The sequence below is a fragment of the Enhydra lutris genome, unplaced genomic scaffold, assembly GCF_002288905.1.
Source record: "Enhydra lutris kenyoni isolate GAN:26980312 unplaced genomic scaffold, ASM228890v2 scaffoldscaffold93, whole genome shotgun sequence".
NCBI lineage: Eukaryota > Metazoa > Chordata > Mammalia > Carnivora > Mustelidae > Enhydra > Enhydra lutris.
Window position 1 is genome coordinate 7,943,413 of NW_019154177.1, and position 144,179 is coordinate 8,087,591.

General features: G+C 44.3%; 1 protein-coding gene across 1 annotated transcript; it reads left to right on the forward strand.

Annotated features, from left to right (window-relative positions):
* Nucleotides 1-6,137: 6,137 nt before the first annotated feature.
* On the forward strand, nt 6,138-120,170 carry LOC111138635 (membrane bound O-acyltransferase domain containing 1). Its single transcript, XM_022490666.1, has 13 exons — nt 6,138-6,414; nt 64,859-65,004; nt 65,978-66,055; nt 69,599-69,694; nt 85,247-85,302; nt 87,335-87,389; nt 88,822-89,005; nt 91,514-91,706; nt 97,363-97,466; nt 99,982-100,046; nt 102,408-102,540; nt 104,789-104,940; nt 119,520-120,170. Exons 1-13 carry the CDS (start codon nt 6,319-6,321, stop codon nt 119,644-119,646), a joined length of 1,485 nt encoding a protein of 494 aa, XP_022346374.1. The 5' UTR covers nt 6,138-6,318; the 3' UTR covers nt 119,647-120,170.
* The last annotated feature ends 24,009 nt before the right edge of the window (nt 120,171-144,179 follow it).

The window sequence follows — 144,179 nt, forward strand, 5'->3', positions numbered from 1 at the left end:
AACAGCAGAAATTGTTATGATGGCCTCTAAGGTCCCCATAGCATGTCCCCCAATGCCTTTCTGGCCTACTTTCTTTCTACCCTCACTGTTACAGCCTTCCTGGCCAGACTGATGCTTCTCCAACCTGCCAGGTCTATTCCTGTCTAAGGGTCTTTGCTCTAGACTATTCCTCTTTCTGGATTGTTCTGTGCCCAGAAATCCTTGACTTCCTTCAAGTCTTTGTTCACATGTGACTTTCTCAATGCAGCCTACCCTGACCGCTCTATTGAGGACGGCAATGTTCGTACATTGTTTACCCTGCTGTACTTTTCTTTTATTCTATATACTCCCCATCTTCTGGCATACTAATATTATCCTTCTATATTGTTTATGTCTTCCCCTGCTAGCGAGTAAGCTCCACAGGGGGAGTGACTTTTGTCTGTTTGTGGCTGATGTGTATTCCAAGCACCTAGAATAGTTCTTTATAAATAAAGTCTCCTTAATAAATATTTGCTGAATGTTGAGTCAGTCTTCTCAAGTGAAAGTACTATTTCCCCAAATGAATCTGGGGAATGCTAATTCTGAAGGAGACATCATATACACAAAAAAACGTCTTGTGGTCAACTAAGCTTGATGTCCCTTTCTTGGAGACTGACAATGGATATAAGTAATATTTTTGTGAAAAACGTAAACTTGTTTTTACAGGATCCTCTGTGAGAATTGACCAATAATGATCAAAAAATGTTTAGAAGAAAATGAAAATTGCAGAAATGGCACATTAGGAATACAGGAAAAGATCCAAGGGAATGAATAGAGGCAAATACCTACTTTAGTTCTATAAATAACGGACTTCACCATCCACTCAGCATTTAGCGCTGGCTGGCCCGATGTGCTGACCAAAGGCTGCACAGGCTCGGAAAAATAAGCTGGGTCATGAGGACTTAAATCAGTGGAAAAGAGACAGTCACGAGTCCTGTTGGCTGCATGGATTGCTAGGGAATCATCTCTCCATTCAGTCCAAAATATGTTTGTGCAAAAATAAAAAAATTAAAAAAAATATGCGTGTGTTTGGCACTATCACTGGGTCAGGTGCAGAACAGGAAATGGAGAGGAAGGTGAAAAATATAAGAGCTCAGAGAGATCCCACGTGGTCTCCAAGATGAATGCGAGGGCTGGGCCAAAGGGTTCATGGTGAGGAGTTCTCCGAAGCCTGTGATGAAGGTGGCCTCGGCGGCCACACCCACAGTGAGGCTGGGGGAGGTGCCGGGAGAGTGGGAGCTGAGCCTGTCAGCACACTCAAAGGCTCCAGGGCCATCAACCTTGCTCTTTTTTTGGTTTTGTTTTTTTTTCACTGCAGCCAACCAGAGAATCCTGGCAGCATAAGCAGATAGGTTTCTGGCTATCTCTATATTCTCAAGTATTATCTTCAATCACACTTTATTATTCATAGAACACGTCTTTGGCTAGAGTAAGTATTTGGAGCACAGCCAAAGAAGCAGGAAATAAGGCGGGGGGGAGCCTCTGAGTATCCAAAATAGACAGTATGGAGTTTACTTGAGATTGAAATACTTCACTTCTTCAAGAACTCCTTAGGCACCAAGGCAAAGCCTAGTGAAGGGAATCTATGGGGTTGCCTAGATCCTGGGAGACCCAAAATGGCGGGCAAGGTGGCAGCGAATGAAACATGAGAGCAGAAGAAGAGACTGAGAAACTAGAAAGTAGACACATAAGTTGAGAAAGTTTACCTCTTTGGGCATAATTTTAGGGCAAGGACAAACTCTTGACGCAGAAGTGGACTCCAAGATATTGCTGTATTGCAGGATGGGTTCTTTACCACCGTAATGCCTGACTCACCGACAGAAATTCAGTCGTGATCACTAACTCCATTTGAATGTGGAGGGACACATTTTGGGAAGCTCTCATTCCCCAAAGACTAAAGTTGAGAATAAAATGTCAACTCGTAAAGGGGAAGCTTCAGCTAAGCAGAGTTAATTAAATTATTAAGTAATCTGTTCCTCTCCTGGTTTTAGGCTCCAGTCCTGACATTCAGAAGTTGTATAAAATCATAGTTATAAATATCGTTCTGAGTATTTTTAGCTAATGGAGTTTTGTTAGCAGGCTTTCTTTCTGCATTCCATTATCAGTGATTAATTTCTGCTTTGTATTTTGCATAACTGGTTTTTTTTTTGGAGGTTGGGATATTATTTTGGTTTCTTTTGTCTTTGGACATAAAAGTATTTCCTTGATGTATTCATAGGTTAGCATAATGAGGTGATGTGTGTTGATTTATCATGAATGACTAAATGATATAGTATCTTTAGGGAAAAATGCTAATACTTAACAGTAATAGCTAACTTTGGTAGGTGCTTATTTATATTAATCTCTTCATTTTCTGAACATGTACCCATATAAAAACAATGCTTACCTGTGATCTCAAGCTTGGAAAATATGTTAGGCAGGTAGGTGGCAAAATACCTTCTAAGCATGGACAGTTTGATTTAAAATGTGAAGAAAATGAAACATTGATGGCAAAATCAAAATTCCCTAAGGTTTTGTGGATCGTGCTTAAAGAATCTGGTCACAAAGCAAGAGTGATACCCATCGAGGGTCAGTGTAGACCATACTTTAGATTAGCTTTCCAGTGTTAAGCGTGGACTTTAATGTCCTATGCAGACAACAATTTCTGCTGTTTTCCTGAAGGTGGACTCCTTGTATAATAAAAAGATTCCTGTATAATAAAAACAACAATGGAATACCCAGGTCTGCATCCTCCTTTCGCTGTTCATTAGCTCTATAAGCTACCTCCAAATGACCAGAAATTAGTATTATGGATAAAAATGGAGAGGACGATGGTGACATAATAATAAAAACGATAATATTGCCTGCCCTTCCAACTTCACAAGCTTTTTGGGACGATCAGAAAGGATGATACAACTGAAAATGCTTTGTGAACATTATGTGGTGTTATTAAGATAACAATCTTATTTTTATATGGCTTAAATCACTGTAAATGGTGTTCACATGGTTTGGTCGGTGATTATCTTTGGTTGACTCTCTTCTGAATGGATTATTAGAATTTTATCTTCTCGAGGGGTTAGGTTATACCTTTGTAAACTTTGAGGACTGTTTTAATTCAGTTTTGTTGTTTGTCTATCTTTTGCTGGTTCTGGACCCGCATGTGACAGGTCTTGAATTTTTATCAGCCCATAGTATTATGCTAGAATTTTTTCCGAGTCTTTTTGTCTGGCCTTTAATTTTAAACTAGTCATAGGGATGAGCCCTGGATCTTCTTGGTGAGTTCACAGTCTGAGCACGGCCCTGTAAGGGAGATTAAATGACTGACTTTGATTTCAAGACTCGTTTTACTGCAGACAGAAAACAGGCAAGACAGGGGCGCCTGGGGGCCCAGTCGGTTAAGTGTCTGATTCTTGATCTCAGCTCAGGTTTTGATCTCAGGGTCATAAGTTCAAGTTCTGCACTGGGCTCCACGCTGGGTGTGGGGCTTACTTGAAAAAAAAAAAAAAACCAAAAAACAAAAAACAAAAGAAAAAAAAACAGGCAACACCCCTATCACCTCATTTTTGAAGAGTAAATGTAATTCCTGTCCACGGGGGGTGAGAAGCCCATGTCTCATGTGTGGGTGGGCCTCCTGATAGAGAAATGCTTGATTTTAAAGGACGGGAGGAGGCGTAAGGATGGAGCGCCGAGGCTCTGGGATCAGACGTAGTTTTGCTTAGTGTCCCTAAACCAACCATGATACTTCACTTTGTAAACTCCAGTTTTCTCATCTGTAAAATAGAGAGTATAGTAACATGGGCTATGGAAACAATTTTTTGTAAAGTTATAGCTAATATGTAATGATCACTATGATGAATCTACAGTTGACAAAGGACGTGAACACAGATAAACAGGAAGGAAAAGAGAGTGACGTATCCAGGCAGAGCTCTTCTACGTCTTAGAATCAGAGCCCATCCTGCAGAAGCCTGTTTAATTGCTCTACAGTAGAACTGTTCCATTCGCTTGATACTGTATCATCTGCTAGTTCTTTTAGCATTAATTGTACCACCATATCAATAGACCAGAACTGTTAAGATTTGAGTTCTGTGACGTTTTGTTCTCGAGATCTAAGTGTAGTTACCGCATTTCTAAGGGAATATTTTAAACTAGATTCGAGCTTGTTTTGTTGAGCAGAAGAACATCTCTAGAGGGCTACTCTTCTCTTTTCACATCTTGTCAATGTGAAGACCATTTTTGGGAGTCTGGAGGGCATAGATCTGTTTGTAGAAGATTACGAGGGATCTGAGGACTTTTGTCAGGAGTACTATCCAAACTGGCCTACTTTTCCTTTCTGGGAGTTCCACATCTAAGTGCTGATTTTTTAAAAAAAAATATTTATTTATTTATTTGAGAGAGAGAGAGAGCGCCTAAGTGTGGAGCGGAGGGGCAGAGGGAGAGGGAGAGAAAGTCCCAAGCGGACGCAGACTGAGTGTAGAGCTGGATGTAAGCCTCTATCTCACCACCTCGAGGTCATGACCTTGAGATCCAGACCTGAACCGAAACCAAGAGTACCATGCTTAACCAGCTGCACCACCCAGGAGACAGGATTTTTTTTTTTTTTTTTTAAACAGTGCTTTCAAGCCCCTTCTGTCTTCAGACACCTCACTTCAGCTGTCATCCTGCTCAGGGTAAGAGGAAGGGTGCTTCCGTTCTGGTCGGTTTCCAGAACTGTGTGTCATCTAATGAGCCTGTCTAGCCTCGTTGATTGGCAGTCATATGCCTGTGCGAGTGTGAATGTGGGTTTGGTGAGAGTAGAGCAGAGATTGTCATCTGCTGTTGGTGGCCTCCCCATCTCCATGGGGACAGGGAGTGGGGGTAGGAACGTATTTTTTTGGCCCCCAGGTGGGGGCACATAGGTTGAGAAACTCAGGCCTGGGAAGCTTGTTGGTGATGGACTCCTCAGGAAGGCAAGACTGGGGGTTGAGCTGTGGAGGGGAAGCTGTCACCAGTGTCTGGCAGGTCTGTAGGTGCATCTGAAGCTCGAGGCCACATGGATAGTAGAAGGTCTGCCTGAATGTCACGGCCCAACTGTTTGGATTCTCCTTGGCTCAGCAACAACTCCCACATAGACTGTTGATGCAAAAACTTCGGGCTTCATTTCCCCGTAAATCCTGGGGGTTCACATCAGCTCCCTTCCCTCTGGTTTTCTACCCATCAGCTCAGAGCCCTGCCTTCCTGAAAACTGTCTTCACCAGCTGGCTCACGGCAATTCCTGGGAAGAATCTTCAAGACTTTCATGACTCTCGAAACCCATTAATCAACCTAAACAGTTTTCCTAAGTGCCAGTGATACATTTGTCTCCGTCTGGGGACAGAGAGGAAGTGTCTCCCTTTTGAGAACCTGTGCACGAAATAATGTATCAGAATGCACATAATAGAAACACCGTTTCTTACAGAGGTCAAATAATTCTCATTCCAAAGGGACGGGAGGGAATGATCAGACGCGAGCAGTCCTCTGCATTTGCTGGTGGGACCCAGAGCAGGGTGCAGGCAACTCTGTCTTGTGCTGAGGAACGTGAAACGAGGGAGTCTGGGTGCCTGGGCGCTGGCTAGCAGCCCGGGGGGCTCCTTGGGCTTCCAGGGGCGGGCGGGTTAACCCTCTGCAGCAAGGACTGCAGGGGAGAAACCTCGAAAGGAAAGCGCAGGAAATGCTAGCGGGCGCGGGGACAGGGAAGGGGGGCTCCGAGACTGCAGCCAGACCAAAACAGGGTGGGGCCCCGGGGGGGGGGTCCCTGGGGAAAGGCGCCCGCCCGGGTGACCGGGTGGAGGTGGCCTCGCTGGGCGGGGAGGCAGGCCGGCGAGCTGGGGAGGAAGAAGGGGACCGGCGCCTCCCGCCCCCCGGGGCTGCCCGCCAGCAGCCGCAGGGCGAGGCCACTGCGCCCGCTGGCGTCGCTTTCGCTCTCCGGGTCGGCCGGGGTTCGGGCCGGGCTGGGCGGGCCCGGCGGCGCGCGGGGCAGGGCTCCGCTTCCCCACTTTTCCTCCCTCCCTCCCTCCTCCCGGGGCCGTCCTGGCGGCCGAGCCAATGAGCGGCGAGAGGAGGAGGGCAGCGGGAAGCGGAGCGCGCGGGGCCGCGGCCCTCCTACCGCGCCCGCGGCCGCCGCGCAGCGCCAAGTTTGCGCCCCGGGAGTTTGCGCGTGTCGCGGCCGCCGGCCTGGTCGCTCGGTCCCGGCGAGGGGGGCGGACGCGCGTGCCTGGGGCAGCCGCCCGCGAGCGCTCGGGCTGGAGGACGGCGAGCGGGGTGGCGCGGGCCTGGGCCGGGGCAGCCGCCTCCCGAAGATGCAGGATGGCAGCAGAGCCGCCGTCCAGCCTCTCCTACCGCACCACGGGCTCCACCTGCCTGCACCCGCTCAGCGAGCTCCTGGGCATCCCGCTGGACCAGGTAACGGCGTGCGGCCTGGCCGCGGCGGGGGCGCGGGCGGGGGCGCAGGGACCCTCCTCCCGAGCCACTGCGGGCGTGCGGGCTGGGGGGACATTTTAGCCCCAGCGCGCCCCTCACCCCAAGCAGACTTTATAGCTACACACACTCGACAGGTGGCCTTTTTTCTGACGTGATGTTTTTGTCTTGTAAACGAGAAAAAAAAATTAGTATACCTCGCAAGACAGGTTCAAATGAACTTTTTTTTTTTTTTCTCCTTTTGAGGTTTTGGGTTGGCTCGTTTCCTGTAACCAAGTTCTAAATGTGATAAATGAATCAAGTGTTTTTTTTTTCCATCAGTGTCGTGAAGTCCTTATTATTTTTAATTTAGATATCTCTCCTTAAAAGATAAGCTTGATTAGTCTGTAAGCTCTTGTTTGGCCTTTTGGAACAGAGATTTTAGACTTTGGCGGTGAAACTTTTCAGATCTGGGGGGTGACAGTTACGTTGTACCATGTGCGGTGTCCATCGGAAAGGGAAGAGTTGCGCAAGGACAGTGGTTTTCCGAGGGGCTTTCCTCGACTCATGGGGCTTATCCTTGAGGTCCCAGGCTCCTGAGTGAGTTCGGTTAGTGGGAGAAGAGAGGCACGTGGAAGTTGGTTGGACTGTCCAGGAATTGTCTGCTACTATTAGAATAGAAAACAGCAGTAATTCCTGGTAAGAAAGCTGCCTGAGGGTTGAGGCTGTCTTACTCATTTTCTTGTCTCTTTAGGTGCTGGAAGTATTTCATAATGAGTCAGTAAACACACGTTAATTTAAATGGAATGGGGGATGGGGTGGGCGGGCTGGACCACTGCCTTCTTACTCGGTTTCATACTGAGTTTTGCTTTGGGTTTCTCCCTTTGCTTTTTACTAGTGACTTTTTTTTTTTTCTTTCTTTTCCAAATGGGAGTATACCCTCCCGCTGCCCTCTCCACTCACCATTCCTTCTGCAAGGAGGAAGTGAGAGCTGGCTGTTTGCCTCAGTCAGATGCTGTTTACTGAGCCACTCTTCTACCTGGCTCACTCCAAGGATGCATGGGGAACTCCACCTCTCCCCAGCCGTTTGCCTGCCCCTCAGTTGCAAAATCCAGAAAGCTAACAAATTGGGAGAGGTATCAGATGCTAGCTGGTGCTTCTGTAAATTACTCTTCAATTTGTAGTGAGAAAGGGAGAGACCCAGGGACCTGGGGAAAAGCAGAGAGATACTAGCAAATTCTTTTTCTCTGAAACTACCCTAACTTCCAGCTGAATTCCCTTAAGGGGAGTGTGTTTTGTACTTAACCCCTCCAGCCCCATCCCCACCCCCCATCAGAATTTATTTTAATTGCATTTTCTGTTTTAAGCTGTTTGGCACTGCTAGAGAGAGGAATCTAGGGAGGCTTTTTGTCTGGAAAGGAGTAGTTGGGGGACCCCGACAAGCCTGGGAGGTGCCCTTAAGTGCTTTTAAACTGCATCTACCCCCTTCCCAGGTTCCTGGATTTCTGTCAAAGGAACCCTGTTTTTAATTTATAAGAAAAAGAATAAAAGAGCCTTAAGGATGTTCAAGGCTGGGAGAAAGGAATTTCTGGGAGAAACTGAAGGAGAAATGTGGGTGATCCGCAGGAAGGAGCCGGGCGATCTCTTTGATCTTCCCATGGCCCCAGCAGCCTCCAGCAGGCTCCGGTCCGAGTGACTCTTGGTGGAGAGAAGCACGTATAGGGCAATGCCCCACATCGCTCATTTAAGGCCTGGGGAAAAATCCCAAACCATAAATAATGTGGTTTGAGGCTAAATTGTGGCTTGGGAATTTGGAAGCTTGAAGTGTTTTTCTCCCTCACGCTTTCAAGGGCTTTTTAAGGTCTTCGATTTCTTAGACCTGCTCTGCCAGTAAACTTCTGTTGTGACTGCCTGCTGGTGTTGGACCTCTCGGAGCCCCACTGTCCTCAGGGCTAAAATCAGATCTACATATTGGAGGTGGGAAATTTTATGTAGATATAAAATACTCTACATTGAAAGGTCCTTCATTCAGACAGGGTCCCAGCGGGCAGCAGAATTTAACTCAACGGTTTGCAATGAAGAAACTTACCTGAGCTACTTAGAGGGACATGGGCAGCATTCAGGGGCGGTTCCAGTACCTAAACCTGGAGACAAAGGGGAAAGGGAGGGTATCCCGTGGCCATTGCCCTGTGAGAGCCGCGTCGAGCCCTTGCTGGGATGCCAGTGGGAAGCAGAGCGAAAACCACAGCCCTACTCTTTATCCCACTGCCCTTACGTTTCTTGCCTGTTACCCACAGTGGTCAGACTCAGCCCAGGGGTTGCTGGCCGGGGGTGCCTGGGTAATGCGGTCTACAGGCGCTCCACCTCTGGCCCAGAACTTGGAATAGAAAGGTAGAGCCAGATCTGGAGGACAGTCCAAGGACAATAGCACAGTCCTTAATAAATGTTTGCTTCTGTCCCATTGAAGAGTGACTTGTTATTGGCCAGCAATATGCTAAAAAGGATAAAACACGTACTTCTGGGTACTTAGTAGCTCTTCATATGTCACTGGAAGACACTGAATCTTGTCCCCCCATCTTAACATTTCATGCTCATACTCGTAATTTCTGAATTGAAGGCGCTATCGAGAATGTCTTTGGCTTCTGGGTGTCTCCAAGTGGGGTAGCTCATTATTTTAAATGTCTGCTGAGCCTTCCACATGACTGAAGAACTCTTTTCTTATTTTTCATTTGCTCCCTCCGTTTGTCTGTTCTGTGAGCTCCTGGGGAAAGCTTGTGTGGGATTGTGAGGAAGAGTCTATAGTTTTAGTTTCCACGGACTTCACTGGTCTGACATCCTCCTGAAGATGTTACATGTAAAGTCTCCTCTTTAATTAGAAACGAGTAGAACACAGAATCCAGATGCAGAGGGTAGGAAATGAATGATGGCATAGAAGCCCCCGCTGGTACTGCACAGATGAGTGTGTTGGAAGTTGCATTTCCAAAACCACCGGTCTCTGTCTCTCTAGCAAGTGTGGCACTCTGGTAACTGGTAGGAGTATTCAGAGAGAAAGCTTCACTTACCAGGATAAATTAGATAAGAACTTTTTCTTTCCCTTTTAGAATGACTTGGGGAGTAAAGGATAAGTGTTTTGCCTTATTTTTCAAGTCATCTGCTTGTGCCCTCTCGACTTGCTTGAGGAGCGTGTCATGATGTGCCTTTAACTAACCATAGCTTTCAAAATTTGCAAGACTGATTTAGCCACAGTGATGGATGGATGTTGTTGACCTTGTTAATTTGTGAGGTGTGTGGTCATATCCTAGGAGTTGTGAAAGCCGAGGAAGAAACCGTTTGCTGGCTTAAGGATTTTCCAGTTAAAATGGGAGGGGGGCGGGGAGCTCTGGATGTCAAGGCTATTTGGACGCACAGGTACCCCAGACTTTTGTGTTCTTGCATGAAGTGTCAAATTCAATTCATTGTTGAATTAGGATTCCTTAGGAAAAAATAGCCAGGACATAAGAACTCAGGAGATGATTCTGAGATTAAAGGAGCAAAAGTTTAGGGACACCTGGGTGGCTCAGTTGGTTAAGCGTCTGCCTTCAGCTCTGGTCGTGATCCCAGGGATCCTGGGATCGAGTCCTGCTTCAGGCTCCTTGCTCAACGGGAGCCTGCTTCTCCCTCTCCCTCTGCTGCTCCCCCTGCTCGTGCTCTCTCTCCTTCTCTCCCAAATAAATACATAAAATCTTTACCAACCAACCAACAAACAAAAAAAACCCAGCAAAGTTTTAGGACAATTAATGTAACTTGTGTTACACTTTAAAAGGCTCAATGAACGATGACCTGCTCTAAAGACCTGGCATTTCTTTACTAATGGTGAGACCAGTAGTGAGTTTTGATGATTCCACTGGGGCCTTTGACCACAAGGTTTCTTGCCTGGCCTGGAGCTTTTAGTCACCGGTTGGTTCCTTGTCCATTCTTGGAAAGCCCAAACATCATGTCTCTTCTCACCTAAATCTTGCCCTAGGTTCAAAGTTCAGCTCACATTCCACACTCATTATTCAGTCAATTAAATATTTATCAAATACTCTTAGTGCCAGGTCCCTGGCCAGGTGGTAGAAATATGAGGATGAAAAAATCCAGGTCCCCGTGCCGGAAAAGCTTCTCTACCAATAGAGGAGACAAAGGACCTGTGTAAGTCACAAGGGCTTCGTACTCAGGAGCTCCTGCCGGAGGTGACAGAGGTTGGTAGATGGTGCCTGGTGGAACCCAGAAGGGAAAGCCAGCTGCAGGACATGCCGGATTCCTGTCAAATTTACTCTTTACCTCTGACACACTCCACATTTGACCCTCAGTAAGCATTACCTTCTATTGTGACCCAGCGTGCTGTGTGTATATGCTGAATTTCCAACTCATTTAAAGACTCCTGGAGATAGAGATTTTATCCCTTCTTGTGTTCCAAGGAAGTAGTAGGTACTCAGTGAATATGTGCCATTGGTAACAGATGTGCCGGTGATAATGATTTGCCTTATCAAACTTCAGCACGTGGAAGCTTTTTTTTTTAATAGTTTTATTTTATTTTTTTTTAAAAGATTTTATTTATTTATTTGACAGACAGAGATCACAAGTAGGCAGAGAGGCAGGCAGAGAGAGAGAGGGGAGGAAGCAGGCTCCCCGCTAAGCAGAGAGCCCGATGTGTGGGGCTCGATCCCAGGACCCTGGGATCATGACTTGAGCCGAAGGCAGAGGCTTTAACCCACTGAGCCACCCAGGTGCCCCTGGAAGCTTGTTTTTAAAGCAGACAGCAGATTGGCCTTTGTAGGGGGAAGAGTCCTTTGCCTACCCCACTCCTCCGTGGACGCTGCCTCCAGGTTGTACCCTTGGGTTTCTGACTTGAGCAATCTTCTCCTCACCTTGGGGCTTTCCAGTCCATCCCAGCTCAGGATGGGTGTGGACATATGGCAGGCCATAGACCATCAGCCCTGCAGAAAGCTACTTCAGTTTTCTTTGGGCCTCAGTAGTTCCTGCAAAGTCAGGTTCACTCTCCTCTTAATCTCCCTGTCATTGTCTGATACTGAAAAGGATTGGCTAGCAGGAGAAAAATAATTTGGTGAGACTGCGAACACCTGCAGAGTTTCTGCTGTGTTCCCCAAGGATCACTTGGGGTGTGTTGGGTTGTGATGATTCAAACATGAATAAAATGGGGCCCATCCTCAAGAATCTTGTCGGGCGAGGCAGGGACAGATAGGTTACTCGCGTGCGGTCCCCAGACCAGCATCAGCCTGGACACTAGGTAGAAGAGAACATTCTCTGCCTAGTGCCTCCCACCTGTGGCTCTGAGGGCAGGCACAGCCCTGGGTGGTTTAATACCCCCCACGTCTGAGAACCATGGCTGCACACAGTTAACTGGGATACAAATTATTGGAGTACAGTGGAGGCAGAACGGAGGGAAAGATCTATTCTGGTTTGTTGTGGGGGGCGGGGTGAGGTGTGGTGTTCAGCCTCTCGAGGGTGAGGAAGGGCACACGTGGGTCTTGCAGGATGGAGAATTCGTCAGGCACAGTGGCCAGGAAGAATGGCCCATACAGAGGTGTGGACGAGTGAAACTGTGCTTTGTTCTAGAAACCGCCCACTGAAGCAGGTGGTGGGCTGCTGGGTGCGGACAGCGGGATCTGGGCTGGGGAAGCGAGCAGGAGTCACGTCATGAGGAAGCTGAAGGGCTCTGTGTGGTGTTTGCCTTTATCCTGCCGACCAGGTCTTCTGTAAAGGGCCAGAGGGTTAATATTTTTGGCTTCACAGGCCCTACAGCCTTTCTCGACCTCTCAACTCTGCTGTTGCACGAAAGCAGCCATAGGTAATAAGTGAGTATTGGCTGCACCTGTAGTCTCGTGAAACTTCATTAATGGACTCTTCTGAAATTTGAGTTTCCTATAATTTCTTTTTTTATGGCTCTAGAAAATTAATGTCCTCATTTTTTTTTTCTTTAAAGATTTTACCCATCCATTTGACAGTGAGAGAGCAGGAGAGATCCGAGCACAAGCAGGGGGAGCGGCAGGTAGAGAGAGAGGCAGACTCCCCACTGAGCAGGGAGCCTGACGTGGGGCTTGATCCCAGGACCCTGGGATCATGACCTGAGCTGAAGGCAGACGCTTAACTGACTGAGCCACCCAGGCACCCATTTATGTCTTTTAAAAAAATTTGTATTTAAATTCAAATGAGCTGACGTACATATTATTAGTTTCAGGAGTAGAATTTAGTGGTAAGTCAATTGCATATAATACTACGTGCTCATCACATCGGAGTTTCATATACTCTCTAATGTGTCTGAAAATTTTCTTCTTTTGATTGTTTTCAACCCTTAAAAAATAAATTTTTTTTTTTTTTTTTTTTTTTTTTTTTGAGCAGGCAGGCCACATAAAAACAGGCAGTGGCCTGGGTCTGGCCCGAGGACTGGATTTTGTAGAACCTTGTTAGAGACTCGTTGCCCTTAGAGTTTGGTGCAAGGACTATCATGAGAGTCTATGGTCTGGCCCAAGCTGGGGAATGCAAATGTCAGGATAGAGGGGTCCCCCGCCCCGTCCCCATCCCCATGATCCTCAGGCCAACGGAAATTTAGGGCCACTGCTATCATCAAAGAGAAGGCACTGAAGGACTTAAGTCGTGAAAGGATTTTCATCTTGTGACGTTTTGTGCAGTGGTGTGGGACTCGTGGCTGAAGCCTACAGGGACGGAGGAGCGGCGGGGGTCTGAGGCTGAGTGAGGGCGCAGGGAGTGGAGAAAGAGCCGCCCCAGGTCAGTTTCACGCATTGCTGAGTGTAACCAACCCCCTGAAAATCACACATGTTTAGGGGCACGAGTCTGTGCCAGTGTGTGATTTTTCTCTTTCAGCAGCTCCTTCTAGGAGCAAAAGTAAAACGGTTGGACGTTTGAGAGAAGGTTGCTGGAAAGTTAAGAAGGAAAGGTGTTGAAAGATGCTGACAAGCACTTGGAAGGGGCGGAAATGGGAAGGGAAACAGCCTGAGCTTGCAGGGACGCTGGGAGCAGGTGTAGAGGAAGGGAGGCAGCGGGGGCTGGTGGAGTGCAAGATGCCAAGGGAAGCTTTTCCGGGCAATGACGAAAGTCTGGGTGTGGACGTGGGAGGAGGGGTGACAGTGGGGACTGGGGGGGTTTGGCAGACTTCCTCCCAGAGCAGGTGAACCTGGGGATGGGAGCTGGAGGAAAAGGCTGTGTGGTAGCAAAGCTCTGTAGTTTAATAGACCCTGAGAGCATGAAGCCAGGCTGGAGAGGGCGGTGCCTGTTCCCGGGACAGCAAGCACCTGCTGGTCCCACACCTTCTCTCCGTCTGCGTGAGTCTGGGGGATCACAGGTTTTATTTAAGGGAGGTGGAAGGAGAAAAGTCCAAGGCAGCAAAGCAGAATTTGGAAAAGCGGTGACTTTCTTCTCTGTGCTCCTCTGGGGTAGGGGTCGAAACGGGCAGACACGTGCCTAGAGGCTAGGAGGGAAGGAAGAGAGGTGGGAGGGCACGGAGGGTTTTGGGGTAGAGCAGAGGAGGTCAGAGCAAGGGAGGGAGCGAGGTCGGCAGTGGGATGATGAGTCATGGAGGAGGAGGAAGTCGGAGCGGCAAGTGGGTGCGAGTTGACAAGGGGAGCCGGGGCTGGGCACGAGGGTGGGGATGACTGACAGGCTTCTGGGCAGGTAGGGGTGCCCCCCCGCCCCCCCGGGATGCCGGAGTCCTCAGAAGCCAGTGACCGACCCTGAACACTGCGGTCTTTCCTGGGGCTGCACACTAACGTGGTGGAAAGTTCCTGGGTGGTTCAGGTGGAGGCTGATCTTGGAGGGGGAGGGGAGCCTGCTGAGCCTGAGCTGGTCCGAGAAGGTCAAGCGGTCAGTGCGTGGAGGGCCGGGCTCTTGAGCAAACTCCGACTTCCACAGAATTGAGAGGACATGGCCGGTGGAGTTGGGGGCTGTCCTCAGTCCAGCCCTGAAGGAGAGCGAGCTGTCCATTCTAGGGGACTCAGGGGGAGTCCGGGAGTTGGGTGGCCCCACTGGAAAGTGCTGACCAGTGTCACAGTCTGGTGACTCAATTTGACAATAATTAAAGGGAGGACAGAGAGAGTGCAGACGTGACCATTACTTCCTGGCATTTTAAGCAGAGGCCTGATGGGTCCTGGAGCTTTAGCCTTTCCGCTGTGGAACAAGAGGTGGCTTGGCACAGCCTGGCCTCAGTTTACCTTTCTGGCTTAATGACACCAACAGCCTATAACTGGAATGCTTGTGCTGTCAGACATCCAGTCGGCTGCTCTGGGTCCATTATCTCATTTAACTGGTACGACCGCCCTGAAAGCTAGGCCAGATGTTTCCATTTAAGCAGTGGGCCTATGGCGCGTGAGTCACTGGCCCGCAGTCCTGAGGCTGGAAAGGGACCAAGGTGGGACTTGAACCCAGGACCGTCCGATGGCTGTGCTCCGAGGCACTGCGCTGCAGGCCACCCACCGCTTACTTCCCTGTGCTCGGTGCCGTCACCCCAGCGGACTGTTGATTTTGTGCACCTGCCGGCTTCCTGCCCACACCCTCCCTTCTCTGTGCGCCTAGTCCTTCCCTCTTCTCATGTCCTAGCTCACCTCCTGCTGCTGCCTTGTCTCTGCCTCTGCTTCAGGGCCGATGTGGAAAATTCTTTTTTTCTGTCTCTCCACAGCACTCTGCATACCACACAGTGGGTCTTACTTACTTCGATGTGTATCGGTCTTTCTGCCTGCCTGACTCTGGGAGGCTTCCTTCAGTAGCTGCTCATTAAACACCGTGTGCCAGTGCTGGGTTAGAATGGGGATGCTGAGATTAGTGAGGTCTGTGTCCCCGGCCCAGCCAGGCACGGGGTAGTGGGGGTTCCTGGGAGCTGCCGCTATAGGAGGACAAGGGGAAGGTGCTGGGCTGGGGCTGCGTGGGACGGGCAGAATATTCCAGGAAGAGGAAGCCGTTTCAGCAAAGGTACTGAGTGAGATTCGGCTGGAGAAAAGATGCACGTTCTTTGTGGACAGCGACTGAGGATGAACCTTCGTCGTCGTCTTGGTGTGCTTCGTACAGTGCAGGAATTTAATAAATGTTTGTTGAAGTGGAATTTTATTTACATTCTTGCATAGGAATGAAGGAGTAAATTAAGTTAGACTTGGGAGCTAATTCACCTTACCAACCGGTTAGGTCTGGTATCTCGTTATTTGGCACGTGCATTTCAGTTGATAGGCCTGATTTCTTTTTTCTTTTTCTTTTTTAAAGATTTTATTTATTTATTAGAGAGTGAGAGAGAGAGTGAGATCACGTGGAAGGGGGAGAAGGGGAGAGGGAGAGGCAGACTCCCTGCTGCGCAGGGACCCCAGTGTGGGACCCCATCCCCGGACCCTGGGATCACGACCTGAGCCAAAGGCAGACGCCTAACCGACTGAGCCACCCGGGCGCCCCAATAAGCCTAATTTCTGACACAAAAGTTAACAGAAGGCCCAGTTGCTGGTAGCTGAGGGTCAGGCTTGGCTTGTTTAAATATAAAATTCTCTGTTCCCATTTTCATCACCTGGGGTTGATGTATGCATCCCTTGGAGTTATAAAGGCAGATATTAAGGTCAGTTTGGGGCAGGCTTTCTCAGAATCGTGTGAACGACACGGGGACGTCTCCTTTAGCAGCCTGTGGTCAAGTCCCATGTGTGAAAGGTGCCCTGTACCCAAGAACATTGAAGAGTTTTGCAGCACGGCCTCCGAATTCCATTTATCAAGAAAGATTTCTGAAAAAGATTCTGTCCCAGGAGATACAATCTGGAAACATGTTTTGTAGCAGCGACTTGTAAAAGGAATTCACAATGTGTAATTTAATAACAGTACTTGGTGGTGTGCTTTCCAGAAGCTTTCTATTTTAAGTAAGTCCACCCTTTCAGTAAACAAGATAAAGGCGAAACTTGCTGCAGTCTTATAAATGGCGATTTCTAGCAGTTTCTCCAAGGATCGGTGTCATCCGTGGGAATAGTAACTTCATGTAGTTTATACTGGTTAAAAATGTGTTTTGCTGAAAGACCACCATCCCTTTGAGCTTATGAAACTTGACTACTTACCAACACGATGAACCCATTAAGCCGTTTGGAGGGTGTCTTTTAGTTATTCAGAAGATGTGCCCTTGGTGAATCAGGTACCAATCCCCTTATGACAGTGGGGTTCTGCCCAAACTTTTTTAAAAAATTTTTTTTTTCTCAAAGATTTTATTTATTTATTTGACAGATCACAAGTAGGCAGAGAGGCAGGCAGAGAGAGAGAGAGGAGGAAGCAGGCTCCCCACTGAGCAGAAAGCCCAATGCGGGGTTTGATCCCAGGACCCCGTGACCATGACCTGAGCCGAAGGCAGAGGCTTTAACCCACTGAGCCACCCAGGCGCCCCTCTCCTAAACTTTCTACAGTTGTGAGTGGTTAATCTTTTATGCGTTAGTAATATCGATCTGATTCAAAGGAGGGTTTGGAAAGCCCACGTCAGCATTAAAGCAATTTTAAGGGTTGAATTCAGATTTCTGTGCTGATAATGGTGGGGATTTCCCAGTCTTCTTATTACAAATATTCCATTCTCAGGTGTATTAACCAAACGACAGCTCTGAGCTGGGGTTCTAGTGCCATTTGCAAAAGAGCAGGTGGGGGTGGTTTGGGGGTACATTTGAACAGTTTTTGCTCAGGCGGTTCTGACTTCTTACTTCAAACAAGGAAGGAAAGTGAGAAAGACTGGGGCTTGTCTCCCCCCAGAGGCCCCCGGTGCCTCATTCATCATGTGAACCAGTCAGCAGGGGGATTCAGCAGAAGGTTGGTAAGGCCTAGAGGAAGTCGCTAAATTCAAAAGACATTTTGCGACATTCCATGAAGTGGTTTAACTGTGAATGCCACTTTATTTTTTTTCCCCTTGGCATTATATTTTACTCTTTGTTTTTATTTAATTTTATTTATTTATTTAAATCTTAAAAATCATTTTGAACTCATTCATATTGTGTTTTTTCTTTTATGTGAGTACGGTTAAAAAATTAGTTTTCTGAGGAGATAGCTTATATACTTAGCATCAAAATCACACAAAAGAGGATATAGTGAAGGGTGCCCCCCTCTCCTTTGCAGCTGCCTGGATCCCCTCCCTGCTGACCACCAGTGGCATCCTTTCAAGGCAGGCTCTGAGTCCATGTGTACAGGATTTTTTTTCTCTGTTTTTCTGATAGTGTACAGCTCCTTGCTTTTTTTTTTTTTTTTTTTTTAAAACTTAACAGTGGTCTCTTAGGGAGCGATTCGTATCTGTATATACAGAGCTTTTGTGACATTTGACTTCCTTTCTGCCTTTTACTGAGAGTTCTGTTTCTGTGTTTCCAGGAACAGCCTTATCCCTTAGCCAAGGCTGACAGTATTGGTGGTGGTGGGTGAGGAGGTTGGAGAGGGGTCTTTCCTCTGCTGGCACTGCCTCCTCTGTTTTCATTCCCAAGGACTGTGGTATTAAATAGAAAAATTCCACTGAGTGAATTTAAAGATCGAATTGGCGGTATTCAGCCTTTCATGAATTGGGCAGTATCTCATCTGCAACAGAAAGGACCCAACCTGTGCCGACCTATGGGGAAGGAAAGATTTCTCTCTTTTTTTTTTTTTTTTTAAAGATTTTATTTATTTATTTGACAGAGAGATCACAAGTAGGGAGAGAGGCAGGCAGAGAGAGAGGAGGAAGCAGGCTCCCTGCCGAGCAGAGAGCCCGATGCGGGGCTCGATCCCAGGACTCTGAGATCATGACCCGAGCCGAAGGCAGCGGCTTAACCCACTGAGCCACCCAGGCGCCCCGGAAGGAAAGATTTTTAAATGCAGAAAGGGAGGGGGGCAGAAAAAGGAAATTATTAGCAAAGAATGTGATGTTTCAGGTAAAGTCTTCTTCCTAAGAGGATCAGAAGGGTCTCTAGTGCTGACCAGGTAATGCCAAGTTGATTGGTTTAGGTTTGCATTTAGGTTTGCTTTCCTAGGGAGTTGAAACTGCGCTTAGGTTAGATGTTAAATCTTTGCTGATTGGGGCTTAGCACAGGTGACTCCAATTTGGGCCTGTTCTCTTCTTTATAACAATGGAGAGCACCTAGGGCCCCTTCCAGTGACTACATGTGGTGGGGAGAGAGATTGGGGTTTGTTTCCAGTTTCCCCTCAGATGGAGAGAAGAACGCTCTGGACTGAGGCATGAGACTGTGAAAGATTCCTGCGGTCCTTGAGTCCCAGGGATGGAAATGGCTCTGCCTCTAACCAGCCAGGCATCGGCTGCACTTCCCCAGACCTTTTGGTATGCCCAGCTGCTGGAAACCTATTTAGCTCCAAAGGTCTGTGATTGCAGAATCTTCAATAGTAGCAAGGAAGGCTTGGATTTACATCACAAAGAAATGCTTTTTGAGTGTAAACCCGGCAAACAGAGGCTCTTTACTTACCGCTTTTTAGTGGATGAATCTTAAAGGATTATACATACATATTTTACTTTATTTCTGCAAATGAATTGTGTGCATTTTGGTGCATGTTGGCTGAAGTGAGTTAACCTTTGGGGTTCTGGAATCATCTCTCTTCTCTCACCTCTGTTGGGGTGGAAGAAATTTTCTCTGCCCTTCACAGACCTTCTAGCTGGACTAAGAATCAAATTGACATGAGACAGATTAATAGGAGACAATCAAATTTAATAGCGTAAGTACAAGGAATCCACACAAATATGGAAATTCCAAAGACAGGCCACATGAAACCTATATGACTTGCTGAGCTAAGGAGAGGGGTAGGGTCTGGAGAGTAAAAGGGGAAGAAGACCATTAGCAGGAAGGTGAGGAGATGGTGGGAAACAGAATTTGCCCTGGAATGCAAATGAATTTCTTAGGTAAAGAGGAATCTCTGTTAATAGCTCTTTTCCTGGTACCAGCTGTCTTTTCCAATGTAAATTTAGGCAATAGAAGCGGAGGTAAGAGCTTTCCCTACACCTGCTGGGTTTTGATTGCTTTTAACTCGTAATAATTTTCATGCCAAAGTGCACATCTTGGGGCTGGCTGCTCTTGGCCACCACACCCCTTGTTAGAACAAGATCAGAATTTAGGAATGTGTGTGCTTTATTCTAGAAAAGTGATCGTGTAAAGGAGAGCTGCTATTTCTTGTCCACTGGAGCTGTTGAGCTGTATGTCTTCCCTTCTCTGTTCTTCTCCGAACAATACATGTTCTCTTGTCTGTAGACGCTTTAACAAAAGGGAAGCAAACAAACATTTATATGAAATTATATTCAGAGAGTCATCTTATGCAAATGTGGAGGAAAGGACAAAATGATTTTTAAATTTTTTTAAATGTAAAGTGCCTGTGATGTGGGAAACAAAGGCCAAAAAAAAAAAAAAAATTAAATTTCCTTACTGCATACAACCCATTGACAAGTCCTTGAAACAGAGTGACCTTCCTTTGGGAGCTCAGCTGCCTGATGTTGACACTTTGCTAAGGGCAAAAGGCAATCTTAGCCCACCCCCCCAGGATCCTGTAAGTCTACTTTAACATGTAAAAATTCCTTTGGAAACTTCCTTTATCCCTCTCCACTCCCTCTTCGCACCCCAAGATATCTGTTAGCAATCATCCTGCAAGCATATGGCCCACTGGTATACATCCGAAGGGTCTCATGACCAAGGTTTACTAGATGAAAATAAATGACCTTTTCCTAACAATAGCTAGCCCCCTCAAGGTCCTGGGAACCGTATTTCCAAAATACCTTAAAGGTTTGTGCTGTCCCTAACTCCCTCCCAACTTGAAAGTTATAATGAGTCACTTGTCACAACCCCAGTGCAGCTCATTCTGCCCACAGGTCCTGTCCTCGTGCTTTAATGAAGCCACCTAAAGATGTGTCAAGAGTTCTTTCTTGACCACTTGCTCTGGACATATCACCCGGAGGTGGAGTTTACAAAAGGATATGGTAGTAGACCATCCTACATTTATTTTCATAATCTCTGCCTCACTGAGTTAACACTTACCTCAGTTTTATCGTTAGCTTTACTAAGTTGCAAGACTTAAGTTGACTAATGTGGTTTTTATCTTTCTATTGAAGTAGTTGAGTGTCTTTAGACCTGCCTTTATCTGATTGCCAGTTCGGTTATCTTAATTTGAAAGAAGGGCAAAATGTGGTTGTAAACGAAAAAGAATCATTTCATCAAGATTTAGGGTAGAGCTCAATTTCTTCATACCAATGAATAATGAATTTTGAGTTTGCATCTTAGCTGGGTGGAATTGTAGGGAGAATTTGAAGACAGGTAATGAGCTATAAAACAATTTAGAAATTGAACACTTACAAGTTTTTTTTGTATTTTTTTTTTTTTTTAAGATTTTATTTATTTGTTTGTGGGAGAGAAAGAGCGAGCATGAGTTGGAGACAGGGAGAGGCAGAAGCAGGCTCTGCACTGAGCAGGGAACCCGATGTGGGGCTCGATCCCAGGACCCTGAGATCACGACCTGAGCTGAACAAAGGCAGACACCCAACCAACTGAGCCACCCAGATGCACCCTGACTTATGAGTTTTTATGAGAGCTGGAAAACCCTATCTTGTGTACTTGGCAAACTTCAAACATTTATTGGAGTAATGTGTGTCTAGCTGTGGTCCTCTGTTGCAAAGCTTCCAGAAGAATTGGAATGTTAGAGAAGAGTGATGAAAATGGTCATAAGAACAACTTCACTTCACAATTATGTGGACACTGCTGAACAAAAGGGAAAAAACCCCACAGAGTGTGGAGGGGCCCTCAGTAAAAACCTTAAAATGCTGGTTAGGTGACCGGAGGTGGGGTACACCCTAACGCAACTCATTTCCCCCAAGAAGGCCTTGAATGTGGTTGCCTCGGAGAGCTCCTTTGTTGTGTTATTTTGTAATTAGCCCTCATAAGCTCTAGTGGAAATAACAAGGGTGTCAGCAGTATTTTAGGAAATGACTTGCACATCTTTTAAAGACTGCCCTTTGCTTTGTTGTAGATGGAGCACGGTTTTTAACTTTTTGTTTTGGAGTAATTTTTGATTTACAGAAAAATTGTAATGATACCCCAGGGAGTTTTTATTTATGCCTCAGCCAGTTTTCCCCGGGGTCAGCATCTTACATTACCCTAGTACATCTGTCAAAACTAAAAAAACATGGGTATGTAACTATTCAATACATGGAATTTATTAAATTTTCGAATTTCACCAATTTTTCCACTAATGTGCTCTTTTTTATTCCAGGAACCGGTTGGTAACTTGCAGTTCACCCTGTTGAAGTGTACAGTTCAAAAAAAATTTTTTATACAGCCACAGACTTGTGTACCCATTGTCATGGCCTAATTTTGGAATACTTTTGTTCCTCCTGCCTCAAAGAAATCCCCATATCATTAGCAGTTCCCACTTCTTCCCAAATCCTACCTCTCCTTGTCTCTCTGCACAGTCCTTGGCAACCACAAGAATGTATTCTTTCTCTGTAAATTTACCTATCCTGGCTGTTTTCTATAAATGGAGTCATACAATATGTGCTTTTTTGTGACTGGTTTGTGTAATTTTCAAGGGTCTTTGGTGAGTTTGGATTGGGTGCAGGCTTTGTTGTATTTTAACTGTGGGGCTATTTTGAGACCCGGATTTAAAGTACAATCCTTTTAAGCAAATCTGGGTTTCCTTCTGCCAGGGCACCTGGGAGCACTCCCAATCCAGGCTTACTTAAATTGCTTTCCTGCTTTGGATTTTTTTTTTTTTTCCTGGCCATACAGGGCATGTAAATTTAGGCCTCCAAACTCTTTCTCAGGGGAGTCTTTGTACATTCTGTCTCTCCACCGAGAGTTGCAGCCCATATAAACACATCCCACTGTCTTGGCTGTGGGAAGAGCGCTTTTCCCTAGTGAGGGGTTGCCTTTCAGGAGTTTAAGAGCAGTCCTGGCTTCGAGACATGTCTTTGCATTATACAGTCTCCATTTCTTCCTCCCACCTCTCCTTTCTCAGCCTGCCTTGTCTCTGGTGCCTAAATTCTAGACTCTTGGGAGCACATGCCAGCGAAACGTCTGATTTCTGCTTTTTTGCATTTCTGCTTTCTTGCATTTCTGGCTTCTGAGGAATTTTCTGACTTTTCCACCAGTTCATCTGAGTGTGAAAATGATCAAGTACGTCAGCATGAGCTCACATTTAGCTTAATAAATACAGTTGGTTTGCATGTAGGAATATTTTCAGGTGTGTGTGTATTCAAGAGTTAGTGTATACACTTTTTCCTTTCACTGTTGGCTGAAAAGGTCTCCAGGGAGTGACAATCCATTAGCAGTGAGTACACTTGTATGCTGAGCTTGGTCTCTAATACCTTTTTCCAGAACAGAACAAAACAAAACAAAACCAAAAAGCTCCTAGTGATGAGAATATTTCAGATTGACATAAGAGGGGTCCCTGGGTGGCTCAGTCGTTAAGCATCTGTCTTCAGGTCATGATGCCAGAGTTTAGGCTCCAGAGACAAAGCAGGTTAAGCATCAGGCTCAGGTCATGATGCCAGGGTCCTTGGTTTGAGCCCCGGATTGGGCTTCCTGCTTGGCGGGAAGCCTGCTTCTCCCTCTCCCAGTCCTCCTGCTTGTGTTCCTGCTCTCACTATCTCTCTCTGTCAAATAAATAAATAAATAATTTAAAAAAATGGACATAGGAGCCCACTGAAAGAGCTTTGAACGACAAAGTAAAGAAGCCTTAGATTATGGAAGTATAAGTTATTGATCTATAATCTATAGATTATAAGCCCAAGTATAAAGCAAACATCAGTGAGTTCATGCTGATATAAATAATTGAATAAGTAAATAAATGGGGGAAAATAGACAAATCTTGCAGAAGAATTCCAAATAATCTTCTTCCCTCAAGGAGGGGATAGTATAACTTCCCACTCCCTGGGTGTGGGGCATGCATCGTGACTTCCTTCCGAAGAGGATGGTATGGAAAGGAAAGGCGGGAGAGAGTAGTTGGACATGCAGGAAGTTAATAAGCCTGACCTCAGCCAAGTGACAAAGGTCAGCATCAACAGTGGTAATTATATCTGTAGCGTGTTACCCCCTTAACATGGTATGGGGAAAGTGACACTTCCATCATCTTGCTTTCCAAAACCCATAACCCTTGTCTAATTATGTCTAATGACCCGAGGAGTACTCCTCAAACCATCAAGGTCATCAAACAAGGAAAGTCTGAGAAACTGTCATAACCAAGTGGAGCCTAAGGAGATAGGACAATAAGCCTAAGGAGATAGATGCAGTGTGGTTTCCTGCATGGGATTCTGGGACAGAGAAAGAGCATTACATAAAAATTAAAGAAATCTGAATAAAGTGTGTACTTTAGTTTACTAGTGTATTACCGTTGGTTCCTTAACTGTGACAAATGTGCCATAAGATGTAAGGTGCCAGTGACACGGGAAACTGTAGGTATATGGAGTCTGGACTGTCTTCACAATTTTTTTTGTAAACCTAAAACTTTTCTAGAAAATAATGTTTATTTAAAAACTGATGCTTTTTATTTTTATTTACTTACTTATTTTTAATTCCAGTGTAGTTAACCTACAGTGTTACCTTAGTTTCGGGTGTATAATATAGGGATTCAGTAATTCTATCACCATGTACTCATCACAAGGGCCCTCTTATTCCCCCCCTCACCTGTTTCACCCATCCCCCACCCTGATGCTTTTTGTACTTAAGCTAGAATTATCAGCTCTCCCGTAACTATAAACATGGAACTCCCCGTATTGTCAGAAACGGAAGTTGGGACCAGTATGGCTTTTAGAGAATTTCTTAGTCAGAAACATGGAAGGAAAACATGCTGTTACACTGGGATGTGTTCGTGCTTTAGAGTTACTTTTTGCTTTAAGGTTGGATTTTTGAAAATCTTTGCGTGCATCTAAGTCACTTCCAGTAAAGATGTGAAGGACTTTTGGTTCATCCTGAATCCTCAGGCTCCTCGTCAGGTAATTTTAATGAATGAATGGTTGTTTCCTAAGATAAATATTTCTCTTCCCATAACATCAGGCAACAGAAACCCCCCTCCCCCCGCCCTGAGCAAAGCTCTCCAGGAGATAGTTCCTCATTAAGTTTTGACCTTGGGGGGCGCCTGGGTGGCTCAGTGGGTTAAAGCTTCTGCCTTCAGCTCAGGTCATGATCCCAGAGTCCTGGGATCAAGCCCCGCATCAGGCTTTCTGCTCAGCAGGGAGCCTGCTTCCTCCTCTCTCTCTGCCTACCTCTCTGCCTACTTGTGATCTCTGTCAAAAAAAAAAAAAAAAAAAAAAGTCTTAAAAAAGTTTTGACCTTGGAAGTGCTATTCTGCTTCTCACTTCTCCATTCAGCAGTACAAGAATCTGTGAAAAATCTGCTTGTAAGGACTGACGGAATACTAGCTATATAAGTGTAGACTGAAGTTGAGACCTCGTTGTGCAGTTGACATTTGGGTTTCCTCTGAGATCTGTCCCGTGAACACACCTGGCTCTTCGGCAGCGGGAGATTGCTGGAATGGACTGTGGGCAGCTGCCTTCTGGGCTGAGAGCTCGTAGTCGTTAGACATGTACTGGGCAAGCCGTCGAGATGTTCTGAGCCTGAGTCCTGGTTCATAAAATAAAGCTAATAATGCCTACAGGAGGGGGTTGTTGTGAATATCAGATGAGGTAGGTGACCCCGGGGAAGGTGTTAGCTGACTGTTCGGGAAACACAGAAGTGTCCTTTGCTGTCATTTCCCCATCGCCAGCTCTGTCCCACTTTTGAATCTAATGGGGAAGAACGCTCGTGTCACAGGGCCGACCTTCAGGGAGGCGGGCGTGGGTGGTGTTCGGCTAATGTCTGATGCACAGGAAGAAAACACTTGACTTTGCAGATGCTAGGGGAGGAAGGAATCTGGATTCTTCAAGGCTGAAAAGATGGGACAGATGAAGTAAGTGAAGGTACAGGTGACAGGTGGCAGCAAAGCTTTTTTTTTGTGGGGGGGGGACCATTGTGAAATGGGAGGGTGGTGATCTAAGCTGGTATATGAATAGGTTTCATGTACCTAGGAAGTGGGAAAGAAACTTTTTATCAGGTAAACATTACTTTTCGACTGAAAGGCTGGGGTTGTTAGTTTGGGTGTGTTCGTAGCCCCCAGAATGGGTTTGCATGTGGGAATATTAGGAAAGTCACCTGTCTTCTAAAGCAGACACTGAGGCAGTATTTTATTTATCAGACAGGTGGGTATATAAAAGATACAATTTCTTTCTATCTCTTCTGATGAAAAGGAAAATACGGCCTAAGCCCCGAGGAGGTATATGGGTCATAGATACCCTGATTCTATCATCTGGCAATATTTCTACTTTCAGCTTCTGGACTTAGTGCTAATCTAGCTATAAATAGAACTTTTTACAATGAGTACTACCTATATACTGTGTTAAATAAACACTCTGCACGAATTCTCTCACGTAAGCCTCACAACACCTTTATGTGGCAAATCACAACCCCCCCCCCCCCAACCCCGTCCCCCATGGAAAACTGCGAAAACATATGTGACTTGTGTGAGATCCCATGGCTGGTCAGTGGCGCAGCCAGATTTCAAGCCAGGAATTTTGGGTTCCGGTGCCGGATCCTTATGCACTCTTGTATTTTTATGTCTAAGGGTGTGACATGTAGCCTCAAAACAGGAGTGGTTAGGAGAGTATTTGGGAAATCTGGGAATGAACTAGAACACAAAGTTTGGCAAGTGTCCCATTTGGCTTGTGCAAATGGTGCCATGATCCGGGGAATATGTTTTGCTCTCCGGTCCAAAACAGGAGATACTATGCGAGGACCGGTGATCCCCGTCTGCTCTGCGCTTGGGCAGGCACAGCCCCCACAACCCCGGGTGTTTAATGCTGGGTGTCAGCTTTTAAGAAGAACATTGGGAAACTGAGGTCTGGCTGACAGAAGGTGAACAGCCTTGTACCTAGTTCACATGGGGATCATTGAAGGAAGAAGGGGCATTTAACTTAAAGAAAAGGCTTACGTATGATATGATCGTGGTTTTCAGATATTTGAAGAATGTGATTATGCTGTGTCCTCAGCAGAATTAAACTCACAGGACAGAAACTTTAGGGAGGTGGGTTTCCATTCATCTTAAAGTTCACTATTACTGAGAGTTGTGTAGATAAAAGAATTGATGACCCTTGGAGCTCATGAGTCCCCCGTCTCTGGAAGTATTCAGGCAGAAGCTGTATGATGATTATTCCCATCATCAGGAGCTATGCCCTTCCTTCCTGTTGTCCCTACCTGCAGGCCCTGAGTCCTGTTTCTTACCCAGCTGCCACCCCACGTGATTCTCGTTTTTGTATTAATTGACAAAATAAGTCAGTGGTTTAAGGAGCAGCCTTTCTCGGTGGGCATTTAAAGATCACAAGATCCGTAAATGTTAACCAGCAGAATAGTTAGATCAAATCATGGTATTTTCAAGCTATGGAACCATAGACAACTATTAGAGAGAATGAAGGCGAATTTGAAAGATGTCCGACACATTGAATAAAAGGAAGTTGTTGAACAACATGTATATTATGATCTCATGTCTCATTTAAATTGAAAAAAAAAATCAAAATGCTCCTTTCTCTTTGTCTCTCTCTCCAATTGTGGAATGATAGTTACCAAAATGTAGCTAGTGGTCACAGTGACCTTGACCCTCCAACATTGGGAGGACCAAGGACACTTTAAAATTTTTATATCTCTATTTAAAAACAAAACAAAACAAAACATAGTATTTTGGCAGTTAAAAACCTTGAAAGGAAAGAGGAGTGACATAGTTTTGTGAAGTAATAGTGTGCCGTGGTGGTTGCTTTGGGGCTATCCCAGTCACGAAGCCCATAGACTTGTGGAGAAAGGTGTCGGGAGAGGAAGATGGAGTTGTCACACACTTGGGAGTCCCAGGGATCTTGGCAAATGGGACTGCATTGGACAGGAATGAGGAAACTGGACAGAGGTTGACTAACAAGGTGAAACAATGTCACTTTTGCTTGAGCCTTATTAAGATGAGGGCAGGATTTCAAAAATGAGATGTCCTGAAGGGAAAGTGAGCTGTGAGCGATCAGAGCCAAGAAGATGGAGGTTTGGACATCACCAGCAGCATCTGAGGGCAGATGAGGCCAGGAAAAGACGTAAACTTGGGGGGGGGGGGAGAGGGGAGCCGAGACCGCAGAGACTCGCCCTGGCTAGTGCTCCCACTGGGCATGCGTGGAGGAGCCAGGAGGGGCAGATTAGGAAAGGGAATTTAGACTAGTAGCTTGGAAATGGGTGAGGATGGAAGGGGTGTTGCAGGGCCCTCAGGTGGGAGGAAATGGACATATGTGTAGACCAGTCGTGAGAGCAATCTGGTGACTTTGGAAGAGACAAGAAATAATGGCAGGAACGATCAAGGGGAGTTTGCTCATTGTTTTTTTAAGAGGGGAGTTGTTCATGTTTGAAGACAGCAGTGAGGTTGCGACCTGGGGAGAAGAAGCTGATAGATGTGGGGGGCACCCAGTGGATTAAATGTGAGGCCGTCAGGTCAGCTGAGGACAATGACAGAAGTTCTCTTCTCTACCCAGGATGGGGATGGGGGTGGCTTGAGTTATTTCAAGGTGGAGACGGAAGAAGGTGGGGGGGCTCCTGCTGAATAACCTTGGATTTGGTTTTTGGGTGAAAATACGAAAACTAATTTACCAGGGGTGTCTGGGGGGGCTCAGTTAGTTATGCATCTGATTCTTGACTTTGGCTTGGGTCATGATCTCAGGGTCCTGGGGTTTAGCCCTACATCGGGCTCTGTGCTCAGCAAGGAGCCTGCTTGAGGCGTCTCTCTCTTCCTCTGCCCTTCATGTTCTCTTTCTTTCTCTCTAAAAGAAATACATCTGGAAAAAAAACACAACCCTAATTTATCAGTATTTATTGTTCAGAAAGAGTGAAGTGGACGGGAGCCATCAAAAGGGTGAAATGGGCTCCAAGTGTCCAAAAGACTTAGGGCATCCTAAGGGCCTAAGGTATTCTAAGGCAGTTCAAACTGTCTGTGTTTTATGGCACTTAATTCCCAAACAGTGGTCACTATCGGTATTACGTGTAAGTGGCTTTTTAAACACAGGGATGCCTGGGACCCACCCCGATCGTTAGGAGTCCCAATTTCCCAAGAAGTCCCAGTCTTAGCCTACCGTGTCTTGTTCCTCCATGACTCCAAGCCATCTGTGACTACCCCTCAGTCCCTTTCCTCTGGGTGCTGTTCCGGTTCACAGGGTTGCCTCTAACTCACGCTTCCTGTGGTGTTCCCATTTTATTTATTTATTTTTTATTTAATTATTATTTTTTTAAGATTTTATTTATTTATTTGACAGAGATTACAAGTAGGCAGAGAGGCAGGCAGAGAGAGAGGAGGAAGCAGGCTCCCTGCTGCCCATTTTACTTTTAAACATGGGGAGAAAGCCAGTGTTCTGTTAAACTTCTTCCCTTCTTGACCTGACCAATGGAAATGATTCTTATTCTACTTACTCATATTAATTCCTCCAGGAGCCTCACTCTTAGTGAAGTGACTCTTTCCTTTCTTCTTTTCTTTGTTGGAGACAGAGATTGCTGAATCTCTTCCAGTTTTGTAAATTATTTAAAAAAGATTTTTTTTAATGAGAATTTGGAACTATTTTCACAGGGGAAGTAGGAAGAAGAAAGGGTGCTCTGTGGGACCGCAGCAGAAACTTGCCCTGGAGAGCACTCGCCCGGAAATGTGTGTGGAAGAGCCATTTAGATACTTGTGCTATATATGTTCCATATATTTTGTTATGGAACTTTCCAGATGATCCTAACGATAATCTTATTTCCTTCCTCCTTTGACAGACAAGATCTAGGCTCACTGAGATTACATTACTTGCCCAAGGACACCCAGTGAGCTAGTAGTAGAAAAGATTGTCTCATACTGACGTCCCTGTGCTTTCCAGTATGGCATGCTTACCCCTTTGTTCATGTCTTCAGAATGAATAAGATGTGTCCTTGGTAAGAAGGCTAGACCTTTGAATGAAATGGTTCTTGCAAATGGAGTTGTGGGCTTTTAAACATTCCAAACAGCTTAGGAATCCTCTTACATCCTGGGGAAGACTTCATGTTAATATCTGAAATGAGCAAATTGTGATGGTCAGAGATGTTTCAGAGGAATAAACAGGTTATTTTTATCCCAAAGATGTTTAAATTTGAAGTAAATATTTCCAAACAACTTGGTACATAGTTTTATGACCCTGTTTACAGGCTGCAGGTTTTGCATAAAGCTCAATGGCTTCTCCTTAGCTTTCCACGTGTCAGAGTGTGGAACTTGTTCAGTTAACTGGAAATTAATCATTGGGAATAATTCAAGGCTCTGTGGTTTTTCTTCTGAATTTCTGGTTAGTTTATTTACTTTCAGAAGTAGATGGCTTTTTTCTCATGTGGTTTTCTGTTCTTAAGTCCCAGACCCAGTTAGAGTTTAAAACCCTTTATGTTGTCTGAGATGTATCTTTGATAGAATGTTCTTGTTTGTGCTACTTCTTCAAGGATGGTTATGCCCCAGGGCACTGCCTCAAAGCCATGGCAGTTCAGGCTGGTGTCTTCGACTCCAGATGCAGAGCAGGAGCCAGCCAGGAAAGAGTTTGTGCAGTAAACTTGTGTCAGACAGCCAAGTTCTTACCCATTTCCTTCCTTCCTTCCTTCTAGCCTCTCTTTCTGCTTCTCACTCCCTCACTGTGGGTTTTAGGAAGGGTGATGAAAATCAGGGCACATGGATTTTTAAGTGCTTAGGATTGGAGAGTGAGGACAGTGGGAACGGTATACCAGAAGCACCATTGGAGATGAACTACCTGCTGGTGCAGCCACTGTGGAGAACATCATGGAGGGTCCCCCCAAAACTAAAAATAGAACTACCCTGTGATCCAGCAATCCCTCTTCTGACTATATACATGGAGGAAATGAAGTCACTATCTTAAAGAGTTATATTCACGCCCCATATCCATTATTGCATTATTCATGATAGCCAAGATGTGAAAACAGCCTAGGTGTCCATTGACGGATGAATGGATATAGAAAATCTGAGATCTAGATAGATGGATACTAGATAGATAGATAGATAGATAGATAGATAGATGTTGGAATATTACTCAGCCAAAAAAGGGAAGGAAATCCTGCCATTTGTGACAACATGGATGAACCTTGAGGACACTGCCAGGTGAGATGAGTCAGACAGAGACAAATACTGTATAGTTTCACTTATGTGTAAATCTGGAAAATCTAGATGTCTGTAATCATGTTGAAAATCTATAGATTCTTGTTCTGGCAGCAGAGGGGGCTGGGGGGAAGAGGGAATCAATGAATGGTATCCCTGCAGATGCTGAAGCTTCCAGCAAATTCCAGCCCTCTTACCCCCATTTTCTTCCTCCTAATAATTTATTGATCTGAGGCAGCAGATAAAGGCAGGGAGTCAGACACATTAATTGCATGGGAGACCTTGGGCAAGTTACTAACCCTCATGTGTCGGGCACTGTCCTAGGTGCTAGGTTTACAAAGATCAGTAAAACTCATTCCTTGCTTATAGGGAACTCAGACTTAGTTGGAATATAGGCACACAAACAAATAATTGCAATTACATGTGGCAATTAAAATATTAGATACATACAGATAGTGCAGAGGTAGCATAGAGACAGATGCCTAGCCCATCCTGTGTGTCCAGGGGTGGGAGTAGGAGGGTGAGGTGAGGGGGGAAAGGGGTAGAGAGTTGGGGGTCAGGTGATGGTTGGGGTATGGGTGTACCTAAAGGGCTTGGGAGAGACATGGCTGGATTCTTCTAAGCAGTTCATTTAGTATAGGATGGTTTGAGTAGGTACAGGTATAGATGAATGGCTCATCACAAAATTTGGGGAATTTTTTTGTTTTTTTTTTGTTTTTGTTTCTCGGTAGAGGGGATTTAGCTCTGTGATGGGAAGTATCTTCCTGTTCATGCCCAAAGGGAAGTACTAGAGGAGAGTGTGTGTCGCCACTTGGCCACACGTCTATGTTTTTGCAAAGCACCTGCCCCTGGCTGGAGAGCCAGGTCTTCCCCACGTGCTTATGGTGGCGTGGTAAAGAGATATAGAGGTAGAGCCACTTTGAAGGACACCTTTCGGCACAATCCATGAACGCTGAAAAACGCACATGATTGACACAGCAAATTCATTTCTCAGTATCTGTTCCCAAACGTGCACAAGCAGGCACAGGAGGAGATGCTCACCAGAGCAAGCGATAATGAGAAACTGCGAGCACCCGCTACATGTCCATCAGGAGGGGAACTGCAAAATAAACCACGCTCATTCCATATCGTGAACTATTGTGCAGCAGGTTAAAAAAAATAAGGCAGTTGCTGCTTGTGGACTAATGGAGTTTTCCACGACATAGCTCTGAATGGAAAGAAAGCAGGTCATAGAACAATAACTACAAAGTGGTACCTACTTAGGAAAAGTAAACAGAAGCCTGTCCCTGTTTAATGTAAAGAAAAGGTCTGGGGAGACAACACTTCAAACTGATACCTCTGGTAGGATGGGAAAGACTGGGGTTGGGTGTTAGAGGAAATCAATGGGGACTTGTCCATGATGTTAACAAAAAGTTTTTTTTTAAAGATTTTTTATTTGTAAGAGAGAGAAAGAGAGAGCATGAGCAGGGGGAGATGGAGGGGCAGAGAGTGGGAGGGGCGGGCTGGGGAGGGACAAGCCGACTGTGCTGAGTGCTAAGCCAGACACGGGGCTTGACCTCATGACCCTGAGATCATGACCTGAGCTGAAACCAACAGTCAGCTGCTTAACCGACTGAGCCACCCAGGCGCCCCACGTTAACACATTTTAAACCAAGGAAAAATTACCAAAGTATTACACGCAAAAATAAACTTCAGGCTATTTTTGGTGCAGTAGATAAACTGTTTCCCAAACCTGCCTGAAGATGAGAATGGCCTGGAATGCTTGTCAGAAAACCCCCTGGATTCCCAGCCCTAAGAATCCGTATATTTCATAAGCAACCCGGGGGATCCTACCGGCAAAGTTGGGAAACTAGAGCCAGCCCTGGATATTACTCTGGAATTGCACTTTTCTGGGTGCTTCTCAGCCTTGTTCATTTAAATGAAGCAAGAGTCACTGCCCAGTACAGCCCCCGCTTGCTTTCTTCCCTGGGGGGTCAAGGGGAGTAAGAGAAGACCCAGCATGCTTCGGTCCATCTCCAGATCTAAAATGTAGAAGTAATGGCACCATCTGTGCAATGTGGAGGCCTGGCCCGAATGTGGGGAGTCTTGGAGACACGCAGGGGGGTAGTGATTCATTTAGGGATCGAGTTAGCCATCAGCCTGGGCTAAGTGACTTCGGGTCCTGCTTTCCAAGGGCAGTTCTCATTCCTTGTTTGCTTTCCTGCCTGAGCGGGTCTCCAGTCCTTGGTTGCCAACGGTCTTCTCTCTACCTCTTATGAATAGCGTCACTGTAAACAGTGTCCTACCCTCTCTGCCTGTGCCCACAACCCCCCCCCCCATCTGCAGGATGACCACGGATGCTTCTGGGGGGCACCTTGCCAGCAGCAGCTGTCACTCAGTGGAGACAGCTCTTCAGGGTCTTGTCCTGAGCTTTGCTGATTAGTCTAGAATCTTGATTGATGTTTGGGAACTTATACTTGGTGGGGCTCACGGATGGACACCGACCAAACCGAATGCCTTTTGATCCATTCCCCATGACTAATACAACTGGTTTGCAGGATAGAAATACTGATGTTGGGCAGTCATTCCATTTATATCTCCTACAGGATGCTTTCCCTGCAAATTCCCATAAGGAAAGGGAGTCAGCTGGGGGGGGCGTCATGGTCATGATGACGTGGACCCAGGTGCACCACATGACTGTCCCTGGGTCGGCTGATTGTGGTACCTTTTCACCCATAGAGTGGTCACGTACTCAACTTGTTTTTCTTTTTCTTTTGTTTTTTTTAATGGAATCCTTGCAGACCTCCCCTTTCTGTAAATACATTATCTTTTCCAGGTAGATCATAATACTGTGGAGCAGATTATGGTTTGCTTTAGTTACATTCCAGCCTCAAGGACAGGGCAGCCTGCCAGATACCTTGAGTGGGAGAGTGACAAAGGGGAACAGAGGACAGGGAGTTCTCTGTGGCTGTAGTCCTAGCCTCACCTCTCTGGACAGGAGCAAGCCCTAAGGCCAGGGGACTTTTAGTATCTGAAGGGCACTATATCCCAGCTTGTTTGGATAAATTTTTTTTTTTTAAGATTTTATTTATTTACTTGACAGAGAGATTATAAGTAGGCAGAGAGGCTGGCAGAGAGAGAGAGGAGGAAGCAGGCTTCCTGCTGAGCAGAGAGCCTGATGCAGGGCTCGATCCCAGGACCCTGGGATCATGACCTGAGCCAAAGGCAGAACGTTAACCCACTGAGCCACCCAGGCACCTCTTGTTTGGATAAATTTAATACCAGTCCTTTCCATCGTGTTTTCCAGATTTTCCTCTGTCAGTGATAACTTCTCCATTAAGTTCCAAGGTTATAATCACTGTTGGGGTGTGTGAGGGTTTCCATTTTCACCCCTACCTGGGTGAATGGAGTCAATTCAGAAATACCAGCAGGTCTCCGCTGGGATGCTGGGTATCAGCTTGGACACTGGGAAGGCTAACAAGGAGATGTCTGTGTGCCTCCGAGCCTAGGAGCACCTGCAAATCTGGATTGAACGGATTTATCCCAGTGGCGGGTGGAGCGGCTGTGTAGGGGGGCTTGCCCGATGGTGGGAAGAATTGTGGGGGAGACTGAGCAGTCTTTGGGGAGGCATCTCAGGAGAGAGTCTGGACTCTCAAGGTATGGCTCCCTCCCGTAGAGAAAGAAAGAGTCCCCTTATGTCAGCCATACCCTCCCTTGGGCAGACGGAGTGGGGGGAGGGAAAAAGGATAGGGTTTCAGCCCAGTGCTCTAGAAAGAAGTCTTTGATTATATGTGGGCCCAGGAGGAAGGTTTATCGGCTTGTAAAGGTTTGAATAACCTTTGGCTTGAGTAAATACTCAAATTCTCATAGCAGCTCTGGAAGGAGGCTGATAACTCCCATTTTATGACTGAGCAATTTGAGTCATTTGTTTACGGTCCCCCAGGTCTAAGTGGGAGAGCACGGACTTAAACCCAGATCCTGCCCCCACCCCTTCACCAAAGCCCAGGCTGTGCTGTCCAGCCACGTGGCCTATGAGAAGATACGTGTGCTGCTCTCTGTTCCTTAGATTCACTGTGGGTGAAAAACCACCTCTCCATAATCTGAGTCAGGGATGGGACATATGTGTGCTTTTGCCCAGTAATCGTGCTCTGTGCACAGTGTCCACTTAGCATGGGCCCTTGGTCACCATCTGGGTCCCGGGCAGAGGTGAGCTCCCTCGGATGCCCGCAGGGCTCGTGTCTCGTGTGTGCGGGAACCTTTGATGCCTTGTGCCCGAGTCGTCTGTGGTTCTTGGTTCACCCCTTTCTCTAGAAAGGGAACCAGAGCACCTGCTGCTTTGTGTGTCTAGTAACAGGGAGCACAGCCTGAGCCCGCCCAGGCTCTCTGGGGTGATTTATTTAATTGACTAAAGGTCTTCACCCACTTTCGCATCCGAGAGAGAAGAGGACGAGAGGGAGAGAGAAGGCTGGAGGGAGAAAACAGAATAAAGTGGGAGCAGGAGGAAGGGGGGAGACAGAAGGGGGATGACACTAAGGGAGTGAAAGAAATGGAATAAAGAGGGGAAGAGGACAGGAGAGGTCACACGGTCGGCATTTGACTTGGGTCAGGATGTTGTGATTCCTCCTCCCCCTGAGACAGTCTTGGCCCTTTTTGGGGGGCTCAGGCTGCCCTTGTCTCTGGCAGTCCTTGAAGAGGGCGCCACCACAGCAGGGACCAGAGTGGTCTCTTTGGTTGTGTTGCATTCCTAATTCATCAGTAGCAGCCACCAAGATGGGAAATGCCCTCAACAGGCAGGTGCTTTGGTGGCGGACAAGTAGGTCAGTCACCTGGTTTCTATTTTTTTTTTTTTTTTTTAAAGATTTTATTTATTTATTTGTCAGAGAGAGAGAGGGAGAGAGAGCAAGCACAGGCAGACAGAATGGCAGGCAGAGGCAGAGGGAGAAGCAGGCTCCCTGATGAGCAAGGAGCCCGATGTGGGACTCGATCCCAGGACGCTGGGATCATGACCTGAGCCGAAGGCAGCTGCTTAACCAACTGAGCCACCCAGGCGTCCCACCTGGTTTCTATTTTTAGCCTGCGGTTAGCACTGCCTAAAGCTGACTGATCCAAGGTAATCATTTGCTACTTTATTCTATTTTAATTATATGTCTCATGAAACCCAGTTTCTGCTACATCGTTTCTGGTCATTTCCCTTTAATTCTTAAATTTGAAGTTCTAGAGAATGTATTGTTTTTGGTGCACCCATAAGTGGGATTGTTTTCCTCATTTCACTTTCTGCTGCTTCATTATTAGTGTATAGGAATGCAGCAAATTTCCACACATTGATTTTGGATCCTGTGGTTTTACTGAATTCATCGATCAGTTCTAGTTGTTTTTTTTTAGTGGAGTCTTTAGGGTTTTCTGTCTAGTATCATGTCATCTGTAAAGAGTGACGTTTTACTTCTTCCTTTCCAATTTGGATGTGTTTATTTCTCTTCGTTGTCTGGGGTTGGAAGGACTTCCGGTACTGCGTTGAGTAAAAGAGTAGGGGCACTTGGTGGCCCGGTAGGTTGAGCGTCGTACTCTTGGTTTCTGCTCAGGTCATGATCTCCTGGTTGTGGGATCGAGCCCCACGTTAGGTTCCTCATTTGGTTCAGTTTGCTTCAATTCTTTCTCCTTCTTCTTCAGCCCCTCCCCATTCTTATGTGCTCTCCCTTTCTCTGTCTCTAAAATGAATAAATAAGATCTTAAAAAAAAAAAGGTGCCGAGAATGGACATCCTTGTCTTTCTTGCTCCTCACCTTAGGAGAAGGGGAAAAGCTGTCATTTTTTCCCCATTGAGGATGATGCTGGCTGTGGGTTTTTCATATAGGGCCTTTATTATGTTGAGGTATGTTCCCTCTAAACCTACTTTGTTGAGGGTTTTTGTCATGAATGGATGTTGTACATTGTCAAATGTTTCTGCCTCTGTTGAAATGAGCATATAGTTTTTATCCTTTCTCATTGATGTGACATATCATGTAGATTGTTTTGCAAATACTGAAGAACCCTCACATCCCAGGAATGAATCCCCCTTGATTCTGGTGAATGATTTTTTAATGTACTATCGGATTCTGTTTGCTAATATTTTGTTGAAGATTTTTGAATCTGTATTCATGAGAGAGATTGGCCTATAATTCTCTTTTTTGGCAGGGTCTTTATCTGGTTTTGGTATCAGGGTAATGCTGGCCTTGTAGAATGAATTTGGAAATTTTTCTTCCTCTTCTAGTTTTTGGAATAGTTTGAGAAGAATAGGTATTAACTCTTCTTTAATTTAAATCTTCTTTAATTGGTAGAATTTGCCTGTGAAGCCATCTGGTCCTGGACTTTAGTTTGCTGGGAGTTTTTTGATTACTGATTCAATTTTGTTGCTGGTGATTGGTCTGTTCTACTTTTCTTCCTGCTTTAGTAGGTTATAGGTTTCTAGGAATTTATCTGTTTCTTCTAAGTTGTCCAGTTTGTTGGCATATAGGTTTTCATAATATTCTGTTATAATTGTTTGTATTTCTGTGATGTTGACCGTTATTTCTTCTCTTTCATTAGTGATTTTATTTGTGCCCTCTCTCTCTCTCTCTCTCTCTCTCTCTTTTTTTAGTGAGTGTAGCTAGAGATTTATCAATTTTTTTTAAACATTTTATTTATTTATTTGACAGAGAGAGATCCCAAGTAGGCAGAGGGGCAGGCAGAGAGAGAGGAGGAAGCAGGCTCTCCACGGAGCAGAGAGCCCGATGCGGGGCTCGATCCCAGGACCCTGGGATCATGACCTGAGCTGAAGGCAGAGGCTTCAACCCACTGAACCACCCAGGTGCTTGAGATTTATCAATTTTTTAAAAAAGATTTTATTTATTTATTTGACAGATATCACAAGTAGGCAGAGAGGCAGGCAGAGAGGAAGAGAGGAGGAAGCAGGCTCTCCACGGAGCAGAAAGCCCAATGCGGGGCTCGATCCCAGGACCCTGAGATCATGACCTGAGCTGAAGGCAGAGGCTTAACCCACTGAGCCACGCAGGTGCCCGAGATTTATCAATTTTGTTGATCTATCCAGACAACCAGCTCCTAGTTTCATTGTGTGTGTGTGTGTGTGTGTGTGTGTGTGTGTGTGTGTGTGTTGTTTCTATATCATTTATTTCTGCTCTAATCTTTATTTTTTCCTTACTTTTGCTGAGTTTGGGTTTTGTTTGGTCTTCTTTTTCTAACCCCTTTAGATGTGAGGTTAGGTTGTTTCACTTTTTTCTTGCTTCTTCAGTTAGGTGCTATTGCTGTAAACTTCCCTCTTAGAATCGCTTTTGCTGCATCCCAAAGATTTCGGACCATTGTGGTTTTTTTGTTTTGTTTTATTTTTTAAAGACTTTATTTATTAGACAGAGAGAGAGAGAGAGACAGCACAAGCAGGAAGAGAGGTAGAGGGAGAGGGAGAAGCAGACTCCCTGCTGAGCAGGGAGCTAGATATTGGGATCTCTCCTACTATCCCAGGATCATGACTTGAGCCGAAAGCTGATGCTTAACCAACTGATCCATCCAGGCTCCCCTGGACCATTATGTTTTGATTTTTCCTTTGTATCCGTGTACTTTTTTATTTCTTCTTTGATCTCTTGGTTGGCCCATTCATTGTTTAGTAGCATGTTATTTAACCTCCGTGTACTTGTGGTCTTTCCAGATTTTTTCCTTATGGTTGATCTAGTTAAATAGCATTGTGGTCAGAAAAGATGTATAGGAATAAACCAAAGAGCTGAAAGACTTTTACTCTGAAAACTATAAAACACTAGTGAAAGAAATTTAAGACAGTGCAAAGAAATAGAAAGATATTCCATGCTCATGGGTTAGAAGAATAAATATTGTTAATATGTCTATGTCTACCCAAAGCAGTCTACACCTTTAATGCAATTCCTACGAAAATACCAACAGCTTTCCTCACAGAACTAGAACAAAGAATCCTAAAATTTGTGTGGAACCACCAAAGACCTTGAATAGCCATAGAAATCTTGAAAAAGAAAAACACAACTGGAAGTATCACAATTGCAGATTTCAAGTTCTATTACTAAGTGGCCGTAATTAAAACAGTATGTTACTGTCATAAAAATGGACACATAGGTTAATGGAATAGAAGAAGAAAACCCCACAAATTAACTGACAATTATATGGTCAGTTAATCTTTGACAAAGAAGGAATGAGTATTTAAGGGAAAAAGACAGTCTCTTCAACAAATGGTGTTGGGAAAATTGGACAGCAACATGCAAAAAGAGTGAACCTGGACCACTCTCTTACACCAGACACAAAAATGAACTCAAAATGGATTAAAGACCTGAATGTGAGACGTGAAACCATAAAAATCCTTGAGGGGAGCACAGGCAGTAAATTCTCTGACATGGGCTCTAGCAACATTTGTCTTAGATATGTCTCCTGAGGCAAGGGAAGTAACAGCAAAAATAAACTATTGGGACTACATCAAAATAAAAAGCTTCTGCCCAGGGAAGGAAAGAGTCAACAAAACTAAAAAGCAACCAATAGAATGGCAGAAGATATTTGCAAATGACGCATCTGATAAAGGGTTAGTATCCAAAATATATAAAGAACTGATACAACTCAACACCCAAAACCCAAATAAAAGCATTGAAAGATGGGTAAAAGACATGAACAGACTTTATCCAAAGAAAACATGCAGATAGCCCATAGACACAAGCAAAGATGCTGAACATCCCTGGTCATCAGGGAATGTAAATCAAAACTACAATGAGATCTCCCTTCACACCAGTCAGAAGGGCTAAAATAAAAAACACAAGAAACAGTAAGCATTGACGAGGATGTGGAGAAAAAGGAACCCTCACGCACTGTTGGTGGGAATGCAAATTGGTACAGCCATGGTGGAAAACAGTATTGGAGTTCTTCCAAAAGTTAAAAATAGAACTAGCCTGTGATCCAGTAACCATACTACTGGATATTTACCCCAAAATATAAAACATTAATTCAATGGGATATATTTATTACAGCATTATTTACAAAAGCAGCCCAAGTGTCCATCGACTGATGAATGGATAAATGTATGTGTATACACACATGCACACAGGCTACTAGTGGAGATGACTTATCCACAGTTACTTCAGGTCCAAGTCATGACCTGATGGCTGCAGTTGGCCCACATGAGCCAATTGCAATGGTTGCCAGAGGGAGGGCGGATTCAGTGTTTGCCTCTCCCCAGTTCTTTGAGGGAAATAATTATTTGCCTGTGTTTTAACAAAACATGGTAGGCGGGGCTTGAACTGAAGACCCTGAGATCAAGACCTGAGCTGAGATCAAGAGTCAGGTGCTTAACTGACTGAGCCACCTATGGTCCTGTTTTTGGTTTTTAATTTTTTTATTAGTCCAGCTCTTGGCAAGATCATGTTACAAACTGGACATCTAGTGTATGTTTGGTGGGCTGAACTTTGAGGAGGAATGGCTGGTGGGATAGCCTTGCCCCATGCATGATGTTGGTGGCAGTGCCATGTATTTATTTCCCGAGCTGTCTGTGTGGTTACCAGTAGCTATGTGAAGTGAATCATTTAATTATTGGTTGGCCTTAGGCTAGTAGTAGGTAGCCATAGCAAGCTCAGGAGAGAAATCATCTCATTTGGGGTGGCCTAGAAGTGTATTCATTGAATAAGCAAGTTATGACTGAGTGCACATTATGTACAAATTTTAGGAACTTTCCTGTTTCATTATGTGTGGGTACCCTTCAGCCTCCTCTTCCCCATAGAATTTATATCCCTGGGAACTAGTAGCAATAGGCAGTAACTTCTTCCTTATACAGTGGAATGGTCCAATTCACACGTAAAACAGAAACAGAAAACCACAATAGGAGAAAGGAAGTTGCATCTTGGCTTAGTAGGGTTACAAGGTGAGTATAGATATCTTTTTTAATGTTCATGACTTTGCCAGAGGTAAATTATATACTCTATAGGACTAAGAGGTTGCACATAAAACCCACAGGACATTTCCCTCCATATCGAGATAGAATATGTGTAATGCTCAACTGTGACACTTGGTGCCAGCTAATCTGCCCAGTTGTCGTTCCTTCTGCCATCGGGGACTTAGAGAATCTGTTGTCAGAGGAAAGGGACGGAGGCAATGAGGTGCTGGAGGTGGCAGCAGGCAGGCTAGCTGCGCTTTGGCGGGAACAAAACAAAAGTGAGAAAGTAAAGTTTTAGCGATAGCAAATATTTTAGGGTAATTAGAAACATTCGCCAGGTTTTGTAGAAAATCTTTGTGCTTCACTTTATTGTACATATATATCTGTATAGCTCGGTGGATTTTTTTAAATAGACATATTTGTTATTATAGCATCCCCAAGGCAGGTCTGAACCTTTCTGTTTGCTGCTTAAAATAATGAAGTGGGAGAAAATATTTAAGTTCCTGACGATCAAAGGCAAATGCGCTGGCAGAAGGTGACTTTAAATTGTTGAAACACTGACAGTTAGGGTCTTTATGAGTGTTTTCATCTGGATAGTGACTCTGGGCAGGCAATTCCTGATAGTAGTTTATTGATTGTTAAGAAAGTTTTAGTGTTGCTCATGCGTATAAAATAGTTTGGTAAACTGTCCAGTTCAATCCATCTTTAACATTAATACTTGTGGGGCCAGACCTCCTTACCATCTGGAGTAAAAACTGATAAAAAAATGCTCTCATCTCCTTTGGGTCTTATTTTCTGACTGTTTAAACCCTTAACCTTCACAAAAATGAGCTATTTCTGAACTAAAACTAATTCATAATAATGGGAATAATGAGTGATCGGATTTGCCAACACTATTCTAAATATTGATGTTTTACACATATTAATTCACTAGAACCTCACAACCATCCCCAAGTGGAAGGGCTTATGTCTCTGATGTAGACAAAGGCACTGATAAGTAGTAGGTGGATAGAAAATTTGGATCTGAACAGACCTGAGGCTGTGCTTCCAACTACAACTCTGACCATATTAATCCTAAAACAAACAAACAAACAAAAAAACAAAAACACATGCCCTCACAGTCAAGGTTGTTACCTCTTGCAACAACCCTTATGATATTTCCCTCCTCAATAAGTGTTGCAATTATATATACGTTTTCGATGGGTAATATTTTTTTCTTGAATTTCTCTTGAAGGGGAGCATTAAAATGTCACTTAAGAGCCAAAGCTTAAATTTCTCCACTTAAGAGGAAGCAGTGACTGTGGTGAACATAGTTTCTTGCCTTGGGCCTTTCTTGCTCTATTATTTTTATTAATTAAAGAAAAAATTGTTGTGGGCTCTTAAAGGAGACCAGCTGTTAGGGGGAGGGAATGGCGTTTCCATCCTTCTCTCTCTTTCCCCTACTTGCCTACAGAAGCCTTCATTTTGCATTTCAGAACTTCACAGACTATGGCTTTGCTGGAACTTTCTTTCGTGACAGTCTTAGTAAGATATCCAGTTTGAATTAATTTGCCTCTCACGGATGTCAGCGCCTCTGTTCTGCCATATGCCCATCGTGTCAGATGTGAAAATGGGAATTAAAGGCATTTTGAGGGGCGCCTGGGTGGCTCAGTGGGTTAAAGCCTCTGCCTTCGGCTCAGGTCATGATCCCAGGGTCCTGGGATCAAGCCCCGCATTGGGCTCCCTGCTCAGCAGGGAGCCTGCTTCCTCCTCTCTCTCTGCCTGCCTCTCTGCCTACTTGTGATCTCTGTCTGTCAAATAAATAAATAAAATATTTAAAAAAAAAAAGGCATTTTGAAAACTAACATTTTGCTTTGAAAATTCCTTTCTGTCATTGGTTACTTGATACTGTTTTTAGTCCGTGTGGGTCCTGTTGAGTGGAACTGTGTGCAGGTTCTCTTGATTTCCTCAAGCTACTCACAAGAAGCTGCTTCTTGCTTCTTGGACCCTGATGCCCCCCGCCAGCTTGTACACGGCAGTGCAATGGTGCTGTGTGTGACTCTGGCAAGGGCCACCTGGAGCTTCTGTAGGTTGGTGGCCTGGGTACCTGGGCGCCTGCTACTACTTCTTCCCCCACTTCTCCCTTGGATGTTGTAGTTTTTCTCCAACCACAGCCAACAGCTTTGCACTGTATCAGCAATGCAACCCCATCACCTACAAGAGGCGTTCCCCCAACGTCTGTGCACGTCACACCCCTACGCACATGCTCCTTGCATTGTGGTGGGTCTGGAGTGTGCCACAAGACTTGCAGTTAGCGATTGCATCACAGATTTGTTTAGTTGGCACGCTACTATTTTGTCAGCTTCCTTCAAACCCTGTCATTTATGTAAAATATACAAACCTTCGCAGAAGACCTGACAGTTATTATTAGTCCTGCTTTTCATTCGAGTTCCTAGAGGCTCCAGTATGTGATTGGCTGAAAATTACTGGGCCAGCCAGGCAGCCTCTGGAGCTTGGCCCATGGGATGAGGAAGGCAGCAGCTTCACCTTGGCTTGGTGCATCCACACTGTGTTTGCTCAGGACTGTCCCCTTGGGTGTTGAGAAGAAGTGGGTGGAATGGTGAGAGCGCCAGGTTAGAGCTGTCTTTGCTTTTCAGCTCTAGGGAAAAAGAGAAACCAAGCAGTCTTCCCATCATTAAAGTCTGAGTATAATTTTGCCTTTATCCAAACAGCGTGTGACCTACAGATGGGAGAGGAACTAGTTGGGGTCATTCTTTAGAGCGACCAGTTGTGGGAGCCGCTGAGCGAGGCCCCTTATAGCTATCTATCTGTGTACTCCTCCCATTTCTCCCCAGATGTGTCTCAGTGTTCTTCTTTATGTCTTCTGTGCTGCTTTACCATTAGATTGGGATTACATTAATTACATCTAAATAGTTGTACATTCATTCATTCCACAGAGATTAAATACTTACTATGTGCCAGGTACCGTACTAGATGCAGGGATCTAAAGAGAAACAAGCCAATAGGTTTCTTTCCATGAGACCCTCACATTCTGTTGGAAAAACAATTGGATTTTGTCAAGAATCATAATTGTTTGTACTGTCAGTTCTGATATCTGAGTTCTCTAGCAGTGTGGTAAGAAGTGACTGTTACCATATCCTTTTTTGTCTTTTCCCTTCTTATTTGCCCTTCCCCAATATTTTTGTCTTTATCATTTCTCTATATTTTAAACCCAAGATTCCTGAATATTTACCAGCACTGTCTAGCTCTGCATGTAGTACTCAGACTTAAACAGTTGTATGGTTTTTGGTCTGTCTCTTCCTAGGTCAAATGGAATTTTAAATCACCTTTGTGCCCTCCTGTTTGTGAACAGCAAAATGTATTTTGACTCTATTTCAGATATTTTCCAAAATTAGTCATTAATCATTTCTGATGACGTTTCCATTAAGTTGTGTTTTTTTTTTTTTTTTTGGTTTGGTTTGGTTTTTCTTAGAGTGAGAGAGAGAGAGTGCAGGAGAGCATGCTCCCCAGCGTGGGGTTGGGGATGGGGTGGGGGAGGGGCAGAAGGAGAAGGAGTTAGAATCTTAAGCAGACTCCATGCCCATCACAGGGCTCCATCTCACGACCCTGAAGTCATGGCCTGAGCTGAAATCAGAAGCTGGTCACGTAACTGAGCCACCCCAACGCCCCAAGTCATGGTGTCTTTTAAAAACCTGTTTCAACCTATGAGTATTTTTTTGGAATTTTAAGATTTAAATCTTAGATTAACTTTCCGAAGTATTTTTCTTCTGTGGGAGCGAAGGTCTAGAAAATACCAGTTTCTATGATTCAGAGACCGCAAAGTTCTAATTTTGTGCTACATGAGATAAGAACGGGCCTTCAGAGTCCCTCTGAGGAAGCTAAACCATGTTCATATATTTGTGACTGTTTTGCCTTTTTCCCTCTATGTTTTTATGTATCTTTTCATGTTGAAATGTTTATTTAATACACTACTGATTATATATATAATATAATGTAATTATATATAAATATAATTTATGTAAATATATAAAATATATATAAATAATATATAATATACAGATCTATCTATCTATATAGGTTATATATGCATATGCATATTTTACACTTAGGTGTTTACAGGACTTTCGTCGTTCTCCTTGGACTTTTCTTGGAACAGAAACTTGGGCACACAGGGCACTTGCTAACAAAGATTTGGAAAGGCAAAAAGGCTGACTTCACCTTCTGTTTTGTATTAACAGCAAAAGTTGAGAAAGCAAGGCGGTAGACCCTTTGATTTTTGTAGGTAGTGTAGCCATCGTTAGGAATCAGCTTTTCACAGCAGTTGATACCATAGCATATTCCCTTCTCTGTTGGTTTCCTTCTGCTAAAGAATGTAAAAGAGTTTCCTGCTATCAGTGAGGCTGCTGGGGTCAGATTAAGGGACTTAACTTGTTTCCCCATTGTAGTTGGGGGTGGAGATTAGATGGGAGAGACCATCAGGTTTGGATTGTATTAAATACGTCTAAATAGTTGTACATGAGATAATTTGATTGATTGATTATTTATTTACTTATTTATTTATAGAGTGTGCACACATGCTCTGGGCAGGGGGATAGAGAGAGTCTTAAGCTGGGGTACTCCACCCCCCAGGGCCGAGCCAGACGTGGTGTGAGAACTTACAACCCTGAGATCATGAGCCACCCAGGGGCCCCTGTTTGTTTGATAATTTAAAGAAGTGACACCAGAAGTCAAAAAACACTTATTGAAGTCATCCATGGCTCCAGAACAATCAGTTCTTGCATCTCAAAATGCTTCTACTCGGGGCACCTCGTGGCTCAGTGGGTTAAGCCTCTGCCTTCAGCTCAGGTCATGATCCCAGGGTCTTGGGATCGAGCCCGGCATTGGGCTCTCTGCTCAGCGGGGAGCCTGCTTCCCTTCCTCTCTCTCTGCCTGCCTCTCTGTCTACCTGTGATCTCTGTCTGTCAAATAAATAAATAAATAGATTAAAAAAAAATCTTAAAAAAAATGCTTCTAGTAAACATTTTCTGAATGTCTAGCAGGGGTCTGACACTGTGTTCCTTACAGAATAAAGGATAAGCATAGTCTTCAGAGCCTTCTTATGTCTTCTCTGCCCTGCCTTTCATTATCTACCTTTTCTTATCCTCCTAACATGCGACCACTCACCCCCTTGCTCTGGAGCCTACCATTCATTCATTCATTCTTTCCTTCATTCATTGCACTCTGGAGAACTTAATATATAGCAGGTACTGTGTATACATTGATCAAAAGGATAGATGTGGCCTCTGCTTTCTTGAAGCTGTTGGTCCAGGTAGTGAGATCATTAGAACAGAGCACAAGAAGTGATGTGATTGTGGAAGCTGAAGGTGTAGTGGGAGCACGAGGAGGGAAGGCTTCCTGGAGGAGGTGATCTCTAAGCTAAGATCAGAAGGACTGAGGAGAGGGGGAGGGAGAGTGGGGCAGAATCAGAGGCAGGGAGATTAGTAAATGGCTGTTGAACTTGTCCAGGTGAAATCAATGGTAGGTAGATGTGGAGAGGGGAGCAAACGGATTTAAGATCGATTTAGGAGGTGGAATTAATAGAGGCAGGGAAGACGGAAGTTCAGTTCTCTGGTTTCTGGCCTGAACAGTTGGGTGGTTGAAGGGTCCCACCCTTAGAGCAGAGACCTAGCAAGAGGAATCGATGGAGGGGAAAGACGGTGAGCTCTGTTAGGAACATACTGAAATTTAGGTATCTGTGGTTTATACAAGCAGGGATTCCGGAAGGCATGGGATATATGTATGGGAATTCGAGGGGGACATCTGGGCTGGAGAAAAAGATTTGGAAATCACCAGCTGGTATTTTAGGCACGATTGTAAGAGCGGTCCCTTGGGATATAATGGGGTATGAGAAGAGGAGTGGACTGGGATGGGCTCCAGAAGGGCACCGTTTCAGCAGGAATGGGTAACAGGGGAGCAGTTCTCAAAAGGAAAGAGGTAAGGAGTGATCAGAAAGGCAAAGACAGCCAAGAGAATGTGGTCTCAGGGAGTCAGGAAGAAAGAGCGTGGAGTAACGCAGTGTCAAATGTGTTCCTGGCTGGCAAAGCCTGGAGATGGTTCATTGGCTTTGCAAACCCGGACATGGTGGTGACCCGGCAGAGCCTTTGTGGAGTGTTAGGGATATGCCGTGGTTTATGGCATGAAGGGGAGCTTATGAAATGGAGTAGGATTTTAGGGATCCTTTGGAATTCAATTTTTAGAATAAAATCCCACTCCCCTCCCTTTTCTCCCATGACTGCGTAGATAGAAGCATTCATAGGCACGGAAGAAAAGCATGCTTACTGCTTGAAAAAAAAAATTAACCTTTAGTTGGCAATTTATTTCCTACCTTTGAAAACTGTATAGTTTGTTGTTGAGTAGGTTAAGGTGTTTTTGTCTTTTGTTTTTTTTAAAACAAGATGCAGTGTCTTTGACTCTTGGCCCACATCGCAGTTTGCCATTCGTTACAAACACATATTCTAGAGAAGGTGATTACATAATAGGAGCTGAAAATAACTTCATTCCTAGGGACCAGGCGAAATCACAGGAAATCACAGGACCAGGAAATCACAGATTTTCCTCTTATAATGGTCCCCCCATGATACAAGTCACCAGTGATATCTGTGATATCTGTGTTTTATCCCATCTGGCCCCACAAGGCCTCTGTTTTATAAAAGCTAAATAGCAATGTGTTTTATTTTCAGTATAAACTAAATTAAAATTAATTCTGCTGTGAGACTTTGGAGAATTTCGTAACATGCTCAGATAATTGGTCACACCCTAGGGAATTGCATAAGAAAATATAGTCCTTGTTCTGCATTTTCCGTTGTCCCCAACGATCTCACTCAGAATAGCGTCTTCAGTAGCAAGTAATGTTATGGGTGACAGGAAAGTGTATATTTCAATGGAGGGCATCTACTTCAGTAAAAAACTGAAGTTTTTACTTAAGTCCACCAGGAAAGAAGTTGTTCAAATCAAGATTTTTTTTCGTTTAGGAGGCAACATAGGTTGTTGAGAAGTGAGGCGAGTTGTGAGTCGCCTTCCTTCCCTCTCGTTAAATAACCTTATTTAACCTCTCCATGTTACCCACTGGGAAAACACTGAAGCTATTTGTACTCACTGCCTCCTTAGTGATGTGAAATAACCAAATGCAGTGTGTGTGTGTGTGTGTGTGTGTGTGTGTGTGTGTGTGTGTGTATGAGAACACGTGTGTATATATTACCTTTTTATAAGAAAGATGACACTGTGGTGTCATATAATTATTTCATGCTCCATGCTAGTTGGACTTTTGTTTCCTTTTCTTTCTTTTTTTTAAAGATTTCATTTATTCATTTGACAGAGAGATCACAGGTAGGCAGAGAGGCAGGCAGAGAGAGAGAGAGAGAGAGGAAGGGAAGCAGGCTCCCCGCTGAGCAGAGAGCCCGAAGTGGGGCTCCATCCCAGGACCCTGGGATCATGACTTGAGCCGAAGGCAAAGGCTTTAACCCCCTGAGCCACCCAGGTGCCCCTGGACTTTTGTTTCTTGATTAACTCTGTTTCTAATGTGTATACCTTAAAATGTTCAGATAAATAATGAGATTTGAAAAAAAAAAATGTTAGGAAAAAAAATGAATGTGGCCTTTTTAAGGCACGTTCACAAACTCACCTCTCATTTGGGAAAGAAGATGGATTAATTGTGTTTTTCATCTGGGACAGGTCTTTGACCATACAGGAGCACAGTAAGCATTTGGTGGGCCATCAGTGCTTTTTTGTGTGTGTGGGGGGGGTGTTTCATCATTTATATGCTTTCTGTTGAAGGATGTGTAGAGACATTGGTCAACTGTAATTAATACTTGAGCTTTTCTCCTTGCTACTGGGTTGGGAAAACAGCTTGATGGGGGGCGGGGGGAAGATAATATCCAGCATGCCCTGAGCAGGCAGTGTGCTAATCACATGACATGTATTAACTCATTTAATTCGATGAGGGTAGACATATTATCATGCCCACGTTATGGGAGAATTTGGGACACATGTTAAATAACTTGGCCAAGGTTGTCCAGCCAGAGGCTGAGTTCAGGTGGAATCTGCCTTCAGTAGGTTGGTTTCACAGACTGTGTTCTTCACTGTTTACTAGCTCTCATCACTATTGACTAAATCTCTGTGCTTATGTCATCTGCATAACTCTCTTGTTTTAGAGTAAATATGTAAAAATGTTAATGGAGTGGCCAATAGGGTCATTGGCCACAGGTCAACAATAAATGAAAAGGTGCTCAACTAGCAGTCAGGAAAATATCAGTTGAATTACTACAATACCAGTGTTTTACCATCTCACTGAAAAAATTAAACAGATTCACAGCATCCAGTCTGGCAAGGGTGAGGGATAAAGGAGACCTAGGCGTATATGATGGTGGGAGTAAAGCATTGCTTCAACTGTTAGAGAAAGTATCTGGTCATATTTATTCTAATTTTAAATAAATATACCATTCGACTAAACTCCTAGGACTTTATTTTACAGATGTAAGATCTCCGGTACATAAGGATATATGTGTATGAGGATTTTTTTTATGGCACTGTTTGTAATGGCCAAACCCCCCCTGGAAACCACTCAGGAGTTAGAAGTGGCTTGAGTAAATCATGTCACATACATAATATTGAAATTTTGGAAAGCTGGTAAGATCCTTTTCTACCCTCCTGGATGTGGACCAACTTGAAAATAAGACCCAAGAGACAGACAGGAAGATCAAAACATTGTCTTTATTAATGATAAACCTCATTGACCACACAGGTTGGTTCCTTATCTCTTTACCCCTGAATGAGACTGACATGCCCACCTGGCCACTGGTAGCTGGGGAACCACGCAAGACCCCCTGGGAAGGACAAAGCAGGGAGCATAGAACAGAGAAGCCCTGCCCCCAAGGAGAGAAGTCTCAGAAGGTCTGAACTAGGCACCCTCAGTGTCCCCTCTCAAATTCACCAGTTGGCTAAGTCATTCCTCTTTCCCAGGGGAGGAGGGACTGAGGGGGTCAGGATGGAGACCTGTCATATCTTTCCTTCCAGGGAATGGAGTGGAAATTACCTTATTTCTATGGAAATCATTCTATGAAAAATAGAAAACATTCCCCGCTCTAACACATATCATGGGATATCATGCAGTTTTAAAAAAGTGCTTATCATCTCAATGTGAATAGACGAGGAAAGATGTCTGATATTTTGTTAAGTGAACCATTGAACTACAGGGTAATTTTTTTTTTTTTACCCTGATTACATTAAAGGAGAAACCAATGTGTATGGGTATGCTTTTATAAACATAGGAAACAAGTATTAAAAAATTGACTGCAGTTTGCAAAGAAGTATGGTGGGTGCTGCATGTAGAAGGTTGGGGATCCTGGAACCATGAGCTTTCTTTACTGTATATCTCTCTCTTTCAGTTGTTAAAATGAATATTTATTCATTTTTTATAAGAACAGAAAATGAGGTAGAAAAGAACCACCATGGCATCTTCAGTGGACTCCGTTTATGTGTAGTTTTGCTGATGCCTGGAAGAAGGACCTGACGTTCCCTTACATACTTCATTTAGTCCTCACAATATAGGACAATAGTCTGATTAGTTTGGGTGGCTGTTGTCTGTTCTGTATGAATCAGCTGGTTTTCCTCTTTGTTTTGAAACCTTCTACGAAGAGTGAGGTGTACAGTGAGCTGGACCTTTTTAGTAGGTCTTCTGCCAGTCGAGAAAGCTCTTCTGTGATGGGGTGGGGAGTGTGGGAACCAAGATGTAGCCAGAGTTAGTCAGCCAGCAGGTAGGTCAACAGAGCATTAAAAAAGACGTCTTTGGTCCCATTGGACATGGAGTTCTGAATCCATTTATAAGGTGGAAGCAGATCCATCTGTAGAGTTAGGAACCTCCAGCCAGAGCTCCCCTAGGTCTGCTTCCTGTGGGTCACTTTCTTTACCTACAAAACGAGGGGCTTACACCAGATAATTGCTAGTAGTCCAAGATTCTCTTGTCTATTTTATGTCTGATTTAAGATCTTTAATTACTCTGAAATAGACTTATTAAACTGCTTGTTACCGCCCAGTGAGCGGAGGTAGAAGCTGAAGCTGTGGTTCTCAGCCTGGACCACACATTAGAATCAGCCGGGTACCTGGAAAAAAAAAAAAAGAGGACTGGCCTTCCCCCCAGACCCCGTCCGTCCAAATTCAGAGTGGGGCCCTGGATTCAGTCCTCTTTGTTTTTTGTTGTATAAATAGAATCTCTGGTTGATTCCATTGGTTGGTGTTGACAGTCGTTGCCTTAGGTCGTCTGCAGAAGTTGACTAGTGGGCGAAAGAGCATCAGGTAGTCTACGTAGCAGCTCAGTAGCTGACTTGACAGTTTGTAGCTAACCTAGTACACAAAGTACTTCCACCTCTTGTTTAGTGCCCATTACAGTCTTGGGAAGTGCGTGTTGTCATTATCCCATAGAACCTTGTAAGTGGTAAGAGACTCTTAGTGGAGGTTACTTTTCACTATGGAACCCAATTAACAGAAGGCAACTGCAGGCCCAGTGGGTGGATTTAAGTATTGTGAAAAATTATACACACACACACACACACACACACACACATCAACACCCCACCACACACCTGCTTCTGGTGGTGATCTATGTCTGTGTATAAAAGTCGACATACCCAGACCCCGATCAAGATTATAAAGCCATAATCAAATCAGTAATCAAAAACTTCCCCACAGGGGCGCCTGGGTGGCTCAGTCAGTTAAGCGTTCAACTGTTGGTCTCAGCTCAGGTCATAATCTCATGGGTGGTGAGATGGAGCCCTCCATACACAGCAGGGAGTCTGCTTGAAGATTCTCTCCCTCTGCCCCTCCTCTGTCTCTCCCTTTCAAATAAATCTCTCTCTCTCTCTCTTTTTTTTTTTTAGATTTTATTTATTTATTTGACAGGCAGAGATCACAAGTAGGCAGAGAGCCAGGCAGAGAGGGAGGGGGAAGCAGGCTCCCTGTTGAGTAGAGAGCCTGATGTGGGACTTGATCCCAGGATCCTGAGATCATGACCCGAGCTGAAAGCAGAGGCTTTAACCCACTGAGCCACCCAGGCTCCCCTCAAATAAATAAATCTTAAAAAAAAAAGCCAAACACCAAAACCTCCCCACAAACAAAAATCTTAGACCACATGGTTTCGCTGGTGAATTCTACTGAACATTAAAAAGGAGGATTAATGAAAATGCTTCTTATAAACTCTTTCAAAAAACAGGAGAGGAGAGAACATTTCCAAACACATGTTACGCGGCCAGCATTACCCTAAAATCAAAACCAGACAAGGACACAAGAAAAGAAAGTTATACGCCAATATCCCTGGTGAACAGAGATGCAAAAATCTTCAACAAATATTAACAAACCAAATTCAACAAAATGACAAAAGTCAAACGTCACAATCAAGTGGAATTCATCCCGGGGATGGAGGGACGGTTCAATATCTGCAAGCCAATCAACAGGATTCCTTAACAAAATGAAGGACAAAATTTATGATGAACATCCATTTGTGATAAAATTGACAAAGTGGGCATAGAGGGGACATTTCTCACAATAATAAAGGCCACATATAACAAAACCACAGCTAATATCATATTCAGTGGTTTCTTCTTAAATCCGGAATGAGGCAAGGGAGCTTGCTCTCGTTATTTTTACTCAACATAGTACTGGAAACCAGAACAATTAGACAAGAAAAAAAAATAATGGCATCAGAATTAGAAAGAAAGTAAACTGTCTCAATTGCAAATGACATGATGTTATATAGAAAATCCTACAGACCGCACCAAAAAACCGTTAGAACTGGTAAACGAATTCAGTAAGTTGCAAGATATGAAATCAATGTATAGAAATCTGTTCTATTACTATACGCTAATAATGACTATCAGAAAGGTAAAATAATTCACTTGCAATTACATAAAAAAGAATAAAATACTTCAGGATAAATTTAACCAAAAAAAGGTAAAAGACCTGTACATTAAAAACTGTAAGACACTGATGAAAAATTGAAGAGGACAGAAATAATTGGAAAGATATTCCATGCTCATGGATTAGAAGAATGAATATTGTTAAAATGTCCATACTACCCAAAGCAGACTACAGATTAATGCAATCCCTATTAAAAATCCAATGGCATTTTCCACAGCAAGGACAAACAATCTTAAAATTTGTATGGATCTTTTCTTATTAAGATATAATTGACATATAACATACTAGTTTCAGGTGTATTAGAAAAATTTGCTATCTGTATAAATATATATATTTTTCAAGTTTTCATTCATTTACTTAAATAATCTCTACATCCAACATGGGGCTTGAGCTGATACTAGTATGTTATATGTCAATTATGCCTTAATAAGAAAAGGTGATAAAGTTGCCCCAGACGTTGTGATTCCTAGGTGAGTGGTGCTTCCTTCTGCACTGTGTGTCCCTTCCTCCTGCTGGCGGAAGTCTAAGACTCCTCCTCATTCTGAGACAGTCCTCTCTGATCTCCTGCATCCCATCTTACTTCCACCCTGCGTCCAAGGCTGGTAAAGAATTGCAAGGAGGTGCACCAGACCGGAGTCAGGACACCTCAGTTCTCGTCCCAGCTCTGTCACTCGCTGGCTGTGTGACCAGGGCCAACTCAGTGACAACCTCTGGACTCTGTGTCCTTCACCTGGAAAATGAGATGTTGGAATTACAGGGGAAAGTTTAAATAAGCAAATTACCCAGTGGTGGCTAAGCAGAGGGACTCTGGAAACCAGATTCCCTGAATTTAAATTCTAGTGTTGTTACCTACTAGGTATATGATGTTTGGGAAAATGTCTTAACTTCTCTGTAACTTAAGATGAATGCCTCAGAGAGCCTCAAGGGGTAGTGAATGTTGAAGGAGTAGCACAGAAGGACTTAAAGCAGTGCCGGGGATCTAGTACACACCAGGCTGCTAGTTATCATGCCTGTGTTGCTGCTGCTGTCCCTTTTCACCGGCTGTCAGGGGAATTCATTCTACTGGGGAGGTCACCTCTCCAGACGGTATGGGTGGGTGTTCGTGGACAGGGTTTTCAAGACTCTTCAAATGGTCCCGAATCCTTTTCAGTCTTCCCTGCCTCCTTGACCCAGGATTAAAAGGATGATATGATTTATGGGGTGGGAGGCAATCTGGAGGTAGATCCTTAAAAACCACGTCACCCCCATATTTGAAGGTTTGACCCTGCTGTGGCTAAGCAGACAGCGGAAACATGTTTTGCCCTTGTATCCACCAGAGTTCATTTTTAAAGGGTTTTAATTCTAAATCATAACTAACACATGACATGATATTTTCAGAATAGGGTAAACCACAAGTCTTCCTGTGCAATCTAAATGAACCCAGTACACAGGATGATTTTTTTTTTTCCCTTCTGCGAATTAAGAGAGGGATTATCTCATTCCGGAGGGACTGGATGACGCACTCTGAGCTGGGGGAAGGAGGCTTCTGCTGTGAGTAGACAAACTCCGGGGAGAAAGTCTGTGTAAGCCTCAGAGAGCAGTTGTTGGAAAAGGCTCTGAGCCCCGCAGCCGGAATCAGGTCCCCGCTCCCCACCCTGCAAGGCTGAGATCTCGAGAGGCAATCACGGGCGATGGCTAAGTTTAAGTCCCGGGGCTGCTCCGGGCTTGAAGTGGTTTGGGGCCCTTCATTCTGTGTCTGAGATTCCTCAGTCGGACATGAAAGCTTGCGGAGAAGATTAACTGAGGTACTGGCTGTGAACCACGTAGAGTAACAGCCAGCAGTAGCTGAGCTCAGAAAACGTGCTCAGTGAATGCCTGCCTGCTATTACTTAAGACTTGGGTGTTTGAAACAAAGCCTAAGGGATGATGAACTTTCTCACCATGTGTAAACCCATGGTAGGCCGATGAGATTTTTCTCTCTTTCTTTTTTTTAAGATTTTATGTACTTACTTGAGAGAGAGCCAGAGTGCCTTGAGAGCATGAGCAGAGGGGGGAGAACGTAGGGGGGTGGTAGGAATGGGGTGTGGGGGGTTGGTACTCGACCTCAGGACCTTGGGATCATGACCTGAGCTGAAGGCAGACTCTTTTGGTTTTTTATTACATAATATTTTATCTTTTTTTTTTTTTTTTTTTACTTTTTATTTATTTAAATTAGCCAACATATGGTAGGGCATCATTAGTTTCTGACGTAGTGGTCCATGATTCGTCAGTTGTGTATAACACCCAGTGCTCATCACATCACGTGCCCTCCTTCATGCCCATCCCCCAGTTACCCCATCCCCCCACCCACTGCCCCTTCTGCAGCCCTCAGCTTGTTTCCCAGAGTCAAGAGTCTCTCATGGTTTATCTCCCTCTCTGATTTCTTCCCATCCAGATTCCCTCCTCTGAAGGGACCCCTTAACCGACTGAACCACGCAGGTGCCCCTGCCAGTGAGCTTTGGACACACAGCTGTGGGGGTGGTGGGGGGAGGCAGGACCAGCAGCTGGAAAGCCCCTCTCCTGTGTGCTGGTCTGAGAGACCCCCCACCAGGGTGTAGGAGGCTCCCACTCATGCTAAGCCTCACAGCTTCCTCACAGCCTTGCCTTTGGGGCTCGTGCATTTGCCACACATGGGAGCGAGGAAAATGAAGTCTGTTTCGTCCAGGTGTTTGAGTAGAGATTTTGAGTAGAGCGGTGTGATGGGTTGAGTTGGGGTCCCCCACCAAACCTGAATGTTGAAGTCCTAACACTAGTGCCTCAGAGTGGGCCTGTAATTGGAGGGAGGGGCTTTAAAGAGATAATTAAGTTATAGTGGGGTCGTTTGTTGGGCCCTAATCTAAGGACTAACAGCCTTATAAAAAAGAAGAAATTTGGACACAGACATGACCCAGAGGAGAGCCCAGGAAGACACAAGGAGGAGGTGGCCCAGGGAGAGAAGCCCCAGCAGAAATCAAGCCTGCTGACAACTTGAATTCAGCCCTGTAGCTTCCAGAACTGAGAGACAATAACTTTTATTTATTTATTTATTTAAAGATTTATTTATTTTAGAGAGAGAGAAAGAGCATGTGCGATGGGGGTTGAGGGGCAGAGGGAGAGAGAGAATCTCAAACAGATTCCACGCTGAGCTCAGAGCCCGATGCGAGGCTCGATCTTAAGACCCTGAGATCATGACCTGAGCCAAAACCACAAGTCGGTTGCTCAATCGACTGAGCCACGCACCCCCCCCCCAGTGCCCCAACAATAACGCTGTTTAGTTTAAGTCTTCTGGTTCGTGGTAGTTGGAGGTGAGGGGAAGAGGTAAGGGGTACTGAGTGAGAACTAAGGTCAGGTTTTCAGCCCCAGCGCTCTACTCGCGAGCTTTGTGAATTGGGCTGCTGGACATCACCGTGTTCGTGATCAATCTCCTTGTATATAAAGTGAGAGTAAGCTACTTCAGAAAGTTGTTACAAAGGTTCAGTTGAATTGTTTATAGAAGATTTAGCTTTGTGCCTGTGGTGAGCACTCAATGGCATTTATTGTTACGGTGGGATGAACTGTCCATTAGAGAAGCCTGTTTGGTTAGGGACGCCTGTGTGGCTCAGTTAAGCGCCTGCCTTCAGCTCAGTTCACGATGCCGGGGTCCTGGGATCGAGCCCCATGTGCCTGCTTCTCTCTCTCCTCCCTACTTAGGCTCTCTCACTATCTCTGTCACTATCTGTCTCTCTCTCAAATAAATAAAAAAAATCTTGAAAAAGAAAAAGAAAACCTATTTGGTTATAGATCACACACATTGATTATCAATTTTAAATAATATTTGCTGATCTACAAGCTTCGGAAAAAAAAAATCAGCTCATTACACATTTAAAAGCATTTCTTGCTCCTGTTCCAAACTGCTTGGAAATGAAAGCACAACAAGGATCTCTTTGAAAACGCAAAGTAGCTGAAGAGTATGGTACAAACACTTTTTGTTCGGAGGTACAGAGGGGAGTAGCATTTCGTGCAGTCTTCCCCAGCCACGCTGATTTGTAGGAGGCCACGCAAAAGAGTACTGTTTGTGGAGAAGGAATGGCTTGCCTTTAAATAAGGAATTGTTTAATTAGATCGGTTTTGTCTGGGAGCATATAAGGCAGTGTTGCTGAGAGAAACATTCCAGGCCTGGACGGTCGCCTGCGCCTCATTGGTGAGCCACGGTCATAGAGGAAATAATCTTGGACTGTTAATATTTGCTGTTTGTTAAAAATAGACGGCTCGCCTGTCTTCATTAGGACGAAGGCAACGTTTTTGGCTCTTGGCAAAGTTCGTTTCTTGGAAGACAAAAAGGCCACGGAACAGAAACCCACCCCCCAATAACGCCTTTCTCGCAGCACAGGACCCCAGAAAGATGTAAGATGTACCTTGGAAAATTGCAGCCGGGTTTGCTTGCACTTTGGGGAAATAGGGAGTCAAACCCTTGGGCGTGTGTTTGATTTTCTTGCAGTGACTTTGAAAGCTTGCAAGAGCCGTGGAGATAGAGCTTTTGTTGAACCCGAGGCTTGTCAGGCTCGCGTGCAGGGAGAGTCTGATCGAAACAGCTGTGCTCTACAGTTTCCTTATGCAGGAGGACCCACACAATGCTTTAATTGTGCCGAGCTTATTGTCGAATATCACAAATGAAAGTGCAGCTTTCTTTTCTGCTCCGGAGGGGGTGCGTCAGTGCAAAAGTAAAGACATCCCACATGTTCCTTTTAAATGTGAAGGGTTTATCCAAGAGCAGCGTGGTACATATTTTTCTTCCCTTGGGCCGTCCACACTGTTACCCTTGACATTATGCCGCCTCTAAAACGTGTTTTGTTTTTGTTTTTGTTTTTGTTTTTAAGAGGAAGCTTGTGACAGGTTTCTTTGTATTTACACCTAATTCCTCCCTACACGTCATTGCAGTAGGTGCCAATGAAAGTAAACTTGAAGCTGGAGTATGTAGGATTAAATGCAGATTTCTAAGAGTTTCTGAGATTGCCTTGATTTTGTGTGTGTGTGCGTGTGTGTGTGTGTGTGTGTGTGTGTGCGCGCGCATGAGAAATTCCACGCGGAGTTTACAACTCTACGTTGTGAAAAAGAAATCTTACAAAAAATTGGCTTGGATTCCTGTTACCCTGCAAGACAGCCGGGTTCCATTTTGTAGGTTACGTTTGCCTTTTTCCTAATGCCACTGTTGTTTTTTTTATTTTTTATTTTTTAAAGATTTTTATTTATTTATTTGACAGAGATCACAAGTAGGCAGAGAGGCAGGCAGAGAGAGAGAAAGAGAGAAGGAAGCAGGCTCCCTGCTGAGCAGAGAGCCCAACGCGGGTCTCCATCCCAGGACCCTGGGATCATGACCTGAGCCAAAGGCAGAGGCTTTAACCCACTGAGGCACCCAGGTGCCCCCACTATTGTTTCTTTAATCCAGTTGTAAGCATACACAAAATTTTAGAGTCTGTGTTTTTTAATTAGTTATAACAAGTGCTTTTCATTTTATGATAGGCGCTTCATAATGCCTATTATTAATACTGTTACACTGTACGGGTTTACCATTACTATCCTTCCCGTCCTGTGTTTGAAAGGTAGATCCTACTTCATTTTGTCTTATAAATGATGCCTTCACATCTTCTTAGCATTTCGCTTTTTGTCACCCAATGAGTGATTTGCAGGAACCGGTTGGAAGTATAGTATTAGAGCAAATACTACCACAGTACTTTCCAAAGGGATTATAATGCAAGGCTCATCCTTGAGTCGTTGCCTGTGTTAACCAACGTCTTTACTAATTGTTGAACTTTTAGGTCCCTTCTTCTCGCTACTAGAAATAATACCAGGGTAAATGTTTTTTGTGTAAAATTTTGTGTGCATTTCTAATTGGGAGGATGACAGTGGGTTGAAAATTTGCAACCATGGATTAGAGATTCAAAAAAGGATCGCTTTTGAACTCCTCCCTGCTAAACTTAATTTAGCTTTCAGTCTAAATTCCCTTTCAAGGCAGCTCCCTTCCTGTGAAAGGCTGGTTATGTCAAAGGTTTGTCCTCCTCTCCTGCTAGGAATAAGCTAAGCCCCGAGGGGTCTACAGACCTTTGTAGCCGTGGTGAGGGCCTCAGGTCCCTGTGCGATTGGCGCTTTGCTCAACTCTGCTGGAGTGGACTCTCTCCTTTTGGTTTTGGGTGTTGACCTCTGGGGGCTGCTTTGTCAGCTCTACTCTGCCTCATGCGGGCAGGTTCATAGTCATGTTCTCTTAGTGCACCTGCAAGGATTTCTCGGGCCTGCCTGTTCTCCACGGCCTCTTTGCTGTCCTCAGAGCCCAGGAGAGGGGCCGGAGTGACACCTGTGGTCCATGTCGTTCATCACCCTCTGCGCCTCCGGAAAGCCGCGCTGGCCATCCCCCAGGGCTGCATTCTGAGAAGCCCAGCAGCCGGTCTCCTACGGAGACACCCGCATCATTCCCCCAGCCTCCTTCCTACGTGTGTAGAGGCCGCTTTGACGTTCTCAGATTTATCTCTGCTGTAGGTTTATGAAACCCTACTCGGGAGCAGGAAAACCCAGACAGTGACTCGTTGTCATAAGCTTCATTGCCTCTCCCTGCGGAAGAAGGGACCCACGGAAGACGCTGGTGGCTGCCGGAACGCCGGGTGGGAAAGGGAATTGGTACAAGGGCAGCAGGGAGAACACTGAGGAATCCCGTCCGTAGTAGCTCAACAGAACTTACTGTGTATTGGGTTATTCGATGTGTAGTTTGTGTGTTAACGTAGTGGGTATACGATAGCATTAGTAGCAGGTGTCCTTGCCAAGCACTGTTTCAAGTGATCTCACATAATCGTCAGTTCCAACAGCCCTGTGAAGTGGTACCACCGTCGTCACCCCCGTCACCTGAACTAAGAGTCAAAATGCAGCAAGTTCCTGTAGCTCTTTCCCCAGTGGATGGTGGATCCTGGTCTTGTAGCCCAGTACTCGGCTCTCGGTCAACCCTTGAAACCACGGGGTCTGTTGCTGCTTGTGGGAGAGGCGGCCACATACTTCATGTGGTGATGATTTTTAATTTAAATCCAATTAGCCAACATGTAGTACATCATTAGTTTCCGACGCGGTGTTCAGTAATTCATCGGCGGCCTGTAACTGCCAGTGCTCATCTTCATGGGAGGATTATTGAAGGTAGAACTTTTTCTTTTGTAATTCTTGTAATTTGACACTCTTCTTACGGGACTTTGATCGTTTCCTAAAAGGTTTTTCTCATTTGTTTGTTTTTACTCTGCAGGAAGACGCAATCCCTTTATTGTTTTGGTTTATACAAACCAAAGATACGTTTATCTCACTAACTTAGGTGTTTCTCCAATTTGGATAAAGAGACCTTCCTAGTTTCAAGGGCTAGGAGTCACCAGAGTTTAATATCTGTGTCATCTCAAGTCAGTGATTTGGTTTCCAGAGTTGCGTCATTTTTAAAACCTGCTTATTCTGGAAAGGCTCAAACATACACAGAAGTGGAGAGGTGAGTAGGATGAACGTTCATGTGCTCAGCTCTCGGTTTACGGCTCGTTGCCAATCGTGTTTCTTCTGTACCAGGATCCGTGATTTGATAACTTGGGATCTCCCGACATGTTGGGCCAGAAAATTCTTTGTTGTGGAGGGCTGTCCTGTCCCTGTTAGGATGTTTAGCGGTATTCCTAGCTTCTAACCACTAGAGGCCAGGAGCTTTCCCCTGCTACTTCTTCTGGTCATGACAGCCAAAAATGTCACCTGGGGGCAAGGCATCCCTCCTTGAGAGCCACTGCTTTATGCTCTCTCCAGTCTCTCCATCCTTTCAAGATTATTTGGAAGCAGATCTTATGGATCAAATCAAATCCATTGTGACTTACCGCTCTGAAAAACAATGCCGCCCATTTTATGGGCCCTATCTAGAGGAAAGAAACAGATTTCATCCTGTTCCTCCGTGAATTATCATGGCAACCTGCCACTGTTGGCCGTAGAGATGGTCATGGTCATACCAGCTACTAGAGTTGATAGGAAGTTAGCAAATGCAAAGAAATTGGAGTCCTGCTTCAGCCTATACTTTTTTTCTCATTGTGGTAAAATAGACAAAATACAAAATATTCCATTTTCACCATTTTTAAGCACACAGTACCATTCCGTGGCAGTAAGGACATCCCCATTGTCAGGCAACCATCACCAACACCCACCAACACCAGAATTCTGTTAACCTTGCAAAACGGAAACTCTGTATCCATCAGATAATAACCCCATTCCCTCCACTGCTCAGTCTGTCTACCATGAATCACCGTGAATCACCGTTCTACTCTCAGTCTCTATGAATTTAACCACTGTATTCTAGGTACCTCGTTTAAGGGGAATCATACAATGTCTGTCCTTTTGTGACTGACTTATTCGCTTAGCATCAAGTCCTCAAAGTTCAACCGTGTCGTAGCCTATGTCAGAATTTCCCCTATTTTAAGGCGGGATAATACTCCCCCTGTGTCCACAGACCACATTTTGTTGATCTGTTCATCCACTGAGAGACACTTGGGTTGATGCCACCTTTTGGTTATTATGAACAGCGTTGCTGCAAACATGGATGAAGAAATATTCATTCAAGACCCAGTTTTCAGTTCTTTTGGGTAAATATCCAGAAGTGGGATTGCCGGGCCCTATGTCACTGTATTCTTCATTTTCTGAGGAACCGCCATATTGTTTTCCACAGGGGCTGCACCACCCTGCCCTCCTATCAGCAGCGCACAGGGCTCTAGTTTCTCCTCATCCTTGCCAACACTTACTATTTTGCTTTTTTAAATAAGAGCCATTCCCATGGGTGCGAAGCAGTATCTAACTGTGGCTCAGTGTGTGCCTTTTAAGATGTACATCTGGGGGGCACCTGGGTGGTTCAATCATTAAGTGTCTGCCTTCAGCTCAGGTCATGATCCCAGGGTCCTGGGATCAAGCCCCACATTGGGATCCCTGCTCCGTGGGAGGCCTGCTTCTCCCTCCCCCACTCCCCCTACTTGTGTTCCCTCTCTCACTGTCTCTCTCTCTCTGTCAAATAAATAAAATCTTTAAAAAAAAAAAAAAAGATGTATGTCTGGGAGTTGAAAAGCAATTCTGTTAGAAACCTCCTGTAGAACCAAATGGCTCTGCTGTGTTTCCACCTTTGCCTTGGAACTGTTTGCCGGGGAACATTCAGAAAGCCATCCGGGACTCGCTCCCGGGAAGAGGACGGGGGAGTGGATTGTGTTTGTGTGTAGCAGGAAGCTTCCAGTCCCTAACAAAGTCTGGCATTTAGGCATTAACTGCGAACAGTTAAGGGAAGGGATTCAGGTTAGGTTAGAATGAGAGTCTATTAGAGCCAAAAGAGACATTAGAGATCAGGTCTCCTAAATCACAGATTTCCTACTTACCGCCCCCCCCCCCCCAATTTTTTTGAAACCCAGAGCAGGTAAGTCTTCTTTTCTTGACTTGCTGGTAGTGACAATGTCTTGCCCACTGTCTCCTGTATCTGGCATATAGCATCAACCAGTAAATGTTTGCAGAATTAATGAATTACCTAATGTCGCCCAGCTGACACCTGGGAGTCAGAACCAGGGTGTTCAGAGTCTGGTGGCAAAAAGATGGCAGATTGCGACAGTGACCCCGTGAGCGTTTCTTCCTCTTTAGTGATCACTGGGGTGACAAGATCAGATGGCTGTTTGCACCGTGAGCCTTATTCTTCCTTGGGGTTTGCAAGGATCCACCTCTTTTAAGACAAGCCCAGCTGATGAGACTGGCAGGAGACAGAAATCTGGACCAGCTGAGGGACAGCCACCAAGCTTAAATCTGTTCCTTCTCACCTCTGCCCCACGCCTTCATGGTCCAACCTCCCCGTCCTTTATTCTTCTTTTTGGGAAAGCCTAGTTTCTCCTGGGAGCCTTTGGAGGCCTCTCTCTTTATTGTGCTAAAGCAGGTGTTCTCTGTCTTGCCTGCCTATGAGAACCACCTGATGCCTTGGAAATTCTGACGCCATGCCAGTTACGTCAGAAGGGTTGGGACCAATTTGTACCTATTTAAATAGTTTTTTTTCCTGATTGTCAGCCAGAGCCTCCTCCCTCCTTAATCATAAGACTTCTTGTTATTTACTTTGGATCTAAAGGGGGCAGAGTGTAAGAGAATAATAATAATGTAACAAGTTCACATCATGTTAATGTTACTTTACAGTGACTGGAGGTTATTGTGCTCCTTTCTCAGGGTATAAGCTCCTGGAGGCAGGAGCCGGGCCTCCTTTCTCCATGCCAGTGCTTCTCAAAGTGACTGTGCATCACCATCCCTTGGGGGACCATTAAAGCACACATTGCCGAACCCACCTTGGGAACACCTAATTTAGTAGGTCTCAGGTGGGGCATGAGAATTTGCATTTCTGATGGTTTTCCAGGTGATGCCTGTGCTGCTGGTCTGGAACTACACTTGAGAACCACTGCTCTGCCCTTTGAGTCATTCCTCACGCACAGGGGTGCTCAGTAATTACCGGCCAGCCCAGAGGAATGGAATGGATCTCCCCTTGGGTGCTGTCCTCAGTGACTGTGTTCTCTGTGGCTGAGAGAAGGAAAGAGTGTATGATTGGTCGCCTACAGATGATTGTAACTTTGACTTTCTACTTGCCAATTCCTTTACATTTTGAACCTTGCTAGATGCAAGGAAGGCATTTGGGAGAGAGAGGATTACAGTTCAATTTTTCAGAGCTCATCTGGACACAGAGTTGGGTGAAAATAAAATTTAGAATGGTGCAAAAATATTTTCCCTTGAAAACCAGACATTTGTTGCAAGTAATTTACAAGACTATCCATGAAAAAGTTAAATTTCAAGATTTTCAGAAGGAAAACTATTGTGCTGTCTTATTAATCAAAGACCCTACTGAAGTTCAAAGAAGGCATGGTTTTTTTCCTCTCCACTGTGTATGAGAGGGAGAGTTGGGATTTAGGCTACATAAGAAGGTATGACCTTGGGGGGGTAGGTTGGGGGATGGCGTAACTGGGTGATGGACATTAAAGAGGGTTCGTGATGTGATGAGCACTGGGTGTTATACGGAACTGATGAATTATGGGGCTCTACGTCTGAAACTAATGTACTATATGTTGGCTAACTGGATTTAGATTTTTAAAAAAAGGTATGATCACATCATGTAGGCTAGGTCACAGTTCACCTCCTCTCTGTCTTTCACGGTAGAAAGTGATGGCGGGCGGTAGCGGAATCAAGTTTTTGGAGAGACCAGTGAACACAAACGGTCTAACAGAGGGGGAAACTCAGCACAGTCAATTTAAAAAAATGAAACAAAAGGGGCACCTGAGCGACTCAGTCGATTAAGCAGCCAATTCTTGATTTTGGCTCAGGTCTTGAACTCAGGGTCGTGAGTTCGGGCCCCAAGTTCGGCTCCATGCTAGGCATGGAACCTACTCAATGATAATAATAATAATATAAATCAATAAAAAATGAAACAAAAAAATTCTCCAAAAGTATTTCTGTGAATCATCAGGGGTCCAAAGTAGTTTTGGTTTTTACTGGGAAAACAGAATAAGCTCAGGTCGAGTGGATGTCACTGCCTGTAGCCCTACCTCAGAGGCGACCCTAATGAATGTCACTAATAGCTACTATTTTCTGTCGTGTGAAAACCTGCTGAGGCTGAATTTGAGGCTCTATTCAGATATTTATATCCTCGAACCCCTTTCCATTAAGTGTCTTCTAAAAGCGAAGCTTTCACTCCGAATGCTCTGGGGGGTTAGAACCACTGTTCCCGGTGTCATTAATGATTCCATCACGTGGTCTGTTTTGGTTTTGGGTTAAATCAGCTGATCTTCCTGATGGGCATCAGGGAATGCTTTTATAGTTTCTTTCAGGTCCAGTGTTTTTGAGAGAGAGATCAATGAGATTTTTTCCCATAATTGGACAGGGTTGGCATTTGGAAGTTGAAGGCGGGGCTGTTCTGTGTGAATTTTTCATGCCATTTAGCTTGGGCAATGCTCTTGTTAATTTGGCGTTAATTAAAATGAGAAAAATTAGAGTCAAAACAGCTGACGATGACTTTGGAGAGAAGCATTTAGTTTCCTAGGTAGTCAGTGAAGGAAGCTTCATGGATTTGATTCATTTTTGATTCTCCCGGAACCGGTGCTTTATCTTAGGATAGCGCTGGGGGTGGGCAAGGGGTGGCGGGGAGAGAGACCCAGCAAGCTGACCCCACCGTCCCTGAGGCCGTTGTACATTAAAAAGCCCTCTGTGTGTGGGTGGACAAGCCACCTAGGCTAGCCTGAAAGGATTGGAGACAAAACTCAGGTTCCTCGCTTCTTCCGCCAGCGGAGGGCATGGGGAATTTTCAGTCTCCCCAACCGTTTCCAAACGAACACTCTGCCAGGACACAGTCCAAGTCCAAGTGCTCAGAGGCATCTTGGTGTGGAACTCTGGAAAGAGTCGAGAGGATTCCCACGCAGGTAAAAGCTAAAGGTCTGAGTCTCTCTCTCTTGACCCCCCCGTGCAGGTGAATTTCGTGGCGTGTCAGCTCTTTGCTCTCTTTGCTGCGTTCTGGTTCCGCGTCTACCTGAGTCCTGGTAAAACCAGTCCCGATGTCCGGCACGCGTTTGCCACCATGTTTGGCATCTACTTTGTCATCTTTTGTTTTGGTTGGTGAGTATGAGCCTCAGAAAGTCTAATTCTTATTATTTGGGTGTTTTGTGGCAATGTTCTTGGCATTTGCCAGGCACCGAGGAGAGAAGTATTTACTCCTATTGTAGGATAATGGGGATGTCCCAGGAATGCCCATGTTCTCTAAGAACCTAGAACCAATAAACTACCCATCAGAAGTCAGTTCTGTGAACTTTTCTACAAGTTATGCTTCGACTCACCTCCCCGTGGGTCATGTAAATAGAATGGGATAAGGTTTCATTTTTCAGCTGAGGAACCCTTCCTACCTGTTGTAGATATTGGTGTTTTTCTTGCATTACTGTTGGAGGTAATTGGTGTCAGTCCTGTGCTTGGAGTAGGACAATAGTTCCAGGGCTGGTTTGAGGAAACATGAGACATTCCTTAACAAAGAGAGCCTGTAGATGACACTCTACTAAGTAAGCCAGTCAGTGACCCTGGGAGTGGCTCTTCTCGGGGGGGTGGGTGGGGGAATGTTTTAGGAACCAACCTTTCTAGAAGTCCAACTTAAGGACATTTGTGAGTTTATTCAGGTTACAAGACTGCTGCTCTTCCTCCTCCAATAAAAATGTGAGAAAGGATGACGAGTATTTTGAAGCAGCAAACAGGTGAAAGTCTTGGTGTCTGGGAAAGGTCAGTTTGGGTCCTGATGCTTTAAAATAAAAAAAAAAATGTTCTAAAGAAAGAAAGAATACTTCTGGACTCCCGATTGTATGTGTGCAAAGGTATAAACATTCCATTTATGGATTGCTGACGTCACCAGCACCGCCACTTCCTCCTGCCATTTCACGATCTAGTACCTTAATTACACAGAGCAAAAATACTCAATTTATTTTCTCTTACGTAAATGCGAGTTAATGGCTCATGGGCTTTTTGGAGGGGTGGGTATGGGCGTCCAGGAGGTCTGTTAATTTGGAATATATTCAGTGCCCCTCCTCCTCTCTGTGATGTCTTATAGGTACTCCATACACCTTTTTGTGCTGGTGTTGATGTGCTACGGAATCATGGTCACCGCAAACGTATCCAGTATTCACAGGTAAGGTTCTGGGAGCGAACCAGACCATGTGAGGGTTTTTTGTGACCTCTGAAATGTGTTCCCAGCATAAAGGGGTACCTTCCCCGTTTTGCCCACCACAATTTGCATATCCTAAGTTCTCTGGGGTATCAGAAGGAGAGGTGGAGGGTCCCTAAATGCTGAGGACACTTTGCAAACATTTCAAAGTAGAAGCCGCTCTGTGGTAGCCTCCAGACTGGAAACAGTCCCAATGCTGCCCACAGTGGGGTAATACTCCACAGTCGAGAAGAGGGAATGATTGATGACAGTCACATGGAGTAAATATGGGGAATGAAGGATGCCACAGAAATCTGTTCTTGAAAATGCAAACTAATTTGTAGTGGCAGAGAGCGGATCGGAGGTTAGCTGGGCTGGTCCGCAGAGATGAGGAAGGATCCAATCAGAGAGGCAGGAAGAGTGTGTGTGGGAGCAACGCATATGTCTGTTGCCCGGAATGTGGCTGTGGTTTTCTAGGCATGTGCCTACGTTGAAACTTTGTGTACTTAAAATATGTACCATAAAATGTTAAAAGGGGAAGAAGTATTCGTACTATGATACTTTGATTTAAAAGCTACAGAGGTAACTTAATTCTGCCTTGAAGGCAACAATGTTTGGATCATTGATTCGGACACCTGTGTATCTGTTTAGCCTTGTCTGTGTTCCCCAGGGCCTGTGTGAAACTTCAGTATTAATTCTGCCTTCAGGGGTGCTGGATCGCAAGCTCTATGAAAACAGAGTTCGCTGTTGTGTCCTCAGAGTCTAGGACAATACTGGGCACAAGTAAGGGCTCAATAAATATTTATGGAAGGAGTGACCGAACACCTTTGGAGAGACATTTGCCCTGCTATGACTTCTTTCTTGATGGCGTTTCTGAAAAAGCAGATGCCTTCTTTGAACTTCAGTAGGGTCTTTGATTAATAAGACAGCACAATAATTTTCCTTCTGAAAATCATTGAAATTTAACTTTTTCATGGATAGTCTTGTAAATTACTTGCAACAAATGTCTGGTTTTCAAGGGAAAATATTTTTGCACCATTCTAAATTTTATTTTCACCCAACTCTGTGTCCAGATGAGCTCTGAAAAATTGAACTGTAATCCTCTCTCTCCCAAATGCCTTCCTTGAAAGGGATTGGGTCCCTCCTTCAGAAGGGAAATAGGAAATCCATATTTCCAAGAACCGGTATTGGGAATGCCTCATATTATAGCAAAATGCTGTTTTTAGTGTTGGGGGCGGCAGTGAAAATGTCTGGCTTTTCCCAAACCTGAGGTTTGATGCAGTGCAACAATTAATAAAAATGTTGTTACATCTCTATAGCACATTTTTAATGACCTTATAAATTGTGGCTTATCATCTCTCACCACACTTGTGTGATGCCGGTGGGTATGAACCATTTTTCAGAGGGTCAAGAAACCTCCACGCACACTCATTCCACGCCGGACCCAGTGTTCATCTCTGGCCAGGAATGGAACAGTCCAGCCTTGGCCAAGCTGAGTGGTTTCCAGACAGGCTATGACTGATGCCCCATCATAATATTGTGGTAGCAGAGGGCTGTGTCATAAGACCAGAAAGGACGCCAGAGCAAGTTCTTCCCCTCTTTCTTCGCTGGTGAGGTCGCCAAGATTGCAGACGTAGGGAGTGGCTCATAGTTCTGGATGAGGGAAGTGGCTTCCTACTGATGCAGAGAAAGAACATTAGACTGGAAATCTGGCACTTTCTAGCAGTGGGAGTTCAAATAGTTCACTCAGCTTCTTTGTACATCAGATTTCCCACCTCTTAAAAGTGGGGTTTAAGTTTCCTTTGGGATCAGGATTTCATGACTCTTTGTGAATTGCGTTCTTCCCCTGGCTGAACCGGTCACAAGAGTTCTGTCCTTTGGCTGGGAAACAGAGGGGAAGGTCAGTCTCTGCTGCCAAGGGGAGTTAACCCAGGTCTGGACACATGGTTGTCTTTGTCTAGAGAATTCTTGGCGCACCGGCTCTGTTTCCTTCCCAAGCCGCTATATTGGACAGAAATCACAGGTGTTCATTTATTCCATCTAAACCAACTGGAACAGAATATAGTTTGTATCTCCTCAGACGGACAGCCTCTTGTCAGAATGTGCGACACAGTGACCAGTTGTTGGGGGGGTACCTGCTCGGTGTCAAGTGCTAAGCCAAGCTCTTTTATTTGTATTTTTATTTTTATTTGGTAAAGATTTCATTTATTTATCTGACAGAGATCACAGGCAGGAGGGTAGGGGTCGGGGGGAAGCAGACTCCCTGCTGAGCAGAGAGCCCCATGCAAGGCTCGATCCCAGGACCCTGGGATCATGACCTGAGCCAAAGGCAGAGGTTTTAACGCACTGAGCCACCCAGGCGCCCCAGCCAAGCTCTTTTAAATAGTTTTCATTGTTTTTTTTTAATATATAAAGTCTTATTTAGTGTATCAGTATCATTATTGCAAAGACATTCTTTCTAGGACAATTCTATGGGATTCAGATCTTTTTCTCCCCAGCCAAGGGGAGGAAATTGAAAGCTCAGAGAAGTAGAGAGGCATACAGATCCATGAGTTTGTACCGACTAAATACATCATGTTTCCACAACCTGGGGCAGCAGGGGAATAGTATCCCCTCTGCCCTAGGCTCTGCCACAGCCCTCCTTCCTAAAAGAACTGCTCTCTGGACTTCTTGAATGAGTTTCGCCATTGCTGGGATTTGAAGTCATGTTGGTCTCTCTCCAGAATACATGCTCTCTCTACCACTCCTGGATTCCTTAGATTTTTTCAGAGCGTTCTTTGTCCTTTCACGTCACCTAGGTATAATGGCAAATTGATGAGTGTTCTGAATGGCATGTGTGTGCGTGTGCATGTGTATGGGTGTGCGTGCGTGTGTTTTGCCAGTTTATCCCATGTGGTCAGGGCCGGTGTCCGTAGGAAGCCATGGAATGATCCAGAGTATGTGGTCCCTGCAGCCTCAGGTGTGGGCCGGGAGCGTCTGGGAACGCTCTCACCCAAGGAGTAAGTACAGTAAGTTAAGCTGAGCAGGAGCCCTGGACGGATGGACCAGAGCAGTGGGCAGCAAACACGGAGACTGGAAGCCAGGAGAACAAAGCGTCTGAGGAAGGGACTGGTGGGCAGAGTCACGCTGGGCTGTATTTTGCAGAGATCCGGCGTGAGGACGGTGGTGTGTGGATTGGAGAATCTGAGCGCAGCCCTCACAGGGCCGTGGTTCCCAGCTCCGGCTGCCCAGTGCAGTCACACCTGCCAGGCGTCCCCGGTACCGGTTCAGCCCCCATGTTGGGAGGGTGCGGTCCAGGTGTCTGTGGTTGCAGAGCTCCCTGGGTGACTCCATCGTGCTGTCCCCATGACAAAAGATGAAGGGCTCCCGGCAGTGCGTGGGAAAGTGAGGGCAGTGCACGGACTGGGCCGCAGACCAAGCCGGGAGGACTTTGGGGTGGCTTGCGTGTGGGGAGTGAGGGGGAGGAAGAGGAGGAAATCGACAGTGCTACCGCGCTGCCTAATCATCAGACCCTCTTTCTGGTTTCAGATACTCCTTTTTCGTAGCCATGGCATACCTGACACTATGCCACGTCAGCCGCATCTATATCTTCCACTATGGAATCCTCACTACGGATTTCTCTGGGTGAGTATCTTCATCGGGGTGGGGTGGGGCGGGGGCGCCTGGACTTTGGCCTTCGACTCGGTCTCTTGGGGTCTGTGAGGCTCAAGCCGTTGGGTTGACCGGTCGGTTGGGAAGACCGCGCTCTGATGCGGTTGGGTTGGAAGGTCTGATGAGCTCTGCCGTGTTGTAAGGCGGGGGTGGCAAAGTGGGGCCTTGGGCTCTACCCGTCCTGCTGCCTGTTTTTGTAGCTACGTTGGAGCACAGCTGGGTATTGACCCACTTACGTGTCGTCTCAGGCTGCTCTTACACTACACTGGTGGTAGGGTTGTGTGGTTGTGACGCGTGACCCACACAGCCCAAAACCTTTACTATCTTGCTCTTTACAGATAGCTTCTCGGCCCCTAGTCTGAGGCTCTTAGCACAGGGTTGGTGTTTATCTCATGCTGATTTTTAATCATAGCGAGATTCTCCCATACGAGTTGAGAAGCAGACCCCCTTGGGCGGCCCCCGGCTGCCCTGGTCCCTCTCCCAGATTCCTCTGACTTCCAGCAACTAGAAGGTAATACCCAGCACAGCAAGGGTCTCCGTAAAAATTTGTCTGTCACCATGACCTTAACCTAGGGGGCCACCCCTCTCCTGATGGTCACCTGGTGAAGACCGTGGGCAGAGCAGTGAAAATTGTGTATGCTGTCGATGTTGGTTTGGGAAGAGCGTTTTATGAATCTTGAGGAATGGACTGTAAGGCAGAGTGAGTCGTCATAACTCGTTATAGTGGCCGTGTTACCTCCCTAGGAGCTCGGGTCTGTTTTCTGCAGGAGTCTGAGGTGAGGGGGAGAGCCCGCCTTCTCCCCTCAGGTTGACTTGCCCTTGAATCCGTGAGTTATTGGAGAACAGGTAATGAAATAAAGAGGTTGCAACTCGTGGCTCATTTCTGTGAATTTCGCCAGTTGTGTAACTCAAGGGTTCCACCAAGAAGAGGCTTTGGAAGGCAGAGGTGTTGCTTTGAGGCACAAGGACTTTCTTGTCCTCAAGTTTCTGTGTCTGTGGTTTGCCCCTTCATGCATTGGTTCTCCCTACCTCACTCAGGCTCTTGGATTTTATGTTTCTCTTTGACTTGTCTCCTTCCTACATGCCCCTCCCCGCAGGCTATACAGCACAGTTCAGTTTTCTGAAACAAATTCGCAAATGTCTTACTTTCTAATGAAGTGGGTGGGAAAATACGGGAGCAAAAATCATTTTTAAAATCATGTTAAAAATCATTTTTATTTATTTATTTATTTATTTTTAAGATTTTATTCATTTATTTGACAGAGAGAGATCACAAGTAGGCAGAGAGGCAGGCAGAGAGAGAGAGGAGGAAGCAGGCTCCCCGCCAAGCAGAGAGCCCGATGCGGGACTCGATCCCAGGACCCTGAGATCATGACCTGGGCTGAAGGCAGAGGCTCAACCCACTTAGCCATCCAGGCGCCCCTAAAAATCATTTTTAAACAGCGATCCTAACTCTCCCTGGTGTTTAATCAACAAACTTCATTTTTTGGTTTCACCCTCAAACTGTACTCCCCCCCACACACACTTAGAGGAGCTCCTGGCCCTAATTTTTATTTTATTTTTATCATTTTTTTATTAATATATATTATTTGCCCCAGGGATACAGGTCTGTGAATCACCAGGTTTACACACTTCACAGCACTCACCATAGCACATACCCTCCCCTATGTCCATGACCCAACCACCCTCTCCCTACCCCCCACCCCCCAGCAACCCTCAGTTTGTTTCGTGAGATTAAGAGCTTTTGAGTCCCCAATATGCTAGGCACAGTGCCAGGTGTGGGGTAGGAGGAAGGGTGTTTTAGGCAGAGGGAACAGCTTTACAAGAGCACTGAACTGTGACAGGGACCCGTGGTCGGCCCAGAAAGCTGCCTCCTTCTCCCTTCTTTGCAATGCAGGCCTCCTGACTTTCTTTTACCCTCTCGGTCCACGTTAGAGGAAAGGAGTCTGGAGGTAGCTTATGGAAGAGAGAGGCTGTCACTCAGCAGGTCCATGATCCAAGGAAAGGCTTTGGTGCCGAATCAAGAGGTTCATTCATGTATCACTCCGCAGCCGCTGACTGAGATCCCCGAACCCGCCAGGCCGGGTTCCAGGACGCAGGGACGAGCAAAGCCTGTGGAATGCGTGTAAAGTGACCTACTGCGAGTCGGTAGGGGATGTTCCCCTGTGCCCGCATCACTGTGTGCTGGGTTGATTCATGTCTTCCTGAACTCAACCTCAGAACCTGTTCTTCTTTGGACAGAGCATGTTTGTAGGTGTAGCTAGTTAAGATGAGGACGCACTAGATGAGGGTGGGCTCTCCCTTTATTATGGCGGGGGCATCCTCCTAAGGAGGCCCTGGGAGACACAGATGCTGGGGACCTATAAGAGGGAAGAAGGCCGTGTGAAGACGTAGGCACAGGGAAGGGTGATGTAGCCACAGGCCGGAGGACTCCAGGGATGGCCAGAAGCCCCCAGAAGCTAGAGGGAGAGCATGGAACAGGTTCTCCCGCAGCCTCCAGAAGGAGCCAGCTCTGCCAATGCCTTGCCTCCAGAAAAGAGTGAGATGATAATGGGACGCCTGGGTGGCTCAGTTGGTTAAGCGGCTGCCTTCAGCTCAGGTCATGATCCCAGAGTCCTGGGATCGAGTCCCACATCGGGATCCTTGCTCGGCAGGGAGCCTGCTTCTCCCTCTGCCTCTGCCTGCCACTCTATCTGCTTGTGCTCACTCTCGCTCTCTCTCTCTCTCTCTCTCTCTGACAAATAAATAAATAAAATCTTTAAAAAAAAAAAGAGTGAGATGATAAGTTTCTGGTTTTAAGCCACCTGATTTGTGGGAATCAGTTATGGCCACTGTAGGAGAGCAGTACAGTGTTTTATGAATGCATGCCTTTTGATGGGCTAACAGCTGTCCCCTGCTCTTGATCCTGCAGGGGGAACGCCTCCAGGGTCCCTAGTTCTCCCCCTTCTTCTCACACCTCCTCTTCCGTCGGTTCTGTCCGTAACACCATAAACTCTTGAATGATCATTAATTCATTTTTAGTATAGCCAGAACTGGCGGAATTCACCAGTAGGAAAAAATAAAGGGCATTCGTGGAAGACAGCAGTGTGCTTATGAAATGTGGTGGATCTGGGGACTTGGACGGCAGGGGACAGTGGAATCCGTCACTGTCAGCCTGACTCCAACAGCGGGGTGCAACACATTTCCTCAAGGGATGCCTGTGCTTGAGCATTTTTAAGATCTCCTTGTATTAAGAAGGTTCTAGCATTACACACAAAGCTATAGAATGCTTGGGGATGTCTGGGGGGTTCAGTCAGCTAAGCATTTAACTCCTGATCTTAGCTCAGGTCATGATTTCAGGGTCCTGAGATGGAACCCTACATTGGGCTCCTGCTCAGCTCATAGTCTGCTGGAGATTCTTTCTCCTTCTCACTCTGCCCTTCCCCCAGCCACATGCTTTCTCTCCCTAAATAAATACAATCTTAAAAAAATAAAAACCACATAGAATGTTTGAACTGGAAAAGACACTGGGAAAAGATACAAAGAAGCTGTGTCTATTACCTGTAGGTTTTAGTTCTTAGTGGCCCGGCTATTTGGTTCTTGGGTGTGTTTTCTTCTTCTTTTTTTTTTAAATTATAGAACATTTTTTTTTTTTTTTAAGATTTTATTTATTTATTTGACAGAGATCACAAGTAGGCAGAGAGGCAGGCAGAGAGAGGGGGGGAAGCAGGCTCCCTGCTAGGCAGAGAGCCTGACGCGGGGCTCCATCCCAGGCCTTGGGGTCATGACCTGAGTCGAAGGCAGAGGCTCTAACCCACTGAGCCACCCAGGCACTCCTATAGAACATTGTTAAGCAACATTATTTTTTCCCTCCCACCAAAAATGCACAAGTGTCTCATGTCATAAATCCACCTTCTTGGAGAGACAAACGGAGAGGTAAATACCAACCTGAAACTTACAAGATGTTTTCAATCTCCAGCGGTCAGTTAGAGGTTCCTGACAAATGTCTGTTTCAAGGATGAGCCTACAAACCACCAGCAGTTCCCCTTCAGAATGGAATTCGTATTCACACTGACATTTATTTCAGTTTAAAAGTCTTATCTTGGGGAGGAATAAAGTAGTGTTCTGCAGCCGAATTCTGGTGTCTTAGAGCAGCCTGACAAGAGAGCTGTTCTCTCTGGAGCACGCATCCAAGTCTCGGTGCTTTGCATCCTTTATCATGTCTTTAGAATAAGAGCCCAGACAGGAATTGAATGGGATGAGATGAGATCGGCGTTTGTGTCAAACAACATATATATGTCTTTAATTTGGGGGAACCCATAAACGGGTGCTTTAGATTATTCTGGGCCTTGAAATTTTATTTGTCATTGTGAAAGTAATCAAGTTTTCTTGGGCTGGACTGGCATTAATAGTGAGGATAGCACAGAAGATAGTTTTATTATTGCCGCTAATACAATTTCTATCAAGACATGCAGCGGGGGATTTCCTTTGTGGTTTCTCTGTGAGTGTGAGCTGTTAAAAATACCAGAACATTTACTGTTCTCCTGGGGCAAGCTCAACACTGGCTTGTAATAAAGCTGGTACTTGATTCCTTCTAAGTTTGTGATGATCGGGAACAAATTCTTCTTTTTTGCTCACAGAAAAGTACAAATTGAGTTTTCTGAGGAAGCAGCAAGAAGAACCTTTATTTCCTCGTTGCTGGGTGGGCCAGATTCAGGCAGATCATTGTTCTCCTATCATGTTGGCAATTGGGGTTGCCTGTGTGTTTTCAAAAACAGTCTGAAGGGGCGCCCGTGTGGCTCAGTGGGTTAAAGCCTCTGCCTTCGGCTCAGGTCATGATTCCAGGGTCCTGGGATCGAGCCCCACATCAGGCTCTCTGCTCAGCAGGGAGCCTGCTTCCTCCTCTCTCTCTGTCTGCTGCTCTGCCTACTTGTGATCTTTTGTCTGTCAAATAAATAAACAAATAAAATCTTTAAAAAAAAAAAAACAGTCTGAAATGAGTGCTGGTATAAATTGGTACAACCCTTCTGGAAGGCAACTTCGCCATAAAATTTCAAGCCAGAATTCTTTCTTTTAAAAAACCATATTCTAGGGACAGCTGGGTGGCTCAGTCCGTTAAGCACCTGACTCTTGATCTCAACTCAGATGGCGATCTCAGGGTCATGGGATCAATCCCTGCTTGGGGTTCTGTGCTCAGAGGGATTCTGCTTGAGATTCTTTCTGTCCCTCCCCCGACTGGTCCGTGTGCTTGCTCGCTCTCTCTCTCAAATAAATAAATAAAAATCTTTAAAAAGTCATATTGTATCCCTAGGAATTTTCCTAGGGATTGAATTACCTTAAGGAAATCAAATTTATTCATAAGTGTGTTCAGCTGTTGTCAATAGTAGTGAAAAACTGGGAGCATCCTAAATGGTCCAAAAGAGGTGAATGATCAAATGACGGTACGAATGTGTGTCTACTGAAAATGATGTCTTCAAAGAATGTTTAGTGACATTGAAAAATGCTTACAGTAAAATGGAAAATCAAAACTGCAGAGCTAATACATGACTTAAGACTCTCCCCCACCTTTTTTTTTTAATGAATGTGGACATGCGTAGGAGAGGCTGGAAAGGGCTATTCAAAATGCTAAGACAGTGTGGTTCTGTTGGGGGGTTTTATTGGTGATTTTAATAATTGCTTTTTTCATATGATTATAATAAGAAATCTTAAGTATTATCAAAATATATTTGCAAGCGTATTACCAGTGTGTATTACGGTGAACTATGGCCTCTAGGACTGGAACAATAGCTCTCTGTGTTCCCTGTTACCGTATTGGAGCATCATAGAAATATCTCTTGCCTGTACCCCTTGCTGGTGGGAGGTGATCATTTGCCTGTTTGTCCATGGAAATGTGTTTTCTTCTGTTGGTTTATGACATTTTGACCCTTCCCTCTGACCAACCCAGTAGGTGTGAATAATTGGGTTCTGTCATAGGGGCAGAGAAGTGATATTTTCAGGGACATTTCAGGATTTCCTTATTTCATGTTTCTTCTTCAGGCTTCCGCTGGCTTTTTGATAACTAGCACCATCACTGGGAATTTAACTCCAAGGACATGAGTTTGAGTTCTACCAAGTATATTTGATGGGTTGATTTTGTGATTTTGTTGTTATTCTTTGGCTCTTTGAAGTCTTTTGTGGTTATGCACAAATTATAGGATTATTTGTCCTAGTTTCGTGAAAACTGTTGGTATTTTGATGGGGAGTGCATTAGACCTGTACGTTACATTGGATAGTGTAGACATTTTAATAATATGCTTCCAATTCATGAGCATGGAATATTTTTCCATTTGTGTCATTTTCAATTTCTTTCATCAGTGATTTTTGGCTTACAGACTGCACCTCTTTTACCCTGTTGGTTAGGTTTCTTCCTAGGTATTTTATTCTTTTTGGTGCAGTTGCAAATGGGATTATTTTCTTAATTTCTCTTTTTGCTACTTCCTTACAAGTGTATAGAAATGCAATGGATTTCTGGGCATTGCTTTCGGATCCTGCGATCTTACTGAATCCCCTTATCAGATCGAGAGGTTTTCTATATATGGCATCATGTCATTTGCAAATGTGAAAGTTTTGCTTCTTCATTACCAATTTAAATGTCCTTTATTCCTTTTTCTTGTCTGATTTCTGTGGCTAGGACCTTTAGTAATATGTTGGATAAAAAGGAGAGTGTACATCTTTGTCTTGTTCCCGATCTTAGGAGGAGAGCTCTCAGTTTTCACCATGGAGTATGATATTTGCTGTGGGTTTTTTTTTTTAAATATACGGCCTTTATTATGTTAAGGTATATTCCCTCTTAGCCTACTTTGTTGAGAGTTTTTATCATGAATGGATACAATATCCATGTTTTTTCTGCATCTGGAAATGATCCATGGTTTTTATCCTTTCTCTTATTGATGTGAGGTATCACATCGATGGGTTTGTGAATATTCCAATAATCGCATTTGATTGTGTTGAATGATTTTTTTAAATGTATTGTTGGATTTGGTTTGCTAATATTTTGTTGAGGATTTGTGCATCTGTGTTCATCAGATATTGGCTGCAGTTCTCTTTTTTTTGTTGGTAGTTTCTTTTGTTCTGTTTTGTAATGGCTTTACCTGATTTTGCTATCAGGGTAATGCAGGTCTCATAGAATAAATTTGGAAGTTTTCCTTCCTCTTCTTTTTTTTTTTTTTTTTTTTTTTTTTGGTGGAGGTATTATTTAAGAAGACTAAGTATTGAGGCTTTTTTAAGTGTTTAGTAGAATTCACCTGTGAAGTTGTCTGATCCTGGACCCTAAATTCAATTTCATTACTGGTCATTGGTCTGTTCAAATTTTCTATTTCTTCCTGATTCACTTTTGGGAGGTTATATACTTTCAGGATTTTATCCATTTCTTCCAAGTTGTCCATTTTGTTGACATATAATTTTCCTAAAATTCTCTTATAGTCCTTTGTATTTCTGTGGTTTTTGTTTTTCTTTCTCCTCTTTCATTTCTGACTTTTGTTTATTTGAGTTCTCTCTCTTGCTTCCTTTTTTTTTTTTCTAAGGAGTCTGTCTAAAGGTTTGTCAATTGTGTCGATCTTATCTGGGAAATTCATCATCTCTCTTTCTATTCTAAATAATAGCCTTGCTGGACAGAGTATTTTTGGCTGCAGATTTTTTTCCTTTCAGCACTTGAAAATATCATACTTCTCCCATCCGGCCTCCAAAAATTCTGCTGAAATATCGGCTGAGAGCCTTATGAGTTTCCTTCATATGTAATCAATTTCTTTTTTCTTGCTGTTTAAAAATTTTTCTCTTTATCACTACATTTTGCCATTTTCACTTCTTGTGTCTTGGTGTAGACTTCCTTGGGTTGATTTTTTTGGGGGAGGGGATGCTCTCTGTGCCTCCTGCATTTGGATTTCTGTCTCCTTTCCTCGACTAGGGAAGTTTTCACCTATTATTTCTTGAAATAAATTTTGCCCCATTTGTCTTCCTTCTTCTGGGACCCAGTGTAAATGTTATTACATTTTATGGTGTCACTGAGTTCCCTTAATCTTCTCTAATTTTTTATTATTCTTTTTTCTTTCTTTGTTCAGCTTGACTGCTTTCCATTACCCTGTCCTACCAGTTGCTGATCTATTCTTCTGCTTTCTCTAGTCTACCATTTATTCCCTCCTGTATGTTTTTAATTTTAGTTATTGAGTTCTTTATCTCTGATTGGTTCATTCTAATGTTTTCTGTCTCTTTCTTGAACGTCTCACTGAGATACTCCAGTGAGTACATTTATGACCATTACTTTAAATGATCTTTCAGGCATATTACTTATCTCTCTATCATTTAGGTCTTTTCCTCTCTTTTTGTCTTGTTCTTTCATTTGGGACATAGTCTTTTGTCTCCTCATTTTGTCTAAATCTCTGTGTCTCTTTCTCTGTGTTAGGAAAGTCAGCTCTGTCTTCTATTCCTGACAGTAGTGGCCTTACGAAGAAGAGGTCCTGTGGTGCCCTGCAGAGCAGTGTCCCTTGTTCACCAGGACCTGGTGCTTCATGGTGGTTTCCTATGTGTGTTGAGTGTACCCTACCATTGTGGCTGAGCTGCATGTGCCTTCTGTTCAGTTGTCTGCAATGGCTCTCGATGCCTGTTGTGGGCAGGATTTGAGTCCTCTGCTGCTAGTGGGCCAGTTGGGCTGCCTTGGGCTTGAGTTGGCTCAGACTAGCTATTTTCCAGAGCTGTGGTCACATTGAACTGAAGGGTACGCTTCCTGTTTGTTTGACGGGCTCTAGTTGGTGGGTGGGGCCTTCAGTCAGATCAGATGCCTGCCCCAGTCCACTGGTGGGGTCACAGTCTAACTGCTGTGTGTGGTTATTGTTCCCTCTCCCCAAGGCAGGAGTCACTTGCAGTGGTGTTGGTCCCTGTTGCGGCTGCTCGCACAGTGCCAGCTTGTGGTGATTTCTGAATGGACTCCTGCCAAGGGCAGATCGGATGGGGCAGGAGAGTGGGTGTTGTGCGGTATTAGCAAGCTGGTTGGAGAGAGTTTGAGCTGGTTTCTGTGGGTGTCCTATTTAGGCATTGGTGTGGGGGAGAGAAGTGGCACTTTTTGTTTTTGGAGAAGATTCCTAAAGATTCCCTGGCCCTCAAGCACGCATTCTGAGATTTGCAAATAAATCTTCTGTATACTGCAGTATCTTTCAGGTATTTTTCAAACTGCTGCTTCTCTATCTCAGCAGGGCTGTTTGCTATGCTGTCTCTTTAGGGTTCAGGACTCCCTTCCCTATCACCCTCCAGCCATCTGAGAGCTGAGCCCGCTGATTTTCAAGGTTCTAGATGTTAAGCCCTGCTGGTTATAAGAACTGGCAAAGTTAAGCCTCTGTGGTTTTCAAAGCCAAATGGTGATGGGGGTTCATTTTCCCAGTGTGGGTCCCCAGTACGTGGGGTGCCTGGTATGGGGTCTGCTCCTGTCCATGCTTGCAGTGTCCCTCCCTCCTACAACCAGATTGGTTCCCAACCATGTCTCCACCTTTCCTACTCTTTTCCATGTGGCCTTTTCTCTGTGTTTAGTGGAAGAGTCCGTTCTGCCAGTTTTCAGGTCATTCTTTTGAGTCATTTACATGGATGTGGCTATTTTCTAGCTGTATCTATGGGACAAGGTGAGCTTAGGATCCTCCTACTATCCTATCTTCCTCAAAAGTTGATCTGATTATCTTTTTTTTTCCCCCCTTAACCATGGAGACATTTTGTAAGACAAGAGAAATGGCCCCACCTCAACCATGCTGGACTCAAACTTTGATGTCAGACTGATCAGATGGTTCCCATGGATTCAAGTGCAACGCCTACTACTAGTGAGTGTGTACAAATCCATGGACAAGGCATGCTTCCCAGAGGGTGCAAAATCTGAGTATTAAGGCCTCGTTTTTCGGAGGAAGTTCTTTGGCTACACCAAGGAGCCTTTTTGTGTCCCTCCTGTAGTGTGTGCTCGTGTGTGCTGGGTTTTACAGCTTTGCAAAAGTTAGCATGAATTCTAATCATAAACCGTCAAACACGTCTTGGATTATTTTAGGTTCTGACTGAAATACAACATGGATGGTATTTGAGTTCCATCTTTTAAGTCAGTAGCTTTTTGGATTTGACTCTCAAGTCTCATAACTTGGGCATTCTAAATTTGGCATCTGATCTACTCATAAGTGTAAGTAAATTGATCAATGAAAAATGTGGCAAGAGGAAGTCTTCTGAGCAGGAGCATATGGCACTCCTTACTCCCACAGAAAAGTGAGTAGGTAGGAGGATGCTAACTCCATCTCCTCTTGGTGAACAGATTCTAGTTCCAGTTTGCAGGTTTTAGATCTGCTTTTTCACTGGTTATTAGTGTGTTGTGTTTAATAAACCCATGATCACACGTGTGAGTTGTTTCTTAAGTTGCTTGAAACTGCTTGAGATGTTTGAAACAGAAGCAATATACTGTTGAAAGTAGTCTAGATGACCAGGAATTCTATTTGGTCCATAGCTTCTTTTTCTCTCCAGAAGAGACATTCCCCCCCCACCCCCAAAATAATGACAACAATACAAGATTTTACCTAGACCCAATAGTGCAGACTTCATATTGAATAATAATAATTATTTTTTAAGAGATCTTATTTATTTATTTGACAGACAGAGATCACAGGTAGGCAGAGAGAGGAGGAAGCAGGCTCCCTGCCGAGCAGAGAGCCCAATGTGGGGCTCGATCCCAGGACTCTGGGATCATGACCCGAGCCGAAGGCAGAGGCTTTAACCCACTGAACCACCCAGGCGCCCCATAAGTAATTATTTATTGACCATGATCTAGAAATTCCATATTATGTATTGTATTCGGCCAGGTTCTCTGAGGAGCAGATGCTAAGATGGGAACAGGAGTAAGAGATTTGTCATGTGAAATGCCTGTGAGGGGAGCTGGAGAGGCCGGAACAGCCCTCAGATTAAAATGCACATCTGACCCACGAGATGAGAGTGGGAGGGAAGGAAGGAAGGCGCTGCAGGTCTAGAACAATTTCAGCGAGTTCATTGACTGGCACGCTCTGCCATTGGTTGGCGCAGCTCGAGGGGGTGTGGCCCCAGCGTGAAGTTGGAGGTCGAATCGGCAGGAGCTAATCGTTGATGTCCCCGCCCCCAGAACCCATAGATTTGAGTGACTTCTGCTCAAGGCCGTTGCATATATGAGACTACTTAATGCATCTTTGAACATGAGCCTTAATATGAAATACATTAAATGTAATGCCAGATAGAGGAAAACAAATGTTATATTTCTTTTTTTTTTTTTAAAGATTTTATTTATTTATTTGACAGACAGAGATCGCAAGTAGGCAGAGAGGCAGGCAGAGAGAGAGAGAGAGAGGAAGAGAAGCAGGCCTCCCGCTGAGCAGAGAGCCCGATGCGGGGCTCGATCCCAAGACCCTGGGATCATGACCTGAGCTGAAAGCAGTGGCTTTAACCCACTGAGCCACCCAGGCGCCCCCAAACGTTATATTTCTATAAAGACAGAAAGGTAGGCTAATTTCGTAACATTTTCTTTTTTGATATATCTATTTTTTTAGACCCTTTAAAAACTGAAGTTAAGAATTAAATGGAAAGTAGGAACTTACTTGGTTTGCACATTGCATAGTCGCCAAGATGTGGGCCTCACATTTTTTAAAATGTCGTACTGGACTTTGTGTAAGGGAAGCTGGGGGGCTTAGGTCCTATTACTGATTTCTAGGACTTTTGATCTTGCAGGGAAAAAAAAAAAAAAAAAAGCTAAAAAGGCTTTGGAAAGAAACATTGTGTTTTGAAAGTCATGTTTGGAAACTACCTTGAATGGGACACTTAGAGTGAACCCCTTTCAAAAAAACAAAAAAAACAAAAACAAAAACAAAAACAAACTAGCTCTCAGCATCTGTTGTACATTCTGAGTCAAAGTCTTGTTGGACATCAGGAGGTGAGATGCAAAATTATATTGGTCTGTAAGACCACGTTGTTGTAGAAAGCTTCCCTGTAGCTCTTATTCTAAGACCCAAGCCTCAGTGCTCTGGAGGAACAGTTATTTTTTTCAGTCTATAGGAGCACAGTCACAACCTGTGTCAACGACGGGCATGTCTGGCTGTGCTCGAATGAGCCGGATGGCTCCCTATTTTGCCACACCTCCTTGTCACCTAGTCCTGGTAGAGCACGGCAGTCCTTCCCATCTGTCCACAGTCGGACTCCCTTTCTCTTCTGCTAGCATCCTGTGGGATATTAAGAACCTTGTTTCAAAAAGTGGCCGTTGGGCTTTCGCCAATAAGATACAAAGTTGGGCATGAGTGTTTAGATTTCAAAAGGTATTTGTTGGTACTTTAAAATAGTTTATTAGTTTATATTGATAGTTTAAACATGTTACATGATTATTTTATTATTTTATTATTTTTTAAGATTTTATTTATTTGGAAGAGAGAATGTATATGAGCCAGGGGAGGGGCAGTTGGGAGGGAGAGAATCGCAAGCAGACTCCACGCTTAGTGAGGAGCTCTTGGCTGGGCTCGATCTCACGACCCTGAGATCATAAGCTGAGCTGAAACCAAGAGTGGGACGCTTGACCAACTGAGCCACTCAGGTGCCCCGCATGCGTATTATTTTATAGAGATGGAAAATGGGAACTAGAAGGGGAAGAATTAAGGAGGAAAAAGGACTCACAGGCAAGAGGTAGAGTGCAGTTGTCACATATCAGACTTGGCCTAAAATGGTCTGTGCCACATGCCATCCTCCCACACACTTGGCCTGAGCTCACGGGGAGTGTGGCATCCCAGGCTCATCCCAGGGATGCTATTTTCACCATCTACATAAATGAGCCATCAGTCCAGAGGGGTCAGAGACAGCTAATTCAATAGGAAACCTCAACAGTGTGTATCAGAAAACCAGGCTAGACTAAGAAGGATTGAAGGACGTTATGGTTGAGCGGTAAGGTTTGGTCTTTGTCTGGTTGGGCAAGAATGGAATTTTTAAGGGCACTAAATGGGGGTGGACTATTAAAAACAGATGCTGTTTATAAAAATTGCAGCTTTGTTGAGATATAATTCACTTATCCTACAGTTCACCTATCTGGAGAAGGCAGTACAGTGGTTTTGAGCAAATTCGCAGAGTGGATTTACAGGTGCAACCATTAGTGTAATTAATACAACGTTTTCATCACCCCCCAGAGAAACCTGTGTGCATTAGCCATCGGCCCTCATTTCCTCCCAATTCCTCCAGCCTTAGGCAGCCAGTAACCTGCTTTCTTTCTCCATGGATATATCTATTCTGCTATTTTATATAAATGGAATCCTACAACATAGGACTTTTATGTCTGCCTTCTTTCACTTAGCATGACGGTTTCTAGGTCCATCCAAATCACAGGTTAGTACTTGACTGTTTATTGCTGAATAATGTTCTATTTATATAGACATACCACATTTCATTTATCCGTTCATCAGTTGGTGGGCATTGGGGTTATTTCCTTTTGGGCTGTTACGAATAATGTTGATCTGAACAGGTGTGTACAAGTTTTTGTGTAGATAGATTTTTATTTCTCATGAGTATATATCTAGGAGTGGAATTTCTTGCTTATACAGTCACTTTGTGCTTAACCTTTTAAGAAACTGCCAGACTGGGACGCCTGGGTGGCTCAGTTGTTGGGCATCTGCCTTTGGCTCAGGTCATGATCCCAGGGTCCTGGGATCGAGCCCCACATCGGGGTCCTTGCTCAGCGGGGAGCCTGCTTCTCCCTCTCCCACTCCCCCCTGCTTGTGTTCTCTCTCTCGCTGTGTCTCCTCTCTCTTGCAAATAAATAAAATCTTTAAAAAAAGAAAAAGAAACTGTCAGACTTTCTGAAGTGGCTGGACCTTTTAATGTTCCCACCAGCAAAGTATGAGGGTTCCAGTTCTCCACCTCCTGACCAGCACTCGTTACCCTCAGGATTCTGGTCGTCCTTGTGCTTGTGAAATGCCTTATGATTTGGTTTCCATTTCTCTGACGACTGATTATTGCATCTTTTCATCTGCTAATTTGCCATTTGAATATCTTTTTTTCAGAGAAATGTTCATTCAGCTCCTTTGGCCATTTTTAAATTGAGTTATTGTCTTATTCTTAGTGAATTGTAAGAGTTCTTTATATATTCTAGTACCGAGTCCTGTATCGGACGTATGAGTTGCACATATAGTCACACATTCTATGAAGTGTCTGTTCACTTTCTTGATGGTGTGTGTCATTTGAAGCACAGAGTTTTAAGTTTTAATGATATTCATTCAATCTACATTTTTCTTTTGTTACCTGTACTTTTGGTGTTACATTTAAGAAACCATCATCACCGGAGCGCCTGGGTGGCTCAGTGGGTTAAGCCTCTCCCTTTGGCCCAGATCATGATCTCAGGGTCCTGGGATCGAGCCCTGCATCGGGCTCTCTGCTCAGCGGGGAGCCTGCTTCCTCCTCTCTCTCTGCCTGTCTCTCTGCCTACTTGTGATCTCTGTCTGTCAAATAAATAAATGAAATCTTAAAAAAAAAAAAAAAGAAAAGAAACCATCACCACATCTCAGTTCATGATTTATGCCTATGTTTTCTTCTAAGAGTTTCATAGTTTTAGCTCTTATACTTAGAACTTTGGTACATTAAAAAAATTTTTTTTAATTCTTTTTATGTAGCTATCTAGTTGTGCCATCACTTTTAAAAGGCTATGGGCTCCTGGGTGGCTCAGTGGGTTATGCGCCTGCCTTCAGCTAAGGTCATGATCCCAAGGTCCTGGGATCGAGTCCCCACCTTGCTCAGTGGGGAGCCAGCGTCTCCCTCTCCTCCCTGCTCCTGCTCTCTCTCACTATCTCTGCCTCTGTCTCTGTCTCTCCAATAAATAAATGAAAATCTTTATTTTTAAAAAAGCTATTCTTGCCTCTGTTGAATTGGTGTTCTTGTTGGCATGGGTGCCATGTCTTAGACAAGTTTTTATTTGATCTCTTTTTTCAAATGAGAATCTGTCTTATTTTTTGTTGCTTAACGGTTTATGGACAGGTGGCCGCATTTTACAGAAGTATCTTACTATGTGTGCTCGGAAGAATTGCCTTCAACAGAATAACACAGGTTAGAACATATTAGGGTGAAAAAGCCAGAATATGGACCTCATCCAGGTGGAGCCAGGGTGCTGAATGAGGTACCCCCCAGACGGGGGCTGCTCATACTTCAATGCACATGTGAGTTTCCCTGGAGGTCTTGTTAAAACGCAGGTCCTCGTTTTCTGGTTCTGGAATGGAGCGTCTGCACTTTTAATGAGCCCCAGAAGATGCTCACGGTGCTGGTCCTGGAACTCACATGTGGAGTAACTGTGCAAGAGGGGCTCTCTGGTGTCCTCTCATTCAGTGTTGTTGTATCTACTTATCTAAAATGATTTGGAAGGGAATTTTTTAATTCCGTTTTTTGTTTTTTGGGTTTTTTTGCATGATATTGAAGAGCCTTTGAGATGAACAACTACCATGCAGAGAAATAGAATAAATGTTTCTTCTAGTGGTCCTTCTGCCAATCGATTCTCTTCTATCTTCCTTTTAGGCCTCTGATGATTGTCACGCAGAAGATCACGACCTTGGCATTCCAAGTTCATGATGGTGAGAAAAACAACTCTCCTTTTGGTTCCGAGAGTGAGCCCGACATTCAGAGCTCTTCGTTTAGACTATACACCGTAGTCCAGAGTTTAGCCAAGGGCTGGCACATCTTCTATAACTTGTCAAAAATTTGCAAGCTTCTCTAATCATGCTTTTTACTTTCCCAGCTATTATTTCTGTAATCTAAATTGGCTGAAGTATTTACACCGAGAACAGCTGGTTTTCTGTTTACCTTTATAATGTTTTAAATTTATGGTGCTCTCTGCCCTTCGTTTCCAAATCCCTTGGGAAGAAACGGCATCATTTTTCTTTGGTTTAATCTGAGACGCTCACAAGGTAATAAAGGATAGTATTGGCTGGTTAACTTTTTTTTTTCTTTTTTAATGCTAGTTTTGTCTTGTTTAGTGTTTTTGTTTTGTTTGGCTTGGAAAATCATCTAATGAGATTAGCCTGACCCTTCTCCTCGGGAGAAGGAAGAATCTTCTGTTAGTATAAAACTAAACATATCCTTCTTCCTGCCCTTTCTGAAAATGACCAGAAAGTGTGAATTACACGATGAAAACCTGGTTCCAGGGAAGGAGGACGGCACTTTCAGCCGGGGTGGAGGATTTCAATGTGGGCGTAAGAGATGTCATGTACAATTAGTAGGAGGATATCTACGGATTTGTACCACTCCTGCAAATGCTTTCAGACTGTTGAAGCTCCTTTACGTGTGAACAGGTTGAGAAGATTTATAGTCTCTCTTAGCTAGTCTCATTTTTCTTTAAAGCTGATTTAATTTCGTTTTGACCTTGGACATTCCTAGTTCATACTTGGCGATTTAGTCGTTCTGTAGAGAACTGGTAAGTTTATACCAAAGACAGAGTCTTTCTAGGGTGACTGACTGTCCTGGTTTGTCCAGAACTGAGCAGTTTCCCAGGGCATGAGACTTTTAGGGCCCAAACTGGGAAAGTCCAAGGCAAACCGGGGTGTGCTGCTAAATGTTTTGTACCTAAAAGTCTAGTTGGTAGTGGTGATAGACTAACATTAGCACATAAACCAATAGCTAAAATCAATTTAAGTTCTAGATTTGCTAGAGATGTATTGTTGACATCTTAGAAAGAAAGTGTGATTTTTTTTTAAACACTGCCTTTTTTTTTTTTAAATAGGCTTTTTGCCTGAATTTACTTTTTAAAGCATTCTCAGTTTACCCAATTTTCTGGAAAAACCGTTATGTGCAGCAAGATGTTTATTTGCCATTTCTTTTTTTCTTGTGAGTAGTAGGAACAAACAAATTCCAGAAACCCAGTCTTCCTATATGCATATTTCTGAAATGTCTTTATGCTTGGTGACCACCATCGGTCTTAGGGGATGTACAGCTTTGTAGTCCAATGTTTATAGCTTATTAGATAACACTTCAATTTCTGCCGTTGTAAATTAACATATAAACTTTATGAGAAGTGCAAAGGTGATTTGGGTTTGTTTGTTGTTTTTTTCCTGGCATGGACGAATTTTAAAAGAAGAATCACCTCATAAGTCTTGTACTTTCCCTGCATTCAAGAGTACATTTCCTGTTTTTTTTAGAAGAGGAAAGTCCCCTGTTCCTTTCCCCATTCCAAACCCACGCTTTCAGCTGGTAGCAGGTGTCTGCTGCTGGCATAATCAGGGAGGTCTTTGAGCTGGTGCAGGGTGCAAAGGCAGGTCTCTCTCTTTCTCTCTCTCTCTCTCCCTCTCCTGTAGCAGTGAAAATATAATGCACTTTGGTAAGGAGCAGAAGAGATGTGGGGAGTTTTCTGGGATCTATGTCCTACCGTGCAGTTTAAATAGGAGTAAGCCCTGCTTTCTCCCCTCTTCACGAGAACCGGCAAACTTTCCCCCTCACATGTGCGCTTGTGGCTAACTATTCCAGAGCATTAGGGAAAAAAAATATGATTTTATGATTCATGAAATAAATAAAATGTGACATAAATCACTTTTTTTCCCAAATGACTTTTATAAGCCTCTTCTGGAGTTTTCTACTTCAAACATTGTATTGCTACATTTTTCTTTTTTATAGGATTAGGTCGAAGAGCTGAAGACCTCTCTGCTGAGCAACATCGACTTGCTGTAAAGTAAGTGTAACAATATATTCTTGAGCCCTTTGTATATCAGCGTCTAGAAACCCTCCTCATTTCTTTAATATGGACTAACTCCACTATATGGATGTATTATTGCTTGTTAATGAAGCTATTGATGGATACTTGGGTTATCTGCCAATCTTTGGCTTTTCAAACCCTGTTCCTAAGTCATTTTAAATAGGTTTGCGTATAGTGGTGGGATAGAGTCCCAGAAGCAGGATTGCTGGGACAGAGAGTAGACAGGTCTGTAATTTTGTTAGTTTTGCCAGATTCTTCTTCACTGCTGTTGTTAGGTCTATTACCGTTATTTTTATTGGGCATGTGTCTGAGGGTCCTCAAGAAACAGTTATCAGTGCACATCAGTATGATTAAATGCTGCTGTGAAGACGGCTAGGAAGTAGGGCTGGAGGAGACAGGAGACAGGAGGCAGGCTGAAGGCAGACTGTGGCTGGTGCGGATGTTGGAGAGGAAGGGCGGCTGTAAGGGAGGAGGATAGCATTGATAGGGAATGGAAATGGCTTGTGGGGTAGCACATCGGGGAAGGACGGGCAGCCACGGTGGAGGGTTCCTATAGGAGAATTCCAGGAGGTAGTCAGGGATAAGGAAGAGAGGGTCCTGAGTGGTACAGAGATTGAGTGCCTCGTTTTCACATTAAGAGACTGAGACTTGGAAGCCATGGAGACTCACTGCAAGAGACAAATGAATCAGATTCTTTGCTCAGAGTTATGGGGGAGTAAATGTAGGGCACAATTCCAGTGACTGGTTAGCAATGGCATTTGGGGGAAACTTTCCCCACAATACTATCTTGCCCCTTTAAATGTGATTAAAACACCACCTAGAGCTGGTCTCTGTAGAATTTTTCCCTGCTACTACTTGTGCCTGTGGTTGGCGACCTCGTGCCCGGATGCCGGAGCAGACTCGAGACTGCTCTAGTGGTAGTTTTGTGTGTCCTCTTCAAATGGAAACTGGTTCCACCCATCATTTGCTTTTGTGTTTATTTTGGCAGTTGGGAGGGAGTTTTCCCGTTTCATAGCATCTGGATCAGCTCACATTAGGTCAGGTTCCCACCCTGCCTCATGTTTATTACCTTCATTCTCTTCTGCTGACAGTTAGGGCTGCTGAGAAGGAGCACTTCCCAGCCTCAGCATGACCCTGGACCTCGCCCTCCGTGTCTATAGCCGCCGTCGGCCAGCAGAGGGCGCCACGGAGCCCCACGCCTTCTCTGAGCCACCCACCGTCTCCTTTCTGCAAGGTCTCTAGCTTAGGGGGATTTTTAGAGAACCCGGACAAAGAAAGACCATGTGTTGTTTCATCATCTACCAAGAAAATGCCTATGTTTAGGATTGGCTTTCCTGCGGATCTTAAAGAAAAATCCGAGACTGAAGGATTTTCAACTTTTTTTTTTTTTTTAACTTTATTTTCACAGAGTAAAACCCTCTTTCTTGGAATATTTAAGCTACCTTCTCAACTTCATGAGTGTCATAGCTGGCCCTTGCAACAATTTCAAGGATTATATAGCCTTTATTGAAGGGAGACACATACACACGAAGTTGCTGGAGGTGAACTGGAAGCAGAGAGGTTTCCACAGCCTGCCCGAGCCTTCTCCCACTGTAAGTGGCTAGTGCTAATTATTTACCCAGAACTTCGGAAAAACAGAGCTCTGTTGCCAGTGCTGACTCTCACTAGTAATTGTTCTAATTAAAAAGCCAAACCGTTTACCAGAAAGCTTGGCCAGGAACTCCTCCCCTACCAACCCAACCCCCCGTTTGCCTCACAGCCGAGCTCATGGGCCTGAAATATTAAAGCAATCTATCCACTAGGTCAGCTAGCCAATATTTAATGCTTACAGTGTGCTCAGCACTATGCTAGTTAGCACATTTGGATTTATGAGGGGTTTTTTTTGTCTTTATGAAGAGAAATTCATATCCAGCCAAAGGATAATGTCATGAAAGGGGAATGGGGAGGGAGTGGAAACCAGAATAAATGTGATTTTTTTTTTTAAGATTTTATTTATTTATTTGACAGAGAGATCACAAGTAGGCAGAGAGGCAGGCGGGGTCGGGGGTGGGAAACAGGCTCCCCGCTGAGCAGAGAGCCCGATGCGGGGCTCGATCCCAGGACCCTGAGATCATGACCTGGGCCGAAGGCAGAGGCTTAACCCACTGAGCCACCCAGGCGCCCCTGATTTTTTTTTTTTTTTTAATTTCAGAGCCTGCTTCTTATGTGGGAAACCAATTTTATGTTGGCATGCTCTTAAAGACTGGTTTTACTGACTTCGAGAGTTTAAGATGGTTTTGGGGAAATTTTTAAAATTTTAACCTGAATTTTATTGATTTCAAATTAGTTAACATAAGGATAATGTGTTGAACGTCACAAATACGCTAAATTTATTCAGATCCAATATCCTATATTTAAGGGAAGTTGGTAATTAGTTGAAGGAAGAGGGAAAATTGGAAAAAGGAGAGTCAGGATAATTGAGTTAAATATTTTGTAACTGTTAAGATCTAGGCAAAATTACTATTTGAAAATTTAAGTGACTTACTAAGCGTGAATTTTCAGCTGGTTTTGACACAGCCGGGTCTCCCACAGTGTATAGGTTGTCAGCGGTCTCAGCTCTTGCTGTGTTACTGAAACAGTGTGGGAGTGAGGTCACCATGGCCGTGGGGGCATCGAAGTACTCACAGGTGTTTCTTGGCAGAATCTACCATGGTAGTGCTCTCGTGTTCCTGAGAGTATGATCACGGAGTCTTAATATCACTCCCCGGGGAGACTCTTGGCATTTTCTTGCACAGAGAGAGGGACGTGGTCAGGTGGTATTTTAGGTAAAGACACATTAGTGGGAGGTGCCTGGCACTCCCAGGCTGGTACCTCCCCAGTGTGTTGTCAGCAGTCACGGCCAACCAAGCATGGTGAGCACTTGACTGGGAGCCCGATGCTGTTCTTGGTACCTTGCAAATACGGATTCACCTGAACCTCAAGCTGCTCTCAGGAGGTGCTGTTGCTCTCCCTGTATTACAAGAAAATGTGGCTTTAAAAAAAAAACATTTATTTATCTGAGAGAGTAAAGGAGAGACTGCAAACATGATGGGAGGGAGGGGCGGAGGGGGAGGGAGAGAATCTTAAGCCAACTTGGCGCTAGGCGCAGAGCCTGACCCTTGGCTTGATCTTACGACGCAGGAGATCACGACCTGACCCAACATCAAGGGTTGGGTGCTTAATTGACTGAGCCACTTAGGCGCCCCAGAAAGTGTGCTGTTTTTATAAAGTTGGGAACTATAGTTCTATTGTTGTTAAATGACATTCCCTGGAATGTTGGGGAAACTGGGCAAAATCACTTGGTCCAGAGGCATTTAAAATGCCAGCACATCTTAATGCTAGAGCAGACTATATGTAGACCATCCTGAAGGCTTTCTGAAGCTTTCCATCACCTGCTCATGTCCCGGCTCAGGCACGGGAACTTGCACGGAATCCTTCCGAGCTAAGCCTCTGTCCTCCTTGTGGTGATTCAGACCCATGTCCTTGACTCTGCTGGCGACAGAAGTGGAAGCCAAATGGTTCTTTCCGATGGAAGATTGCCACCCTGTAATGCTCTCTCTCTTATGTTTTGGGTAATTAAACTACCTTCCTTTTTGGGCCGCCCGGGTGGCTCCGTCAGTTAAGCATCTGCCTCCAGCTCAGCTCATGATCCCAGGGTCCTGGGATCGAGCCCCATGTTGGGCTCCCTGCTGAGTGGGGAGTCTGCTTCTCCCTCTCCCTCTGCCCCTTGCCCTCCTACCACTCATGCTCTCTGTCTCTCAAATAAATAAATCTTAAAAAAACACACACACACAAAAAAACAAAAAACCTACCTTCCTCTTGTTGGTAGAATGTGCTGGTAATAGTTTCCTTCAATTTTAGATACAATTCAGACCTCAAGTGTCAAAGGTATAGACTTCATTTGCATTTAGCTCCTATGTCAGGACCCAATCTGTGTCCTAAGAATGCCTGTTGCCACTCCTCGTAAGGAATATTACCAAAGCAGCTATTGGAACAGCTTGTCCCTAGTGTGCCCTTGCTGAAATTGTTTTCCTCATGCCGGAGTCTTGCCTGGTTACACTGATTTTTTTCCACATTTTCAGAGAGCTGTGATACGCAAGTTGTGCATGACCTTGGTGTCTCTCCTCCTGTTTTTGACGCTCACGAAGTCCTTCCCCATCACCTGCCTGACTGATGACTGGTTTGTTCATAAAGCAAACTTTCTGACTCGACTGTGCTACTTATATATTGTCATGCAAGCTTCGAAGCCCAAGTATTACTTTGCCTGGACATTAGGTACGTCTGATGGAACGGCCCCGAGTGAATAAGGGAAAAGTGAGACTCCTGGGAGGGCCTACCCAGAACAGCATTTTGGATCACTTAATCAAAAAAAGTTCAGTGCATGATGGAGGCAGCTCAGCCAGTATCATTTTATACTTTCCACCAAAGCACTCCTGTGTCCCGCCATCCATAAACTCAATTACCCGTGATAAGAGCAGAGCCGTCCTGACGGTCACTTCGACTCAGTGTTATTAGCAGGTGTCCAAACTTGGAAGCGCCCTCCACCAATCAAAGCTTCCCAGTCGTATAGTGGAAAGTTAGAAAGGGAAATTCCAGAATGATCTGGCCGTCTTGTCATTTTTCTGGGTTGTGCATAACAGAGGGGTCATGCTTTAAACTTACTAACACATGTACTGACTTAGGTCACATTTTCTTTTTAAGAACTTGGTTAAAAAAAAATGGTTGGTCCAGCTTTAGGCCTTAGAAACTGACTTCAGGTGACTTTTTTTTTTAAGGTAGAAAGTTCGACTTTGATTTGCTTTTCTCTCTTTCCTTACGAACAATTTTAAACTGGAAAAGTTGAAAGCTTTGCTGGAGTGAGCAGTAAGTCCTCCTGTTTACTTGCCAGGAATGGTGAAGGATTGTGATAAGGCACGGCAGTTCAGGAATGGAAATTTAAGTTCTTAGCTGAAGGTGACCTGGGGCTTGATGTCAGGGAGCCCTGATTTGGTTTATTAAGTCAAACAGATGATTAAATTCTGTGCCTAGTGCTCAGCCCGTGCTCCCTGAGTGAAGGCGTAGCACTTAATTGAGTTCCTTTTCTCTCATTGTCATGCTCCAAGTTTTTATCCCCAAATTAAAGCTGGTAGCTACCAAGTTATTTTTAATTTTTTATTGCGATACGCTAGAACACAGAATTTATTTGAGTCCTCTCTAGTCTACGACTTGGCGGTATGAAGCTCATTCACAGTGCTGTGACACCTCACCACTGTCTGTCTCTAGAACGGAATTTCCCATCACCGCAAATAGGAATGCTGTGCCTATTAAAAAAAAAAAAGATAACTCCTAATTCCTCTCTCTTGCCAAGTCCTGCGCTAAATGATTTTTAAAGGTCGAAATGTTCAGGGAGAAGTCAGTCTAGTGGGGTGTTTTGGGCACACTTGGCCAGAAAGATGGAACTGAGGGCTTTTAAAACATGTGCAGCGTGGGAAGTTTTGTTTGTCCCCTTTGGTTCAGTTCAGGGGGTTTTTTGTCACATACTGGGTTCTGTGGCGGGGGAATGCGAAGGTAAGCCCTCTTGTCTGCTATCAGATTGTTAACGGTCTGCGGGCCCAGAGACAGGCATACTGACCAGGCGGTAACGTGGGGAGCTGTCCCCAGGCCAGCAATCTCGGGGGGGGGGGGGGGGAGGATGATGAATATAGACTGTTTTAGAATAAGGCTTCAAAAGCCTTATTCCTCTTTGTGCACCTGCTTTATGACTTAAGAATGGTAATTTCTTCTGTAGGTAAGCACGATACTTACTATGGTTGGAACCCTGCTTGGAGCACCAAGGCTTAGTTTCCTGCATGAAATACTTAATATTTCCACTTTGCTCTAACCCGAGTGTGTGTGGTTGTGAATGAGAGAGAGAGAAAGGGAGGGAGGAAGAGATAACAGCTCACTCTCCTTGCTACCTCCTACGTCTTCACTTACCCTTCCTTTTCTCTCCCCCTCCCTACCTTTCCCATTCCCATATTCTGTATCCTAGGGCTTAAGGGCTGGCTTCTGGACTAAATCAGCTCCTGCTTTAGGAGGAAGGCAAGGCCCTGGGTGGCTTCCTAGGGAAAGTCTAACTCGAGGTGGGTTGTGCCGGTGGGGATGGGGAGGGGGCGGGGTTCTAGGCAGCGGGGGGGGGGGGGGGGGGGATCTGGGATTGTTCTGGTTTTTTGGGGGTGCCCCAGATTCTGGGAGTATCCTTTTCTGTGGGGAGTTTTCTCCGTGGGCTTGGCTCTTTTCTATACCCCCTTCCCTTTATCTTCTTTTTGTGGTGGGGGGCAGCCTCAGGAGAAATACTTCATGAATTTGTGTGGCCTCAGTTCAAACTTTGTTATGGTTTAGCTTGCATGGGCCGGTCTGAAATTAACCTTTGTATTATTTATGAACAAGGAAGCAATGACTAGCCTAACAGGGACTATTTAAACCGCTTAAGCAAATAATTGTTTTATCCAGCTCCTTAAAACATCATTTGTATATAATTGATGCACTCATTATACGTGATTATGAATTTAATCCTTAAAGCTGGCCCCTTCTTGAATCTCGGCTGAGCTGCACCGTGTTAGCCTCATTCTCGTTACTGTTTATATTGAAATAATGAAGGCAATTTTCTTTGGGCTTAGTGTACAATTCTGGTTGTTTTTCCCTAATTAGTACTAATTAGTGAGACTCAACTTCAGCCCAGGCTGTGTTCCAAGGAAGGATCGCAGCCTCCATAGTACGGGCGTCCAAGTTAATTTATCTGTAATGATACAGTAGACGATACAAGTAAAGCCAGTTTGGGGCTGGTGAACTTAGAACCTCTAACCGCTCAGAGACAAGAACCACATCTTGGATAAACGGTGGTGGAGTACATGATTCTGAGCAAACACATTTCCCAGCCTCTCCACGCGGCCTCTGAGAACCACGATTCTGGTCTAACCTTTGTCTTTCGGAGTGACTCCTAGCCCCTCAGGGGGCGGGATCAGAATCCTTTCTAGCATTCGGAGCCTGGCACTGTTTACCACCTGAGTGATCTGAATGGTGGCCTCACTGAGCCTTGGCAAGATGGGTCGGGGGGAGCAACAGTGAACGTTTCTGGAGGGCTTACTTGGGCTCTGCGCTCCGAGCCCCCTTCATTACTTCTTTAACTCTTGCAACGCGGCTTTAAGACAGGTACTACTCTAACATTCATTTTCTTCCCAAGGGAATGGGTTTCTAGAGGACAGATGGCTCTCTTGAGGCCAAATGTTCGTTCTGTGAAGACACAGAAGCCAGGGGCTCTGCCCCTAGAGCCCACCTCTCAGCCAGCATCTTCTCACCCCTGGGAGCGCTGAATGAGGCTGGCTGCTGAGTGTTTTGTAAAGTCCTTGGAAAGGTTGTAGGCCCCCAAAAGAGAGGTGGTGGTTCCAGGTGTTAGGCGAGGCTGGAGGCAGGAGGAGGACTTGAAGGGCTGCTGGTCCCATACCGTCTGGCCAGCCCTGGTTTTCAGCTCCAGCACAGACCCCAAAGGGGCTCCTCTTCTCCTGGTTCAGCTCATCTTGTCACTCTCCGTTTCTAACCACACATTGAAAACTTCGTTCCTCAACGGGCACAGCCCTGCTTCGTTGTTCTTTTCCTTTTCCACTGGGTTCCATCCAGGCGGCTTGGGAGAATGACCTAGTGGCTCTCAGGACTTCTCATCCTTCCTTCTGAAGGAAACCAGATGATTTCCAAGCCAGGCATAAGATAAGCAGTGTGCAGTCACCAACTGTGCCCAAAGAAAAGGAGACAAACATAGAACACATCGTTTTTCTTTAGAATAACTCTTCAGAAGTCACTGGAGCTGGACTTGAACTTCATTTGGAAAGAATGAATAGAGCCTCAAGAAAGAGTTCTCCAAGATCTCCCCAGATCTAAGACCTTAGAGTGCTGTGATTTAGCTTACTTTTTTTTTTTTTTTTAAAGATTTTATTTATTTGACAGAGAGAGAGAAATCACAAGTAGGCAGAGAGTCAGGCAGAGAGAGAGGGGGAGGAAGCAGGCTCCCTGCAGGGCAGAGAGCCCGACTCGGGGCTCGATCCCAGGACCCTGCTGGGATCATGACCTGAGCCAAAAGCAGAGGCTTTAACCCACTGAGCCACCCAGGCGCCCCAGCTTACTTATTTTTTATTATTTTAATTCCAATGTAGTTAGCATAGAGTATTATTAGTTTAGGTATGCAATATAGTAATTCATCATTTCTGTGTGTCACCTGGCACTCATGATGACAAGGGCATGCCTTAATCCCCATCCCCTGTTTCTCCCATCCCCCCACCCCATCTGCCTTCTGGGAACCATCAGTTTGTTCTCTGTAGCTCGGAGTTTGTTTCTTGGTTTGTCTCTCTTTTCCTATGTTTGTCTTGTTTCTTGAATTCCACATAGGATTAAGATCAATGGTATTTGTCTTTCTGATTTATTTCACTTAGGATTATAATCCTCACCCCATCCATGTTATTGCAAATGGCAAGATTTCATTGTTCTTATGGCTAATATTCCTCTGTGTGTGTGTGTGTGTGTGTGTGTGTGTCTTCTTTATCCACTCATCCATCGATGGACACTTGGGCTGATTCCATAGTTAGGCTATTGTAAATAATGCTGCTATAAACATAGGGGTGCGTGTAGCTCTTAGTATTTTTGTATTTTGGGGGCAAATACCCAATAGTGTGATTACTGGATCATAGGGTAGCTCTATTTTTATTTTCTGAGGAACCTCCATACTGTTTTCCACGGTGACTGCACCAGTTTGTATTCCCACCAACAGTTCGAGAAGCCTCCTTTTTCTCCGCACCCTGGCCGACACTTGTTGCTGCTTGTGTTTTTTTAGCCGTCCTGACAGGTTGAGGTGACACTTCATTGTTGTTTTGACTTGCAGTTTCCTGATGCTGAGGGGTGTTGAGCATCTTTTCATTGTGTCTGTTGGCCATCTGGATGTCCTTTTTGGAGAAATGCCTGCTCACATCTTCTGCCCATTTTTTAATGAGATTACTTGGTTTTTGGGGGTGTTGAAGTTTATTTTTTAAATAAAATATTCTAACAATTAACAAACTAAGTGAAAAGAGACAATTAACCTTTTGGTCTTCATAATAAAAGTATGTTGATTTCATCAGATCTCTATTTGATTACAACATTGCATAATTAAGGAATTAGAAACATTATACTCATGGCAGGGGGACATTTTCTTACAGTTCTGTGAAGTGGAATAAAGATGGAAGCGGGAGCTTTCGCAAACTGAGTGTGGGTAGGATGCTTTGGTAATTGGGTCCATGTGTGGTCTCCATGGTGGCTGACCCCGAATTCACATCTCTAGCTCTGCTCTTTGTCTTGTGCTCTAAGCTTTTCTAACTGTATCTTGGCAGCCCCGGCTAATACCTACTGGCATGTCATGCTTAATACGTCCAGAATGAGCTCCAATTTCACTTTCAGAGCTGGTTCTCCTCCTGACTTAATGCTGTGCCATTCATTTGATGCCATCTTTAAATGACAGCTCTTGGACCTGTCCAAGTCCCCTCAGTTCCCTGTTTCTTCTGGCCTCTGCTTCTGAGCTTAGACATCTCCCCTTACATCAAGTGGGTCACTAACTCCTGTTGCTTTGTTCTGATTCATTTTTCTTTTATTTTCATTTTGCGTTGTAGGAGGATCTCTTGCCTTCTTACTAAGCAGGCGCACACTAAATGCTAGTGAATGAATACAAATGAATGAATAAAAATTAAGGCCACCAAAGAGCGCAAAAGGTTTCTGGGATTTATAATGGTACCAGGTCCTTTCAATTGTTTTCGTTTCTTTTCCAAGGAGAAACTACTGCCTATCTCTCAATCAACATCTCAATGTCTGTCAAGCTAGACAGACATTTAATATCTCTTAAAGCAGCAATGTGACTTTTGTTCCATATCTTAATGTGTTGTTTTAAAAACCATAGCTGATGCAGTGAATAACGCAGCTGGCTTTGGGTTCAGCGGAGTGGATAAGGATGGAAATTTCTGTTGGGATCTGCTTTCTAACCTAAACATCTGGAAAATCGAGGTGAGTCTATTACACTTTTGAATTAAGCTCCCACGGGGAATAAAGCAAATGGTTTGCTTTCAGTGGTATCCCTGTGAGCTCTTCCTCAGAGTGTCCAAGGGAAAACGATCGGGGCATCCCAGGTCCAGCAGGCTCCTAGACGTCCTGCGTCTTAGAATTTTTTCCTGTCTTTTTACAGATACCCACTTTCTTGACAGTTGTAAAGGTTCAAAGCATGACATGCGGAAATCTGTAAAAGAGCCAGGAAAATCTTTCTGTGGTTTACATTCCTGTTCTCTCAACTAGAAAGTACAAATGTCATTTTCTCTTGTTTCACGGTCTACTTTCTTCAGTCAGGAGTACGGACGGGAAGCTCCTGTATTTAGATTTTGAATATTGCAAACATTCTCTGTGGTCCCTTTTAAAACATTTCTAATCCAGCTGCTTTTAAGAAGAATGGCCATGGCACATAGCTTTTAGGCCACTAGAATCCGTGTGTGGTTTTTTTTTAAAGATTTTATTTATTTATTTGACAGACAGAGATCACAAGTAGGCAGAGAAGCAGGCAGAGAGGGAGGGGGAAGCAGGCTCCCTGCTGAGCAGAGAGCCCTATGCGGGGCTCCATCGTAGGACCCTGGGATGATGACCTGAGCCGAAGGCAGAGGCTGTAACCCACTGAGCCACCCAGGCGCCCCGAATCCGTGTGGTTTTTGTCTTTCGTTGGCTTTGTTCTTGGACCACGCCTCTGAAGATGAGGACATCTTCAGAGGTGGGCTTTTTGGGCACATCATTCTTGGTTTTCCTGGCATTGTGAGCAGAGTGGAAGGCTCCATCTTTGACCCTTTCCTCCTTGCTGCTGGATGGGAGTAAGGACAAGGTTCTCAACTTACAGAAGGACTGATTCTCTAGCCAGGTGACTCAGATGTGCTGTTGGTCGTGGTTTTCCCCCACCACAGGGCAGGCGGGGCGCCACTGGAGAGTGAGCAGGAGGGGAATGTGCATTTAGAGCAAGAAACCAGGAATGTGGAGACTGACCACCTGCTTCCCACTAGATGGACGCTTGGCCAGAAGGAGACACGGCGGATGTTCTCCGCCTTCTTGATGCCTGACTTGTCTCTTCATCTTAACTGGCTTAAACCAAGTTGCAGCCCCCAGAACCATTTCTCATTTTTGGAAAAGCAGTGTAGATAATCTGCAAGGTTCTCCTTTCTATACAGATGACGATCCGAGGCAGTGTTATGACTTCGCTCCCTTTTCCCACTGAAACTTTCTCTTCCTCAAAAGTCTTGGATCACTGCTGGCTGCCTCGGAGCGCTGTGGATACTTGTACTTTCCAGAGGCTCCCTTTTGCCTTTGGCTGCCCACCAGTACACCAAGACACAGTCCTTTCACTGTGGGATGTGGTCTGGGCAAAGGGCTAAGCTATGAAGTTATATCCTTATTACTAAGGAAAACTAGATGGGGAGTTTGCATATTCGGTAAAGGTCATAGCAAAGAGCTAAGGAAAACCAAGGAAATCTGATTTAGCTAAGGTACATTGAAGCTGTGCATATAACATTTGCCAGCAGACATAAATAACACCCTCAGGCTTTTGAAATAAAAAGTCATAATAAAATATCTAGCCTCTATCTATCTAGCTCCATCCATCCATCCATCATCATCTCCTCTCTCCTCCTCTCCAAACATACTGTGTTAGGCCAGTCAGTGTGTGGGCTAGGATTTTCTTATGGTTGAAATAGAAAAAAGTGGCACTTCCACCTTTATTAGGAATTCCAGTTCTTGAATGTTTGCTTTATGCTTTGTAATACCAGCCTTTGATAAGACCTTTTTGAAAGAAAAATTTTAATTAACATTTATTTAATTAAAAACCCACTTGATGGCTTATTTTAGAATCTCTCTTCTTTGGTACCTGTATCATTGCCAGTTGGGTGATGTTTTCTTTTTTTTTGTACTGAGACCCCTTCATGCATGAAATCGCTCACTATTCTAATATTCTAAATATTAGAATTCTAATTGTTGTATTCTAAATACAGCTGGAAACATTTGAACCTGAGTGGCTATTTGTAGAATAAGTTCACAAGACAGACCTAGTTTATAGACGGTTACATAGCGAATGATGATGGATCATTTTAGGCTGTCTCCAGAAAGGCCCTAAATTGACACAATCAAACTTTTCCTGCGGTGAAGCCTCTTTGAGACTGTTTAGTTTTAAAACTCAGATGACTTAAAAAAAAAATTTTTTTTTTTTTTAAACTAGAGTGGAAGAAGAACCTACAGGACATTCCTGCAGTCTTCCTATAACTTGAAAATAAATTTTGAGGGAAATGAAGACTTTGCAAGCCAAGTTCTGGTGCAAAGTCAATCTTACAAATACCGGAAAATTTTACTGTGTAGGATGGAACAGCTGATTTACTCTTGACGGAGGAGTCTCCGTTGAAATAGCACATCTCTGGCTGCCAGGGAAATTCTGGGGATGACTTTCCATTACTTGGGGTATTTTTAAAGCTAATGATAGGTGTTATTTTCTTCTTTCTAGACTGCCACAAGTTTCAAAATGTACTTAGAAAACTGGAATATTCAGACAGCGACTTGGCTAAAACGGTAAGGAAAATACAAATGACCTCATCCCTCATGGCACTGGGATAGGTTTAGATGGAAGTCACCAGATGCCCGGCTGCTCTGCCAGCCATGATGCGGTCACCCGACACTTTTGTTTTGTATGAACGTCTATGCCCTGGAAGTGGAAAAGTAGGAAAGGAGTGATGTGAGGAGGTCACAGTGCAGTGTATTTATTTTATCGAATCTCTTCATAGTGCTGTTCCTGGGTATCAGCCACTCACTTCCTATTCATAGCAATCCCACGGGAGGTTAATAGTTAGCCCCACTTTACAGATGAGGAAAATGAAACACAGAGAGGTTCGGTCACTTGCCCAGAGTCACACAGCCGATGACGACTAGAGAAGAGCCCCAACAGACTGTCTCCAGGGCCGGCTCTTAAACCTCTGTGTTGTGCCCCCTCTTACCTAGAGGGGGGTACATTGCTCAGACGTCAAGCAGGGTCAATGTCAGCAGCAAATCACTGATGATCTCCATTTACACCTAGCATTAGAGGCTTTGTGGTACCCCAGACAGTTATGCTTTTTCACTGTGTTTTTTGTTCACGTTTCTGTCCTTTTGTTTCTCTGCACATTCCAAAATTGGAAACCTCACTTAATATAGAACTAGTAATATGCTATCCTCGAAGCAACAAACTCTAGCTCCTGTGTATTCCTATGAGTGCAGGGAAAGTATGAAACTATCAGGCTGGAGATCCTGTTTTTTGATCCATAGCGTTTTTCACAGGTCACAACGTGGGGGGTAAGACAAGGTATAGTAACAACTCCAAAGTGAGCTCATGGTCTATCATCTGAAGGTTGATCTGGACATGCGATTTTGGGTTATTTGCACCTATTATTGCTATTAATTTTGTCAATACTTTTTTATTTTTAAAGCTTTTATTTGACAGAGAGCAAAAGAGCACAAGCAGGAGGAATAACAGAGAGGGAGAGGGAGAGAAGCAGGTTCCCTACTGAGCAGGGAGCCCAATGCAGGACTTGATCCCAGGACCCTGGGATCATGACCTGAGCTGGAGGCAGATGTTTAACGGACTGAGCTACCCAGGAGCCCTGTATTTTGACAATAATTTTAGCATAAAACTCTATTTCTGTATATTAGGTAATCCCAGTGTACCAAGGATAGGTTTAGATGGAAGTCACCATCTCCATTAGGAGTTTATGTTCTAAGATGACTGAACATACATGAGCACATAATAAATGAAAAAAAAATTAAAAAATTATTTTAGAAAATGAAATATCTTATTTGTACTAACAATAAAGAGTGTAAGAAACAAATACCTGGGCAAACTACCCCATTTTTTTTTTTAAGATTTTATTTGAGAGACAGAGAGAGAACACAAGCAGGGGGAACGGGAGAGGGGGAAGGGAGCCTAATACGGGACTCGATCCCAGGACCCTGGGATCATGACCTGAGCCGAAGGCAGATGCTTAACCACCTGAGCCACCCAGGTGCCCCAAACTACCCTGTTTTAAAGAAACCTTGCAAGGGGCATCCCAGTCCTGTGTTTCTCCCCCCAGATGCATGCTCTTTCTTTGTATGAAAAGGGAGCCATAATCTCCAGTCTGGGTTCAGATCAGTTACTTTTGACAACCCATACAGAGCTGCATTGGTGTTTACTATTTGAATTCCTATTTTATTTTGTATTTGGGTCCTCTTGTTTACTAAACCACATGGTGCCATTGGCGATTTATAGATTGAATTTGTTTTAATAAACAACCAAGGGTCAAAGATCTTCATGTTATCTGCAGACAACTTCCAAACCCTCACAGTATCACTTTTTAAAGCAAATTCATGGATTGAAATCCCGTGGACACTGTAAGATCTGAAAAGTCATGTAGCTAACACACTGAGTTTGTGCTAGAGTCATTGCCAAGAGAGAGGAAAAGGTGTGCTGTGTTGGCTAGTTTGGTGGCAAAGGGGCCATGTTGGAAAGATGAATTAATTTTGATTGGATGAGGATATCTGCTTCTAAAGATGCTATCTGGATAAGAATTTTTAGTGCCCGTGGCACTTAACCATAAGTATTCCTGATAGATTAGGGTATTGGTGGAATAAGCTTCTGTAAGGCATAGAGTGACCACTTGAACTTTTTTAGATATAGTATGATGATGTCTAGATCATTTAGTTCCATGCAGATCAAAGGTTGAAACTTCATTTTCCTTTCCCCAAATGACTGGACTGTGAATGGCCTGTGGTAGCATTCAGGACATGGAGTTCAGGCTGCTGGGATTGTATTGGAAGTCCCTGATAGGGAATTGATCAAATGATTTTTGGATGGTCTGAAGACGCAAGCATAGGTAGACGCTTCTGGTCTGACCTATAACTCGTTCCTTCCTCTCTCCACAGAGTATGTTATGAACGGGTTCCTTGGTACCCCACGGTACTAACCTTCATCTTGTCTGCCCTGTGGCATGGTGTCTATCCTGGATACTATTTTACCTTCTTAACTGGAATTCTCGTCACAGTAGCAGCTAGAACGGTAAGCTTCTTTTGGTTGTAGGAGCTTTTCCTTAATCATCTGATGCCTCTATTCACCATTAGAGAAATACTTTAATATATAGAAATTGTGGGCCATAAAATGAACTATCTACATGTTATTTATAGACGGTGTTTGCAAAACAAAAGGAATTTTAGGAGTAATGAATGTGTAATACCTTAAAAAGATGAAAACTTTTTTTTAAAAGGAGAGCATGTGGGACGCCTGGGTGGCTCAGTTGGTTAGGCGGCTGCCTTCAGCTCAGGTCATGATCCCGGCATCTTGGGATCAAGTTCCGCATCGGTCTCCTTGCTCTGCAGGGATCCTGCTTCTCCCTCTGACACTCTGTCTGCCTGTGCTCTTTGACAAATAAATAAAATCTTTAAAAAAAAAGAAAAAAAAAAAGGAGAGCGTGTGAGTGGGGGTCGGGGGGTAGAGGGAGAAGGACAAGCAGACTCTGTGCTAAGCATGGAGCCTAACTTGGGGCTTGATCCCACAACCCTGAGATCATGACCTGAGCCGAAACCAAGAGTTGGATGTTCAGCTGACTGAACTACCCAGGGACCTATCTCTTTAGAGGCTGAGAATATTTTTAATCATTAAACGAAAAGTCTGCCAATTACAGGTGAAGATTAGTAATTGGGGTTCTATAGGCTTCATTTTGCTTATAGTCCTCTTAATTTCTTAGTTCATTAGCCTAAGTTTAGAAATAATTCAGTCTGTGCAGACGGTAAACTTGTAATCATTGGAACTGTGTTGTCAGAGATTGCTCTAACTTTTCATGCTCTCAGGCCTGAGAGGCCAGTAAATTTGTGTAAAATTCTTTGTGAATTTTATAAATTTGGTTCTCTAGGTTTTTGAGGTAGCCTTCAGTTTGTCCTAGAGTGTTGCTATCATCTGCTGGGTATAGAGTAGGACGATAAAGACATAAAAGATATGCCTACCCTTAAAGAACGAGAGGAGCATGAATGTAAGAAATTGTAGCTCAGCACGTTCTGATTGTCAAATAGGGTTTTGTATTTGATTTAGTCGCAATTTGAAAATGATCATGGCTTTCCTTATTCAGATGCCAGGAATTTTTAATGACATTTGTCAAACTCTATTTTGGGTGTGAATTTAGGAGCACCAACAGAGCTATTCACTCATTCTTTAATTCATGTATTCTATGAATATTTCCGGAGCCCGCCTATGTGCCAGTTTAGGTTCTAGGCACTGGGATACCCCAGTGAACAAGAGTCCCTTCCCAGCGGAATTCGTGTTTTAATTAGGTGAATGTTTGCTGGAATATATGATGAACAAGAATGATAACTGATTACAACTTATGCTGATCAGCGTACTTTTCGAATAAAGTATGTATTGTACATGGGAAACAGAACACATTTTCTCTTCTGCCATTCATCTACCTACTTAGATTATAAAAGTAAAGAACAGATGGCTGGGACACACTAAAACAAGGACGAGAATTTTATTAATATATCCAGAGTATTATTCCTGAAGATGTCTTTAGCTCTGTGATCTCAGCTGGTATAAAAGCATTGATTTATATCAAGCCTTTCTTTTGGATGGCCTGGAAATATTTTTTGCAAATGAGTTAGGTAGAGGGTAGAGAGGGTTGATAGAACAGGCTTCCCAGGAGAATGAACTCTAATAAAATGTCTTACGGGCTTTCTGATACCACTCATGCATTCCCACTGGAGGGAGCTCTGGCTCTCTCTTGAACTTGGGGCCAAGAAGGAGTTTTTAACCTACCTCAGAGCATGCCATTGTTTTAGCCGAGCCTTTGATTCTTGGATCTGGGAATTAGGTTTCTTTCTGGAGGCCCATCTAGTCCCATATGTCAAAAGACCTACAAATTAATTATGGGAAAGCGAAATTTTCCATAATTAAAATTGTATCAGATTAATGTTTGCTGACATGGAATAAGATTTTTGATGCATTACTAAGTGGAAAAAAAAAAGGCTAGAAAATCCATGCCATCAGTGAAAATACAAATATGGGTATGTTGAGTAGAGAAAGGCTTGGAAGGTTATGTGCCAAGTTTATAAACAGTGCTTTTTCTGAGGAGAGGTCCAAAAAATAAATTTTTTGGCTTAGTTCTTTGTTCTTTGGACATAAGTATTTTTATAATAATAATAAAAACCATAATGGTACTTTGGATCGCCTGTATTCCTGAAGTATATGGCCTACATGCACAAAATAAAAGTTTTTATTTTTCATGCCCACCTCCGGTTTTGCCTTCCTTGACTTGCAGGTGAGGAACAACTTCCGCCATTACTTCCGTTCCTCAAAAGCCCTCCAGGTTGCATATGATGTGGTCACCTGGGCGGTCACTCAGCTGGCTGTCTCTTACACCGTCGCACCCTTCGTCATGTTGGCCGTGGAGCCAACCATCAGCTTATATAAGTGAGTTTCCATTGTTCTCAGGGGCTGATTCCTACCCTGGTCTGTTCTGTGTTTGACTTGGGGGTTGGTGAACTGGATCACTCCGTGTTAAGAGCTTCTAAATATAGCTTCGATGTGAAAATGTCCATAGACAGCTTCGAGAGGAGTTGCTTATCTGAGGGATCGCAGCAGACACACAGCAGTACCCCTGAGCGAAGCTGGTGGTGGGCAACCCTTTGGATATTCCTGACATAATGAAGGGACGCTAGGACCGTGAATTTTGAAGGGCTACGTCTGGATTATAAACTCAAGAGGGTGAATGTGCTGCCCTTGCTTCTTCTTCCCGGGGTCAGGCTATGTTGGAATCTCAGGGGGCATCCTGAGAGCTGGACAGAGGCGGGTAGCAGCTGGTGTTCACATGAGGAGTTTATGGTGTGAGCTGGGGGGTGGGGGGGAAGAGATAGCCCAGACCAGACCCGAGATGCCAGGCCTTTATAGTCAACCCCCAGGGGTCCTGAGGAACTCTAAACCTATTCTCTCGGTTACTTTTGCTATTTCACTGAGGTTGATAGAGTTTGTTTCTACTATTGCCAAGTGGTTGTGTGACCTGGGGCAAGTGATGACGCTCTTACCTGGCTTTTCTCACCTACAAGTGAGTTTAAGAGTAGACTCATTCACAAAGTGCCCTTTTAGGATTGAAATGAGGGAAACGTGCAAAGGGCTCAGCCTAGCCCCTGGCGTACGGTCTGTACTCGGTCGGCACGGACTTGTATGCACTGACTGAGAGCTTGCCCCGGCCTTTGTAGGTTATTCTGAAGTCCTAGCTCTGCTTTAAAACCGAACAACACAAACAGGCCCTACTCCTCAGTGGGGGCTTTCCTCGTAGTTGTCCCACGGGTCAGAAACGATCAGAGCGGCTTTTCCTACTCAATACACAGATAGCAAGGTCTAGAAGTAGAGAGATTGTTTCTCCCCCACAGGTTATAGGAAAAGAAGGTGGAGGGAAGTATGTATTTCTAGGGAAGTCTGTTTCTGTACCACCACGTAGCTTATAGGAGTTATGTCAGTATGATGTGGAAGCTGAGCTGGTTTATGCACAGATGTGTCTAGACAGGGGATGCCAGAATAGCTGGAAGAATTCTAGTCTCCAGCAACAGGAGCTCAGAGTGTAGCTGCTACAGAGGGAGGAGCACAAACCCTTTCAGCTCTGGAGTAAGAACATTGAAATTGAGCTCCCTCTTCAGAGAGAAATCCCCCTGTAAGTACCCCCCACTTCACTGAGCTCCCTCTGCTGAGAGATAGCCCCCCTGTCACTATCTGAGAGATATCCCCCCTTCTCCATACCCTCTTTTCACGGAGCTCCCTCTTCTGATGATATCCCCCACCAGTACCTCCCTTCACTGAGCTCCCTCTTCTGACAGATATGACCCATACAACTATCAGAGAGCTATCCTATCTGAACCGCCCCCCCATTCACCGAGCTCCCTTTCCTGATATCCCCCTATAAGTAACCCCCTTCACTGAGCTCCCTCTTCTGAGGGATATCCCCACCCCATACCCTCCCTTCACTATATCAGATATTTCTTACATATACAAATTATAAATTCTTATATATAAGAAATATATAAGAACTATAGACTTTACTATACAGATATCCCCCCTCTCCATACCCTCCCTTGTCACTACTCAACCTTAACTGAGCTCCTTCTTCTGAGAGATATACCCCCATCACTATCTGAGAGCCATCCTCCGTCTTCCTAACCTGTTCACTGACCTCCCTCTTCTAGAGATATCCCCACTGTCAGTACCCCTCTTCTGAGAGATTCATTGAGTTCCCTCTTCTGAGAGATTTTCCCTTTGTCACTACCCTCCCCTTCACTGAGCTGCTTCTTCTGAGAGATATCCCCCTGTCACTAACCCCCCTTCACGATCTCCCTCTTCTGAGAGATATGTCCCCTGTCACTACTCCCCTTTCACTAAGCACCATCTTCTGAGAGATATCCCCCTGTCACTAACCCCCCTTCAATGAGCTCCCTCTTGTGAGCTACCCCCTGTCAGTAACCCCCTTCACCAAGCTCCTTCTTCTGAGAGATATCCTCCCTGTTAGTAACCTCCCTTCATGGAGCTCCCTCTTCTAAGAGATATCCCCCGCCCCCATACCGTCCCTACACTGAGCTCCCTCTTCTGAAATACACTTCCCTATCAGTGCACCCTCTTTACTGAGCTCCCTCCTCTGAGTGATTTCCCCTTGGTCACTACGCCCCCTTCACTGAGCTGCCTCTTCTGAGTGATATCCCCCCGCTCCATACCCTCCCTTCACTATATCAGATATTTTTACATATTTATTATTTATATATATGAGATTTCTTATATATATAAGAATTATAGACTTCTCTATACAGATATATCAGATACCCCCCATACCCTCCTTTTCACTACTCAATCTTAACTGAGCTCCCTCTTCTGAGGGATATGCCCCCCGTCAGTACCCCCGTTTCACTGAGGTCCCTCTTCTGATATCCCCCCCATCAGTACCCTCACTTCAGTAAGCTCCGTCTTCTGAGAGATCCTGTCAGTACTCTCCCTTACCAGAGCTCCCTCTTCTGAGATATCCCTGTTAGTAACCCCACTTCACTGAGTTCCCTCTTCCTAGAGATATCCCCCTGTCACTATCTGAGAGATTTCACCCTTCTCAGTACCCTCCCTTCACAGAGCTCCTTCTTCTTTTGATATCCCCAGTCAGTGCCCCCTTCACTGAGCTCCCTCTTCTGAGAGATATTCCTCTGTCACTACCACCCCTGCACTGAGCTCCATCTTCTGAGAGATAACCACCCCTCCCTACCCTCCTTTAACTTTGCTCCCACTTCCGTGAATATCCCCCCATCAGAAACCCCATCATTGAGCTTCTGAGAGATATCCCCCCTCTTAGTACTCCCATTCACTTGAGCTCGCTTTCCTGAGAGATTTTCCCTTTGTCACTACCCTCCCCTTCAGTGAGCTTCCTCTTCTGGGAGATATCCCCCTGTCATGACTGCCCTTTCGCCAAGCTACATCTTCTGAGAGATATCCCCTAGTCACTACCTGAGAGGTATACCCCCCTCTCCCTACCCTCCCTTCACTGATCTCCCTCTTCTGAAAGATATCCCCCCTGTCACTAACCCCCCTCACTGAGCTCCCTCCTCTGAGAGGTATCCCCCTGGTCAGTACCCCTGCTTCACTGAGCTCCCTCTTCTGAGAGATTTCCCCTTTCTTACTACCCTCCCCTTCACTGATCTCCCTCTTCTGAGAGATAGCCCCCACTCCCTACCCTCCCTTCACTGAGGACCCTCTTCTGAGATATACCCCACTCTCAGAAACTCCCTTTCACTGAGCTTCCTGTCCTGAGATACCGCCCCCCCCAGTAACTCCCTTCACTGAGCTCCCTCTGCTGAGAGATATACCCCCTCTCCTTACACCCCTTCACTGAGCTCCCTCTTCTGACAGATATGACCCATACAACTATCAGAGAGCTATCCTATCTGAACCCCCCCATTCACCGAGCTCCCTTTCCTGATATCCCCCTGTAAGTAATCCCCTTCACTGAGTTCCCTCTTCTTTTTTTTTTTTTTAAGATTTTATTTTATTTGACAGATAGAGATCACAAGTAGGCAGAGAGGCGGGCAGAGAGAGAGAGAGGAGGAAGCAAGCTCCCTGCCGAGCAGAGAGCCCGATGTGGGGCTCAATCCCAGGACCCTGGGATCATGATCTGAGCCGAAGGCAGAGGCTTTAATCCACTGAGCCACCCAGGCGCCCCTGAGTTCCCTCTTCTGAGGGATATCCCCCCTCTCCATACCCTCCCTTCACTGTATCAGATATTTCTTACATATAAGAAATTCTTATATATAAGAATTTATAATTTATATATGTAAGAACTATAGACTTTACTATACAGATATATCAGATACCCCCCCATACCCTCCCTTGTCACTCCTCAACCTTAACTGAGCTGCCTCTTCCTTTTTTTTTTTTTTTTTAAGATTTTATTTGTTTATTTGACAGAAATCACAAGTAGGCAGAGAGGCAGGCAGAGAGAGAGGAGGTAGCAGGCTCCCCGCTGAGCAGAGAGCCCGATGCGGGGCTCGATCCCAGGACTCTGGGATCATGACCTGAGCTGAAGGCAGAGGCTTTAACCACTGAGCCACCCAGGCACCCCTGAGCTGCCTCTTCTAAGAGCTATCCCCCCTCTCCCTAACCTCTGTTCCCTGACCTCCCTCTTCTAGAGATATCCCCACTGTCAGTACCCCTCTTCTGAGAGATTCACTGAGTTCCCTCTTCTGAGAGATTTTCCTTTTGTCACTACCTTCCCCTTCACTGAGCTCCCTAAGAGATATCCCCCCTCTCCCTGCCCTTCCTTCACTGAGCTGCTGCTTCTGAGAGATATCCCCTTGTCACTACCCCCCTTCACGAGCTCCCTCTTCTGAGAGATATGTCCCCTGTCACTACTCCCCTTTCACTAAGCACCATCTTCTGAGAGATATCCCCGTCAATACCCCCCGATTCACTGAGCTCCCTCTTCAGAGATAACCCCCTCAGTATTTCCCTTCACTGAGCTTCCTCTACTGAGTGATTTCCCCTTTGTCACTACACTCCCTTTCACTGGGCTCCCTCTTCTGAGAGATATCCCCCTTCACTGAGCTCCCTCTAAGAGAGATATCCTCCATCTAAATATCCACCCTCACTGAACTCATCTGAAAGTGATCCCCCTATCACTACCCCACCTTCACTGAGCTCCCTCTTCTGAGAGGTATCCCCCTGTCACTAACCCCCTTCACCAAGCTCCCTCTTCTGAGAGATATCCTCCCTGTTAGTAACCTCCCTTCACAGAGCTCCCTCTTCTGAAATACACTTCCCTATCAGTACCCCCTCTTTACTGAGCTCCCTCTTCTGAGTGATATCCCCCCGCTCCATACCTTCTCTTCACTATATCAGATGTTTCTTATATATTTTTTATTTATATATATGAGAATTTCTTATATATATAAGAATTATGGACTTCTCTATACAGATACATCAGATACCCCTCCATACCCTCCTTTTCACTACTCAATCTTAACTGTTTCTCCCTCTTCTCCCTCCTCCCTGTAACTACCCCCCCTTCACTGAGCTCCTTCTTCTGAGAGATATGCCCCCGGTCAGTACCCCTGTTTCACTGAGGTCCCTCTTCTGATATCCATCCACCCCATCAGTACCCTCACTTCAGTAAGCTCCGTCTTCTGAGAGATCCTGTCAGTACTCTCCCTTACCAGAGCTCCCTCTTCTGAAATACCTCTGTCAGTACCCCCCCTTCACTGAGCTCCCTCTTCTGAGATTTCCCCCTCTCAGTACCCTCCCTTCACAGAGCTCCTTCTTTTGATATCCCCAGTCATTACTCCCTTCACTGAGCTCCCTCTTCTGAGAGATATTCCTCTGTCACTACCTCCCCTGCACTGAGCTCCATCTTCTGAGAGATATCCCCCCTCTCCCTACCCTCCTTTCACTGATCTCCCTCTTCTGAAAGATATCCCCCCTGTCACTAACCCCCCTCACTGAGCTCCCTCCTCTGAGAGGTGTCCCCCTGGTCGGTACCCCTGCTTCACTGAGCTCCCTTTTCTGAGAGATTTCCCCTTTCTTACTACCCTCCCCTTCACTGATTTCCCTCTTCTGAGAGATACCCTCCACTCCCTACCCTCCCTTCACTGAGGACCCTCTTCTGAGATATACCCCACTCTTAGTAACCCCCTTTCCCTGAGCTTCCTCTCCTGAGATACCACCCCCTGTCAGTAACCCCCTTCACTGAGCTCTCTTTCCTGAAAGATAGCCCACAGTGAGTACCCTCCCTTCACTGATCTCCCTCTTCTGAGAGATCTACCCCCCTCTTCCTACCCTCCTTTCACTGAGCTGCTGCTTCTGAGAGATAACCCCTGTCACTACCCCCTTCATTAAACTCCTTCTTCTGAAGACATCCCCGGGTTAGTACCCTTCTGAGACACACCTATCTTCTGAGAGATATCCCTCCTGTTAGTACCCCCCTTCACTGAGCTCCGTCTTCTGATAGATATCCCCCACGTTACTACCCCCCCTTCACTGGACTTCCTCTTCTGAGAGATATCCCTCCTCTTCATACCCTCCCTTCACTGTTTCAGATACTTCTTATATATAAGAATTATAATATATATATATAAGAATTTTTTATATATATGAAATTATAGACTTCACTATAAAGATACATCACATATCCCCCCTCTCCATACCCTCCCTGTCACTACTCAACCTTCACTGAGCCCCCTCTTTTGAGGGACATCCCCTCTATCACTACCTCTCTTTCACTGAACTCCCTCTACTGAGTGATATCCATCTCTGTACCCCCCTTCAATGAGCTCCTTCATTTGAGAGGTATCCCCCTGGTTACTGACCCCCCCCCCACTCCCTGAGCTCCCTCTTCTGAGAGATTTCTCCTTTGTCACTACCCTGCCCTTCACTGAGCTCTCTCTTCTGAGAACTATCCCTCCTGTCACTACCCCCCCCTTCACTAGCTCCCTCTTCTAAAAGATATGGCCCTATCAGTACCCTCCTTTACTGAGCTCCCTCCTGAGAGATTTCCTCTTTGTCACTACCCTCCCCTTCCCTGATCTCCCTCTTCTGCAAGATATCCCCCCACTCTCTCCCTACCTCCCTTCACTGAGCTCCCTCTTCTGAGTAATTCCCCCCTGTCAATACCCCCCTTCAATGAGTTCCCTCTTCTGAGATACTCCCCTGTCAGTAACCCACTTCACTGAGCTCTCTCTCCTGAGAGATATCCCCCTCTCCATACCCTCGCTTCACTGAGTTCCCTCTTCTGAGAGATATCCCCACTTACTACCCCCATTGACTAAGCTCCCTTCCTGAATGATAACCCCTCTGTGAGTACCCCTCCTTCACTGAACTCCCTCTTCTGAAAGATATCCCCCTTGTTGGTACCCTCTCTTCGCTGAGCTCCCTCTTCTGAGACATAATCTCCTTGTCAGTACTCTCTCTTCACTGTGCTCCCTCTTCTGAGAGATATTCTCCTGTCACTATACCCCCTTCACTAAACTCCCTCTTCTGAGTGATACCCCCTGTCAGCACCCCCCTTCACTGAGCTCCCTTTCCTGAGATATAGCCCCCTCTCCATACCCTCCCTTTACTGAGCTCCCTTTTTGAGAGATATCCTCCCTATTCATAATGAGCTCCTTCTTCTGAAAGACATCCCCCCTATTACTACCTTCCTTTCACTGAGCTCCTTCTTCTGGGAGAAATCTCCCTGCACTACGCCCTTTCACCGAGTCCCTCTTTTGGGAGATATCCTCCCTGTCAGTACACACGCTCGATATGTTCCTTCTTCTGAGAGCTCTCACCCCTCTCCATAACCCCCTTCACTGAGCTCCCTCTTCTGAGAGATCCTCCCTGTCAGTACCCAAATTCACTATGCTCCTCCTTCTGAGAGCTAACTCCCCTCTACGTAACCCTTGTCACTGTGCTCCCTCTCAGAGATATTCCCCCTCTGACTAACCCTCTTCACTGAGCTCCCTCTTCTGAGACATAACCCCTCATCATTATCCCCCTTCACTGAGCTCCTTCCTCTGATAGATATCCCCCCTCTCCCTACCCTCCTTTCACTGATTTTCCTCTTCTGAGAGATATCCCCCTCTCAGTACCGCCCTTCACCAAGTTCCCTTTTCTGATACCCCCACCCCATCAGTAACCCCCTTCACTGAGCTCTTTTTCCTGAAAGATGTCCCCCTGTGAGTACCCTCCCTTGACTGAGCTATCTCTCCTGAGAGATATCCCCCCTCCCTAGCCTGTCTTCACTGAGCTCCCTTTCCTGAGTGATTACCCCCATGTGAGTAACCCCCCCACTTCGCTGAGCTCCTCTTCTGAGAGATATTCACCCTGTCAGTACACCCCTTCACTGAGCCTATTCTATTGAGAGATATCCCCCTGTCAGTACCTTCTGTTACTGAGCTCCCTCTTCTGAGAAATAACTTCCTTGTCATTAACCCTCCATTCATGTTGCTCCCTCTTCTGAGATACCCCCACATCAGTACCCCCACTTCACTGAGCTCCCTCTTCTGAGAGATATCCACCCCGGTCACTCTCTGAGAAATATCACCCCTCTCAGTACCCTCCCTTCATGGAGCTCCCTCTTCTTTTGGTAACCCCAGTCACTACCCCCCTTCACTGAGCTTCCTCTTCTTTCAGTACCCCCCTTCACTGAACTCCTCCTTCTTTGAGATATCCCCAGGTTAGTAACCTTCTGAGATACATCCCTCCTGTTAGTAAGCCCCCTTCACTGAGCTCCGTCTTCTGATAGATATCCCCTTGTTACTATGCCCCTTCCCTGGGCTTCCTGTTCTGGGAGATATCCCTCCTGTCCATACCCTCCCTTCACTGTTTCAGATACTTGTTATATATAAGAAATTCTTATATATATAAGTTAAAAATACTTATATATAAGAAATTATAGACTTCACTATACAGATACATCCATATCCCCCCTCTCCATACCCTCCCTGTCACTACTCAACCTTCACTGAGCTCCCTCTACTGAGAGATATCTCCCCATCAGTACCCTCCCTTTATTGAGCTCCCTCTTTGAGAGATATCCCCCCTATTCATAACCCTGTTTCACTGAGCTCCTTCTTCTGAAAGATATCCCCCCTGTTAGTACCTTCCTTTCACTGAGCTCCCTCTTCTGGGAGATATCTTCCTACACTACCCCTGTTTCACTGAGCTCCCACTTTTGAGACATATCTTCCCTTTCAGTACACGCACTCACTACGTTCCTTCTTCTGAGAGCTAACCCCCCTCATGGAGCTCCCTATTGAAGATACTCCCCTTCTGAGTAACCTTATTCACTGACCTCCCTCTTCTGAGAGATAGCACCCCTGTCAGAAACTCTGTTCACTGAGCTCCCTCTTCTGAGAGATATCCCCCCTCTCCCTACCCTCCTTTAACTGAGCTCCCACTTCTGGGAATATACCATCTATCAGAACCCCCTATCACTGAGCTCCCTTTCCTGAGAGATTTTACCTTTGTCACTACCCTTTCCTTCAATGAGCTCCCTCTTCTGAGAGATATCCCCCCACTCCCTACCCTCCCTTCACTGAGGTCCCTTTTCTGAGATATATCCCACTCTTAGTAACCCCCTTTCCCTGAGCTTCCTCTCCTGAGATACCACCCCGTCAGTAACCCCCTTCACTGAGCTCTCTTTCCTGAAAGATAGCCCCCAGTGAGTACCCTCCCTTCACTGATCTCCCTCTTCTGAGAGATCTACCCCCTCTTCCTACCATCTTTTCACTGAGCTGCTGCTTCTGAGAGATAACCCCCTGTCACTACCCCCTTCATTAAACTCCTTCTGAGAGATATCCCCAGGTTAGTACCCTTGTGAGAGATAGGTATCTTCTGAGAGTTGTCCCCCAGGGTAGTACCCTTCTGAGATACACCTATCTTCTGAGAGATATCCCTCCTGTTAGTACCCCCTTCACTGAGCTCCATCTTCTGATAGATATCCCCCATGTTACTACCCCCCTTCACTGGACTTCCTCTTCTGAGAGATATCCCTCCTCTCCATACCCTCCCTTCACTGTTTCAGATACTTGTTATATATAAGAAATTCTTATATATATAAATTATAATTCTTATATATAAGATATGATAGACTTCACTATACAGATACATCATATATCCTCCCCTCTCCATACCCTCCCTATCACTACTCATCCTTTACTGAGCCCCCTCTTTTGAGTGATATTCCCCTCTATCACTACCTCTTCTTCACTGAACTCCCTCTACTGAGATATCCATTTCTGTACCCCCCTTCAATGAGCTCCCTCATTTGAGAGGTATCCCCCTTGTTACTACCCCCTTCCCTGAGCTCCCTCTTCTGAGAGGTTTCTCCTTTGTCACTACTCTGCCCTTCACTGACTCCCTCTTCTGAGAGGTATCACCCTGTCAGTAGCCCTGCTTCACTGAGTTCCCTCTTGTGAGAGATTTCCCCTTTGTCACTACCTTCCCCTTCACTATCTCACGCTTCTGAGAGATATTCCCCTGTCACTATACCCCCTTCACTGAGGTCCCTCTTCTGAGTGATACCCCCATGTCAGTACCTTCCTTCAGTGAGCTCCCTCTTCTGAGACACTCCCCTGTCAGTAACCCCCTTCACTGAGCTCCCTTTCCTGAATGATATCCCCCTCTCCATGCCATCCGTTCACTGAGCTCCTTCTTCTGGGAGATCTCTGACTGCACTACCCGCCTTTCCCTTACCTCCCTCTTTTGAGAGAGATCCTCCCTGTCAGTACACACACACATTATGCTCCTACTTCTGAGAGCCAAACCCCCTCTCTGTAGCCCTTGTCACTGAGCTCCCTGTTAGAGATATTCCCACTCTGAGTTATCCCCTTCACTGAGCTCCCTCTTCTGAGAGTTATCCCTCCTCTCCCTACCCTCCTTTCACTGAGCCCCCACCTCTGAGAGTTATCCCTCCTCTCCCTACCCTCCTTTCACTGAGCCCCCACCTCTGAGAGTTACTCCCCTTATCAGTAGCCTCCCTTCATGAGCTCCCTCTTCTGAGAGATCTCCCCTCTCAGTACCCCATTCCACTGAGCTCCCTTATTTGAGAGGTGGTCCCTGCCCCCCCCAACCTGCTCTGCCCTGGCTCTCAGCTGGCTTTCCCCCTCCATGCTCACCCTGAGGGCAGGCCCCTTCACACACAGCCCATCTTCTTGCCCCTGCATCTGTGACCTCCAGCCAATATTCGCCCTTTCTAGTCTACATTTTAACATTGAACTGGTTTTGTTAGCGCTCTTGCTAGCAAGTCGTACCTCTCTATGCCCCAGTATTCTAAGTGCATGATACTGCTGAGTGGGTGACTTTTTTTTTCACGTGGTAGCAGAAATGACCGAATTCAACTCAATACCATTTCATACCTTATGTTTGCTGGGCACCGTTCTAGAAGCTGGTGAGAACGTAGTGAGAATAAAAGAGACAGCAGTCAGTCCTGGTCCCACGGAGAGGCTAGTTTGATGGAGGAGACAGGCATTAATGGACCGATTTTAACTACTCACTGAAATTGTTCTCTGAGTAAATGGTACAAAGATCAGACTCCGACTGGCCATCCAGGGCAACCTTGGAGTGAAAGTGGCCTTTGGGCTAAGACCTGGGCTACAGAGGAGGCATGAAAATGGACATAGCGTGTATGAGGAGGGGAGGGTGGGGGGGGCAGGCTGGAGCACTCCGCACTGTGCTCTAGATGCAGGGAATAGCATAGACAGGCCCCTTGTGCTAGAGGAGGTCTGGCACTGAAGCCCCAAGTGCCATGAGTGTTGGCAGAGGGTAGACTCTGTGGTAACTAGCAGTGAGCTGGGGGAGAGAGAAGCAGGGGTCAGGATCCCTGTTTATCCTTGCAGGAAGTGGAAACTCAGAGTGGGTAACTGAAGAAAACTCACACAGTTGGACCGGAGTTTCAGACCCAAAGTTCCTTTGCAGCAAGAACAGTAGAAAGAACGTTTCTTTGGGAGAAGCTACTTGGGAAGAATGTTACTGGTGAACAATCAGGCTAAATAGGGATTTGTTTGAGATAACATGCATGTAACAGACTACAGCATGCTGGTTCCTACACTCGGGGGCTCTAGGGGAAGAATCAGATCCAATCCAGATCACCCAAGCAGATTTCCGTTTCTCTTCACACGCAGTCATTCCCTATCCAGATCAGCTCTGTCCCCTAGAAGTGTCTGCAATGACAGAAATGCCATCTGGCATATTAGCCATGGGCGCATGTGGCTAGTATGACTGAGGAACTGAATTTTCAGTTTTATCTTAATTAATTTGAATTTTAAGTCACATGTTGCCAGAGGCGATCCTAGATGGCTTCTCAAAAGGGAACCTGCTTCTCCCTCTCCTGCTCTCCCTGCTTGTGCTCTTTCACTCTCTTAAATAAATAAGTAAAATCTTTATTTAAAAAAAAATGTTTTCAGCATCTCTTAAGAGAATCATTGAAACTGATGGAAGAAATGAAAATGGAATCGTCTTTTAGTGGAGGTGGGTCTGGTTACATTCCAGATCTGTTCCCCACTTGGGGCTAATTGTACTGTAACCAGCCCTGAATGGCAGGTGTATGCAAATCGGCTTCTCAGTCTGTCCTTCGCTGCTTAACATTTCAATTTCAGACCTGCTTTATTTTTAAACGTAGTCAGTTTTCACTCTATCATGACTTCATAGCTTTAAATTCCTCCCTAATCTTCTTTCTTCTAAGCTGTGAGTGAGTCCCAAGTGAGCACTTCAGTGTGTTATGAAAGAACCTGTCTTCGCTCAGGATGCTAGGACTAAGTACAGACAGTGAATTCAACAACAATTTCTCACCATTGTGGAGTCTGGGAAGTCCAAGATCAAGGCGCCCCAGATTCAGTTTCTGGTGGAAGCTCTCTTCTGGGCTTAAGGAAGCCTGCCTTCTCACTGTGCCCTCACTTGGCAGAGAGAAAGGAGAGAGAGAGAGACACACACACAGACAGCATCAGCTCTGGTTTCTATTTTCTTATAAAGGCACTAATCCCATCATGGGGGCCCCACCCAACCAGATTACCTCTCCAAGCTCTACTTCTCCAAATACCATCATGTTTAGTCCATAGCAGAGCCTTGCTGTGAACTCATTTTGAAAAGCAAAACTATATACGTTAAGTAGATGACCCTTAAATTCACGTGCAAGGATGTTAGAATTTGTATAGATATTTTTGTAGATAAAAAGTCCTCGAGCGTGGGAACTGTGCCTTGTTCATCTGTGCATCTGGAGTACCTAGATCAGCCCTAGTGTGCTCCATAAATGTTGTTTTTCCATAATAAAAAGATAAAATAGGTCTTAAAATTTTAGGAAAATATGGTGGGTCAGAATAGGTTTCTAAATTTTGCCAGGGGTTTGAAATATTTTTCCCTTGACTCCTAAAATATTTGGCTTTAACATAATTGTTCCAATGTAGCTCTGGTCACATAAGAGAGGTTATGGCAAAATGCAAGAGCAAAGTATACAGATGTGCAGGCTGAAATCTATGTCTGTTGCGAACCCTAGTTTACACCTGTTGAGCTATTGTGTCTGTTTGTAGAATTCTTTCATTCTCTGTGTTCTGGTTTAGACAATAAATGAGTTGCTCACTTACCTGGGGCTGGTTCGATTCTGGGAGCCCCTCATGCCCACTTTTACTTTCCATGGTTTCTGTCATGGTCTTTTGCTCTCCGGAGACCAATGATCCTCCTTCTGATGTATTTGGTCAGAAGGTCAGTCATAGCCCCACGCTACTAATTTAATCATCTCCCATCATCTCAAGAAGGGTGAGTACAGTACCACTATACTGGATTTTGAGAGAAGAGACCACATTTTCATAGTATGTGATTATAATTGTTCTATTTCATTATTAGTTATTAATCTCATACTGTGCCTAATTCATAAACTCTACCATAGGTAGGTACATGTAGGGCAAACATAGTATACAGAGGGTTCAGCACTATCCACAGTTTGAGACATCCACTTGGGGGTTTTGAAACCTGTCCTCCAGCTCAGTGGGGGGAAAGTATACCCTTACCTCTTATACTTGTCTTGTTTCCCATCCCCCTGAAGGAAGAGATGGGGGCTTTGCCTTTTTGTAGATCCTCGTTTAATGCTTTGTACACCCTAAGCAGTAAATGCTTATTGAGAGAATGAGTGAAGATGTGTTCCCTTCTGTTAGAAGTCTTGACTATTCTGTAGACATTTTGGGGGAAGTTTAGGGGATAAGTAAATTATCAGATTCCGGGGGCGCCTGGGTGGCTCAGTGGGTTAAAGTAAATTCCAATGTGTCTGACCTTATGATCACAGAAGCTGAGGAATGATACATGAATCCATTGTGGGTCTTTTCCCCTCCTTTTAACATTACTTTTCCCTTGCTCTTCAAACAGCATTGGAGAAAGCCTAAGTCAGTCTTTCCAAAAGGATCTAGAACAATTGTACAAATGCAGGCTGTTTCTAATCAATTACATTTACAGATACGCCCAGTACGGTCCACTTTGTGCTCAGCATGCTGAACACATTTACGCAATAAAAGTCCCACAGACTCAAAAGCAACACTTGTTTCTTATTAGTTTGGATGAAAGCGATTTTCAGAGTTATGGAGTAAGCTTTGAAAATCTGGATTCTTCTGGCTCCTAACACACACAAGAAGAACCCCTTATGCTTGCGTACATCAGCTAAAGTGTAAGCTGTGTTTGTTTCTAGGGAACAGAATATAGGGTTTGCATTTTCCTGTATCCTCATATATTTTGAGTATTAGGGGATTCTGACGGTCTGTCGTGGGATTAATGTTCTTCGTCTGCTTCTGGCAGCAGGACAGTACTATATGTCTGTCTGCAGACAGGCTGATGAGTTTGCTGTACCCAGTCCTGTGGCTTTGGCCCTTCTGTGGCCTGCTCACCTGCTGGAGGTTTCTGCGGTGTGGACTGAAGCCGGGCACTTGCTGGACTGCAGATGGTGTGATCACACCCATGTGACATTTTCCGTTTGTATCCTTGTGTGCAATTTAATTTTTGTGTATGTTTTATTCTAGGTCCATGTATTTTTATTTACACATCATAAGTCTCCTGATAATACTCTTTCTGCCAATCAAACCACACGCTCATATCCAGAGGCAGCCTCAGACTCCGAACTCCGTTAATAAGAAAAAAAAAGACTGATCCCTCCAAGGAAGCCGAGCAAGTAAAACTGTAAAATGTCACAAAGAGGAGATCAAAGACTCAAGGGTTCGCCAGGGACTTGGAAGTGATGTTTACATGCATTTTTTTTTTTTTTTAAGTGCAGGGAGGATTTTATAAAGCCTTTTATATGATTAAGTCAGCCATGTCCAGTTGATTTAATATTTCCGAGGACATTTGAGTGGTGTGGAGACTGTGCCGGCTTTGTAGACAGAGACTAGCCATTCTGGGCTGCTGGGTCTTTGCTTTTCTGGCATGATTTCCCATCCCTGGAACCTGGACATCTGCTCCAGAAGGCAGAAGGTGGTTACCAACAGAGCTTGTCTTCTAGAACATACCCAGCCAGACACAGTTGTTCCTCGGGAAGCTGCAGACCCTTTGAGCACAGTGACTACACAGAAGACCGTGGAGGAGAGGATCGATCCTGCAAGAGGAGCCAGGAGGACTTGTTGTGAACACTTCAATGGACTGAAAGGCATGCCCTGAAGTAGGCTGCATTTTTTTTTCCTCGCAGGGATAGAATGCTTCCCTTTTTTCTTTGAACTGAGCCAAGATTGGAAATCAGAAAGTCTCCTGTGCGCATACCCCAGGAGTCTAGGAAGGGCTACTATTTTCCATTTCACATGCTCCCTCTGCCTTGCCCAGGGATGGCCTTGAGAAACACCCAAATGTTTCGCCACCAAAGGCAACAAAATGTCTTTTAAATAAGTAATTTTTTTTAAAAAAAAGTAATTTAAAATTATATAGAAGCTTGGTAAGAAGCAACAGACATTTTTCTCTTTGCTCCCCTCATTTCATAGAGGTGTGAATGATCATGGCTGTGATGACACGTGGGCTGGTTTTCACTTTTCTGATTTTGCAGCTGATGAAATCGGACTGTTTTAGTTGAATCTGAAGATCATTTTTATCTTTGTTATGAATGTGCTGTGGTTCCTTTCAGGGACTCCTCTTGGGTAGTAATTCTATGTGGGAGAAAGAAACATGGTATCAAGTGTGCAAAACAATAATGGTGATGCTGATAATTACATGTTGCAATGGTGTGCCCTGAAATAAATGCCTTGGGAGAAGAGAACCTGTTCAAATCAGATGGTCAAAAATGGGTTGCATACTGAATGAATACTGTGTTTCTTTCTTTTTTTTTTTTTTTAAAGATTTTATTTATTTATTTGTCAGAGAGAGAGAGAGAGAGAGCGAGCACAGGCAGACAGAGTGGCAGGCAGAGGCACTCCCCTTATCAGTAGCCTCCCTTCATGAGCTCCCTCTTCTGAGAGATCTCCCCTCTCAGTACCCCATTCCACTGAGCTCCCTTATTTGAGAGGTGGTCCCTGCCCCCCCCAACCTGCTCTGCCCTGGCTCTCAGCTGGCTTTCCCCCTCCATGCTCACCCTGAGGGCAGGCCCCTTCACACACAGCCCATCTTCTTGCCCCTGCATCTGTGACCTCCAGCCAATATTCGCCCTTTCTAGTCTACATTTTAACATTGAACTGGTTTTGTTAGCGCTCTTGCTAGCAAGTCGTACCTCTCTATGCCCCAGTATTCTAAGTGCATGATACTGCTGAGTGGGTGACTTTTTTTTTCACGTGGTAGCAGAAATGACCGAATTCAACTCAATACCATTTCATACCTTATGTTTGCTGGGCACCGTTCTAGAAGCTGGTGAGAACGTAGTGAGAATAAAAGAGACAGCAGTCAGTCCTGGTCCCACGGAGAGGCTAGTTTGATGGAGGAGACAGGCATTAATGGACCGATTTTAACTACTCACTGAAATTGTTCTCTGAGTAAATGGTACAAAGATCAGACTCCGACTGGCCATCCAGGGCAACCTTGGAGTGAAAGTGGCCTTTGGGCTAAGACCTGGGCTACAGAGGAGGCATGAAAATGGACATAGCGTGTATGAGGGGGGGGGGGGGGGGGGGGGCAGGCTGGAGCACTCCGCACTGTGCTCTAGATGCAGGGAATAGCATAGACAGGCCCCTTGTGCTAGAGGAGGTCTGGCACTGAAGCCCCAAGTGCCATGAGTGTTGGCAGAGGGTAGACTCTGTGGTAACTAGCAGTGAGCTGGGGGAGAGAGAAGCAGGGGTCAGGATCCCTGTTTATCCTTGCAGGAAGTGGAAACTCAGAGTGGGTAACTGAAGAAAACTCACACAGTTGGACCGGAGTTTCAGACCCAAAGTTCCTTTGCAGCAAGAACAGTAGAAAGAACGTTTCTTTGGGAGAAGCTACTTGGGAAGAATGTTACTGGTGAACAATCAGGCTAAATAGGGATTTGTTTGAGATAACATGCATGTAACAGACTACAGCATGCTGGTTCCTACACTCGGGGGCTCTAGGGGAAGAATCAGATCCAATCCAGATCACCCAAGCAGATTTCCGTTTCTCTTCACACGCAGTCATTCCCTATCCAGATCAGCTCTGTCCCCTAGAAGTGTCTGCAATGACAGAAATGCCATCTGGCATATTAGCCATGGGCGCATGTGGCTAGTATGACTGAGGAACTGAATTTTCAGTTTTATCTTAATTAATTTGAATTTTAAGTCACATGTTGCCAGAGGCGATCCTAGATGGCTTCTCAAAAGGGAACCTGCTTCTCCCTCTCCTGCTCTCCCTGCTTGTGCTCTTTCACTCTCTTAAATAAATAAGTAAAATCTTTATTTAAAAAAAAATGTTTTCAGCATCTCTTAAGAGAATCATTGAAACTGATGGAAGAAATGAAAATGGAATCGTCTTTTAGTGGAGGTGGGTCTGGTTACATTCCAGATCTGTTCCCCACTTGGGGCTAATTGTACTGTAACCAGCCCTGAATGGCAGGTGTATGCAAATCGGCTTCTCAGTCTGTCCTTCGCTGCTTAACATTTCAATTTCAGACCTGCTTTATTTTTAAACGTAGTCAGTTTTCACTCTATCATGACTTCATAGCTTTAAATTCCTCCCTAATCTTCTTTCTTCTAAGCTGTGAGTGAGTCCCAAGTGAGCACTTCAGTGTGTTATGAAAGAACCTGTCTTCGCTCAGGATGCTAGGACTAAGTACAGACAGTGAATTCAACAACAATTTCTCACCATTGTGGAGTCTGGGAAGTCCAAGATCAAGGCGCCCCAGATTCAGTTTCTGGTGGAAGCTCTCTTCTGGGCTTAAGGAAGCCTGCCTTCTCACTGTGCCCTCACTTGGCAGAGAGAAAGGAGAGAGAGAGAGACACACACACAGACAGCATCAGCTCTGGTTTCTATTTTCTTATAAAGGCACTAATCCCATCATGGGGGCCCCACCCAACCAGATTACCTCTCCAAGCTCTACTTCTCCAAATACCATCATGTTTAGTCCATAGCAGAGCCTTGCTGTGAACTCATTTTGAAAAGCAAAACTATATACGTTAAGTAGATGACCCTTAAATTCACGTGCAAGGATGTTAGAATTTGTATAGATATTTTTGTAGATAAAAAGTCCTCGAGCGTGGGAACTGTGCCTTGTTCATCTGTGCATCTGGAGTACCTAGATCAGCCCTAGTGTGCTCCATAAATGTTGTTTTTCCATAATAAAAAGATAAAATAGGTCTTAAAATTTTAGGAAAATATGGTGGGTCAGAATAGGTTTCTAAATTTTGCCAGGGGTTTGAAATATTTTTCCCTTGACTCCTAAAATATTTGGCTTTAACATAATTGTTCCAATGTAGCTCTGGTCACATAAGAGAGGTTATGGCAAAATGCAAGAGCAAAGTATACAGATGTGCAGGCTGAAATCTATGTCTGTTGCGAACCCTAGTTTACACCTGTTGAGCTATTGTGTCTGTTTGTAGAATTCTTTCATTCTCTGTGTTCTGGTTTAGACAATAAATGAGTTGCTCACTTACCTGGGGCTGGTTCGATTCTGGGAGCCCCTCATGCCCACTTTTACTTTCCATGGTTTCTGTCATGGTCTTTTGCTCTCCGGAGACCAATGATCCTCCTTCTGATGTATTTGGTCAGAAGGTCAGTCATAGCCCCACGCTACTAATTTAATCATCTCCCATCATCTCAAGAAGGGTGAGTACAGTACCACTATACTGGATTTTGAGAGAAGAGACCACATTTTCATAGTATGTGATTATAATTGTTCTATTTCATTATTAGTTATTAATCTCATACTGTGCCTAATTCATAAACTCTACCATAGGTAGGTACATGTAGGGCAAACATAGTATACAGAGGGTTCAGCACTATCCACAGTTTGAGACATCCACTTGGGGGTTTTGAAACCTGTCCTCCAGCTCAGTGGGGGGAAAGTATACCCTTACCTCTTATACTTGTCTTGTTTCCCATCCCCCTGAAGGAAGAGATGGGGGCTTTGCCTTTTTGTAGATCCTCGTTTAATGCTTTGTACACCCTAAGCAGTAAATGCTTATTGAGAGAATGAGTGAAGATGTGTTCCCTTCTGTTAGAAGTCTTGACTATTCTGTAGACATTTTGGGGGAAGTTTAGGGGATAAGTAAATTATCAGATTCCGGGGGCGCCTGGGTGGCTCAGTGGGTTAAAGTAAATTCCAATGTGTCTGACCTTATGATCACAGAAGCTGAGGAATGATACATGAATCCATTGTGGGTCTTTTCCCCTCCTTTTAACATTACTTTTCCCTTGCTCTTCAAACAGCATTGGAGAAAGCCTAAGTCAGTCTTTCCAAAAGGATCTAGAACAATTGTACAAATGCAGGCTGTTTCTAATCAATTACATTTACAGATACGCCCAGTACGGTCCACTTTGTGCTCAGCATGCTGAACACATTTACGCAATAAAAGTCCCACAGACTCAAAAGCAACACTTGTTTCTTATTAGTTTGGATGAAAGCGATTTTCAGAGTTATGGAGTAAGCTTTGAAAATCTGGATTCTTCTGGCTCCTAACACACACAAGAAGAACCCCTTATGCTTGCGTACATCAGCTAAAGTGTAAGCTGTGTTTGTTTCTAGGGAACAGAATATAGGGTTTGCATTTTCCTGTATCCTCATATATTTTGAGTATTAGGGGATTCTGACGGTCTGTCGTGGGATTAATGTTCTTCGTCTGCTTCTGGCAGCAGGACAGTACTATATGTCTGTCTGCAGACAGGCTGATGAGTTTGCTGTACCCAGTCCTGTGGCTTTGGCCCTTCTGTGGCCTGCTCACCTGCTGGAGGTTTCTGCGGTGTGGACTGAAGCCGGGCACTTGCTGGACTGCAGATGGTGTGATCACACCCATGTGACATTTTCCGTTTGTATCCTTGTGTGCAATTTAATTTTTGTGTATGTTTTATTCTAGGTCCATGTATTTTTATTTACACATCATAAGTCTCCTGATAATACTCTTTCTGCCAATCAAACCACACGCTCATATCCAGAGGCAGCCTCAGACTCCGAACTCCGTTAATAAGAAAAAAAAAGACTGATCCCTCCAAGGAAGCCGAGCAAGTAAAACTGTAAAATGTCACAAAGAGGAGATCAAAGACTCAAGGGTTCGCCAGGGACTTGGAAGTGATGTTTACATGCATTTTTTTTTTTTTTTAAGTGCAGGGAGGATTTTATAAAGCCTTTTATATGATTAAGTCAGCCATGTCCAGTTGATTTAATATTTCCGAGGACATTTGAGTGGTGTGGAGACTGTGCCGGCTTTGTAGACAGAGACTAGCCATTCTGGGCTGCTGGGTCTTTGCTTTTCTGGCATGATTTCCCATCCCTGGAACCTGGACATCTGCTCCAGAAGGCAGAAGGTGGTTACCAACAGAGCTTGTCTTCTAGAACATACCCAGCCAGACACAGTTGTTCCTCGGGAAGCTGCAGACCCTTTGAGCACAGTGACTACACAGAAGACCGTGGAGGAGAGGATCGATCCTGCAAGAGGAGCCAGGAGGACTTGTTGTGAACACTTCAATGGACTGAAAGGCATGCCCTGAAGTAGGCTGCATTTTTTTTTCCTCGCAGGGATAGAATGCTTCCCTTTTTTCTTTGAACTGAGCCAAGATTGGAAATCAGAAAGTCTCCTGTGCGCATACCCCAGGAGTCTAGGAAGGGCTACTATTTTCCATTTCACATGCTCCCTCTGCCTTGCCCAGGGATGGCCTTGAGAAACACCCAAATGTTTCGCCACCAAAGGCAACAAAATGTCTTTTAAATAAGTAATTTTTTTTAAAAAAAAGTAATTTAAAATTATATAGAAGCTTGGTAAGAAGCAACAGACATTTTTCTCTTTGCTCCCCTCATTTCATAGAGGTGTGAATGATCATGGCTGTGATGACACGTGGGCTGGTTTTCACTTTTCTGATTTTGCAGCTGATGAAATCGGACTGTTTTAGTTGAATCTGAAGATCATTTTTATCTTTGTTATGAATGTGCTGTGGTTCCTTTCAGGGACTCCTCTTGGGTAGTAATTCTATGTGGGAGAAAGAAACATGGTATCAAGTGTGCAAAACAATAATGGTGATGCTGATAATTACATGTTGCAATGGTGTGCCCTGAAATAAATGCCTTGGGAGAAGAGAACCTGTTCAAATCAGATGGTCAAAAATGGGTTGCATACTGAATGAATACTGTGTTTCTTTCTTTTTTTTTTTTTTTAAAGATTTTATTTATTTATTTGTCAGAGAGAGAGAGAGAGAGAGCGAGCACAGGCAGACAGAGTGGCAGGCAGAGGCAGAGGGAGAAGCAGGCTCCCCACAGAACAAGGAGCCCGATGCGGGACTCGATCCCAGGACGCTGGGATCATGACCTGAGCCGAAGGCAGCTGCTTAACCAACTGAGCCACCCAGGCGTCCCTGAATACTGTGTTTCTATATAAAGGAAATGTTTCCGAACAGAAAGGTTCTTTTTTGTTTCTGGGAGTGGAGACCGCACATTCTGAAGCATATGTGTATATTTGTGTCTTTCAACAAGTATGCACAAACTTAAGGTTTTACTTGTTCTAATTTGAGCACTTAGAACATGTTCATTTTGTCCTCCATGTCAGGCACTTGGACGGTTTGGGTTTTTGGTTTGATTTCCTATCTTCATTCTCAACTTTGCAGGTAGGCTTAAACCGCCTTTTACAGATGAGGAAATGGAGAATCAGAGGGACGTTTGCTTACTGTCCCCACAGTCACAAAGTTAGTGATGAAGCAGAGATTAAAATCCAGGCAATCCCCAGAGAGCTGCTGGCAGTTGGCATTTCCAAGAGGTATCCTTCTGCTTCTTCTCTTAGAACAATGACATGTGAAGTGATGGCTTGTTTTTGAAGAGGTTGATGGTGCTGGGGGAGAATACTAGAACCTGAACTCTAGGCCTTATATAAGATAATGGATAAAAACAGCACATTTTGGCCAGTGTTTGAGGCTCACCCCAATTTACCCAGGTAACCTTGAGGCAATCCTACCTCTTGTTCACGAAGGATGTTATGGGGGAGGGGATGTAGATGCTTAAAATCTGTCTGTATCCTTTTCCAACAGGAACATTTTGAGGCTCAAGACCCAGAAAAATGCACACTAGTAAAAATGGTATATAGCACCACAGGCACAAAGTGTATTGTTACAGTGAAATCTTTGAACTTGCAATATGGTTTATATTCAGGTTTCACTGTATTTAAACATTTTCATTTCTAAGAGAAGAATTTTGGTAGCAAGAGGAGGTGATCTCTAGGGTGACCAACCATCCTGTCATGCTAGTGACTCTGCTGACCCTTCAGTTCTGGGCACACATGGACCATTAGTCCCTCTAGTGTCTGCTAAGATTACTTATTTATTACTGAATGGAATCAAAGTCAAGCCTTTGGAATCTGGGTTTATAGGTGTTATATGTCAGACAGTGCTGGGCCCTTAGGCACATTTTTCTTATTGAGGGGCTTTATTCAGTGCAGGCCTGTTTCCTTTTACGCACATCACTTTCTTGTGCTTTGCAGATACTGCATTTTTTAGAAATTGAGGATTCATGGCAACCAGATGTCAAGCAAGTCTATTGGTACCATTTTCCCAACACCACTGCTTATGTCTATCACATTGTTGGTAATTCTCACAATATTTCAGACTTTTTAATTATTTTATATTTGTTCTAGTGATCTGTGATGTTACTGTTACAACTGTTTTAGGGTGCCATGAAGCACATCCAACTAAGACAAGGAGCTTACCTGAGAAATGTGTGTGTTCTGAGTGCTCCACCAACCAACTGTTCTCCATCTCTCTCCCCCTCCTCGGGCTGGGGTCCCTGTTCCCTGAGACACAACAACACTGAAACTAGGCCCATTAATAACCCAACAAGGGCCTCCAAGGGTTCAAGTGAAAGGAATAATCACACATCTATCACTAAGTAAAAGCAAGAAATAATTAAGCTCAGTGAGGAAGGCATGCTGAAAGCCGAGATAGGCTGGAAGGTAGGCCTCTTGCACCAAATAGCCAGCTGGTGAATGCAAAGGACAAGTTCTTGAAGGAAATGAAAAGCGCTATTCTCGTGAACATATGGGTGATAAGAAAGCAAAAGTCTTTTTTTATTTTATTTTTTTAATTTTTTTTTAAGATTTTATTTATTTGACAGAGATCACAAGTAGGTAGAGAGGCAGGCAGAGAGAGTGAGAGGGAAGCAGGCTCCCTGCTAAGCAGAGAGCCCGATGCGGGGCTCGATCCCAGGACTCTGAGACCATAACCTGAGCCGAAGGCAGTGGCCTAAACCACTGAGCCACCCAGGCGCCCCAAGAAAGCAAAAGTCTTATTGCGGATATGGAGACAGTTTTAGTGGTCTGGAAAAATGAAACCAGCCCTAACTATCCCTTAAGTCAAAGCCTAATCCAGAGTAAGGTCCTAACTCTGCAATTCTGTGAAGGCTGAGAGAGGTGAGGAAGCTGCAGAAGGAAAGTTTGAAGCCAACAGAGGTGGGTTCGTGAGTGTTAAGGAAAGAAGCCTCCTCCATAAAAGACAAGTGAAGCAGCAGATGCCAATGGAGAAGTTGCAGGAAGTTCTCCAGAAGATTGAGCTGAGAGAGTTAAGGAAGCTCCACTCAACAACTGATTTTCAATGTAGATGAACAGCCTTCAGTTGGAAGAAGATGCAGTCTAGGACTTTCACAGCTTCAGAGAAGTCAGTTCCTGACTTCAAAGTTTCAAAGCACAGGCTGAAACTCTTGTTAGGGGCTAATACAACTGCTGACTAAGTTGAATCCAATGCCTATTCACCTTCCTGGAAATCCGTGGGCCCTTAAGAATGATGTTAAATCTACTCTGCCTGTGCTCCATAAATGGAACAGTGAAGCCTGGATGACAGCACATGTTTACAACATAGTGTCCTGAACATCTGATGCCCACTGTTGAGACCAATACTCAGGAAAAAAGATTCTTCAAAACATTATTGCTCATTGACAATGTACCTGGTCACTCAAGAGCTGGACAATGAGATGAATGTTGTCTTCAGGCCTGCTGACAAAGCATCCATTCTGTAGCCTATGGCTTGGGGCTGGGGGAGGGGTGAGGGTCATTTAGACTTTTAAGTCTTATTAAGTAATAACATTTCATAATGTGTAGCTATTGTAGTTAGTGCTTCTTGTGATGGATCTAGGCAAAGTAAATTGAAAACATCTGGAGTTCTGGTTCAAGATGGTGACATAGGGAGACCCTGAGCCTACTTCCTCCCTGGATACATCAGACTTACACTTCTTGATAGAGCAATTACTCCTGAAGAACTGAGGGGTGACTGAACAACTTCTGTACAGCAAAAGATAAGACCACATAGATGGTGTTGGCAAAAGAGGTGGAGACATGAAAATGAAGGGAATCCTCCTTCCTTAATGTTCCTTAATGAAACTGCAGAGGGGAAGAATGGTATTGAGGGACCTTAAGCAGAGTCATTCGCCATGGGTGAGGGAAAAAACTATGGTTTAAAAGACTACCTAGAATATAAAGGTAGAACATGCCAAATGACTGAGGAGTTGCTGCAACTTTCTCAGGGTTGCACTGGCTGGTGAGTACCATGGTCTGCGTTCTCCTTCCTTCTAGACAGCACAGATGGGAACAGTGTTCTGGAATGATAGTTGGCCTGCCACCTCAGGAAGGCCTGGGCCCCGAGTCCATACCAGCCCCAGATTCTCTGAGGCGCAGGTAAAAAGCCATGGCTTGAAGGATCGATTGGAATGTAAAGGAGCTAACCTTAGAATACTGCCAAATGGTAGGGGAGCTGATGGCATTCTAGGTCACAGAGGCTGATGAGCACCATGGTTAATGTTCCTTTGCCACCATGATAGCATTGGTAGGGTTAGGGTTCTGGGCACCCTCTGGAGGCTATTGCCTCAGTGAGCCCCAGTTCCTAGCCCACACCGGCTTCAGCTATCCCACTAAGATAGGCCCAGCATGGCACATACCATGACACCCCTGGTTGACACGCACTATAGACAGCCAGCCTTCTCACCAAGGTGGTACAGGCACAAAGCACCCCAGAATAATTCAGGCCTATCTGAAAGAAAAAACCTACAACCAAGAATACTCTACCTGGCAAGGTTATCCTTCAGAATTGAAGGAGAGATAGAATTTCTGACACAAAAATTAAAAACGTTCATCACCACTAAACTGGCCTACAAGAAATGTTTAAGGTACTTCTTTGAATGGAAAGTAAAAGGTCATAATTAGAAGAAAATTATAAATAAAAAGATGTAAAGTGGGACAACATATGTATAGGATGTGGAAAGGGGAATAAGAAAGTTCTTTTAGAACTTTTATCAACTTAATATAGACAGTTTTTTATATATATGTACATATATATAAAAAACTGTCTATATTAAGTTGATAATCACTTAAGTTTGAACACCACCTAAAAGACATATATGTACATATATATAAAAAACTGTCTATATTAAGTTGATAATCACTTAAGTTTGAACACCACCTAAAAGAACTTTTTTTATTTATATGTATGTATGTGTGTGTGTGTGTGTGTATATATGTATATGTATATATATATATATGTATACATATATATATATATTAGGATGTTACATGTGGATCACATGCTAACCACAAACCCAAAACCTATAATATACATGCAAAAAAAATAGAGAAGTAAGAGTGTAACACTACAGAAAGTCATCAATCATAAGAAAAGAGAGCGAGAGAGACACATAGCAAGACTACCCAAGAGGGAAAAAAAAATGACAAGGAAACAACGAATAAAATGGCAGTAAGTACATACCCATCAATAATTACTTTAAATGTAAATGGTGGAAAGATCAGAGATGTTCTTCAGCAGAAGAATGGATAAAGAAGATGTGGTTCATATATACAATGGAATATTACCAACCATCAGAACTTTGCATCAACATGGATGGAACTGGAAGGGATTACGCTGAGTGAAGTAAGTCAAGCTGAGAAAGACAATTATCATAGGGTATCACTCATATGTGGAACACAAGGAATAGCATGGAGGACCACAGGGGAAGGAAGGGAAAACTGAATGGGAAGAAATCAGGGAGATAAACCATGAGAGACTCTGGTCTCCAGGAAACAAACTGAGGGTTACAGAAGGGAGAAGGGTAGGGAGAAAGGGTAACTGGGTGATGGGTATTAAGGAGGGCATGTGTTGTGATGAGCACTGGGTGTTAAAGAAATTAATAAAAAATAAAGGTCCAAAGGGGAAAAAAACGTAAATGTTCCACTTAATAAACATAGGGTAGTTGAATGGATTAAAAAAGCATCCATATGCTGCCTACAAGAGACTCATTTCAGATAAAGACACATATAGACTGAAAGTAAAGGACTGAAAAAAATTCCATGCAAATGGGAAAAAAAAACAATGTACAATTCTTATATCAGAAAAAATGGACTATAAAACAAAGACTATAATGAGGGACCATGAAGGACATTACAGAATGATAAAGGGATCAATCCAAAAAGAGGATATAACAATTGTGAATATCTGTGCACCCAACATTGGAACACCTAAATACATAAAGCAAATATTAATAGACATAAAGGGAGAAACTGACAGTAAGATATTTTAACACCTCATTTACATCAATGGATAGATCATCCAAGCAGAAAATCAAAAGGAAATGGTATCTTTGAATGAAACATTAGACCACATGGACTTAACATGTACAGAATATTCCATACAAAACCAAGATAATACATGTTCAAGTTCATATGCAATATTCTCTAGGACAGATCACATGTTGGGCCACAAAACAAGGCTTAATAAATTTGAAAAGGTTGAAATCATAATCATTTTTTATGACCATAATGGGTTGAAACTAGAAATCAATCATGAAAAAAATGAAAAAATACAAACACGTGGAGTCTAAACAACATGCTATTAAATGACCAATGGGTCAGTGAAGAAATCAGAGAGAAAATTAAAAAAAGATACATGGAGACAAATGAAAACACAATCGCCAAAATCTTTGGCACGCAACAAAAGCAGTTTTAAAAGGGAAATTTAGGAGCACCTGCATGGCTCAGTTGGTTGAACATCCAGCTCTTGATTTCAGCTCAGGTCATGACCTCAGGGTCCTGGGATTGAGCCCCAAATCGGCTCCATGCTCATGGGGAGTCTACTTTAAGGTCCTCTCTTTGCCCCTCCCCTTGCTCTTTCTATCTCTAAAATAAGTAAGTCTTTAAAAAAAGAATGGAAATTCATAGTAATACAGGCCTACCTCAAGAAACAAGAAAAATGTCAAATAATCTAACCTTACACCTAAAGAGACTAGAAAACAAACCCAAAGTTTAGTAGAAAGAAGAATATAAAAATCAGGGCAGAAATAAAGATCTTTAAATAACCACAAAAGATCCGTGAAACCAAGATCTGTTTCTTTAAAAAGGTAAAATCGATAAAACTTGAGCTAGACTCATCAAGAAAACAAAAGTGGGAAAAGAACCCAAATAAAACTTGAAACAAAAGAGAAGTAACTTCTGATATGACAGAAATACAAAGAATTTTAAGAAACTACTAGGAAAAATAATATGCCAACAAACTGAACAACCTAGAAGAAATAGATAAAGTTCTAGAAACATACAATCTTCCAAAACCAAATCAGAAAGAAATAGAAAATTAAAACAGACCAATTAATAGTAACAAAATTGAATCAGGAACCTAAAAACTCCCAACAAACAGAAGTCCAGGACCAGGTGGTGTCACAGGAATTCTACCAAATATTTAAAGAAGTTAAATTCTTACTATTCTCAAAATACTCAAAGAAGAAGAAGAAGAAGAAGAAGCAGCAGCAGCAGCAGCAGCAGCAAGAGAGCTTCTGAATGTACTCTGTGAGCATTACCCTGACAATCAAAACCAGACAAAAACACAATAAAAAAAAGAGAACTATAGGCCAATATCCCTTATGAAAATAGGAGCAAAATTTCTCAACAAAATACTAGTAAATCACATTCAACAATATATTAAAAGGATTATTCACCACTTACCAAGTGGGCTTTATTCTTGGGATGCAAGGATGATTCAATAATTGCAAAAAAAAAAAGTGATACACAACATTAATAAAATGATGATTAAAAATAATATAATCATCTCAATACAGAAAGCATTTAACAAAATAAAACATCCATTCATGATAAAAACTCTTAATGAATTGGGTTTAGAGGGAACATACCTCAACATATTAAAGGCCATCTATGAAAAGCCCACAGCTAACATCATACTGGTGAAAAAGTCTTTCATTTAAGATCAGGAATAAGGCAAAGATACCTACTTTCACTACTTTTATTCAGCATAGTAGTGGATGTCCAAGCTACAGAAATCAGAGGTGAAAAAGAAAGAAAAGACATCCAAATTAGTAAGAAAAAAGTTAAATTGTCACTATTTGCAGATGACATGATACTATACAGAGAAAACCCTAAAGACTCCACCTGAAAATTATCAGAATAAATGAATTCAATAATGTTGCAGTATACAAAATTAATATAAGGAAATCTGTTGCATTTCATTGCACCAATAATGAACTAGCAGAGAGAGAAATTAAGAAAACAACTCCATTTACAATTGTACCAAAAAGAATAAAATACCTAGGAAGAAATTTAACCAGGGAGGTGAATGACCTATACTCTGAAAATATAAAACATTGATGAAAGAAATTAAAGATGAGCAAACAAATAAAAATGTTCATGGATTGGGAGAATATTCAAAATTCTATACTCTCTGAAGTAATCTACAGATCCAATGCAATCTCTATCAAAATATCAATAGCATTTCTCACAGAACTAGAAAAAAAACTAAAATTAGTAGAGATCCACACTGTCCTAAATGTAACTTAATTAAGCAGTTTTGGGTCAATGAACTTCTGGTTTAAAAGAAACACATTTCAAAAAAAAAAAAAAAAGAAATACATTTTGTTTTGAGTTTATTTTTGTGTGTGGTTTAAGAAAATGGTCCAGTTTCATTCTTTTGCATGTTGCTGTTCAGTTTTTACAGTGACATTTCTGGAGAAGACTGTCTTTTCCATTGCATACTCTTGCCTCCTTAGTCAAAGATTAATTGGCCATATAATTATAGGGTTATTTCTGAGCTTTCTATACTGTTCCACTGATCTATGTGTCTCTTTTTTTGCCAGTACCATACTGTTTCAATTGCTATAGGCTTGTGATATAACTTGAAATCTGGAATTGTGATACTTCCCACTTTGTTTTTGTGAGACCCAAAACCACAAAAATCCTAGAAGAAAACAGACAGCAATTTCTCTGACGTTGGCTGTAACAACATCTTTCTAGATATGTCTCCTGGGCAAGAGAAAGAAAAGGAAAAATAATCTATTGGGACAGCATCAAAATAAAAATCTTCTGCACAGCAAAGGAAACAATCAACAAAACCGAAAGACAACCTACTGATGGAAGATGTTGGCAAATGACATAGCCAATAAAGGGTTAAAATCCAAAATGTCTAAAGAACTGATACAACTCAATACCCCCAAAATAATCCAACTTAAAAAATGGGCAAAAGACAAGAACAAACATTTGTTCAAGGAAGACATACACATGGCCAACAGACACATGGAAAGATGCTCAGTGTCACTTAATATCAGGGAAATGCAAATGAAAATGCCAAATATTACTTCACATCTGTCAGAGTGGCTAAAATAAAAAAATAGGAAACAAGAATTGACAAGGATGTGGAGGAAAAAGGACCCTCCTGCACTGGGGGTAGGAATGAAAACTGGTGCAGCCACTGTGGAAAACTGTATGGAGGTTCCTCGAAAAATTAAAAATAGAAATACCTTACCATCCAGCAATCGCACTAGTGGGTATTCACCCAAAGAATATATGAACACTAATTCAAAGAGATACATGCACTCCAATGTCTACAGAAGCATTATTTACAATAGCCAAGTTACAGAAGCAGCCCAAATGTCCATCGATTGCGTGGATAAAGATGTGGTGTATATATATACAATGATATTTGAAACAACGTGAATGGAGCTAGAGGGTGTCATGCTAAGTGAAATAAATCAGAGAAAGACAAATACCATATGATTTCATTCATTATGCGGAACTAAGAAACAAACCAAATGAACAAAGGAAAGAGACAAACCAAAAAACAGACTCGTGACTATAGAGAACAAACAGATGGTTCCCAGAGGGGAGGCAGGTGGGGGGATGGGTGAAACGAGCAAAGGGAATGAAGAGTACACTTATGTTAATGAGCATTAATATAAGGAATTATTGAATCACTATATTGTACACCTGAAGCTTATATAACACTGTATATGTTAACTACACTGGAATTAAACATAAAATAGATTTCATAGTTTGTTTTCGAAAAAGCCAAATCTAAAATATTTTGGTTTTGTTTCCTTTTTCTCTTTAAGGTAACCACAAGGAACATTACTCTATAGTTGCAAAAGCAATAAGTAATTCATTGAGATTTTCACCATTTAAGGGAGCAAAAGGTAGAAACTGGGAGATTGGGAGGAGAAAAGAAGGATTGGCCAGTAGTCTCCAGAATGGTGTAGGTAAACCCTGGTCAGGCTCTGGGAAGACAGCAGTCTGGGCAGCCCTGTTCCACCCTGGCTGCACAGAAGCACATGGGAAGTTTTAAAAAATTGACCAATGTGCAGCCCCTCCTCAGGGGACCACATTTTACTTCTCTCATCTCCAGCAGTTGGCAAGGTGCCTGGCATGTAATGATTTAGTAAATGTTTGTTGAATGAATGAGGGATTGAATTAACGAGTTTAATGCATCATTGCACAGTTCTGTTGGTGTCACTTTTGTGCTGGGAAACATTTTCTGTTTTTTTCAGACCTAGTTTTTGAAATAAAGGCTTGTGTTTTTCAGGGTGTTCTGAAAGCCCATTATGTGACATAACCACTCAGGCAGTCATTTTACACGGTCTGAAACCCCCTCATCTGTCCACCCATCCATTAACAGATGCGTTCACTTATTTCTTAAATGCATCTTGTATGGGCCTAGCAATCTGTCAGCACTGCAGGTAAAAGATGCCAATGACATTCTCTGTGCTCAAAGAGCTCACAATGTGACTAGAAAGACATGATCTAGGTGTGTGCCGTAGAAGCGCCCAGGACAACCTGAGAATTCAGAATTCATCAGTGATCAGTTGCCTTACCCCCTTGTTCTCCTCTAAGTTTGGAGCTACCTCATTTCATGGTGCCTAATCGTGGCCCAGCACAACAACATTCCTGTTTTCCAGCCTTGCAAACAGAACTCCTGTCTTGTCCTTTGGAATCAAGCTTGCTTTTGTCCTGAAATTAGATGTTGACCTTGCAACATATCATTACCTGTTAATGCAGTGGTCACCCAAAGGAGCAGGCTGGTAGTGGGGTATCTAGTCCTCCAGAAGGATATTTAGTAAAGGTCCTATGCTCAATAAATAACTCCTGGGGGCCCAGGAGAAGAGGTATTTGCAGAGAGAAAGCTCGTGCCACATGAACTTTGTCTAATTCTTTCAACTTATGCAAGGTTGCCTACTGGATGCTAAGAAGATGAAAGCTAGCTGTGACCAACAATTCCCACCACATCTAATGTTCCCTCATATAGTTGCATGAACTTGATGTTATTACCCTGTTTTTCTGAAGATGTGGAAGCCAAGGCTCAGAGACCTGAAGAAACTTGCCCACAGCTGCCCAACTAATTAGTGGAGGAGCTGAGGCTTGAGCTGGGCAATTCCAAAATCCACTTCACCTCCTGGTGCAGAAATTTTGTTTTCAGAGAGACGAGAATTTTAGCAGCAGACTAGCTGGTCATGCCACTTGGGGAGCCCTTAAACATGCAAGGAGTGGGAAATAGATTCACTATTGAAAAGTCTAAGTGCCAATTGCCACTATTGCCATCTTCTCAGGGGAGCAGCAGAGTTAATATTGATGGAAGGTAGTGGTAATCCTGCCATTACTCTCTGTTAGTTAGGGATTAACTAGCAGAGGTGAGAGTCAAACAGGATCACTTGATTCTGTTCAAGAGAAGGTGTTTTGAAGCTTGTCAGTGCTTTGTCTCCTCAAAGACTTTTTGTTTAACGTGATCCTTAGTGCATTTTGAAATATGCAAAGGTTGGCTCAGATTTTCAAGGCCTGATATAGGTTGTGTGGAACAAACTGCTTTGTGGGAGAAATGGGCAGAACTTGGAGGAAATTTTGGCATACACTGCTTGGGAGCAGAAGAGTGACATTGGCAGGAATTTGGGGCCGGAGAAAAAAGGGAAATCCCTGTGGGTGGACTGGTCAAGGGGACCTTTAAGAATTGCATGTGGTAGAATTGTTGGTTTGTTATGGAATATTCATCTCTTACCGCCATGGTGAGACACTTTTAATCTTAAAGAAGGTGGACTTGGGTCCAGTTTGGCTGGCATTGGAGGAGAGAAGGGAACAGATCCAGTTGACAGAGAGTGCAGTAAGAGCTGGAGAATGGAGCAAGGTATGTCCAGGAGTCATCTAAGTCTCCTGTGAGAACCCCCCCTGAATTCTGGCCAAAATCCTGACCATAGGGTTGGGGGTGGTGCTGTGCTTCCTATAATGTGAATCTGTAAGTACCAGGAGATCTCAGAACGTGAGAGACCTTGGGGATCAGCAGGTAACAGATGCCTAAACAGATCCTTGGTTACAGTCTCCCAGGGTCCCCTTCCCCAGATGACTTAATTCCACTGGTCTGGAGTTATGCCTAGGAATTAGGATTCTTAACTCACTCCCCAAGGAATTCTGATGCACAGCCAGGTGTGGGCATGACTGGTTTCCTTTCATGTTTTTACATCTGAGAAAAAGGAGGCTCTGGGAGTTTGAGGAGGTCCATGGTACCACAGAGCTCTTCTATAGCAGAGTTGAGGACATAAGCAAATTCTATGACTCAGCAGAGGGCACCTCATGGACAAATGGGCAGAAGAGAGCTTCCAAAATTTTCTATGATACTTTCTCAAATGAGCATGTCCTTCTAAGGCCTGAAAATGGGAGCACAGGTGAACAGCTGGGTGTTTGAGTGACCTGGACACGTGCCTTCTCTGGGTACCAGTTGGCTCCCACGTGCCAGGGTGTGACATCAGCCGGCCAGTTTTTCCCAAACTGCTGATCCAACCAGTGGAAGCAGATGAAGAGCCCTGACAGCACAGCACTTTTCTCTACAGCTTTCTGGATGCACATAGCTCCGGGGACCAAATGGCCCCTATTGTTCTCAAGGAAAATTCATACAGAATAAGCACTTTTGACATTAAAATGTACGCGGGTTAGGCATTTGCCAGCTACAATCCTCCATTCTTTCCAGGCGCTCTTTCTGTCTATTGTCTTGTGTTTCACAGGCAAAATGACCTTTCAGCATTTCCAGCTGCAGTCCCGAGTCACAACTCTCTCTGTGTGCACCGACCTGGAAAAGCCCCAGATGCTGGGACAGGTTTTCTGTCCGACTACCCGTCCTTTCTCCCTCTAGTCCTTTCACAACCTGCTGCCAGAGAATCTTCCTGGACAGCCCACCAGGCCAGTCTTCTTCAGAAAAAATTCTGTCAACCCCTACTGTCTACAACTTAAAACCCACCTCTTCCCCTCTGCCCCTGACCAGCCTGGTTCCCGCCCCTCCCACCAGGCAATGCAGCTGCCCCACTTAGAGCCTTGCCTTGGCTTCCTGAGGCGTTTGTGACTCTGTGCCCTTGGACCCTTTATTCCTGCTGCCTGAGAGACCTGCCTTTGTTGAGCACACACTGCCCAAAGCAAAAAAATATAATGTGCAAGGTGCTGTTTTCACTGTGGTGTCTTTCTCCACTCACCTCTGGACTCTGCTCAGAGATCCCCAGTAATATCTTGTAATATCTCGATTTCATTTGTGTCTCCCCAATTAGACTGCCAGCTGCCTGACAACTGTAAGTTGTGTTTATCTTTATATCTTTATCCCTAGCAAGGCTCTGGATTCAAAGGGGTAGTAGAGTCAATGTTGGTTCAACAAATGACTGAAGGAATGAATTCCGTTCACTCTAACAAGATTATGTTTCTGGGGTGGGGGAGAGAGGGCATCCTGGAGAGGCAGGCTGCCTTTAGGATTCTGTCCTCTACTTTTAGAGACCAACCCTATAAATGGCCTTAGTATTGACCAAAGGCACCGTGTTTCCTTGTCCTTCAACATCCAGGCTTTCCCTTGATGGTGGTGCTAGATCAGACTCTTCTGGCCACTGGGGTTCGGGTGGGAGAAGAGCAACATGTTTGAACTGAATTCCTCATGGGAACTCCATATTGCTGGACCCTCATCTTTTACAAATCTGGTAGTTAGTGGGACTGTTGTCTACATAACCATGGCTTTATTTATCCATTTTCTGCTGATGGACTTTCCATTCATCTGCTCAGGCTACCACAGCAAAGTACCACAGACTGGGAGACCTCAAAAACAGAAAGTTATTGTCTCACAGTTCTAGAAGCTAGAAGTCTGAGATTAAGGTGTTGGCAAGGTTAATTAATTTTTGAAAAAATTTTTGAGTCAGAGAAAGAGAGCATAAGCAGGGGCAGGGAGGGGCTGAAGCAGTGGGAGAGAGAGCATCTTAAGTAGGCTCCATACTCAGCATGGAGTCTGACACAGGGCTTGATCCCATGACCCTGAGATCATGAGCTGAGCTGAAATCAAGAGTTGGACACTCAAAAGACTAGTCACCCAGGTGCCCCAGGGTTGATTTCTTCTGATACCTCTCTCATTGGCTTGTAGATGGCCATCTTCTTCTATTTTCCATGGTCTTCTTTTTGTACATGTCTGTGTTCTAATATGCTCTTATTATAAGGACACCATATGGGATTAGAGCTTACCTCAGTGACTTCACTTTAAGTTAAGTACCTCTTCAAAGACCCTATTTCCAAATATAGTCACATTCCGAGGTACTGGGGTTTAAGACATCAACAGAACAATGGGGGGGGGCACATGATTCAGTCGGCAACAGACCTTTAGGTTGTTTTCAGTGTTCCCATCATATCAAAACCATGAGACAGTGAAGCTATCCTTTTGCATTTCTCTGTGCACACATGGGGTAATAAGGTAAATAAGGGGTAACAGAGTCAGTATAAAGGATTGGGTTTTTGAGCTTGCTTGTGTGTGATTTCTCTCCAAATGGTTATAGGAATTTCCCTCTGCCCTGCAATGTATAACAGGTCTTTGTCCACGTTCTCATTGGTACTTAGTATTACCAGCCTTTTGTTTTTGCCAATCTGATCTAAAAAAAAAAAAAATTCAGAGAATAGTAATTCTACCACCTACATCTGTCCTTAGTTCTCTGTTCCATTCCCTGTAGAGAGCCAGTATTATCTTTTTTTGTGTTCAGTCTTTCAGAGAAAGTCTGTACCCTGCCTCTGGCTTTCCGGAAATATAAGCATTTCCCATGTTATTATATAAACTTCCTAAAAGTTGTTTTTAATAGCTGTGTACTATTCTGTGAATAAATGTGCCTAGTTTTGACAAACACCCCTTAACAGTTGGACATTGTTGTTTCAATTACAAAAAATTCCTTTTAGAAAAGTTTTCAATTCATGAAAAGAATGAGGCACCCATAATCCTAGTACCTGTTGACATTTTATTGTATTTCTAGTTTTTCTTTTGCAGTTTAAGAACTTTTCTAGTCTGTCTGTCTGTCTTTCTTTCTTTCTTTTAAGTAAGCTCCATACCCGCATGGAGCCAAATGTGGGGCTTGAACCCATGACCCTGAGATAAAACCCATGATCTGAGCTGAGATCAAGAGTCAAATGCTTAACTGACTGGGTCACATAGGTGCCCTTCTAGTTATTCTTTTTATAGGTACTTATTTTTACTACAGTTTAATACATCCTATAGAGTTTGGATTATTTTCTTATTTAATTTTACAGTGTGAGCCATGTCCCAAGTGATCAAAATCTTGCAACCCTTTGTTTTCTGCTCCAGTGAGCACATGGTGGAATGAAAACCAGTGAGGCCATAGTGGGGATTGGTTTGAACATCATCTATGATTTTAAAAAATCCTTAAAAGGTAAATCGATTGTCAAATTTATCTTTTTAAATTACTATCAGTAAGAAATTACTCTGACAGGAGAGAGGGAAGATGGCAGAATAGGAAGATCCTGAGCTTACCTTGTCCTCTGAACACCCTGAGGTAATAGTTACATCTACACAAGTAACTCTGAAAACAGCCTGAAGACTGGCAGAACGGATTTTCCACAGCCAGTCATAGAGAAAAGACCCCATCAAAAAGGGTGGGAGGAATAGAGAGGCTATTGAGATCCAGACCCTGAGCACAACTAACCACAAATAGGAAGGATACCACAAGCACAGAGGGGGGAAGAAGATCAGAACCCACATTAGGTACCCCTAGCTGTGGGGATCCTCACGGGAAAAACCAATCCCCATAACTCTGGCTTTGAAAATCAGTGGGGCTTAACTTTGGAAGCTTTAGAAATCTGCAGGGCTTAGCTCTAAGAGAGCTAGAGGTGACAGGAAGCTGAGTCTGCACACTTAAAGAACCAGCATGATAAATAACTTGGGAGACACAACATAGGGCAGCAGCTTGAAAAGTGCCTGGGGATAGGGGCTGCCTGGGTGGCTCAGTGGGTTAAGCCTCTGCCTTCAGCTCAGGTCATGATCTCAGGGTCCTGGGATAGAGTCCCGCATCGGGCTCTCTACTGGGCAGGGAGCCTGCTTCCTCCTCCCTCTCTCTCTCTCTCTGCTTGCCTCTCTGCCTACTTGTGATCTCTCTCTGTCAAATAAATAAAATCTTTAAAAAAAAAAGTGCCTGGGGATATATACGAAGGAGAATTATTGCCTAGTCGTAAGGCTGTGCTGGAGGGGCAGGGATCTGCAGAAGATTTCTCTGGGAACAAAAGTGCTAGTGGGTGCCATTTTTCTCATCCCACCCCCAGCTTAGAATGGTCAGTTGCTGGCAGGAGCCAATTCTAACACTCTCCATCTAAGTTTTTGGCACCAACGTTCTTCTGCAGGCCTGTCCCAACCCAACACACCCAGTGGGGCAGGCATCCCTCCAAAGCAGTTACTGCTCCAGCCAGTCATCCCGCCAAAGCAGGTGGCCCCAACTAGGATCAGCATCACTCCAAAGCAAGTCCTGCACTGAGGACGTGGGGGGATAACACCACACCCCAGCATGCATTCAGTTCCTGCAAGAAGTCTCTTCGTTGGCTATGCAGGGAGAAAGTCCTGCCCTGTGGTGCACATACAGCTGCCACAGAGGCATAAGTGCAAACAGCTAGGCTGAATTCCAGCCCACCCATCAGTGAGCCCCTGGTGGCCACAGCCAGGTCTCACATTATCATGAGGAGCAAATCATGCCAATGTGCCCATAGAAGATGAAGTAGGGGGGGGCACCTGAGTGGCTCGGTTGCTTAAGTGTCTGCCTTCAGCTCGGGTCATGATCTCAGGGTCCTGGGATCAAGCCCCATATCAGGCTCCCTGCTCAGTGGAGAGTCTGTTTCTCCAGTTCCCCCTGCCTACTGCTCTCCCTTCTTGTGTTCTCTCGCTCTCAGGTAGATAAATAAAAATCTTAAAAAAGAAAAAAAAAAAAAGAAGATGAAGTGGGTCACAGCAGCCAGTCGGGCTGAAGGCCAGACTCATCTACCACTATGTCCATTGCAAATGTGGCTCAGCCACAACAATAGTGGGCACAGAGCCCACATATAGAATACCCTTAGATGCCTGGTCCTAGTGAACAGGGGGGATTGCACTATAAGATACCACAGGGCCTCTTTTTCCAAAGACCACTACCTTGGGGGCAGCTGGGTGGTTCAGTCGTTAAGTGTCTGTCTTCAGCTCAGGTCATGATCCCAGGATCCTGGGATCAAGCTCCACGTCAGGCTCCCTGCTCAGCAGGAAGCCTGCTTCTCTCTCTCCCACTCTCCCTGCTGGTGATCCCTCTATTGCTCTCTCTCTCTCTCATATATTTAAAAAAAAATAAAAATAAAAACAAAAACAAAAAACCGCTACTTTGAAGACCAGGAGACTCTGTAACCTACCTAATACAAAGAGGAAAACAGAGAGAAATAGACAAAATGAGGAGACAGAAAATATATCTCAAATGAAAGAATAAGGCAAAATCAAAAGAAAAGAGCTAAACAAAACAGGATAAAAAATATATTTACTTCATAAGCACTTTGAAGTAACTGTTAAAATAATATTCACTGGACTAAAGACAAGAGTGGATAAACTTAGAATTTCAACAAAGATGTAGAAAATACAAAACAACAACCAGCCAGGGGCACCTGGATGGCTCAGTCAATTAAGTGTCTGACTCCTGATTTTAGCTCAGGTTATGATCTCAGGGTTGTGGGACTAAGCCCCACATCAGGCTCCACACTGGGTATCGAGACTGCTTAAGATTCTCTCTCTCCTGCTGCCCCTCCTCCCATTCCCATGCTCTTTCTCTCTCTAAAAAACAGAACCCCCCCCCCCACCCGCCGACCGCCAAACCAACCAGTCAGAACTGAAGAATACAATAACTAAAATGTAAAATACACTAAGGGAATCAACAGCAGATTAGAGGTTGCCAAAGAACAGATCAGTGGGCTGGAAGACAGGATAATGAAAAGCAACCAAGCCGAATGGCAGAAAGAAAAAGTCATAAAAAATAAGAATAGACTAACATTCACATTACAGGGACAGTGGAAGGAGAAAAAGAAAGAAGGGTACAGAAAATTATTAGAAGGAATAAGAGCTAAAAAGTTCCCTAATCTGGAAGAAACAAATGTCCAAGTCTAGGAAGCAAAGATATAAACTCAAGGAGGGTCACACTAAATGACATAATAATGAAAAAAATTAAAGATGGACTCTTAAAAGCTGTAAGAGAAAAGAAAACAGTTACATAGAAGGGAAATTCCATAACACTACTAGATAATTTTTCAGTGAAAAACGTAGACCAAAAGGGAATGGCATGACATATTCAAACTGCTGAAAGGCAAAAAACCGCACAACCATGAATACTGTAACCAGTAAGATTGCCATTCAGAAATGAAGGCGAAATAAAGACTTTCCCAGACAAAAGTTAACAGAGTTCAACACCATTAAGTCAACAAACAAGAAATGTTAAAGGGTATTAAATGGGAAGAAAGGCCATAACTAGAATAAAATTATGAAAGGAAAAAATTTCACTGGTAAAACCAAACATACAGTTAAGGTAATTTAATCATTTATAAAGC

Bases quoted from the DNA above. Each gene is read 5' to 3' on its own strand.
- LOC111138635 (XM_022490666.1), top strand. From the start codon at position 6,319: ATGGCAGCAGAGCCGCCGTCCAGCCTCTCCTACCGCACCACGGGCTCC. The intron at 66,056-69,598 runs GTAAGGTTCTGG...TTCTGGTTTCAG, and splicing joins AACGTATCCAGTATTCACAG to ATACTCCTTTTTCGTAGCCA. The intron at 102,541-104,788 runs GTAAGCTTCTTT...CTTGACTTGCAG, and splicing joins TCACAGTAGCAGCTAGAACG to GTGAGGAACAACTTCCGCCA.